The following is a 141,769-nucleotide window of genomic DNA, read 5'->3' as shown; positions in this document are numbered from 1 at the left end:
CAGCGACGGGCGTCCTCACCGCCACGGCGAGCATGGACCGCGAGTCGCCCTTCGTCAAGAATGGCACCTACACCGTGACCGTGCTCGCCATCCAGGACGGTGCGGTGCCCGGCGTTGTCTCTGTCTCTCGCTGTGTGTCTCTGTCTTTCACCGTGTGTCTCTGTCTCTCACCGTGTGTCGCTGTGTCTCTCGCTGTGTGTCTCTGTCTCTCGCCGTGTGTCTCACTGTGTCAACTCGCTGTGTCTCTGTCTCTCACTGTGTGTCTCTGTCTCTTGCTGTGTCTCTGTCTCTCATTGTGTGTCTCTGTCTCTCGCCGTGTGTCTCACTGTGTGTCTCACTGTGTCAACTCGCTGTGTCTCTGTCTCTCGCCGTGTGTCTCGCTGTGTGTCTCTGTCTCTCGCTGTGTCTCTGTCTCTCACCGTGTGTCTCGCTGTGTCTCTGTCTCTCACCGTGTGTCTCGCTGTGCGTCTCTGTGTCTCACTGTGTGTTTCTGTCTCTCGCCGTGTGTCTCTGTCTCTCACCGTGTGTCTCTGTCTCTCACCGTGTGTCTCTGTCTCTCACCGTGTCTCGCTGTGTCTCTCGCTGTGTGTCTCTGTCTCTCACCGTGTGTCTCTCGCTGTGTCTCTGTCTCTCGCTGTGTGTCTCTGTCTCTCATTGTGTCTCTCACTGTGTCAACTCGCTGCGTCTCTCGCTGTGTATCCCGCAGGGCACTCACCGCTTTGCCACCGCTACCTGCTGTATTCCTCGCACGCACGCGCACACACATCCGGATCTCAACATGTACACACATGTCGTGCCAAAGGGATGTAATGGATGGCTCGCCGCACTTGCAATCGCGATGTTGTGGGTCGACCTCGGACGAGACCCAGGGACCGGTGCAGATAACCGTCCACCGGTGTTAGCCGTTAGCCGCGCTAACGCCGCGACCACCGCCGCCCCCACCGCCTTCCCCATGCGCACCACAGGCAGCCCACCCAGTACGGGCACGTCCACCGTGAACATCTACCTGAAGGACCTGAACGACAACGTGCCGGTGGTGTCGGTGCCGGGCAGCGCCCACGCGTGCCTCCCCGAGGACGCGTCCTCGCCCACCGCGCCGGTGGTGCTCAGGGCCACCGACGCCGACGCCGTCCCCAACGGCGCTCCCTTCACCTTCGAGCTGCTCAACGACCCCGCGGGCACCGTGGACCGCTGGGACCTGCGGAAGAACGGCAAGGCGCCCCCACCCACCCCCGCGGCACCGCACGGCACGACGCGCCGCAGCAGTCTACAGCACCGCACAGCAATGCACTGCATCTAGCAGCACTTGGACAGCAACGCATAGCACCTTCCTACATTGCACAGCACCACGAAGCAACGCAATGCACGGCACGGGGCAGCAAAGTCCAGTACTGACCTGCGCAGCACGAAGCAGCAACGGAATGCAACGCACTGCACAGCACAGCAATGCATTGTGCAGTAGTGCGAAGCAACGCACTGCACCGCACAGCACAGCACTGCACCCACAGGGAACAGCAACAGCAATTGACAGCACAGCATCGAGCAGGACCGCACGGCATGGCGCGGTGATGGGAGCGTCTTGCATGGCATGGGCGGCAGAGTGACGACACAGTGACGACACAGTGACGACACCTGTGCCTCCTCGTAGCAACAAGGTACCTGAGTTCGGTTCCCAACTCAGGGCCCTTGTTCTGCGAGTGGAGTTTGCACGTGTCTCTGTCTCTCTCTCTCTCTCCCCGTGGTTGCGTGGATTTTTCTCAAGGTCCCTCCGGTTTCCCCCAGAATCGACGTCCTCATGCGTTTTGAGTGTTTGGCTGCTTTACACTTCCCCGTGATGATGATGATGATGAGCCACTTCGTTGAGCTATCGTTTGTGGGCAGGTCGTTTCTGAAAAACAGTTACGTAGCTCGGTGGGCCTTAGCTGGTCAAATACAAATTGTTAGTGATAGACTGACGGGAATCGTCATTTGTCTGCGTTACGTGGAACACGCGTACACGCACACACACAACACGTGTACACATGCAGAACACGCGTACACGCACACACAACACGTGTACACATGCAGAACACGCGTACACGCACACACACAACACGTGTACACATGCAGAACACGCGTACACGCACACACAACACGTGTACACATGCAGAACACGCGTACACGCACACACACAACACGTGTACACATGCAGAACACGCGTACACGCACACACAACACGTGTACACATGCAGAACAGGCGTACACGCACACACAACACGTGTACACATGCAGAACACGCGTACACGCACACACACAACACGTGTACACATGCAGAACACGCGTACACGCACACACACAACACGTGTACACATGCAGAACACGCGTACACGCACACACACAACACGTGTACACATGCAGAACACGCGTACACGCACACACACAACACGTGTACACATGCAGAACACGCGTACACGCACACACACAACACGTGTACACATGCAGAACACGCGTACACGCACACACACAACACGTGTACACATGCAGAACACGCGTACACGCACACACAACACGTGTACACATGCAGAACACGCGTACACGCACACACACAACACGTGTACACATGCAGAACACGCGTACACGCACACACACAACACGTGTACACATGCAGAACACACGTACACGCACACACACAACACGTGTACACATGCAGAACACGCGTACACGCACACACAACAAGTGTACACATGCAGAACACGCGTACACGCACACACACAACACGTGTACACATGCAGAACACGCGTACACGCACACACACAACACGTGTACACATGCAGAACACACGTACACGCACACACACAACACGTGTACACATGCAGAACACGCGTACACGCACACACAACACGTGTACACATGCAGAACACGCGTACACGCACACACACAACACGTGTACACATGCAGAACATGCGTACACGCACACACAACACGTGTACACATGCAGAACACGCGTACACGCACACACACAACACGTGTACACATGCAGAACACGCGTACACGCACACACACAACACGTGTACACATGCAGAACACGCGTACACGTACACACAACATGTGTACACGCCCACACACAACACGTATACACATGCAGAACACGTGTACACGCACACACACAACACGTATACACATGCAGAACACGCGTACACGCACACAACACGTGTACACGCACAACACGTGATCAATCACACACACTGAACACGTGTACACACAACACTTGTACACACAACACATGTACACGCCCACACACAACACGTATACACATGCAGAACACGCGTACACGCACACAACACGTGTACTGCACACGCACACAACACGTATACACGCACACACACTGAACACGTGTTCGCACAACACGTGTACACACAACACGTGTACACACACACAACACGTGTACACACAACACGTGTACACACAACACGTGTACACGCATACACAACACGTGTACATGCACACACAACACGTGCACACACAACACGTGTACACACAGCACGCAGACAGCGTCACCGGCTCAACGCCCCGTGGCCATGCGTCGAGCCGCTAGGCCGCACCGTAGGCCCAAGTCGACCTTCGCGCTTCCCGGACACGGCCCGAACGGCGAGCGACGCGACACGCCGGGGCGGGCGAACGATCGTCACCACCGTGACCCCACCGTGACCCCTCACCGTGACCCCCCCCACCCCGCGGCACCGACAGGAACCGACTCAGCGGTGCTCGCCCTCAAGACGGCCATGCTGTCGCCTGGCTACTACAACTTGTCGGTGCTGGTGCGCGACCAGCAAGGCCTGGGCGAGCCGCGGCGCGTGCCGATTCGCGTGTGCCGCTGCGGGGGCCTCCTGCAGGGCTCGGCCTGCTCCGGCGACTCGGTCGGCGGCATCGGCCTGGGCTGGGACGCCCTCGCCGCCATCCTCTTCTCCGTGTTCGCCATGCTGCTGTTCGGTGAGACGGACGCTTTTCCTTCTCGCTTCTCCCCTCCCGCTCGCCGGAAGCCGACTCCCGCTGCGGCGCACGGAGAGCGGTCATCGTCACAACGGCGACGACCTGCAGCTTCACCTCCTCCCGACTTTTAAACCCCCCCCCCCCCGCCGCCATCACCGCTCCTAGCCCTGCATGATCATCCTGCTACTGCTGCTACTCCCTGCCTCGGCTACGACCAGGCCAAACCCTATCACTACCACCTATCCCTATCACTACCCCTATCAATATCACTACCCCTATCACTACCCCTATCACTATCACTACCCTTATCACTATCACCTATCACTACCCCTATCAATATCACTACCCCTATACCCCTATCACTATCACTACCCCTATACCCCTATCACTACCCTTATCACTATCACTACCCCTATCACTCTCAATACCCCATTACCTGTATCACTATCACTCGCCCCTCTCACTATCACCACCCTATCACATCACTACCTCAACCCCTATCACCACCCCTGCTTTGTGTGGCGTGTGTAACGGGCGCGACCTCTACAGCGACGCCTTCGTTTCGGCAACGGACGGACACGGTCGCGTCTTGCGGTGACCCCGTCGCGTCTTGCGGTGACCCCGTCACGACGACGTGCCGCCGTGGTTGTGCGTCACGCGCCGCAGCTTGCTAATGGTTTTTATTTTATTTGTCAGACGTCCCGTAGAGTGTAGTAGTAGCGAGTCGCAATAGTCGAGCCGCGTCGAAGTGGAGCCTACGCGGCGTGAGAACCGCGTGGGATTGGGCGGCACGCTGCGCCGTGGCACGGGCGGCAGGAAGGACACGCTTTTGGCAGCCAAGGAAAGCGGGAACGCTGGAACAACGCTGGAACGTTTGGCATGCGTCCGAAGGAAACGTCCGCCGGCGGAGGTGGATCGATGAACCCGGCTCGTGTGCGGTTGCTGGGTGGAACCGTTGCTTCTTTTTCGTCTCGGTGCCATTTCTAAATTTGTTGATTCATTTTAGATTTTTCTTGGTTGTCGTGGTGGTTTTCACTTGCTAGGCATCCTATGAGCATGAATGACGCCATATAAAATGACAGTATTATTATTACCGCGCAAAATCGTTCACGCTCTTCCTCCATCTCTGCTACCCCCTCCAATTCCCACGCCTTCCACTAGGGCTGCTGTGCTGCCTCTTCTGCCGCTCCCAGAAGCCCCGGCTGCTACACCTGGATGACTTTGGCGGCATGAACGCCGGCCTCAGCTCCCTGGTCAAATACAACGAGGAGGGCGGCAAGGAGCACGACAAGGTCACTACGACGGTGGCGACGATGACGACGACGACGATGATGATGACGATGATGACGACGTTGACGATGGAGATGGCGATGACGACGGTGGCGACGATGATGACGACGATGATGATGATGTTGACGAGGACGACGGAGATGGAAATGATGACGATGATGATGTTGACGACGATGACGACGATGTTGATGACGACGACGATGACGACGATGATGTTGACGACCATGAGTTGTGTCCGATTAAAGCCGCCCTCCCACGCGCATGGCTTTGTGGGAGCCTCGGTACCATGAATTTAAATCAACGTGATAATGTCGTCGGACCGGGGAAAAATGGGTTAAGGTCGCATCGCGTTCTCAGCGTGTTTGATCGGGGTGCCCCCCGGTGTCAGCTGTCCCTGTGCGTCACAATGTGACTCGGCACCCGGTGTGCAAGCGGGCGTTGGTTTTTGAAGCTGGTAGGGAGGCGATTTACTGCCGTGCGGTCGAGCCTAGGGCGCCTCCGGTGGCAGCTATCCCTGTGCGTCACGAGGTAGCCTCGTGTTGGTTTGGAGCCTGCGGGGGGGGGGGGGGCGGCGATGATTTTCTGCCGTGCGGCGAGCACGCGCGCTGTCGTTTGGTGGACGACAGCCTGTGGAGCGTTGGAGTCGAGTCTCCGAGGTCACGAGGAGCCTCTGGGGAACGACCCTTGACCCGATAGGCGGCAGCGGCTTTCTGTGAGAAGGGTCAACGTTGCCGCGTTGCGTCAAGGCCCCGGGTCATTTCCGGGGCGATCGCCGGGTTGACCGCCTAACAGAGCAGATGGACAGTGCAGGAACTCGGACAGACGGTTTACCATCGTCCCCTCCCTCCCCTCCCTCCTTCCCCCTCCCCTCCCTCCTTCCCCCTCCCTCCCTTGCTTCGACCGTCTGTCCATCTCCTGCAGGTGGTGCCGATGTTCACGGAGGCCGACGTGGAGGCGACGACTCCCGGGGTCCACAAGGGCCGCCTGGAGTTAATGGACGACGGCTCGGTCAACGGGGACAGCGGTCACACCAACTCGGTGAGGTCGCCGCCCTGCACCTCACCACCACCCCCCCCGCCCCGCTCCCCCACCCGACCTCGATGATGAAGACGACGATAACGATAGCGATGATGATCACGATAATGACAGTGATGACGACGAAAATGATGATGATGACAATGATCATGGCGACAATGATGAAGACGATGATGAAGACGACGATGATGAGGATGATGGCGACGATGATGATGATGATGGCGACGATGATGATGTTCTGCTTTCAGGGCCGGTGGAGTAACAACGGCTGGGCTGAGACGACCGAGACGATTACCACGACGAAGGTTAAACAACATGCAAGGTGGGCACACCCCTAGCATCACAAATACTCCTAGCGTCACATCCACCCCTAGCGTCACAAACACCCCTAGCGTCACATCCACCCCTAGCGTCACAAATACTCCTAGCGTCACATCCACCCCTAGCGTCACAAACTCACCTAGCGTCACAAACACCCCTAGCATCACAAACACCCCTAGCATCACAAACACCCCTAGCATCACAAACACCCCTAGCATCACATACACCCCTAGCGTCACATCCACCCCTAGCGTCACAAACACCCCTAGCATCACAAACACCCCTAGCATCACAAACACCCCTAGCGTCACATCCACCCCTAGCATCACAAACACCCCTAGCGTCACATCCACCCCTAGCGTCACAAACACCCCTAGCATCACAAACACCCCTAGCATCACAAACACCCCTAGCATCACATACACCCCTAGCGTCACAAACACCCCTAGCGTCACATACACCCCTAGCGTCACATCCACCCCTAGCGTCACAAACACCCCTAGCGTCACAAACACCTAGCATCACAAACGCCCCTAGCATCACAAACGCCCCTAGCGTCACAAACACCCCTAGCGTCACATCCACCCCTAGCGTCACAAACACCCCTAGCGTCACAAACACCCCTAGCATCACAAACACCCCTAGCATCACAAACACCCCTAGCATCACAAACACCCCTAGCGTCACATACACTCCTAGCGTCACAAACACCCCTAGCGTCACAAACACCCCTAGCGTCACATACACCCCTAGCGTCACATCCACCCCTAGCGTCACAAACACCCCTAGCGTCACAAACACCCCTAGCATCACAAACACCCCTAGCATCACTTACACCCCTAGCGTCACAAACACCCCTAGCGTCACATCCACCCCTAGCGTCACAAACACCCCTAGCGTCACAAACACCCCTAGCATCACAAACACCCCTAGCATCACAAACACCCCTAGCATCACAAACACCCCTAGCATCACAAACACCCCTAGCATCACAAACACCCCTAGCGTCACAAACACCCCTAGCGCCACATCCACCCCTAGCGTCACAAACACCCCTAGCGTCACAAACACCCCTAGCGTCACAAACTCACCTAGCGTCACAAACACCCCTAGCGTCACAAACTCACCTAGCGTCACAAACGCCCCTAGCGTCACAAACGCCCCTAGCGTCACAAACTCACCTAGCATCACAAACTCACCTAGCGTCACAAACGCCCCTAGCATCACAAATGCCACGGGCAGTGGCGCACCGCGCCCCCGAGTGTTGCAGCAGGATCCGTACCTCGCATCTCCGAATATTCCCGAATTTCGCACCACCGTACGTAGCCCACCGTGCTAATCAGAGGTGCGGGCGGGGTGGGAATACCAAAAGCAGTTCTAAAGAATCTTCTTGGTTCTTTCGGCAAAGTCACGTAGAATGGAAATAATAAAATAATAAAAATAAAACATAATAAAATAATTCTCACAACGTTTCGGCCACAAGGCAAGCAGCCGTCCTCAGGTGAAGAACAGGTCTGTCAGAAAGACAGTTCTAAAGAAATTACTTTTCAATCTCGATTTAAAAGTGTCGTAGCTCCCAGTGGCTTCTTAATGTCGGAAGGAAGAGCGTTCCAGACGGCCGCGCAAGCGCGCCTGAAATCGCCGCCGTTGCCGTTCGACGGTCAGCCAAAAAAGCCACCGCGTGAAAACATTCGCTCCGTTGGTCCATTTCTCAACAGGATGTAAATAACTGAAAACGAATGGAGGAAGGAGCGAGCGAGGAGAGAGGAGAGCGGGGGGTGGCGGGTGGGCTGGGGGTGGCGGGTGGGCGGGGGGTGGTGGGGGTCTGGTGACTACGAAGCCAAGGATCAAGAACGTCGACCGAAGATTCCGTTCGTTGTTTTGAAGCTCGTGGGTTTCGGGATTTTTAAACGGGTCTCTCTGGGGGAGAACAGCGAGTCGTTCTCACGCGACGCGTGTTTCTCTTGTTACTCTCGTATGGCAGCGCGGGAACGTTCTTCCCTCTATTGTGTGTCGAGTATCAATTGAAGAAGAATAAGAAAGTTGATCTCGGAGGTAGCTCTGTGATATCCACTTCTACTCCAAGCCAGGGATTGACCGCCAATTAACTACGAGCAGAACGCGTTGTTTTCAAACGACTGCGGTGTAAGGGTCGACTGGTGCGCGTCTGTTACCGCTTCGCTCGTGCCGCTCGTTTAATCGCCGAGCCTCGCCGAGTCTCGAGACTTTTGTTTTCAGGAGGGTCCTGATAATTTTTCGCGGTTGGTGGGGGAGGTGGAAAGGGAGGGGGGGGGGGGGCAATGTTGAGTAAAAAGGTAAAATGTTTCTTTAGAAATGTCATTGTCAACTTGTAGATGTCCTGTGTCTCGTCTCACCCCACGTGTTCCTGCTGCCCGAGCGCTTGTTCCCTTCTTCCCAGACATTAGTACTTGTTGTTCCTCCCCACCACTAGTGCTTGTTCCATTTCTCCCCGGAACTGACTGTTGTTCTGTTCCTGCCCGTCACTAGCACTTGTTCCCTTTTTCCCAGACACTTTCGCTTGTTCCATTTCTCGCCGGCACTGACTGTTGTTCCGTTCTTGCACATCACTAGCACTTGTTCCCTTCTTCCCAGACACTGGCGCTTGTTCCATTTCTCCCTGGCACTGACAGTTATTCCGTTCCTGTCCGTCACTGCCACTTGTTCCGTTTGTCCCGGGTACTGGCGAATATTCCGTTCCTCCTTGGCGCATCTTGCTTGGGGTGCAGATTGTAAACGACAAACCTTCCGCCGTGTGTTTTTGTCGCGGTGTTCGTCGCGATCTCTCGGCGTTCGCGTACCGGCGTTCGCGTACCGTGCGTTCCGCTCGCGTACTGTGCATTCCGTTCGATGGTGGAACGAGTCGGCGGAGCGCCGGGCTGTTCTTGTACCGTACGCGGTCGCCGCTGTTTCGGGAGAAGTTGAGATTCAGCGGCAAGCGGGATCGGTCCGTTGTACGGTTTTGAAACGGTGATCGCGAGTACATTTTTCCGAATGATCCAAATTACTGGAGCTAAAGTTGTCATACCCCCCCCCACTCTAATTTTTACCTGGATTGTATAAAAAAAATCGTAGACTTTCTCGCGCGACGTCTCCTCTGTGGTCCACATTGGTGGAGGGGTCTGCGAAGGTGGCGTCTGGGAAGGTGGCTGCAACACCGGCGAAAATTTGACGTTTCAGCGCTCTGCCTGTGATGATGTAGTAGACACGGGAGCGTGCGAGGGTGTGTGTGTGTGTGCAAGTTGGCACAGCAGGGGTCACAGCTGGTTCATCTGCCAGTCATCTCAATCGGTCAACCCATGGCACCTGGGTCTTGTCCCGTGACCCTCCTGCCAGCGGACGTTCGACACTTCACACGGCCTTAAAGTGCACGTAGCCTGGCACCAGCGCCGTGACGACGTCACCGCCACTTAGTAGCGAATGGCGGTTGTTTTGTGGATGGTGATGGCTTAAGTGGGTGAGCGCGACGAACCAGGCGACCCGAGTTGGATTCCCGCTCATGGCCAACACCACCCACAAAACAACCGCCATCTGAAACGATACTGTGCCTCCCCTAGGTCGACTCGGCCTCAAAAGAGTACCTGGTGTGGTGTGTAGTAAACATTGAGATATTTTCTGCTGTTGCTGTATTCCACTCAGTGCCGGATGAAGCTAGTGCAGGGCCTGTAGCATGATGGTATAAAGGGGTCCTAAATTGCAAAGTAAAGTAATTGTATTTTTTTCATTTGCCATACAGCCAGATAATACGCCAAATCGCTAACCTTAAACACCCGGTCGTTCATAAAAGTCGAAGGCGGTATAGTACTGTAGTAATAGAACAAGTGCAGAATCACGGGACTGGAATCGATAGCTTGAAAGCATTTAGCGCGGGGCCCTTGAAAGTGTGGGGCCCGTAGTTACATTTGTAGCGACTTTTGCTGCTAGGATAATGGATCCGGCACTGATTCTGCTGTGGCTGTATTCCACTATTATTGATCGTCGGCTTCAAACAATAAATTAACTCGATGCGTTCCTCGATAAAAACGTTGGGGCCTTACGAACAAAATGGGCCATCTCGTACGGCTGCGATGGAAGAGGGCCGTTGTCCGAATCGTCGCCGGGAGTAATTTTTTTTTACATTTTTTTTAATTTTAAAATAGTTTTTTTTTTTTTTTTTAAAGTTCAAATATTCAGTGAGTCAGAATAGGTGTTAAGATGTTAAAACACCAAACTGAAACCTTTTACAGGGAATCGTGTCTGCATTAACCACAATGCTTGTGGTCAGAATACAAACAAAACACCTCTGGTCTAACACCGTTTTGAGACGAGGCTCAAAAGAAAGCTGTCTCTGGTGTGGACCAATCGGTTTCAAAGACAATGCAAATATTAATTATCAGAGCATGTCCATAAATGACGTCACGCACCTTGGGGGGGGATGTCAGACATTTGTGACGATGTGTAACGAGGGGGGGGGGGGTGTTGAGAAATGTGACGTCACATCAAAATGCGCAACTTTAAATAAATATACACAACACGTTCTACTTAATTAAATAGACTTTTTAAGAAATGTTTTCTCCTACAACATCAGAGTGCAGCGCCACATTAAATACGCACTACAATGACAATAGTTTAAAGCGATTTGAAGCATGTTTTATAATTTTTTTTGGGGGGGGGGGGGGCAGAGCTTTGTGACGTCATATTTGAGGGGGGGGGTCTGACATTTTGTGACGTCGGGGGGGGGGGGGGGAGTAAAACATCGACCAAAATCGCGTGACGTCATTTATGGACGGCCCCTTAGCACCTGTTTTGTTGCCAGAAAAAAGGGGAAAAATCCTATTTTCATTCAGCCCGTCAATGTAATCGCCACTGTGCACGTGACCCACAATGCCCACAATGCACGAGGCCGCTTGCCTACCCAGTAGCACACACAAACACACGCAATGTTGGATCTGTGTGTGTGTGTAATTTTACCTGTGTGTGTGTGTAACTTTACCTGTGTGTGTGACAGTTACCTGCCCAGTAGCGCGCGCACACTGTTTTACATAAACTCAATTTCTTTACAACTGCGTTGTCGTGCGTTTCGTTTGTTGTCCTCGGCCCGCACCTCCGATTTAGCACGGTTGGCGACGTACGGTGCGAAAGAAGTTCAACATAGATACAGTCGGTACAAAGACAAAGATCCCCCGTGTAGCCTGTAACAGACTGTTAGGGGCAAGTGCTGTTAGCGAGCACATGAAGGCCGGCACGGCACACGAGGGGGTGGATGGCCAGCACCACGCCCGGCCGCCTTTCTACACACCGCTCCAGGTACCAATTTGAGGCTGAGTCGACCTAGGGGAGGCCCAGGACCGGTTTAGATAATCGTCACCGGTGTCAGCCCTGAGCAGGAATCGAACCCGGGTCGCCGGGTTTGTAGCGCAGCGTAGCGCTAACCGCGACACCACCGCTCCACACACACACAGTACGCACACACACAGTACACACAGTACACACACAGTACACAATACACAGTACACACACAGTACACACTGACAGTACACACAGTACGCACACAGTACGTACACACAGTACACACACACAGTACACACACAGTACACAAACAGTACACACAAACAGTACACACAGTACACAATACACACAGTACACACACAGTCAACAGTACACACACTACACACACTAGACGCACAGTACACAATGCACACAGTACACACACAGTACACAGTACACACACAGTACACACACACACTACACACACAGTACACAATGTTGTTGGATAAATCGTCACCGAGGCAGTATGCATCCAGCAGTGGATCGACCACGGTTATCGATGACAGTGATTGTTCGCGACGTGGATTTTCCGTGCGTGATTATTTTTATTTTTTTTGCTATTTTAATATTATTTTCTGAAATGTTTGTTTTTTGCTTTTCGGTCAAATCTCGAAAAACCGGACACGCCTCTTGCCTCGGGGTGACACCGCGGATCTGACGGCACGGGGGGGAGGGGGGGTGGGGGATGGGGGAGGGGGATGGTGGTGGGGGAAGGGAGGTAGTGGGAGAGGGGGAATGGGGAGATAGGGGAGGGGGATGAGGGGAGGGATGGGGGGGATTTTGCCAGCCCCCCCGGGGCTGTCGATCTGACCCGAAACTGGAGCCGGTGGAAGGGAGGCGGTGACGGATCTGGTGGTGGCGGTTACAGCACCACCACCACCTACAACAACCGCCATTCGCCACTAAGTGGCGGTGACGTCACCACGACGCTTGTGCCAGGCCATGTGCACCTTGAGGCCACGTGAAGTGTCGAACGCCCGCTGGCAGGAGGTCACGGGGCAGACCCAGGTGCCACGGGTCGACTGACTGAGATGACCGAGATGACTGGCTGATGCACCACCTGTGCCCCCTACTGTGCCAACTTGCTGTGCTTTAGCCACCCGGCGCTCACGCTCGTTGTTGTGAGCGTCGCTCCTCCGCCCTCCGTTGTTGTTGGAGGGCGACTGCCTCCAACTGCCAAGGAGCGTCCTTCACGAGCCTCCTCCTCCACGACCACCACGACAGGAGAGGGCCTCCGAACCCACCCGTGAAGTTCGCAAGGCGCGAGGCTTGACACGGTGGCTAGGAAATGTTAACTACCTCGCCTGGTGTGCAGGAGGTCGTGGGTTCGATCGCGACCCTGAAGATGCCTGCTGCTGTATATTTGGAGTTTGCGTGTCTCTCTCATCATCACGGTGGATAGGAGATGTTAACTCCCTCGCCTGGTGTACAGGAGGTCGTGGGTTCGATCCCCACCCTGAAGATGCCTGCTGCTGTATATTTGGAGTTTGCGTGTCTCTCTCTCATCATCAATCATCATTACGGTGGATAAGAGATGTTAACTCCCTCGCCTGGTGTACAGGAGGTCGTGGGTTCGATCCCGACCCTGAAGACGCCTGCTGCTGCATATTTGTAGTTTGCGTGTCTCTTTCTCCCCATGGTCGCGTAGATTCTTCTCCGGGTCCTCCAGTTGTCAAACTCCGGCAAGACGCACGCGCGCGTGGCCTCGTCTGTATTCGAACCAGAGGTCGCAACCGGGTACTCGATACCCGGCTAACCGATCGTCCGGGTACGGGTACCCGTTTGCGACCCTGGTGCGGCCGGGTACGGGTAGGCCGTGAGTCACTGGTGAGTCACCGTTTGTCACTCATTTCCCAACGTCTTGTCTCTTCTCACAATTCAAGTTCCTAGAATCAACCCACCCGCGCCTGCAACATGGCTTCATCCCAGAGGTCGCAATCGGGTACTCCCGTACCCGGCCGGTGCGGCCGGGTACGGGTAAAGAATCAAAACCCGTTTGCGACCTCTGATTCGAAGTGTCGCCTGATGCGTCGTGGTTTTTGCGACGCCAGGTGGCGGCCAACTTCGCGAGCGAGCAAATACCGGGAACGAAGTTGCGGGGCGCTTCCTGCCAGCCGAGCGAGGAGACGACCTATTCAGTTTAACACGTAGGCTTTCGCGACCAATATTATTCAATTTTAAAAATGTTGTGGTTTCACGCTTCAACACACCGGTGGGCTAAAGCAGTGAACTATTTGTCTTTTGTCAACGTGACACTTTTTTACTGATTGGCCGTGTCGGGTGGTGGAGGGTTACGACACATTTATAAATAACGCGATCTAAACCCAAAAACGTTGATTATGAAGAGGACCTATTGTTCACTTCCCGGGACTGACCCTGCTCAAGCCCTCGTGGGTGGCCAGTGGCCCTGATGAGTGAGTGGATTGACGTCTGCGGCGAACGCGTGGCAGCTCACGCGTGGGTACGGATTCACGATCCGTTCACGTGACGATGTACCGCCGCGTATCCGACCACGACCGATTAACCGGCGCAAAGTCATCCGCGCTTAACGCGTAAGGAGGGCTTCCGCGAAGAAATATCATCCATAATACACGTGGTTGTTGTGTGTTGTTGTTGTTGTGTGTGGGGAGCGGTAGTTCGATTCCCGCTCACGGCCAACATCAGTGACGATTATCTGAACTGGTCCTGGGCCGACTCGGCCTCAAATGAGTACCTGGTGCGGTGTGTAAACATCGCTACTAGAGAGACAAAGACGGCCGGGCGTGGTGCTGGCCATCCACCCCCTCGTGTGCCGTTCCGGCCTTCATAGGTGCTCGCTAACAGCACCTGCCCCTACAGTCTGTTAAGGCTATACGGGGGATATTTCACTCTGTAGAACATCCATTCACTCTGTAGAATAGGGGGAGAGAACACACAAACTCCACTCACTCACTCTAGAACAGAGAGAGAACACACAAACTCCACTCACTCACTCTGTAGAACAGGGGGAGAGAGGACACACACACTCCACTCACTCTCACTCTAGAACAGAGAGAGGACACACAAACTCCTCTCACTCTCTCACGCTGTAGAACACGGGGAGAAAACACACAAACTCCACTCACTCTGTAGAACAGGGGGGGAGAGGACACACAAACTGCACACAGAGCAAGGGTGCCCAAGTCGGGAATCGAACCCATGCCCTTGGTTGCTGTGCGGCACGAGTGTGTCCCTGTCAACCCCTTATCAATCTCAACGTTCATCCTACAAAGTTCCATCACAAGGGAGAAACACAAATTGTTATGAACATTTTTTTGCCCGTATTGAAACGGCTGTATGCCGTATGGACCTCCGAACTCAATTTCCCTGTCCAAGAATACGGGGGGGGGGGGGTGGGGGAAACCCGTGTGGCTTGACAGCTCTATGATGGTTGTGCCACTGGGTGAACTCACAGTAGCCCAGTGCCCTGCATTCCAAGCATTCCCTCGTCCACGTGTTAGTTGCGTCATCCGACAGAGCATGGCGCGGGCTGGTGAAGGTGATGGAGAGAGCTGCTTGTGGCACAGACGAATGTGGAGCTGAGTGGACTTGCCGATGTCGAGACCGGCCTCTGTGGGGCGTTTGGCGGCAGTCGCTCTCCTCTAGCAACAGCGGAGAGCGATCTCTCACAACACCATCATCATCATCCAACACACTGACTTCTGCAGACGTTTCGCACTGCAGGACGCACACACACACACACGCGCACGCCTACCCAAACGCACACACGCACGCACGCCTACCCACACACACGCACACACGCACACCTACCCACACACACACGCGCACGCCTACCCACACACACGCACGCCTACCCACACACACACGCGCACGCCTACCCACACACACGCACACACGCACGCCTACACACACATGGCGAGTGGTGTTCGCACTGCAGGCTGACTCCCCTGTCATTACCTCCCGTGGCCACTAGTCCCTTCACACTCACAACTGACTCCCCTGTCATTACCTCCCGTGACCACTAGTCCATTCTCACTCACAGCTGACTCCCCTGTCATTACCTCCCGTGGCCACTAGTCCCTTCACACTCACAACTGACTCCCCTGTCATTACCTCCCGTGACCACTAGTCCATTCTCACTCACAGCTGACTCCCCTGTCATTACCTCCCGTGGCCACTAGTCCATTCGCACTGCAGGCTGACTCCCCTGTCATTACCTCCCGTGGCCACTAGTCCATTCTCACTCACAGCTGACTCCCCTGTCATTACCTCCCGTGGCCACTAGTCCATTCGCACTGCAGGCTGACTCCCCTGTCATTACCTCCCGTGGCCACTAGTCCATTCTCACTCACAGCTGACTCCCCTGTCATTACCTCCCGTGGCCACTAGTCCATTCGCACTGCAGGCTGACTCCCCTGTCATTACCTCCCGTGGCCACTAGTCCATTCTCACTCACAGCTGACTCCCCTGTCATTACCTCCCGTGGCCACTAGTCCCCTCACACCGCAGGTAGACTCTACTGTCATTACTCGTGCATACTCTTGATGGGTTTTCCCTTTGGATGTGCGCCTGTTGCATAAGTGGGGAGCGGCGGTACAGCGGTTAGCGCGCTGCGCTACGAACCCGGCGACCCGCTCACGGACCAACACCCGTGACGTTGATCTGAACCGGTCCTAGGTCGACTGAGCATCAAATACGTACCTGGTGGGATTTGTAAACACCGCCACTCGGGAGACAAAGGCGGCCGGGCGTGGTGCTGGCCACCCACTCCCCAGGTGCAGCTCGTTAACAGCACTCGCCCCTAATCTTAATTTTGACTGCAGAAGGAATCCGATGAGCAGTGAAGCTCTTTTTCCACACGTGTCCAGAAGGACACCTGTCTGTGAAGGCTATAAGGGTGACCTTTGTCTTTCGTGCGTGCGTTGAGTGAACGTGTTACTGCGTGGATGGAGCGGTGGTGCAGTGATTAGCGCTGCACTGCGCTCCAGACATCGGATCTGGAGCAGAAAATACCAGAACCGGTCGCCCTGGGCTTCCCCCCCCCCCCCCAAAGCGACTCAGCCTTGAATGAGTACCTGGTGCGATGTATGTCAGACATCAGCATCGGGGAGACAAAGGCGGTCGGGCGTGACGTTTGCCACCCGCCCCCTCGTGTGCCGGTGTTGGCTAACAGCATTTGCCCCGACAGTCTGTTAGGGCTATACGGGGAGCGGTGGCGCAACGGTTAGCACACTGCACAGCTGTACTCCCGAGTTATATTCTCGGCCACGGCTAAGGGGCGCTGCGGTGGCTAGGAGATGTTGACTACCTCGCCTGGTCTACAGGAGGTCTTCGGTTCGATCCCGATCCTGATGCCTGCTGTATATTTGGAGTTTGTGGTGTCTCTCTCTCATCGTCATCATCACATTGGCTAGGAGATGTTAACTACCTCGCCTGGTATACAGGAGGTCGTGGGTTCGATCCCGATCCTGACGCCTGCTGTATATTTGGAGTTTGCGTCTCTCTCTCATCATCATCACGGTGGCTAGGAGATGTTAACTACCTCGCCTGGTCTACAGGAGGTCGTGGGTTCGATCTCGATCCTGTCGTCTGCTGTATATTTGGACGTTGTGTGTCTCTCTCCCCGTGGTCGCGTGGATTTTTCTCCGGGTCCTCCGGTTTCCCCCCTCCACATTTGCTACGTGTACATTTCCCCGCATGGTAAGCAATTCACATGGTAAGCCATGCACATGGTAATCCATGCGGGGAAATGTACGTGGCCCAGGTCATTTGCGGCCAGTCGGTTTCTACGAAAGAGTTACAGAACTCACAATAGAGGGATTTTTTTGGGTTAGATCGCGTAAATATATAAATGTGTCGTTAAACCCGCCACAGCCAACTAGTGAGGTTTGTTACGTAAACAGAAGGTGGTCAATTCGTCACCAGTACAGCACCACACCGGTTGTGTTTTGGAGAGCCAAGCCACAACATTTATAATCCGAGTTCCGACGTTTCGCCAGTAATTACAACCAGCTTCATCAGGCGACAGCCAGATTTGTGGGCTTTACCTGGGTGAAAGGAAAGCAGCTCTGTTAGCGAGCGCCTATTAATGCCGGCACGGTACACGAGAGGGATGGGTGGGCAACCAACACCACACGCCCGGCCGCCTTTGTCTCCCCAGTGCTGCTGTTTAGACGCACCGCACCGGGTACTCGTTTCAAGTTGAGTCAACCGGTTCGGATGATTCCCCGTCACTCAAATGTAGTTGGTCGCGAGCAGGGAGTCGAACTCGGGTGGCCGGGTTCGTAGCGCAGTGCGCTGAAGCGATGCGCCACCGCTCCCCACAACACAAAGACAAAGATCCCCCGTAGAGCCCGAACGGACTGTTGGGGCAAGTGCTGTGAGCGAGTAGCAGCACCTATGAAGGCCGGCACTGTGGCGCACGAGGGGAGAAGCGGGTTCGTTGGTGCAAGCGCAGCGCAACGCTAACCGCTGCGCCACCGCTCCCCATAAGAAGTAGTAGCAGCGTGCGTGTGTGTCTGGGCGTGCGTGTGTTTGTGTGTGTAGGCGTGTGTGCGTGCGTGTGTGTGTGTAGGCGTGTGTGCGTGTGTGTATAGGCGTGTGTGCGCGTGTGGCTGGGTAGGCGTGCGCGTGTGTGTGTAGGCGTGTGTGTGTGCATGTGTGTGTATAGGCGTGTGTGTGTGTGTCTGGGTAGGCGTGTGTGTGTGTGCGTCCTGCGTGCAGGTATTTATTGCTGGGAGGGAGAGAGGCAACTGGGTAGAAGACGCAGAGAACTTCACGGAGGATGCGGGTGATTCGAGTGCTGACGATATCTCTCATCACTCAGGTAAGACTCAAACAAGTCAAAGGCTCACCATAATACATGGGGGGATTTTTTTGGGGAGGGGGGCGGTTAGAACGCGTAAATATGTCAATGTTGCGTCGTTAAACTCACCACCACCCGACACAGCCAACTAGTGAGGGTTGTCACGTAAACAGAACGTGGCCAATTCGTCACTGGTACAGCGCCACCGGTTGTGTGTTGAAGAGCCAAGCCACAATATTTACAATCCGAATGCGACGAAGTCAAAGCTGCCCCGTATAGCCTCGGAACGGGTGCTCGGGGCAAGTGCTGTTTGCGAGCACCTATTGATTTGAGGTCGGCATGGCGCGCGAGGAGGAGGAGGCTGGTTGGTGTGTAGCCGTAGCACGTGTCAGTGGTTGACAGCCGTGCAAGACCTGGGTTCGATCCCAGACTCGGGCGTCTAACGTTCTGTGTGCGTGGAGTGGAGTTTGTATGTTCACTCTATCCCATATAAATGGTTGGATCGCGTAAATAGAAATGTTGTGCCGTTAAACCAGCCACCACCCGACACAGTGAATCAGCAAGGTTTGTCACGTAACAAAAAAACACCGTGCCGATGATTGACTCGTTCAGCACACCGCTGTGATGGAGAGTAAACCCACTACAACATTCACAATTCTAGTACCGTGACGTTTTCGCCGGTGGTGGGTGGTGGCGTGTTTAAAGACACATTTATATCTTGATTTGAAGCTTTCGTGACTGCAGGAATCCATACTCTTTGGTTCTTTCGGTAAAGTCACGTGGGTAGAAAACAATAATAGATCACGAACGTTTCGATCGCAACGCAAGCGATCGTCATCCACCTGCTTGCGTTGCGATCGAAACGTCGTGATCAAATATTTTTTCTTCCTACGTGACTTTACCGAAAGAACCAAAGAGTTCTGGTCAACACACTTTTTCTGGCATAAGGTATTCAAACGGTTTTAAGGTGATTTTGGGGTGCTGATTCCAAATCCGGCATCAGTTTTTGTCTATCACATCAGGTTTTTGAGATATCAAATATTGCATTTTCAATAAAAACTGCAGCAGAAAAATATTAAATAAATGTGGATATCTACATAAAATGATATTATAAACAGACTATCCTAAAAATACAGCACCATATTTTAACACTAAAGCAGTCACTGACTCGCAACAACTTGCAATCATAAGTGACAGAGTTAATTTCGGGTAAAATCAATAAAAATGTGGTATGTCGATAGCATAAAAATGAGATGTGATAGAGCAAATCTGAGATCTGGAATCGGCACCCCGACATTAGTCTAGAATAGCTGCAAAAGTCCAGGCCAGAAAAAAACGTGTTTTTGTTGTTGTTGTTGACCAGTGTAGTTTAGAGGAGCGAACATTACGTTCGTTCTGTTCGCTCCTCCAGCAGCTAAAGCAACACTCACGGCGTGCAAAGTCATTTCGGCGTTGGCGAAACATCCTCCTGAAAATTTAAATCAGATTTTTTTCTCAAATTAAATAAAAAAGATTTTAACTCCCGCGTGCCGATGTTCAACAACGCTGCAACCGGCGCATTGCATTTGTGTTTTTTTTTTTTAAAGGCCGAGTTGATCTAGATGGAGGCACGGAATCTGTTTCAGATCTTTGAACTCACCATTCATATTAAGCCGTGCTCGGGAATCGAACTCGGGGAAATCGTCGGTTAATGGTGCAGGGAGTTGAATCGCCGCTCCTCCGCTCTCCATACGCTCTGTGTGTATGCAACGAAGCCAAAGATCCCTCGTGTATCATGGGATATCCCTTGTCACTATCAAAATACAAGGCCGTAATTCTAATATACATTTGGGGGAGGGGACACATCCCCCCAAGTTTTCAAATATGCTTAGAATATCCCCCCTAATATATTGCTATAAAATAGATGTCTGTTTATATGATTGTGGTTATGGTTGTACTTTATTAATCCCTAATCTCTGCCATTACATACAATGAAACAAGAAAAGGTAAAAAAGAAAAAAACAAGGCAATGTAATACAATACACTGGTAGACATTATTGAAACAAATTAATAAAAAGTCAATCCTACGTGTTAGTGAATTCTTTTATATTTTAGGCAGAAAATTCGTTTTCAAATTTAGATTTTTTTTCTGGGGGGGGGACCCCTAGACCCCCTGGAAGATTTGGTCCCCCACAAAGTTGACTCCATGGCTAGTAATTGATTTGACAGCCGCAATGAAGACCGTGACTCTAATTAAATTTGGTTAAGGCAGTAAAAAAAAATATGTGTCGCCGAAATGACATTTTCATCTCTTTCCACTTGGCAGGTGAGGACGTTCATTTAGCCACACCGACCCAGCCCCCTCGGGGAGGAGGGAGGTGGGTGCTGGGTGGAGAGAGGGGGACGTGGCTTTCACCAATTCTGGGCACATTGAGTGCTTTGTTTAAGTGATGGGAGGAGCCCTCGTCAATACTGTGTAACAATTAGTTGTTTTTTCTTTCTGGGTAGTAAGTGTTATTTAGTAATTGTGCATGCCTCAAAAGTACAGAAAATAGCTATTATTACACACAAACTTTGCTTTTGTGACCAGGACAGTGAAATTTCGAAATGTACCTATATTCAATGAAAAAACGGGCGAATTTGTGTCATTCCTTCACATTAAGTCCTGGTCACAAAAGCAAAGTTTGTCGGGAATAATAGCCTATTTCTGTACTTTTGAGTGATAAGCCATTTAAAAAAATAACACTTAGTACCCAGGAACAAAAATTGTGTGACATAGTGAATTATCGAACCCAGGGTTTCTTGCGTAATTGTGCTTCTGAGAATGCATGATATAGAGAAAAAAAAAACATCATCATCATCATCTTTTGATTTAAAGCTTTCGTGACTGCAGGGATTCATATTCTTGGTTCGTTCGGTAAAGTCACGTAGAAGGGAAACAATAAAATTAAAAAAAAATATGAAACGATAAAATTCTCACGACGTTTCGACTGCAATACAAGCAATCATATTGTTTCCCTTCTACGTGACTTTACCGAAAGACCCAATAATATGATCATCATCATCACGATCCATGTTAGGTGTCCACTGGACATTTCGACATTTTGTTGTTTCCACTTTCCTCTCCGTCTTTCTCGCGCCAATCTCTTCTCATGTCGTCGTCAAAACCGTCCGTTTAACATTTGACCAGAGTCTGTTTAACGTTAATTATAATACATGTAAACAAAAAAGATGAAAATTCCAGACAAACAATAATGAATGCGTATAACTTCAATTTGTGTAACACCGCTATACATCGGAGACTGAACAGGTGGTGATGCACGGCGTATGTCTTTGGCTGCTATAAATATCCACATGATAAGCCACTTCTTCGTTCAGCTTATCATTTGTGGCCAGGCTGGTAAAAAATAAATAAAAAGTGTAACGTGCATTTGTTGAACTTCTTTCGCACCGTACGCACCAAACCATGCTATAAACCCCCCATAATCATCATCCTCGTTACTAACTAACTAACTATTAACAAATTACTTTTAGTTTACCAGGTAAAGCTCACTGAGCCATTCGGTCTATTTCACAAGCGACATGGCCACAAATGAAAGCACAGCGAAATGGCTTATCATCGTGTGGAAATGTGTAGCAGCCAAAACAATTTAGACCAATGGTTTTTAACTTTTTCTCAAACGTAAAAAAATGTAAGAATGTTAATAAAAACTGCTCTAGAGGAGTTGTACACCCCTAGCTGCCACTGCTATTCAGTGGCCTGAAATCAAATGTTTCGCTCCGGATGACCGCTGCAAAGTAGGATCTTGAGTTTTGATTATAGTGTGCTGATCTTAAAGGTGCTTTGAAAAAAATTGATACTCCTACTGATACTCCTGCTGTTATGGAGTGACTCATGTAGCCAGCTATGGCTGCAAAGTTTGGTAGTACATGTTACGTATATCGTTTATTGTAAAATTCCATCACAGTTCCTATGATCACTGTTACATTGCTTTTATAGCTTTATTTTGGTGATTTCGAAAACGTTTTGGTTTAGCCATATTTGTTTGTTGTAGTACATAGTTAGACTGATAACTTTAATCTAAATTGTCTTATGGTTGTTATTGTTTGACTTGCATCCCACTGGGATTTTTGCACACAGCGTTAATATACGGTGCTTTTTTCTGGAAGATTTTGCTGTTTTTTCCTGGACTTTTCTGTTTGCACGCAGTCACTTTAAGATGTTTCTTGTTCATGTTTTCGTTTGTTGCGGTTGCACCCGATTCAAGAGCCGAATGGCTCACAGGGCGATACCAAATAAATGAAACTGAAAACTGAAATAGAGTTTGATGAAACAAAGTAGTTGTACTTAACGTGCCCGTTCAAAATTTGTGTTTCCGATTATTTACCTGCTAAAAAAAATCTGGCTATGTCTCGCATCGTGCACACCAGGTTAAGAACCACTGCGGCTACACTATACACTACACTATACACTACACCACGACACTACACTATACACTACACTACTAAGTTTCAATTTTAATTTATTAGGTATAGCCCTGTGAGCCATGCGGCTCTTAAGTCGGGTGCAACCGCAACAAACAAAATATGAATAAAGAACATCTTAAAGCGACGACGTGCAAATCTTCCAAAAAAACCCACCGTATTTCAACGCTGTGTGCAAAAATCCCAGTGTGGTGCAAGTCAAACAATAACAACCATAAGACAATTTAGATTAACCATATGTTTTCGAAATCACCAAAATAAAGCTATAAAAACAATGTAACAACAGTAATCATGGGAACTGTGATTCAAATTTATCAATAAATGATATACATAACATGTACGACCAAACTTCTTGGTTCTTTCGGTAAAGTGACGTAGAAGGGAAATAATAAAATAAAATAAAAACATAATAAAATAATTCTCACGACGTTTCGGCCACAACGCAAACAGCCGTCCTTGCGTTGTGGCCGAAACGTCATTAAATTTATTTTATTATGTTTTATTTTTATTATTTCCCTTCTACGTGACTTTACCGAAAGAACCAAGAAGATGAATCCCTGCAGTCACGAAAGCTTTAAATCGAAATGTACGACCAAACTTGCAGCCATAGCTGGCAGCATGACACTCCCAGTGTATCATGTGTGAGTGAGTCAGTGGTAGTGTGAGTGAGTGTATGCTGTGTGAGTCAGCGTATGATGAGTGAGTCAGTGTATGATGTGTGAGTGAGTCAGTGGTAGTGTGAGTGAGTGTATGATGTGTGAGTGAGCGTATGATGAGTGAGTCAGTGTATGATGTGTGAGTGAGTCAGTGGTAGTGTGTGTGAGTGAGTGTATGATGTGTGAGTGAGTCAGCGTATGATGAGTGAGTGTATGATGAGTGAATTAGTATATGATGAGTGAATGGGTCAGTGGTTGTGTGAGTTAATTTTTTGATGTGTGAGTGAGTCAGTGTATGATGTGTGAGTGAGTCAGTGTATGATGTGTGAGTGAGTCAGTGTAAGATGAGTGAGTGTAACCACTACACTATACACTACATTTTAAACTACACTACTAGACACTACACTATGCTATACACTATTACACTGTACATTACACTACGTTATACACTACTATACTATACACTACTACGCTATACACTACTACACTATACACTACTACGTTATACACTTCTACGCTATACACTACTACGCTATACACTACTACGCTATACACTACTACGCTATACACTACTACGCTATACCAGTGGTGTTTAACCTTTACAGCAGCCGTGCACCCCTATGGTTCTCAATTGTAATTATATATCTACTTTTACACTGCTAATAAACACACAGGGTTTGATGAAGGTGCCCGTGCTTAATTTGTCATGTTGATGATTTACCTTCTAAAAACAACATAAATCATCTGGCCCTGTCTCGCACAACCCCCAGAATGGGCATCTCGCACCCACAGGGGAATGCGTTCACCCCAGGTTAAGAAGAACCACTGGTTTATATGAGAACCACCGGTTTATATAAGAACCACCGGTTTGTATAAGAACCACCGGTTTATATAGGAACCACTGGTTTATATAAGAACCACCGGTTTATATAAGAACCACCAGTTTATATAAGAACCACCGGTTTTCTAAGAACTACCGGTTTATATAGGAACCACCGGTTTGTATAAGAACCACCGGTTTGTATAAGAACCACCGGTTTATATAAGAACCACCGGTTTATATAAGAACCATCGGTTTATATAACAACCACCAGTTTGTATAAGAACCACCGGTTTATATAAGAACCACCAGTTTATATAAGAACCACCGGTCTATATAAGAACCACCGGTTTATATAAGAACCACCGGTTTATATAAGAACCACCGGTTTGTATAAGAACCACCAGTTTATATAGGAACCACTGGTTTATATAAGAACCACTGGTTTATATAAGAACCACCGGTTTATATAAGAACCACCGGTTTATATAAGAACCACCGGTTTATATAAGAACCACCGGTTTATATAAGAACCACTGGTTTATATGAGAACCACCGGTTTATATAGGAACCACTGGTTTATATAAGAACCACTGGTTTATATAAGAACCACTGGTTTATATGAGAACCACCGGTTTATATAAGAACCACCGGTTTATATAAGAACCACCGGTTTATATAAGAACCACCGGTTTGTATAAGAACCATCGGTTTATATGAGAACCACCGGTTTATATAAGAACCACCGGTTTATATAAGAACCACCGGTTTATATAAGAACCACCGGTTTATATGATAACCACCGGTTTATATGAGAACCACCGGTTTATATAAGAACCACCGGTTTATATAAAAGCCACTGCTTTAGACTGGTCTAAACGCACGTTGGAGGGAAAATTTGGAGGAACCCTAGAAAAAAATCCACGAGACCACGGGGGAGGGGAGGGGAGAAGAGAGAGAGAGAGAGAAACTCTAAATATACAGCAGCAGGCATCAGTCAGTCGGGATAAAACCCACTACCTCCTGTATTCCAGGCGAGGTAGTTAACATCTCCTAGCCACCGTGATGATGATGATGAGAGAGAGAGACACGCAAACTCCAAATATACAGCAGCAGGCGTCAGGGTCGGGACCGAACCCACGACATCCTGTACACCAGGCGAGGTAGTTAACATCTCCTAGCCACCGTGATGATGATGATGATGAGAGAGAGAGACACGCAAACTCCAAATATACAGCAGCAGGCGTCAGGGTCGGGACCGAACCCACGACATCCTGTACACCAGGCGAGGTAGTTAACATCTCCTAGCCACCGTGATGATGATGATGAGAGAGAGAGACACGCAAACTCCAAATATACAGCAGCAGGCGTCAGGGTCGGGATCGAACCCACGACCTCCTGCACACCGGGCGAGGTAGTTAACATCTCCTAGCCACCGTGATGATGAGAGAGAGACACGCAAACTCCAAATATACAGCAGCAGGCGTCAGGGTCGGGATCGAACCCACGACCTCCTGCACACCAGGCGAGGTAGTTAACATCTCCTAGCCACCGTGATGATGATGATGATGAGAGAGAGACACGCAAACTCCAAATATACAGCAGCAGGCGTCAGGGTCGGGATCGGGATCGAACCCACGACCTCATGTACACCAGGCGAGGTAGTTAACATCTCCTAGCCACCGAGATGATGAGAGAGACACGCAAACTCCAAATATACAGCAGCAGGTGTCAGGGTCGGGATCGAACCCACGACCTCCTGCACACCAGGCGAGGTAGTTAACATCTCTTAGCCACCGCGACAGCTTTGTTGGTCACTCGTGAAGAATGACCTTGGGGGGTTGGAGGGGGGGTTACCAGGTGGGAGAAATGTCGGGGAGCGGGGGGAGGGGTGTGCCAAGTGGGGGGAGGTTGGTGGACAGGAGATTATGACGGGAGGCCTTGGGGCTGAACAAACGGTGGGGTGTGGAGCGAGCCTTCGTCTTGTGACAGAGCGTTTTTGCCCGCGGCGCTGCTGTCGAGCGCCAGGGAATGTGCGTCCGTAATTGTAGAGACCGCCGCCACCACCACCGCCACCCATCCTACCTCGTCCACCCACCCCCACCTCGTCCTCCTCTCGGGAAAAGGTCTTGGCGATTCACTGTGCGGTCAGAACACCGGCAGATGTAGCCCCAATTAGTTCAAGTTCAAGTTAATTTATTAGGTATAGCCCTGTGAGCCATTCGGCTCTTGAATCGGGTGCAACCGCAACAAACAACAAACAAAAACATGAACAAAAAAACATCCTAAAGTGAATATGTGACTGAGTGCAAACAGAAAATACAAGAAAAGACAGCAAAAATATTGCAGAAAAAAAAAACCGTACACCAACGCTGTGTGCAAATATCCCAGTGGGATGCAAGTCAAACAACCAACAACAACCACAAGACAACTTAGATTAAGACCATCAGTCTACTATGTACCAGAGGTGGGACAAAGTCATTGTTATGCAAGTCCAAGTCGAGTCGCAAGTCATCAAATTCATGACTCGAGTCTGACTCGAGTCCAAGTCACATGACTCGAGTCCACATCTCATAGGTGGGACAAAGTCATTGTTATGCAAGTCCAAGTCGAGTCGCAAGTCATCAAATTCATGACTCGAGTCTGACTCGAGTCCAAGTCACATGACTCGAGTCCACACCTCTGCTATGTACTACAACAAACAAACATGGCTAAACCAATACACTTTTCGAAATCACCAAAATAAAGCCATGAAAGCAATGAAACAGTGATCATAGGAACTGTGACGGAATTTTCACAGTATCAGCAGCAGCACCTGCGTCGAAGCCGTCACCAATCGGCACATTTTCATTTTCGTGACAGACATTACTAGCCGGCTGTGTCGGGTGGTGGCGGGTCCAACGACACATTCGTCATTGCGCTTTATTACGGATGAAATCGGTCGCGAAAGCCTCATCCTCCCCTGCTACTACTGCTACTACTGTGACAACGACGACGCGCGGACAGATTTTCTTAAAACAAGATCACCTTTTGGCGTCCTCTGGTCTTTAACACCGTTTGAGACGAGGCTCAAAAGAAAGCTGTCTCTGGTGTGGACCAATCAGCTTCAAAGACAATGCATATCTTATCAGAGTATGTTTTTTTGTTTTCATTTTGACCAAAAGCATTGTGGTTAATGCAGACATGATTCCTTGTAAAAGCTTTCAGTTTTGGTGTTTTAACAACCAAACACCTGTTTTGTTGCCAGATGAAAGGGGAAAAACCCATTCTCAAGATCAATGGGCTCGCATAATGTGCGTTGATTCATTAACCCTCCACCCACTTCGCACAGAACGAGCGCACAAATGTTGTCATCACATCTACGACGCCTCTATTTAACGAACGTAACAGGTGGACTTCTACACAAATCTGGCTGCCGCCTGATGAAGCTGGTTGTAATTACAGGCGAAACGTCGAACTCGGATTGTAAATGTTGTGGCTTGGCTCTCCAACACACAACCGGTGTAGTGTTGGACTAAATTTCGATTTAAAGCTTTCGTGACTGCAGGGATTCATCTTCTTGGTTCTTTCGGTAAAAGTCACGTAGAAGGGAAATAATAAAAAAATAAATATACAACATCATAAAATACAATTCTCACGACGTTTCGGCCACAACGCAAGCAGCCGTCCTCAGGTGAAGAACAGGGCTGTTGGAAAGACAGCGTCTGAAGTCTTTCCGACAGCCCTGTTCTTCACCTGAGGACGGCTGCTTGCGTTGTGGCCGAAACGTCGTGAGAATTATATTTTATTATGTTTTAGTATTATTATTATTATTTTATTATTTCCCTTCTACGTGACTTTACTGAAAGAACCAAGAAGATAGTGCTGGACTAGTGACGAATTGGACACGTTCTGTTTACGTGACAACCCTCACTAGTTGGCTGTGTCGGGTGGTGGCGGGTTTAACGACACGTTTATATATTTACGCGATCTAACCCAAAAAAACACCTCTATTATGGATTCCTTTAAACTGTTCACCGCGACTCCACCCGGCCAAAACAATGGCCAAACCCGCAACGGTCTGAGCGGTGGTATTAACCAGGGCGGCCCCCGGTATTAACCGGGGCGGCCCCGCCCCCATGGTGGATGCGAACCGCGACCCTCACGAAATCGGTGGCGAACAGCCCCCTGTCATTGGGCGCCCACGTGCTCGGCGATTTGGGTCTCAGGGACTCGCCCCCCCCCCACTCTGTGTCCAGGCGGGCTGAGGCTTGCCCACCCCCTCGTTGTGTAATTGTGTGGGGGTCTCATACCGGGTTTATTGGGGGGCGTGGGCTGGTAGCCGCCCACCCCCTACAGCCACACGGATTTAATGAGCTACGCTCGCGTTTAATGCAGTGACGTGGTGGTGGTGTGTTGGGTGTGTGTGTGTGTTGTGTGTGTTGGGTGTGTGTGTGGTTTTTATGGTGTGTGTGTTGGGTGTGTGTGTGTGTTGGGTGTGTGTGTGTGGTGTTTTATGGTGTGTGTGTGTTGGGTGTTTGTTGGGTGTGTGTGTGATGCATCTGCCAGTCATCTCAGTCAGTCAACTCACGGCACCTGGGTCTGTCCCGTGGCCTCCTGTTAGCACGGCTAGTGCGAAAGAAGTTCAACTACACACACACTTCACCTGGCCTCGCACAAAGCGAATCGCGGCTGTTGTTGTTGTTGTTGCTGCTGTTGGTGATGTACGGCGTGGGCGTGAAGTGGTGGTATGGCCAGGTGGTGGTGGTGGTGGTATCATCGCCACGAGGTGGACTGAGCGCAACGAAGCTGCCATACCCAATTGTGGTCGTGCATCCACGCGTGACATTTGTCATAGGGATTAGGGTTGAGAGGCCCTTTAGGTCACGGTGGGGATGCAAAATTCTTAGGGGCTCTCAACCGGCCCTCGGACTCATCGGGAACTCTAAGAGTTCTCAGCTGGTTCGACAAAAGCCAACTCGGAACTAAACTTGAATTTCTATAAACCCACGTGTGCGCGTGCGTGCGCGTGTGCACGTCTTGGGAAACGGCGTCACGTCTCGAGTTTTGTGGGCGCAATGACTGCAAGCAGCAGCGCTAATCACTGCGTGCCTGTGCGGGGAGTGGTGGTGCAGCGGTTGGCGCACTGCGCGACAAACTCGGCACGACCTTGGTTCGATTCCCGCTCGCGGGCAACATTGGTGACGGATATTTGAACCTCTTCCTGGTTGACTGAGCCTTAGCTGCGTATCCGATGCGGCGTGTAAACATCAGCACGGGGGAGACAAAGGCGGCAGGGCGTGGTGATGGTCACCCAGTCCCTCGTGCGCCGTGCCAGCCTTCATAGGTGCTACTCGCCAACAGCACTTGCCCCAACAGCCCATTGAAGGCTACCCGGTGAACCTTTGTATTATTGGCGCATCTTCAGAGGCTACTACGTGCGGGGGGGACCTTTGTCTGTGTGAGTGCAGCTGGTGGCGTCAGGTGAGAGGCATCGCAGAGGCTGGAAGGCGCCGTCTCCGTTCGTTGTTGAAAACGAACCTGGCCCCTTCCCCGCGTACGTCACAACGGTAGGTGTCGTTGTGTGTGTGTGTGCGTGTGTGGGTGTGTGCGTGTGTGTGAGATGACTGGCAGTCAGTGTGCGTGTGGGTGTAGGTGGGTCGACTCAGCCTCAAATGAGTACCTGGTGCGGTGTGTAAACATTGCCACTAGGGAGACAAAGGCAGTCGGGCGTGGTGCTGGCCACCCACCCCCTCGTGTAACCGTTCCGGCCTTTATAGGAGCTCGCTAACAGCACTTGCCCCTACAGTCTGTTAAGGCTATATAGGTGGCGGTGGTGTGTCACCCCCCCCCCCCCCCCCCCCGTAATGAACATCTACGGCGGTTAGAAACATTTAGGCTGGCCTGCCTGCGATCTATCCTGGGTTTAACCTGCAGGCTGGATTGTGTGAGGAGCTCACAAATCCTTGAAGGTTCTGGACAAAGCCCCATCGGCGAGTTCCTCCGGCAGGCAAGGCTGCGATGGCTGGGTCATGTAGCCCGCATGCCCAGCCACCGCATGCCTAAACAACTTTTGTTCAGCCGGATCGAGGGGGCTAAACGGGCGCGGCACGGGCTGGAGAAGAGATGGAGTGATGTGGTACAGGAGGATGTGGAGCTGAGTGGACTTGCCGATGACTGGTACCAGCGGTGTCAAGATCGGCCTCTGTGGAGGAGGCTCGTGAAGGACGCTACTGGGCAGTTGGAGGCAGTCGCCCTCCAGCAACAACGGAGGGCGGAGGAGCGACGCTCACAACAACGAGCGGAGCACGGGGCGGTTAATACACAGCAAGTTGGCACACTCAGGGGCACAGCTGATACATCTGCCAGTCATCTCAGTCAGTCAACCCATGGCACCTGCTGGGTCTGTCCCGTGACCTCCTGGTAGCGGGCGTTCGACACTTCACGTGGCCTTAATGTACACCTAGCCTGGCACAGGCGCCGTGGTGACGTCGCCGCCACTTAGTGGCGAATGGCAGTTGTGGTTGTTGTTGGCGGTGTTGTGGGGAGCGGTGGTGCAGCGGTTAGCGCTACGAACCTGGCGACGCGAGTTCCATTCCCGCTCACGGCCAACGTCAGTGACGATCATCTGAAACCGGTCTTGGGCCTCCCCTAGGTCGACTCAGCCTCAAATGAGTACCTGTTGCGGTGTGTAGTAAACACACCCTCGTGTGCCGTGCCGGCCTTCGTAGGTGGTGCTACTCCCAAACAGCACTTGCCCCAAAAGTCTGTCGGAGCTAAACGGGGGATCTTTGTCTGCCTGTTATGCGTGCGTTTACCTGTGTACATGCACATTCCAATGTGTATGTGTTGACCTGTGTACGCGTGTGCGCGCGTGTGTTTGTCTGTTCGTGCCGAACCCAACCGATCAAGTTTGAGTCAGACCGGGTTAAAGGTCGGACGGTGAGCTACAAGTTGACAGGCCCAGGGGCAGACGAACCTCCCGTGGGACGTTTTTCCATCAATGACAAGGGCGTCATTCAAGTGTGTCAGGCTCTGGACAGAGAGGAGATCGCCATATACAAGGTGTGAGTGTGTGTGTCAACTACCTCGCCTGGTGTACAGGAAGTCGTGGGCTCGACCCCGACCCTGACGCCTACTGCTGTATATTTGGAGTTTGCGTGTCTCTCTCTCTCTCTCGCCGTGGTGAGATTGTTAACTCTAGATTTGAAGCTTTCGTGACTGCAAGAATTCATACTCTTAGGTTTTTTCGGTAAAGTCACGTAGGTAAAAAATAAAAATAATATAAAAAATAATAGAAATAAAATAATAAATCACGACGTTTCGGAGGCAACACAAGCTTATGTCTTCAGGTGGAACCGTCACAGCACATTTTACTGTATCAAGTGAGGAAAAATCCAACTACCTCGCCTGATATACAGGAAGTCGTGGGCTCGATCCCGACCCTGACGCCTGCTGCTGTACATTTGGAGTTTGCGTGTCTCTCTCTCTCTCTCTCATCATCATCACCGTGGCTAGGAGATGTTAACTACCTCGCCTGGTGTACAGGAAGTCGTGGGCTCGATCCCGACCCTGACGCCTGCTGCTGTATATTTGGAGTTTGCGTGTCTCTCTCTCATCATCATCACCGTGGCTAGGAGATGTTAACTACCTCGCCTGGTATATAGGAAGTCGTGGGCTCGATCCCGACCCTGACGCCTGCTGCTGTACATTTGGAGTTTGCGTGTCTCTCTCTCTCTCTCCCCCGTGGTCGCGTGGTTTTTTCTCCGGGTCCACCGGTTTTCCGCTCCACACTTAATAATCAACATTCGGCTGCTTTAAATGTCCACGTGATGAGCCACTTTCGTCGAACTATCACTTTTGATCTTCTTGGTTCTTTCGGTAAAGTCACATAGAATGGAAATAATAAAAATAAAAATAATAAAATAATTCTCACGACGTTTCGGCCACAACGCAAGCAGCCGTCCTGATAATTATTGTATTTGTTTTCTTTTTATTATTTTATTATTTCCCTTCTACGTGACTTTACCGAAAGAACCAAGAAGATGAATCCCTGCAGTCACGAAAGCTTTAAATCTACAAATAAAAAGTTCAGTTAGAATATCCACGTGTGTGTGTCAATGTGTGGGGAGCGGTAGCGCAGTGGTTAGCGCGTTACGCTACGAATCTGACACTGCCCCCCTCCCCCACTTCCTCCAAACCTCGCCCCTTCCCCCCACGCCTCCCCCCACCCCCCTCCCACGGGTCAGATGTTCGTGCACGCGCTCATCAACGGGGTCGAGGTGGAGAACGCGGCGGAGATGGCCGTGAGGGTTCACGACGACAACGACAACGCCCCCGACTTCGGCCCCGGGACCATGCGGGGATCGGTCACGGAGGGCAGTGCCCCTGGTCAGTGCAGGTTAATAATAGGGGCTCCCTAACCGGTTAATAGGGGCTCCCTAACCGGTTAATAGGGGCTCCCTAACCGGTTAATAGGGGCTCCCTAACCGCCGCTGCCGTTATCGCCATCATCGTCGTCGCACCTCCGAATACCGCGGACGGCGACGTACCGGTGCGAAAGAAGTTCAACGTAGGTGCACATCTAAATTGGAAACTCATTTCTTTAGGACTGGCTTCTTGTTGTCGTGTTTAGTCGTCTGGTGTCCTTCCCACGCACCTCCGATTAGCGCGGTCGGCTACGTAACCGGTGCCAAATAAGCTCAACGTGCGGACGTCACATCGGGGATCCGCGGATGAAACGCGCCATTTTTTTTAACAAAATGTCAATAGGGGCCGTCCATAAATGACGTCACGCACCGAGGGGGGGGGGAGGTCAGACATTTGTTTGAGAAGTGTGACGTCACGTAAAAATGCGAAACTTTAAATAAATATAAACAACACGTTCTACTTAATTAAATAGACTTTTTAGTAAATGTTTTCTCCTACAACATCAGGGTGCAGCGCCACATTAAATACGCACTACAATGACAATAGTTTAAAGCGATTTGAAGCGTGTTTTATTTTCAAAATGTAAATATGGTTTTGGGAGGGGGGGGTCAGAGCTGGGGGAGGAGGGGTAGAGCTTTGTGACGTCATATTTGAGGGCGGGTCTGACTTTCTGTGACGCCGTGTGACGAGGGAGGGGGGGTCAAAAATCGTAAAAAATCGCGTGACGCCATTTACAGACGCCCCCATAGCAAAATATCCTCATTTTTGTTTGCTCATGTGGCCGCGTGGCCCGCGTTGGCCCGCGTAGGCTCCCTGGTGGCGAGGCTCTCGGCCTCGGACCGGGACGACCCCAGCACGGAGCACACGGCCCTCATCTACCGACTAGAGAGGCAGGAGCCGCCCCAGCCACCCGACGCATTCTCCGTGGACCGGCTCACCGGGGAGGTCACAGCCAACGTGCGGCTCGACCGAGAGGTGCCGGCAACCACCACCACCACCCCCCACCCCGACCCCCCCCCCCGCCCACCATCGCAGAAATCAACGGCGATTTCCGATTCGTTCTGAGCCTCTAGAGAGGCTCCGGCTCCAGTGAGTCGGATCGGAGCTTGACTTGCGCTGGGCCATGAGTCGCTTGCAGAACGTGGAGGTAGAAGGGGGTGGGTGGGGGTCGGGGTACATGGGGGTGGGTGGGGGTAGAAAGGGGTGGGGGTCAGGGTAGAAGGGGGTAGGTCGGTGGGTGGGGGTCAGGGTCTGGGTAGAAGGGGCTGGGTGGGGGTGGGGGTAGAAAGGGGTGGGAGTCGGGGTAGCAGAGGGTGGTTGAGGATCAGTGTAGAAGGGGTGGGTGGGGGTCGGGGTAGAAGGGGGTGAGGACAACAACAACAACCACAACACCTAGAACCACAGCAGCAGCAACAACCCTGACATCCAACAACAACCACGACTTCCCATCACCAAATATCATCATCATCATCGCCATGCCATAGCGTCCCCACTACCCCCGCACCCCCACCTTTAAAGCGGTTTTGCAGGGACCGACCCCATGGGTTGAGAACCGCCGCTTCACCACTAGGGAGACAAAGGCGGCTGAGAGCGTGGCGCTGGCCACCCAAGCCCTCTGGCATGTGGCCATGCCGCCCCAACATCCCATCGAGGCCGTACGGGGTGGTGGTGGTGGCTGGCCACCGTTGTGTTTGCGCGCGCGTGGTGCCACGCAGGCCGTGAGCGAGTTCCGGCTGACGGTGGTGGCCACGGACTGCAACGGGGCCCCCAGCGGCCTGAGCGGCACGGGGACCCTGGCGGTGCGAGTCGCGGACGTGAACGACAACGCGCCGACGTTCATCACCACCACGGTGAGGACCGGCAAACCCAGTGCGCCTGCCCGCCCGCCCTTGGGTCCAGGTTGGGCTCTGGCTCAAGGCGACGCGCTCACGTCGGGCCGGCTCCGAGCGCGGGGTTCCGCCGGCCTCGCTCGGTATATCCGCGAGGCCCCAAACCTGAGCCGAGCCACGGCCGAGCCGCTCCACTCACTCGTGCATTTTATTTTTTTAATCTGGTGAGTGGCTCAAGCCTGAGCCGAGCCTGAAGCTTAGAGGCACACAGCCTGAGCCGAGCCACAGCCGAGCCACAGCCGAGCCGCTCGCTCATTCGCTCACCCGAGCGTCTTTGGAAGTTGCTGAGTGGCTCAAGCCTGAGCCAAGCCTGCGCGTTCGAGGCTGAGCCAGAGCCAGAACTGAGCCGTTGGCGCAATGGCAGAGGGCAGTCAAGTTGGTTTCGTTTAACCAGGTGGGCAACTCAAGAGCCCAGGCATATAGAGCCATGGCGCGCAGAGCCGATGTTGCTTGAAGGGCTTCTCAGAGGTCACTCGAAGGGCTTCTTGGAGGTCACTCGAATTGTTTCTCGGAGGTAGCTCCATGGTGTCCGCTTCCACGTGTCGCCGCCACCGCCGTCTCTCTCACAGAGGTCGCTTGAAGGGCTTCTTGAAGGTCGCTCGAAGGGCTTCTTGAAGGTCACTCGAATGGTTTCTCGGAGGTAGCTCCGTGGTGTCCGCTTCCACGTACCACCACCGCCGTCTCTCTCACGCGCGCGACCGCCGGCCGCGCAGGTGTCGGCGAGCGTCACCGAGAACGAGCTGGTGGACCCGCTCGTCTTCCTCTTCATCTCGGACCGTGACGAGGTGGGCACCGACGGCTGGCGCGCCGTCTACTCCATCGTGGGCGGAGACGACGGGGCGAGCTTCGGCGTCCGCACAGACCACAACAGCAACGCCGCCGTGGTCTCCGTCGTCAAGGTGGAGCGATCGTCGCGCGCGGTCGCTGGGACGGAGTCATCGAGAAGGCCTGGAGCGATGGCTCCGCGCTCTGATTGGTTAAGGGGTCGTCCATAAATGACGTCACGCACCTGAGGGCGGGAGTGGGTCAGACATTTGTGACGATGTGTAATGGGGGTCGGGGTTTGAGAAATGTGACGTCGCATCAAAATGCGCTACTTTAAAGAAATATAGACAACACGTTCTACTTAATTAAATAGACTTGTTAATAAATGTTTTCTCCTACAACATCAGAGTGCAGCGCCACATTAAATACGCGCTACAATGACAATAGTTTAAAGCGATTTGAAGCGTGTTTTATATTTGGGGGGGGGGGGGCAGAGCTTTGTGACGTCATATTTGAGGGGGGGGGGGGTCTGACTTTTTGTGACGCCGTGTGACAAGGGGGGGGGGGTGGGGTCAAAAATCGTCCAAAATTGCATGACATCATTTATGGACGGCTCCCCACTACCCCCCCCCCCCGTTCCTCCGTTAGCCGCTGGACTACGAGCGACAGAACTCGCTGGAGCTGCTCGTCGCCGTGGCAAACCGGGCTCCTCTGGTGACGTCGGCGGGGCAGCCCCCCGCGGCCTCCACGGCCACGGTGCTGGTGGGCGTGCGTGACGTGCCCGAGGGGGCCGCGTTCGAGCCGCCCCTCCTGGTGCTGAGCGCGCCAGAGGAGGCGGCCCCTGGCAGCGCCCTGGGGGAGTTCCGAGCGCGGGACCCCGACTCGCAGCATCACGGCGGAAAGATCCGGTGAGGAAGGAGGAGGGGTGGGGGGAGAAGGTGAGGGAGGAGAGGGAGGAGCAGGAGGAGCAGGAGGAGCAGGAGGGGTAGGAGGTGGAGGAGGGGGAGGATAAGGAGGGGGAAGAGGAGGGGGGAGGAAAAGGGGGAGAGGATAGGGGGAAGAGGAGGTGGAGGAGGAGGGGAGCAGGAGGAGGAGGGGGAGATGAGGAGGTGGGGGGGAGAGGTGGGGGGAGGAAGAGAGGTGGGGGGAAGGAGGTGGGGGGGGGGAGGTGGAGGTGGGGGGGGGGAGGAGGTGGAGGAGGAGGTGGGGGGGGAGAGAAGGAGGTGGGGGGAGAGGTGGGGGGGAGGAGGTTAGGGGGGAGGTGGGGGGGAGGAGTAGTAGGAGGTGGGAGGGAGGAGGAGGTGGGGAGGAAGTGGGGGGGGGTGGAGGGGGAGAGGAGGAGGTGGGAGGGAGGAGGAGGGGGAGAGGAGTTGGGGGGGGAGGGAGGAGCTGGGGGGAGGAGGAGGTGTTCCATAACTTTCTGAACTGGACGTCTGTTAAAGAAGCTGAAGAAATTCTGTAGCTCATGGGATGTCTCCTCTGATCCAGTTGGAATGGCGTGTGGCCAAGTGCTTCTGTCGTTGTTGACCTTATAGCATTCTTTGCGTGTGGGATTAAAATAATTACAGGGTGTTATAAGATTATTCAATGGGACGAAAAGCGTTATGTGTTACCTCCCGTGGCCACTAGTCCGTTCGCACTCACAGTTGACTCCCCTGTCATTACCTCCCGTGGCCAGCAGTCCCATCCCACTCACAGCTGACTCCCCTGTCATTACCTCCTGTGGCTACCAGTCTCTTCGCACTCACAGCTGACTCCCCTGTCATTACCTCCCGTGGCCACTAGTCCCTTCGCACTCACAGCTGACTTCCCTGTCATTACCTCCCGTGGCCACTAGTGCATTCGCACTGCAGGCTGACTCCCCTGTCATTACCTCCCGTGGCCAGTAATCCAGTCACAGCTCATTTCGGCTCTACTGTCATTGCAAACGTAGAGGATATTTTTTATGGGATTAAAAGTGTTATAACGTGTTATAGGGTTTTTATGGGCTTAAACGCGTTATAGTGTGCTATAGGATTTTTTTAAATGGGATTCACAGCAAAGACCAGTGGGACCACACATTTTAAAAGCGCTTGCCACCATATTCCAGTCGGAATGGCGTGGGGTTTCCTGCTTTCGTTGGTTGGGAACGTCAAACGAGTATCAAGCGTCTCCAACCGACTTTCCTTCGCTAGACTGCCGTGGGATTATATTATTTTTATTGGAAGCGCCCGGAAAGTAAGACCCATCCCCGCCACTGCTCACTGTGAGACTGCGGTGGGTGCCTCTGAGACCTCCGTGTCTCTGTCTCTCCCCCGCCTCTGTCCCGTCCCTCTCTCCGCGCCTACCGCCGTGGTGCAGCTACGCTCTGGGGGACGATCCCGCGGCCTGGATCCGGGTGGACCCCCGCACGGCCGTCATCTCCACGGTCGGCGCCATCGACCGGGAGTCGCCGTTCGTCCACAACGGCCTCTACACCTTCACCGTGCTCGCCCTGCAGGACGGTGGGTCCCACTCCGCGGACGTGGCGGTGGTGACGGTGGTGGTGGTGACGGTGGTGGCGGGGAGTGGAGGTGGTGGTGAAGGTGGTGGTGGAAAATGGAGGTGGTGGAGATGGTAGAGGTGGTGGTGAGAGGGAGCGGTGGTTACGGTGGAGGTGGTGACGGTGGTGGTGGTGGTGACGGTGGTGGTGGTGGTGACGGTGGTGGTGGTGGTGACGGTGGTGGTGGTGGTGGTGACGGTGGTGGCGGGGAGTGGAGGTGGTGGTGAAGGTGGTGGTGGAAAATGGAGGTGGTGATGATGGTGGTGGTGGAGGTGGTGAGAGGGAGCGGTGGTTACAGTGGAGGTGGTGATGGTGGTGGAGGTGGTGAGAGGGAGCGGTGGTGACAGTGGAGGTGGTGACGGTGGTGACGATGGTGGTAAGAGGGAGTGGTGGTGATGGTGCGGTGTGTAAACATCAGCATTGGGGAGACAAAGGTAGTCGGGTATTGTCCAACACATCCCGCCCCCCCCACTCCACCCCCACTTGACCCCCACTCCACCCCCCCCCCATCCCCACCAGGACCCCCTCCCCGCACGGCCACGGGCACCGTCGAGCTGCACATCCTGGACGTGAACGACCACGCCCCGGTGCTCACGGGGGCCCTGCGGCGCGCGGGGCCCTCCCCGCCGCGCCTCTGCCTGGGCCGCCCCTCCGAGGGCCTCCCCCTCACGGCCTCCGACGCAGACTCGCCCGCCCACGGGCCCCCCTTCACCTTCTCTCTGGTCGACGAGCCCCCCGGCACCGCCGCGCTCTGGGAGGTCGTGACCCTCAACGGTGAGCAAGTGGGGGGGAGGCGGGGGGGGGGGCGGTTGCCACTTCAACCCTCGCGACCGCTACCACCACTGCGGCCCTCCAAATGACCGAAACTCCCCCCCCCCCACCTCTCAGAAACGAGCGCGCGACTGCAGGCCCACGTGAACGCCTACGGCGGCGGGGGCCCTCCGCTCGGGGTTCACCGCCTCTCCGTGATGCTCGCGGACCGGGGCGGCCACGGGGAGGCGAGGAGCGTGGCTGTGCGCGTGTGCCGCTGTTGGGGGGGGACGCCCCCTGGATACCACGGCGACGAGGAGGAGGAGGAGACGTGCTTCCCTGCTAAGGTCCGGCGGCCGGGGCTGGGGGCCGGCGCCACCGCAGCCATCATCATCTCCCTGCTCGTCGTGGCGCTCGTAGGTGCGGTCACGTCAGGGTGGTGGTGTCAAGGTGGTGGGGTCAGGGTGGAGGGGTCAGGGTGGTGGGGTCAGGGTGGAGGGGTCAGGGTGGCAGGGTCAGGGTGGTGGGGTCAGGGTGGTTGGGTCAGGACGGCTGTGCCGGTGCAGCGGTTGACGACGCTCACCTTGGCCTCACAGCAACAGGGTTCCTGGGCGCCTTGCTACGTGTGGAGTTTGTTGTGTATGTTGCGTAAGTGGAACTTCTTTCGCACCGTACGTAGCCAATCGGAGGTGCGGGGGAAGGCCAACAAACTGAACACAAAAAGCAGTTCTAAAGAAATGCGTTTTCAATCGAGATGGTGATTTAAAAGTCCATAGCTGCAGTGGCTTCCTAATATCGGAAGAGTGTTCCAGACGGCCGCAAGAAGTGCATCTGAAAGCGCCGCGCGATGCGGTGACCGTTTTCGTTCGACGGTTAGCCAAAGCCTCTGCTGCGAGGATGACCGGAGTTTGCCTGATGATGGTTTATGCTCCTTGACGAGATCAGCGAGGCATTGCGGTTCATTTGTGGCGAGCACTTTGTGTGTGACGAGTGCGACCTTACAATGCAACCATCAGTAAGACCCCGGTTTAATCACTGGCGGTGGCTAAAAACCCGGATCGGAATCCCAGGATCCCGGCAGCGCCGGCTCGGTGACTCTGACCTCAAAGTCGCGGGATCCACCTCTGGCTTTGACTTGAACCTTCCTCTCCGCCCGCGGCCCTGACCCCATCCGCCCCCATCGCTCCCTCCCCCAGGCCTCGTCGCCTTCCTGCTCCCTCGCCCCAAGAGGCCGCTGCGGGTTTTTCACGACGGCGTCCCGCGCGGATCTCTCGTCCGGTACAACGACGAGGGCGGCAAGGAGGAGGACAAGGTTCGTAGGCGACGCTGCTGTCGGGGCGTGCGGTGAATGTGCCGCCCGTCGCGGAGGCTAGCGGTTCCGAATCCGGCAGGCCGCCCCCCCTCCCCCCCACCGGTTAACGCCGTGGTGACCAGCTCGCCGTAAAAAGCCCAAAAAAATTCTAATAAATTTTTTGTTTTATATCAAAGTAATAATAAAAACATTTTGAAAAATATAATTTAAAAAAACCTAACGCGCCTTCCGCTTCACTCACCGGCGGACGTCAAGGCGGTCCCGCGACGTCGTTCCGAGCGAACGCTCGAGGCCGCTGCGCGCCATCGGCGTCGAGAGCTCCACGTCCCGCAAAGTTTCACGACGCAAATCACTCGGCCCGGAATCGCGGCAGCGATCGTCGCCCACTCCTTCGGTGACCGTGCCCACCGAGCTGCTTGCAGGCGCCACGCCCGTATCAGGGGCAGTCGTTGGCGAAGTGCGCCCCGATGTTTTTGCGCCTCGATGCGTTACTCGCAGGTTTCCCGATTGTTCCGTTTGCAGAGTGGAAGACCAGTGCCGTCCTGGCGTGGCTTGGGCTTTTTGCGGCCTTTTGCTGCACAGGGAGCGCTGGGGAGTAAGCGTAAAAAAATATCCACCACACCTTGGTCTTGTGGGGTTGGGAACGCGGTTGAGAGCGATCCAAACTCTCGAGAGATGCCAAGGAGATATCAACATTCACATGAAAGGGTCAATTGTCATCGTTAACATCGACTTTGCTGCCGCCCCCCCAGATTCCAATGCCACCGTCCCCGATGAGCATCACGATGGAACTGCTGTCCTCGGATCCTATCGTCAACAGCCCCACGCTGTCCAGCCCGAGCTGGTCCATCACAAACGCCTCGGCGCCCCTCATGCGATAGTAGGGCGAGGTGCAAGACCACGCACGCAAACACGCACGCAGACACGCACGCAGACACGCACGCAGACACGCACGCAGACACGCACGCAAAAGGACAAAGACTCCCCCCCCACCCCGTACAGCCTCAACGAGCTGTTGGGGCAAGTGCTGCTATTAGTGCCTATGAAGGCCGGCACAACACACGAGGGGGTTGGGTGGCCAACACCACGCCCGGACGCCTTTGTCTCCCCAGTGGCAATGTTTACACACCGCACCAGGTACTCATTTGAGGCCGTGTCAACCTAGGGGAGGCCCAAGACCGGTTCAGATAATCGTCACTGGTGCTGGCCGTGAGTGAGAATCGAACCCGGGTCGCCAGGTTCATAGCGCAGCGCGCTAACCGCTACACTACACGTGCACGCAGATATTCAACAAGAGCCGCCATTCATATGTGTGCGTGTTGCACCGTACGTAGCCAACCGTGCCAATCGGAGGTGCCACTCAGCGGCGGTGATGTCACCACGGCACTTGTGCCAGCCTAGGTGTACCTTGAGGCCACGTGAAGTGTGGAAGGATCGCATGCTGGCACAAGGTGAAGGAGCTGTTTCGGGTCGACCGAGATACGCAATTACACTGAACGTAGCGTTGCTTTTCACTGCGAAGGTGGATTTCCTGAAAGCGCCCTTCCATCCTGCTCTAATGTTTTGTTTTAGTCAATTAGATCACGGACCACCTTCAATAACGGTCCCCCCCCACCCCCCGTGTTGTTTTTATTATGGCGATGACGATGACGCTTGCTTGGGGAAAGCCTCGGTGGCAAGTGAGTCTCAACGCTTCGTAGAGGAGGGGTCGTGCCCAGTGTTTTGCTGGAGGGGGGAAGATGTTTTTACCTCTGGTTGGCTGCTTAGGCATTTCCACGCGATAAGCCACTTCGTTGAGCTATCTTATGTGGCCAGCTCGCTTCTGAAAAAAGAGCCATTTAGCTCAGTGGGCCTTTCCTAGTAAAATAAAAAGAGTTTATAGTTTTGATTTAAAGCTTTCGTGACTGCAGGGATTCATCTTCTTGGTTATTTCGGTAGTCACGTAGAAGGGAAATAATAAAATAATAAAAATAAAACATAATAAAATAATTCTCACGACGTTTCGGCCACAACGCAAGCAGCCGTCCACAGGTGAAGAACAGGTCTGTCGGGAAGACAGCGTCTGAATGAGAAATCTGAACGCCTTCCAATTGCTTCCCTCAACTTTGTTTCCACGACCGATTCCACCTTTTCACCGTTTGTTTGGAGACCCAAGGACCATCAAAGTACCCAACGAGGGGAGGGGGGGGTGCATTGCACATCACCGCGTGACTCCACCCCCACGCGTAATGCTCTGTGCGATCACTATCCGGTCGCACGGTGCAGCCGATTGCTTGTGCATGGAACATCCAAGCCTTGTCCCCCACCCCCCCTCCCCCCAAACATATTCCCGTTGATTTCTCAAAGACGCAGGACTCGTTTCGCTCATTAGATTTACCGTTTTATTGTTTAAATAAAGTTTACAAAACGTGCTTTGATAATCGTGACGACGGTGCCCTTCGCCCAGGTAAAAAGAGCCCCCCCGCAGAATGTCAAAAGAATGCTTTCCCGGGAGGTCCCTGCTACACCGCTGCAACTGGGATGCTCGTCCAAAGTCTGATTTTAAGATGAGGAGCGCGAATCGCCGGCGAAAAACCGAACTCTTCGTACGCGCGCACGCGTGCGTTCACGAACCCGCACGCTGTACTGCTCTATCTTTGGAAAACCAACTCCCGAGCGCACAAGCCTCATGGGAGTTTCATTTTGTTTTTTTCAAACAACCGCATGTGCCTGGGTCACAGGCAAAATCAAGGGCAGTGTGAAGTTATTACATCGCCGGAGCACTCTCGCTCACATCACACATTCACACGCTCTCGCACATACACAACAATCTCCCCCCAGATTTGAAGCTTTCGTGACTGCAAGGATTCATATTCTTAGGTTTTTTTCGGTAAAGTCACGTAGGTAAAAAATTAAAATTAATAAAAGTTAAATAAAATAAAAATCACCACGTTTCGGAGGCAACACAAGCTTCCGTCTTCAGGTGGAACAGTCACAGTACGCTTGCTGTATCCAGCAAGCGTACTTTTATTAATTTAAATTTTTTACCTACGTGACTTTACCGAAAAAACCTAAGAATATAATCTCCCCCCATATCCTTTAACAGACTGCCAGGGGCAAGTGTTTTTAGCGAGCACCTATTAAGGCCAAAACGGCACACGAGGGGGGGGGTGGGTGGCCAGCACCACGCCCGGCCGCCTTTTCTCTTCCCAGTGCTGATGGTGATCAAGCATCGCACCAGGTACTACTCATTTAAGGCTGAGTTGACCTCGGGGAGGCCCAGGACCAGTTCAGATAATCATCACTAGTGCTGGCGGCCGTGAGCAGGAATCGAACTCGGGCCGTCGTGTTTGCAGCGAAGTGCGCTAACCCTTTACACTGCCCAACCCAATCTTTGTCCTTTTAAATTTGTATGAGTCTGCATGCGTGGGTAGTGTTGTCTAATGCTGTTCAAACCTCTTTAAGAAGTAATGACGCCGCTGCCATTGTTTGTATCTCAACGCAAGTTTTGATTGTGTTTTAATTTTCTCTTTGATATAACCCGGATGACGTTGGAGAGTGTAGCCCATTGGCCTGCTGTCTCAATCCAATCACCCCCAAGACCCTCGACAGCATCCAGTCTCGCAAATACAATTTTTAGCGGCCAAAAAGGGGACTCGGCCTATCACCACCACCACCACCACCATCATCATCATCCTTCCGGGGTCGATACAATTAGTACCACTATATGTGGGGGAAGATAACAAAGGAGAAACCTGGTCTCCCGCCATAGGCACGTGGAGTTTCCACCACTGCGGGGCTGATGAGCATCGACGCTCACGATTGAGGAGGAAAATCGCTTGCGACTTGTTGACTAGGAGAGACAAATGGGAGGTCCAAGCTCATCAATACACCGTATCGCGCTCACCTCCAAAGTGCCCCGGGACAGTGACTCTCTTGGTCACGGCCCGGCTCTTCAGGCTGGGCCACAGGTAGGGCTCAGGTATGGATCAGGCCCGATTCCAGTGAGCCAGCTCAAACCCACGTGCTCAACTTGAGCCGGCTCTGAGCGTGGGTCCCAGCCGTGCTCGGTATATCCGTGAGCTGAGCACGAGCCTAGCCACAGCTGAGCACGCTCGCCCGCTCGCTCACCTATCTTTGGAAGCAACTGAGCGGCTCAAGCCTACGCTGAGCCTAAGCTTAGCCTGCGCCTGAGCTGAGCCGAGCCTGAGATAAGCCTAATCATTACAGGCCCAGTCAGGGCCAAGCCGCGACTCTGAACACGGCCCTCATAGGCTGTACCGGGAGCCTTCCACCTCCCGGCTTTCCCCACACCCCCTCCCTCTATCCCCTCCCTCGACCCCCGACCCCCCCCCCCCACGCTCTCAGATGACGACGGAATTGCAGGCCTGTGTGGGCGAGCCACTGGCCGCCTGAAGAGGGTTGGTGGGCAGCACGGTGATGGGCAGGTCCCAGCTGAGCGTGTCGGCCTGCACGCGCTCGGCCCCCCGCCACAGGCTGCCCTCGGACGCCTCCATGGCGAGCGTGGGGGTGGCCTCCGGCTCGCACGCCACCAGGAACTGGAAATGCAGTCGCCACTTGAGGGTCACTGCAACGGGGGGGGGGGTGCGGTGGGTGGGGTGGTGAGGAGGGGCGAGGAAAACGGGGCAGCTGTTAGCGGGGCGGCGGTGGTGGCGGTGACGGCAGTGCTGACGCGGTGACGGCAGTGCTGAGGCTGAGTTTGTGTGTTCTCTCGCTCTCCACCTGTTCTGAAAGGGTTTTCTCCTCTTCTTGGTTCTTTTGGTAAAGTCACGTATAATGAAAAAAAAAAAAGGGTTTTTAATTATTTTATTATTTCCATTCTACGTGACTTTACCGAAAGAACCAAGAACATGAATCCCTGCAGTCACGAAAGCTTTAAATCGGGTTTTCCCCTGTTTCCTCACATGGCTAAAAACTCCCACAATGCAACCGAATAGCTGACGGCCGAGTGGGGGAGGGCTGGGGGTGGGTGGATGGGAGTGGGTGGGCGTGGGGGGGTGAGTGGGGGAGGGCGGGGGAGGGCGGGCGGGCGTGGGGGGGGTGAGCAGCAGGGGGGGCGGACGTCCTCACCCACGTGGGTGCTGAAGCTGGGCGTGGCATGCAGCGGCACAGGCAGCGCGGCGTGCGTGCGTGCCGTGTGGAGGCACAGCTCGTGGTGGCGCGCGTGCGTCGCCACGGCGGGCGCCTGGGAGGGGCGCCGCCGCAGCGCCGGTGCCACGCTCTCCTCGGCCTGCAGGAGTACGGTGACGCGCAGGCAGCGCACGTCGCCCGCCGAGAAGTCGAAGCTGCAGACGGCGTCCTCGCCCAGGCGGAAGGCGGAGCGCGCCACGCTCAGGCGCCCCACCTTGCCCCACGGGCTCGTGATGTTGAACACGCCTGCGACGGCAACGCGACGATGGTTCACCCCGCTGTGGAGCCTGGGGCGAGTGCCGTTGGCGAGCGGCGCGGGAGGGCGGGCGGGCGGCACCGTGCCCACGCCGCCTTTGCCTCCTTATTGGCGACGTTTACACGGGTACTCATTTGACGCACGAGTCGACCTAGGGGCGGCCCCGGTACCGGTTCAAATACTCAACATTGTTATCGGCCGTGAGTCGGGTCGCCGGGTGCGTCGCGCAGCGCGCTAACAACTCCACTGCCGCCGCTCCCCTACTCTGACGATGCACACACCCACACGTGCTACATCGGTGACAGCATGTGCAGCTCACACCTGTGCTTGTTTTTTATTTACGCTTGTTAACCCAGGAAAGCCCCACGAAGTCTCTACGACTCTTCTTCATGAGGTTCCATCATCAGCATCACGTGCTTGTGTCAACACACATGCACGCACACTGAAAGTGCACCTGGCCTTGCACAGGCGCCGTGGTGACGTCACCGTCACTTAGTGGCGAATGGCGGGTGTTGGTGTGCCAGCGCCTGTGTGTCGGTGTGGATCGGTGTGTGCCTGCGTATGTAGGTGTGTGTCCCTGCGTGTAAACATGTACGTCTGTGTCAGCGTGTGTGTCTGCATCGGTGCCTGCGCGTGTGTCCTCGTGAACGTCCGCGTGCGTGTGCGTGTGCGCACGTCCACATGCGCGTGTCTCACTCTGGTTGCGTTGCGCCGTGGCGACCGTGATCATGTCTGCGGCGAGGTCCAGCAGCCGCCCCTCGCCCCTCTCGCCCGACTCCTGGCCCCCACCTTCCCCGTCCGCCTCGTTGCCGTCGTCGCTGTCCGTGTCGTCGTTGTCGTCGTCCAGGAAGGGGTTTGCTGGGGCCACGGTGTCGTCATCCGGCGACAGGTGGTACTCGGAGAGACCTACGGGCAGGATGTCTGGAGGGTTACGCGCGTCGCTCAAAACGCGTCTTGTTAATATTATTATTTCCCGGTTTATTCCGAGCATGATATCGGCCATCGCACCGTCAAGACAACGCGAGAATCCATTCGAAAGTCTCGCGGAGCGGTGCGACCCTTCGTGTTGGAGAACCGCCACGGAAGTGGCTATGGCAGAGCTACCTCTGAGATCCGCTCAAGTGGGGCGGCACTTCCCACCCGTTCAGTATTGGTTAAAATATCCCCAAAGCTGGACAAAAAATCACCCACAAATGACGCGACTGCGATTATACACAGCAGCAGCAAAAACATCAATATGAACACCTCTAACCCACCCACTACCACGAAAAAATTTCCAGGACTCTCCAGAAAAAAGGGTCTTGCGACTCGGTGAGACTTTCCTGGGATACTGGCGATCGCTCAGTCAGCAGTCTCCCTTCGTGACCCCCGACACGGCAGCTCCCATGCTTAGGGGTTCAATCCTGACCCTGACGCCTGCTGTGTGTTTGGTGTGTGTGTGTGTGTCTCTCTCTCCCCGTGGTCGCGTGGATTTTTCTCCGGGCTCGTCCGGGTTTTCCCGCCACGTTTAGAATGGACATCACGCGTTTTGAGTATTTGCCTGCTGTACATTAAGCACGTGATGATGAGCAACTTTGTTGAGCTATCATTTGCGATAGCCAAGTCGCTTCTGAAAAAGAGCTGTATAGCTCAGTGGGCCTTACCTAGTAAAATAAGTTTAGTTTCAACAGTTTATTTTAGTATCCATCACATGGCGTCATCTGCTCCAACACCATGTGAGACTAGGCTCTAAGGAAAGCTGTCTCGGGTGTGGACCAATCAACTTCAAGGACAGTGCGTACATTATCAGAGTTATGTTTTTTGTTTGCATTACGACTGCAGGTATTGTGGTCTATGCAGACATGACTCCTTGTAAAAAAAGGTGTTAATTTTGTCGCCAGATAAAAGGGTAAAAAAAACAATTATCAAGCTGGCGAGCGTCGAGTCGGCCGGGCGGGCGGGGCAGGTCTCGTACCTTGCAGCACGAGCACGCGGAAGGGCACACGCAGCAGCTTGATGGGCGAGTTGACGCGCTGGCAGCCGACCGTCAGCTTGTAGGCGTACTTCACGGCCTGCCCGCGAAACGACGGCGGAGCGTCCAGCGGGATCGTCTCGCTGTACGTGTCTGCGGACGGGACGGGGAGGAGGGGTGGGCCACGGCGGCGAGATGTTAACCGCTTCGCCTGCTTCTTCGTTCTTTCGGTAAAGTCACGTAGAAGGGAAATAATAAAATAATACAAATAAAACATGATAAAATAATTCTCACGACGTTTCGGCCACAGCGCAAGCAGCCGTCCTCGGGTGAAGAACAGGTCTGTCGGAAAGACAGCGTCTGAATGGGCACCTCCAGGCTTGGCAGCGTATATTTAAGCTGTACATGAGGTCACGGGGTCGATTCCGACCCTCGCCCGTGTATGTTCGGAGTTTGCGTGTTCTCCACGTCGTCGAGTGGATTGTTTTTCGCGGTTTTTCCCCTCCACGTTTAGAAACGTGCGTTTCGAATATTTGGCTGCTATAAATATCAACATGATAAGCCACTTCATTGGGCTATCATTTGTGGCCAGGTCGCTTTTAAAAAAGAGCTGTACAGTCGATCATCGATTATCCGGCAGCTTCGGGGAGAAGGGGGTGCCAGATTTTCATAAATGCCGATATAATCACGAATCATTGTTCCTAAAATAGCCTACTTTTGCGCATTCTTCCATGACACTATGTTTTTCGGTGTTATGTTTTTTTGGTGTATTTTAAGTGTTTATTATGTGAAATTGGCATACATAACCATACAAATACACAAAAATAAATACTATACTTTAAAAAAGTTACTGTATTTACTGTGCCATACTTACCACTCCAATCTCGAAGACTCTGCGTGGGGTGATGTATATACGTGCGGTAGTTTCTTTAAGTTGTTGTATGTAGTGTATAATGCACTGTATATAATATTTAACACTAAAATCAAGCACGTGGTACCAATACCCGGACTGGTTGCAGCCTTTGGAGCGGTTTCGCCGGATCGGCCCGTGACCGCCGGATAATGTTGGAATCCGAATAATCGCGCCCGATAATCAATAATCGATTAGCAACTGTATAGCGCAGTGGGGCCTTACTTGGTGAAATAAAAAACTAACTATATTTCAACGCGGGGTTCAGTAAGGGGACCGCGATCGACGTCAACGACGGCTCGGCTCCTCCCGGGACGTGCAGTGGGCAGGAAAAAAATAATCCAGAACAGTCTCCGAGTGCCACAATGAGGCAGTGCCCGACGTTTGAAATGTCTCCTGCGCATTACTCCGCGCGAGCAGCCTGCGCCCCGCCGGCGAAGGAGCGCTGGCGGTGCAGCCACCCCAATCGTTCTATCGCTTCGGCGTCGAGTACTCACAGGCCTTGCTGTCACCGGGGGCGAGCTGCAGGTCGCAGAAGAGGATCTTGGGAGTTGTGGAGAGGACGCACTGGCCTCTCTCGCCTGCAACAAACGGCACCAGTAGCAGCAGCAGCAGCACCGTCGACTCGCAAAGCTCACTAGACTCTCCACCGCGTGTTTAATGTTTTCCATGTGACTGTGCTCCCCAGGAAAGTCTCATCGTGTTGAATGGGAATTGCTGTTTGTGCCTGCATATGGGGTTTATTGCGTGCGCGTGTGTGTGTGTGTGGCAGAGGTAGTGTCGCGGTTGGTGCGCTGCGCTACGAACTTGGCAACCCGAGTTCTATTCCTGCTAAAGGTACCAACACAAGTGACGATTATCTAAACCGGTCCTGGGCCTCCCCTAGGTCGACTCAGTCTCATGTGAGTACTTGGTGCGGTATGTATATATATCAGCACTGGGGAGACAAAGGCGGTCGGGTGTGGTGCTGGCATTCCACCCCCTGGTGTGCCGTGTTGGCCTTCATAGGTGCTCGCTAATAGCACTTGCCCCAACAGTCTGTTAATAACTATACGGGGGATCTTTGTCTTTGTACACGTGCGTTCATATATATTGGTGAGCAGGAGTGTAGCGGTTAGCGGCGCTGTGATACGAACCCGGCGACCCGAGTTCGATTCTCGCTCATGACTTACTGAACTGGTGCTGGGTCTCTATTAGGTCGACTCAACCTTAACTTAGCCCCTTGTGTGGTGTGTAAACGTCACCACTTTGCGAGTGTGTGTGCGCACACGTGGCTGACCTCGGTTGGGCACGAAGACCGTGTCACTCTCGGCCTGCACGTCTGGCCCCGCTGTCGGCGTCGGTGGCAGCGCCACGCGGCTCTCGCTGGCGTGGAACTGGCAGTGGATCTGAGCGCTGGCCCACGCCAGCGTCTCACTGGGCAAAGGCGGCAGCAGCAGCACAGGCAAACGCAACCATCACCAGGGGGAAGCCTCGGCCACGGGAGGGAAACAACGCGCTGTGACCTCCTTGAGGATCCAGGTTCGTCGAACCTGTGTTCGGCCACCTGTGTTCAGATTATACGCCGGCTGGGACTCTCACCCACCAGCTGGGGCTCTTACTCACCATCTGAACCTATCGCCAGCTAAATCTTTCATTCACCAGGTGAATCTCGAACCCAACAGCTGGGGCTCTTACTCACCATCTGAACCTCTCACCAGCTAAATCTTTCATTCACCAGCTGGGTGGTCTCTCACTCCAGCTGAATCTCACACTCACCAGGTGAATCTCGAACTCACCAGCTGATCCACTCACCAGCTGGGGCTCTTACTCACCATCCGAACCTCTCACCAGCTAAATCTTTCATTCACCAGCTGGGTGGTCTCTCACTCACAAGCTGAGTCTCACACTCACCAAGTGAATCTCGAATTCTCCAGCTGGGGCTCTTACTCACCATCTGAATCTCTCACCAGCTAAATCTTTCATTCACCAGCTGGGTGGTCTCTCACTCACAAGCTGAATCTCACACTCACCAGGTGAATCTCGAACCCACCAGCTGGGCTATTACTCACCATCTGAACCTCTCCCCAGCTAAATCTTTCATTCACCAGCTGGGTGGTCTCTCACTCACAAGCTGAATCTCACACTCACCAGGTGAATCTCGAACCCAACAGCTGGGGCTCTTACCATCTGAATATCTCACCAGCTAAATCTTTCATTCACCAGCTGGGTGGTCTCTCACTCACAAGCTGAATCTCACACTCACCAGGTGAATCCCGAACAAACCAGCTGGGGCTCTTACTCACCATCTGAATCTCTCACCAGCTAAATCTTTCATTCACCAGCTGGGTGGTCTCTCACTCACAAGCTGAATCTCACACTCACCAGGTGAATCTCGAACCCAGCAGCTGATCCACTCACCAGCTGGCAGAGGTGGCGTGAGGCCCCATGGGGTTGGTGAAGGTGACAAGGCACTCCAGGGTCTCCCCGGCCAGGAACACGGGCCCGCGTGTAATCTTCGCCACCACCTCGATCATCGTCTCAGCCTTGACACACAGTGAACACACAATTACTCGCCCCGTGTCCAATCGGCGTTGTTTCTTGCTGTCGTGGTCTCACCTGATGACGATTGCTTGTGTTGTGATCGAAACGTCGTGATCTGTTAGTTTTTCTACTCTACGTGACTTTACCGACAGAACCAAAGAGTATGGGTTCCTGCAGTCACGAAAGCTTCAAATCACGATCGTCTTTAAACTCTACGGGGAAGTTCGACCTCTTTATGCCCCGGGCCCCTTGCTACTGATCTAAGTTGTCTTGTGATTGTTGTTGTTGTTTGACTTGAATCCCACTGGGATTTTTGCACACAGCGTTGGTGTACGGTTTTTTTTCTGCAATATTTTGCTGTCTTTTCTTGGATTTTCTGTTTGCACTTAATCACATATTCACTTTAAGATGTTTTTTTGTTCATGTTTTTGTTTTTTGTTTGTTGCGGTTGCACCCGATTCAAGAGCCGAATGGCTCACAGAGCTATACCTAATACATGAAACTTGAACTTGACGCACCCCCCACCCCTTCCGCCTTTCATCTCTCGCGCCTTTCCTTTTTAAGCCCCGCCCCCTTCTTCCGTAGGCCCCTCCCCTTCGTCTTGAGCCCCCACCCCCCCCCCCGGCTTCCGGTTTCACGCGAGAATATCAGTTTGAAATCCCATTCTTTGGTTCTTTCGGTAAAGTCGCGTAGTTAGAAATAAAATAAATTACGTTTCGATCGCAACACAAGCGGCCGTCATCATTGCCTGATGATGACCATCATCTACGTGAGTCAGTGTGTCTATGTCAGTGTGTCTGTGTGAGTTAGTGTGTCTGTGTGAGTCAGTGTGTCTGTGTGAGTTAGTGTGTCTGTGTGAGTCAGTGTGTCTGTGTGAGTTAGTGTGTCTGTGTGAGTCAGTGTGTCTATGTCAGTGTGTCTATGTGAGTCAGTGTGTCTATGTCAGTGTGTCTATGTCAGTGTGTCTGTGTGAGTTAGTGTGTCTGTGTGAGTCAGTGAGTCAGTGAGTCTACATCAGTGTGTCGATGTGAGTCAGTGTGTCGATGTGAGTCAGTGTGTCTATGTGAGTCAGTGTGTCTATGTCAGTGTGTCTGTGTGAGTCAGTGTGTCTATGTGAGTCAGTGTGTCTGTGTGAGTCAGTGTGTCTATGTGAGTCAGTGTGTCTATGTGAGTCAGTGTGTCTGTGTGAGTCAGTGTGTCTGTGTGAGTCAGTGTGTTTGTCAGTGTGTCTATGTGAGTGTGTCTGGGTGAGTCAGTGTGTCTGGGTGAGTCAGTGTGTCTGGGTGAGTCAGTGTGTCTGTGTGAGTCAGTGTGTCTATGCGAGTCAGTGTGACTGTGTGAGTCAGTGAATCGATTCGTGTACAGTACAAGTCAGTGTCTTCTATGCGAGCTAAGCGAGTACTGTATAAGTTCGTGCCGAGCCCTGCTCACCCAAAAGTGGCCCCCGCAATGCGGACAGAAGCAGCGGCTGACAGAATCCGGCGTAAACCAAAACAACAAACAACAACAATAAACAACAACAAACAACAACAGCAGCGTGAGTACAGCCGAAGGCCGCCGCCGCCGTCTCCTTCTGACGCGGTAGCAAATTGCCCGCGCGGGTGGTCCCCGGTTACCAAGGCGACTTCCTGCGACGTCATCAAAATCCTAGCCTCTGATTGGCTGAACCCTTCCAGATTGCCCAGCTGGAGAGGAGGGGGGGGGGACGTGGAGACTCAGGAGACCGCGGACATTTGCCCGTTGTTGAAACGACGGCGGTCGCCGCGATACGATATCGCGATATCGCGTCATAGCGATATCGCGATACAGCGATACGGCGATACCGCGCCCTGTCACGATACAAGGCTACGATAATCGTTTCACTAAAATATCCCGGGTTGTTCTATTTGATGAGCGCTGTTCACTTTTACGATGTTTTTTTTGTGGTTGTTGCGTTTCAACGCATTTGCAAGCTGCCAATAAGGGGCCGTCCATAAATGACGTCACGCGATTTTGGAAGATTTTTGACCCCCCCCCCTTAGTCATACGACGTCACAAAAACTCAGACCCCCCCCCCCCTCAAATATGACGTCACAAAGCTCTGCCACCCCCCCCCCAAAAAACATGCTTCAAATCGCTTTAAACTATTGTCATTGTAGTGCGTATTTAATGTGGCGCTGCACTCTGATGTTGTAGAAGACATTTATTAAAAAGTATATTTAGTTAAGTAGAACGTGTTGTCTATATTTATTTAAAGTTTCGCATTTTGATGTGACGTCACATTTCTCACCCCCCCCCCCTCCCTGTCATCACACATCGTCACAAATGTCTGAATCCCCCCCCGCCCCCACAGGTGCGTGACGTCATTTATGGACGGCCCCTAAGCTTAATTGGGGGATTGTGTGCCACTCCACACGATGTTCGTTTTGGCGATGCGAAGAATGGTGTACATTTAAAATATTCACGATTTAAAAAATATGGTCATCTGTCGAGCCGGTTTAAATGAATTGGCTAAACGTCAAAATCACGTTAACATCACACACTCGAAGGAGACGTTATCTTCAGAATACGTTTTTTTTTAATTCGATTTATCCAAAACGCCCACAAACCCACAATCATTTGCCAACTCAACGAAATTTCAAGTTGATTCTCAAGGTTTCATTCACCCTTACGCTTGCGACACACCCCCCGGGTTTATGAAAATTCCACACCACAAAACTACGCTGCGACTTATAGTTAAGGTTTCGTCAGAGACGAGCGACGTAAAAAATCGTTGCTTGGCTCGAAATTACAAAGCTAGCCGATTCAAATGCCGGCCCAAGGAACCACTCATTGTCGATTTGTAGCCTCCAACACAGAAATGTGCTATGTTGATGACTGGCCGAGCACCAATTGGGTCGATAGAAAGCCGTCCCTTGGTGTGGACCAATCAGTTTCAAGGACAATGCATGTATTATCATAGTGTGTTTTGTTTGCATTTCGACTGCAAGTATTTTGGTTAATGCAGACATGAATCCTCGTAAAAAAGGTTTCAGTTTTGTTGCCAGAAAAAAAGGGGAAAAACCCTATTATTATATTTTGGAACTGGCAAAGGAGGTCTAATGATGGTTCAGGACTCCTTTAACTTGAATGGATGTTTAGAAAATGCACAAAAAACTGCTTGGGAGATGACGTTTCGTCTGAAAATGTCTGGATATTTATTAGTAGTATTATGACTGCCCCGAATTTTGGGCCTTAAGATGCTTGACGCAGTTTCAAGCGAAACGTCGACCCCGAATCTAACCTCGCCGCTGCCAGATGGGGACATGACGATTGTCCACAGTGGCGGGTGCGGAAACGATCGCAACAATCGGCGCGTCGTTCAGGTCGCACTCGTCACACACACGCACGGCGCTTGCCACGAATCAAACGCAACACCTTGGGGGCTCATCTCGCACAAGAAGCGTAAACCGTCATCACGCGAACTCCAGTCATTCCTCGTTGGCGGCGGCTTTTGGCCAAACGTCGAACAGAGACGGTGGTCAGCGCATCGCGCGGCGCTTTCAGGCGTGCATCTGCGGCCGTCTGGACCGCTCTTCCTTCCGATGTTAGGAGGCTACTGCAGCTGTGCACTTTAAAATCGGAATTGAAAACTCACTTCTTTAGAACTGCTTTTTTGGCGACGGAAGCTGCAAAAGAAGTTCAACAAACATACATTGAACAATTTAAAGCTTTCGTGACTGCAGGGATTCATATTCTTTTTTCTTTCGGTAAAGTCACGAAGGGAAACAATAAAATAATTAAAATTAAACAATTCTCACGACGTTTCGATTGCAATACAAGATGTGAAAACCACAGCAAGAAATTTTTTGAAAAAAGTGGCGTTTTTTTTTTTGCTGTGGTTTTCACACCTGATGATGATTTCTTGTGTTGCAATCGAAACGTCGTGAGAATTTTATCGTTTGATTTTTATTATTTTATTATTTCCCTTCTACCTTACTTTACCGAAAGAACCAATAATATATATTGAACACTTGTGCACCACGTGACAATGTAATGCTTGGCCGTGTCGGGTGGTGGAGGGTCTCAACAACAACAAAAACTCGGTCACATCATCACGTAGCCTAACCCGAAAATGAATCATGAATTGTAATTATGGCTGCGAAAACCTGACACGTCTTAGACCCGTTACAGGTGGAGCTCTTAATAAATATTACAGCTATAAGCAACAGGGCCAGAATGCCGTTGGATTATGGCAGGCAGAGATCCTTTAATCTTGACGAGTCTCTCCCTTGCCTGGTTCAGGGTGCTCTCTTTCACAAATTTGTCATCGAAAAGATTGAGGCAGCACTCTCCGTGGGTAATGCTGCTGGGCACGTTAGCTTTCTCCGCCAGGCTCGATGGATTCCCGATAAAGAAGTGGTTGAGTTCCCTTCTCTGCATGCACTCAATGAGGAAGTCCATCAGCTGGTGCAGGCGCTCGTGCAGGTCCTCCGGCGTGTTCGGCCTCTGCGCGAGCAGGTGGAGGGAGGCCGTCTTCAGGTGGTACGAGCAGATTCCACTCGCGAACTGCGACGTCTCCTCCAGCCGAGGGTCGTGCTCCCGCAGGTACTTGAGGATCTTCAGGGCCTTCAGGTGGCAGGAGCTTTGATGCTGCCTGAGGATATTTTTCTCGAAGACCGAGAACGACAGCCTCCAGAGATGCGGGTCTGGGGATGTCTTCAAGGGTTTGGCCACCGCGTAGAGATCTCCCTCGATTTTGATCGCTGGGACCAGGTCCACGCAGATATCAACACCGGGGCTAATATTTAAAATGAGCGTACGGGCTGGATAGTTGCCTACAAACTTTATAAAAAAAATTAACTTGTTTTCTTTGACTGCTCTGTCTGCTAATGACTGGAACCACTGATATATTTTTGATGGCATCAGGTATCCATCGCTGGTAAAGTCATTTTCAAATGAGTGAGAGGGACTTGATACTCTCCAATTTGTTGCTTGCAGTTGAGTTAGTGGTTGTCGCTGCTCAGCTTTTATTTTACGATAGCCACTGTAATGTGAGGTCATGGGGATAAACTTGAATTCCGGGTGAGAGAGAACGATCAAAAAATCCAGCTCCATATCCCCCTTCACTTTGAGTCCTTCGTACGAGCTGCCGGTCCGAACAATGTCATGTTGAATCGAGGGATCTATGTCTGGCCGCAGAATGCTTCTCATCCCCGCCAGGAGTGTTCGAACCTCGCGTTCTGCAGTGTCGATGTGGGAAGCGAGCAGCCGAGGTGGAAACTCAACCTCTTTGCTGTAGAACCGATCGAGTTCAATGCTGGACGCCATCATTGGAGTTCACTGCAAACACAAGGAACGTTATGATCACAGCGGACTTTTACCTTTGGTGACGTTTACTGCCAAGAAGCATTTCATATCATCGAGCTTGTCTACCCAGGGAAAAAGCCTCGCGACATTATTTCAGGAGGGTCCTGCCATCTTTTTTTACAGTAGGGTGTGTAGTTGCCGCTGTGTGTAATCTTAATTGAATAATCTGCAGGTAATTTTGTTTTGGCATTGAGATGCTGAAACAATACGTAGAACAACAAATAAAAAAAAATTGTTACAAAAAATATATCTTTGCCTTTACCGAAAGACCCAATGAATATGAATTCCTGCAGTCACGAAAGCTTTAAGTCAATACCAGGTACATTGCATGCGGCCTTTTTTGTTTGTTTTCACCATGGGAGGAAACCGGAAAACTTGGAGCAAACCCACCAGCTCGACACACCGAGTGCAAGGCATCATCAAGTCCGCATTGACCACACGTGCTCGTGGCAAAAACATGCAAACAAATATGGTCTAATAATAACCAACGCATTGTCTTTGAAACTGAATGGCCTACACCAGAGGCAGCCTTCTTCATGGCCTTTGTCTCACCACCAGCGTGAGACCAGAGAACAACGTCAAAGGGCGAAAACTCCAAGGCCAATGCAAATATCAAAGCACAAAAAAGCTGGGGTTGAGCACTGATAAGCAGTTACACAAACCCCACGACTGTATAACCGATGAGCGTCATATATGAGGCATTGCATCTCATCCTCGCACGTTTTAGTTGCACATTTTAGGCAGCATCTGTTGTTGGAAAGACGGGAAGGACCCCATTGCAGGAATGTGGAATGTCCACTGGCACTTGTTCAACGACCCCATGCACCCACTGCAGAGCATGGGAGGTCTGCCCCCTGGTCAATGGATGAACGTGTCCTTAGGGGCCATCCATAAATGACGTTACGCGATTTTTGACGATTTTTGACCCCCCCCCCCTCGTCACACGGCGTCACAAAAAGTCAGACCCCCCCCCCCTCAAATATGACGTCACAAAGCTCTGCCCCCCCCCCTCCCGAAAATAAAACATGCTTAAAATCTTGATTTAAAGCTTTCGTGACTGCAGGGATTCGTATTCTTGGTTCTTTCGGTAAAGTCACGTAGAAGGGAAATAATAAAATTGTATTAAAAAAAATTCCCTTCGATTTTAAGCATATTCTTGGTTCTTTCGGTAAAGTCACGTATAAGGGAAATAATAAAATAAAATAAAAACTTATTTTCTATTTCCCTTCTATGTGCCTTTACCGAGAGAACCAAGAATATGCTTAAAATCTTTTAAACCATTTTTATTGTAGTGCGTATTTAATGTGCCGCTGCACTCTGTTGTAGGATAAAACATTTATTAAAGTAATATTTAAAAATACTTGTTTTAAAAACACGCTTTAACGAAATGTACCGTACGAGTAATGGCAGAACTCCACGACTCTAGGAAGTGGCCCCGAGGCTTGGCATAACGTAAGGTTGCCATGGTGATTTACAGCCAACGTCAGTTGAGCGTGGATAATTAGACCCAAGCCGAAACATAACATATAAAAAACGAATGTTTAAAAAAAAAGTTTTTGATAGAATATAGTATTGTCATCAGTAAGACATAAGTATACGAAGTTTTCAGTCGATACCACATTGGGAAGTGGGTTAAAATTGAGTTGCAAGATTTGAGGATACGACAACAACAGATGGAGTTAATAGAAAGCGTGTAAAAATATCGATTCAAATATTATTTGTTATGATAGAATATAGTATTGTCATCAGTATGACATAAGTATACCAAGTTTGCACGATTACCACGTTGAGAAATGGGTTAAAATTGAGTTACAAGATTTGAGGATACGACATCAACGGATTGTGTAAATAGAAAGCGTGTAAAAATATTGTTTATAATATTTTTTTCATGATAGAATATAGTATTGTCATCAGTAAGATATAAGTACACCAAGTTTGCAGTCGATACCACATTGGGAAGTGGGTTAAAATAGAGATTTGAGGATACAACGACGACAACAACAGACAGAGTGAGTTAATAGAAAGCATGTAAAAATATCGTTTAAAATATCATTTTTTTTATGATACATAGTATTTTCATCAGTATAACATAAGTATGCGAAGTTTGCAGTCGATACCACATTGGGAAGTGGGTAAAAAAAATTAGATTTGAGGGTACGACAACAACAGCAACAGAGTGAGTTAAATAAAAGCGTGTAATAAAAATATTAATAAAAGAAGTACAAACCTCGGTCGTCCAGTCTGTCCAGTCGGGGCACACGGGAGAATGTTTTACTCGGCGTTTGATGTCGGTGGTGGCAGCACAGGCGTCTTAAATACACACAAAGACAAAGGTCCCCCGTGTAGCCTTAACAGACTGTAGGGCCAAGTGCTGTTCGCGAGCACCTATGAAGGCCGGCACGACAACACGAAAAAGTGGGTGGCCAACACCACGCCCGGCCGCCTTTGTCTCCCCAGTGGCGATGTTTACTACACACCGCACCAGGTACTCATTTGAGGCCGAGTGACACGTACACATACACAAAGACAAAAATCACCCATGTAGCCTTAACAGACTGTAGTGCTGTTGGCGAGCACCTAAGAAGGCCGGCACGGCAACACGAGGGGGTGGGTGGCCAACACCACGCCCGGCCGCCTTTGTCTCCCCAGCGACGATGTTTACGCACCGCACCAGGTACACATTTGAGGCTGAGTCGACACGTACACGCACAGCGAGAGACATCCACTGCTGGATATTCTGTCGGTGACTGGGAAGCAACTCACCTCGTGTCGCCGCACCTGAAACCACGTGGAGGCTGTGACGCGACCCCCAGGACGTCGCTGCTTTATAACCCGGCCGCGTCGTGCTGCGTCACGTGACGGGGTCACTTCCAGGCAACGTCAGCAACTGTTGCTCGGAAATCGGTCACTTGACGTGCAGAACGCGACGCGCCCATTGGGTGAAAGCCACGGGTTTGCGTGTGAACGGCGATGGGGGTGACTGACGTTCACGTTCAGTGAACGCGTGGTGAAGTCATAGGGGCCGTCCGTGAATGACGTTACGCACTTCCGGGGGGGGAGGGGTCAGACATTTGTGACTATGTGTGACGAGGGGGGAGGGGTTGAGAAGTGTGACGTCACTTCAAAATGCGCGACTTTAAATAAATAAATATAGACAACACGTACTACTTAAATAGACTTTTTAATAAAAAAATTATCCTACATCAGAGTGCAGCGGCACATTAAATACGCGCTACAATGACAATAGTATAAAGCGATTTGCAGCTTGTTTTTATATCTTTTTGGGGGGGGGGCAGAGCTTTGTGATGTAATATTTGAGGGGGTAAAAAATCGTCCAAAATCGCGTGACGTCGTTTATGGAAGGCCCCATAGGCGCAGCTGTGCCGAATAACCCCGTTGCAAGGCACGGTCTAATGCAGATCACTCCGTGTGTCTCTGTGTCTGTGTGTTCCAACTCCGTGTGTGTCTTTGTCTTTGTGTTGGAACTCTGTGTGTCTCTGTGTCTGTGTGTTGCAACTCCGTGTGGCTCCGTGTCTGTGTGTCTGTTGCAACTCCATGTGTGTCTGTGTGTTGCAAATCCATGTGTCTCTGTCTGTGTGTAGAGGGTAGCGCTACTGAACCCGGCAACCCGAGTTCGATTCCCACTCACGGCCACCAACACCGGGTGGGGTCGCGCCGTTGGTATGTCCACACTTCCCGGTTGAAGCCCTTCTTTGCCCCTCGCGTCGGTTCGTCATCCCCTAAAGTTGCCTTATCGGTGTCTGATGTGTCCGGCGTGCCGTTCCCCTTGCCTGTTCAACCTCCGAAGGCGCCTGTTGTGCCTCCCACAGGCTCGGCGACCTTGAGCCAACCTGACGCAAGGGATCCTGCACCGGACGGGCCTCCACCAGCGGCGAGGGATGTCGATCCCACGGCTCTTCCAACCCTGCCGGGATTGCAGTCGGAGAGGGCCCCTATTCTCGCGAAGGATGGGTCGTCGTCCCGTACCAGATCCAAGTCCCTTCCCTTCCGTTGATTGCTACCGTTTTTATTGTTGTGTATTGTTCTTTATTCCGATTGTCCGTTACGGTGTTACTGTTGCTCGCATTGTTGTCTCGTCTTGATTTAGCCGGGACGTCTTTTACACCGGGGTGGGGGGGGGGGTGTGATGAGAGCGTATGTGGGGTTTCGCTGCCCCAGCCCCTAAGCCAATCAGGTGACACGAAACATGGGGGGCAGGTTCTAAGGGCGGAGCCGGGGGGCATTAAGGGAGGAGTATTATCTGGAAGGTTCTTAAGGGGTGTGGCGAAGGGCGGAGTCAGGGTGACGTGGCGGGGGATATAAGGGGGAGCCGGAAGGGGCTCGGGGTCAGTTGGTGAGAGCTGGAAGCTGGGCCACGTCGGGAGTCTCCGCGAGCCATCGGCCACGTGGCGACGCGGAGACGGCTCCCAGCGCGCCATCTGCCAGCGGTGCGCGGGAGCGGTACGTCAGATCTGCGACGTGCCACGGAGTGATCGAAGAAATAAAGAGACGGAGACACATTCCTTTCCCTTCGACCCGTTTTTATTACACAAGTATATAACAATGTCGACTCACTACCAAGTTTATAACAATGTTGACTCACAACCAAGGGGCCGTCCATAAATGACGTCACGCGATTTTGGACGATTTTAGAACCCCGCCACCTCCCTTCGTCACATGGCGTCACAAAAAGTCAGACCCCCCCCTCAAATATGATGTCACAAAACATGCTTCAAATCGCTTTAAACTATTGTCATTGTAGTGCGTATTTAATGTGGCACGGCACTCTGTTGTAGGAGAAAACATTTATCAAAAGTATATTTAATTAAGTAGAAGGTGTTGTCTATATTTATTTAAAGTTGCGCATTTTGATGTGACGTCACATTTCTCAACCCCCCCCCCCCCCCTCAGTTGCGTGACGTCATTTATGGACGGCCCCCAAGTATATAAGAATGTTGACTCACTACCAAGTTTATAAAACTCGGGTTTGTCCGGGGGCGCCTGCGGGACTCGTCACAACCATTTACAGCCTTCGGCCAGGAAACTCACCAAAATGTTTTCACATGAACGACGCATTCACGCAAGCACCCGATGCTCCGTTTTTAAGTTTTAAAATGAAACATCTTTGAAATGTATTACGCTTTGAATTAGATACTTTTTTATTTGTTCATTAAACACTTATATAATTTTATATCTGGAAGATTTCATTGAAAAGGACATTTTGTGTGAATTTTATCTCGTCGTTAATAGATGGCCTTGCTGGGGGTTCGGTTCGATGCGGACTTTCACCTGTTTGGGATTGCGGGATCGAGATAAGGCGACATAGCGCTGCTGGCCATGCGAGAAGACCGCCCGCCGTCTGCAGATCGATTCCAACGTAATCGAATGTCTGTCCCTGCGCCTCCGTCGTTCATGCAGGGGGCGCGTAGGTTTGCAGCGCCCCCTGCATGAAAACGACGGGAAGTGCAGCGTTCATCATATTCATCACAGATAAAGTTGGGCATTTATATTATTAAAATAAAATACCTGGGTTCAGTTACTGACTCTGGGTACCTATTAAAATTCAGGGGTGGGGAACCTTTTTTTCTGCCAAGGGCCATTAGATATTTATAACATCCTTCGCGGGCCATACAAAATCAAATTTACGTTGCTATGCAAAAAGCTCCTAGATTTATTGAATTTCGAGTCGTGTGGTTGCCTTTGCAGGGCCAGACCAAATTATTTTGTGGGACCTATACAGCCCTCGGGCCGGACGTTCCCCACCCCTGATGGGAGATGCAGATGTTCTCTTTATTCCCAAGTCGAGGCTTCCATCTATGGGTGACCCAGATTTGTCCCCGTGTAGCCCACCCCCCCCCCCAGGCTATTGTGGAACTCTCTTCCACGAGACATCAGGGAACTCTCTAGAGTCTGTGGACGTTTTAAAAAATGCATCTTAAAACCTATTTATACGCTTAAGCTTACTAAACGTATAGCTTATTTAGTAAATTAGATTTCAAAATGTATGTATAATATTCCTTTTTATGCTGAGTGTCTGCTGCTGCTGTATCCTGTACAGCCCTTTGAAATCCTTGATGAAAAAAGTGAAATATATGCGATTCTATCAGTGAGTGTGTCTACGTGTTAGTCAGTCTATAAGTCAGTGTGTCTGTGTGAGTCAGTTTGTCTATGAGTCAATGTGTCTATGTGAGTGTGTGTGTCTATGAGTCAGTGTGTCTATGTGAGTGAGTGTGTCTACGTGAGTCAGTGTGTCTGTCAGTGTGTCTATGTGAGTGAGTGTGTCTATGTGAGTCAGTGTACAGTACAAGTCAGTGTCTTCTATGCGAGCTAAGCGAGTACTGTAGAAGTTTGTGCCGAGCCATGCTCACCAAAAAGTGTCCCCCGCAGTGTGGACAGAAGGAGCGGTTGACAGCATCCAGAGTAAACCAAAACAAAAACAACCAAACAAACAACAACAAACAACCAAACAACAACAGCCGCCGCCATCTTCTTCTGACGCGGTAGAAAATTGCCCGCGGACATTTGCCGGGTTTAGAAACGACGGCGGTCGCCGCAATACGATATCGCCGTGATGCGATATCTCGTTACAGTGATATACTGGTGCCACAATTATGGCACCAGGGCCAGCATGCTGTTGGATTACGGCAGGCAGAGAGCGTTTAATCCTGACGAGTCTCTCCCTCGCCTGGCTCAGGGTGCTCTGATTCATAAAAGTGCCATCGAAGAGATTGAGGCAGCGCTCTCCATGGGTAATGCTGCTGGGCACTTGCGCGTTCCTTGCCAGGCTCGATGGATTCCCTATAAAGAAGTGGTTGAGTTCCCTTCTCTGCATGCACTCAAGGAGGAAGTCCATCAGCTGGTGGAGGCACTCGTGCAGGCCCTCCAGCGTGTTTGGCCTCTGCTCGAGCAGGTGGAGGGAGGCCGTCTTCAGGTGGTACGAGCAGATTCCACTCGCGAACTGAGACGTCTCCTCCAGCCGAGAGTCGTGCTCCCGCAGGTACTTGAGGATCTTCAGGGCATTCAGGTGGAAGGAGCTTTGATGCCGGCTGAGGATGTTTCTCTCGAAGATGGAGAACGACAGCCTCCAGAGATGTGGGTCTGAGGATATCTTCAAGGGTTTGGCCACCACGTAGAGGTCTCCGTCAATTTTGATCGCTGGGACCAGGTCCACGCAGATTTCAACACCGGGGCTAATATTTAAAATGAGCGTACGGGCTGGATAGTTACCTACAAACTTTTTAACAAATTTAGACCTGTTTTCATTGACTGCTCTGTCTGCTAATGACTGGAACCACTGATATATTTTTGATGGTATCAGGTATCCATTGCTGGTGAAGTCATTTTCAAATGAGTGAAAAGGACTTTCTGATCTCCAAAAACTTGTTGCTTGCAGTTGAGATAGTGGTTGTCGCTCAGCTTTTATTTTACGATAGCCACTGTAATGTGAGGTCATGGGGATAAACTTGAATTCCGGGTGAGAGAGAACGATCATAAAATCCAGCTCCATATCCCCCTTCACTTTGAGTCCTTCATACGAGCTGCCGGTCCGAACAATGTCATATTGAATCGAGGGATCTATGTTTTCCCGCTGAATGCTTCTCATCCCCGCCAGGAGTGTTCGAACCTCGCGTTCTGCAGTGTCGATGTGGGAAGCGAGCAGCCGAGGTGGAAACTCAACCTCTTTGCTGTAGAACCGATCGAGTTCAATGCTGGACGCCATCATTGGAGTTCACTGCAAACACAAGGAACGTTATGATCACAGCGGACTTTTACCTTTGGTGACGTTTACTGCCAAGAAGCATTTCATATCATCGTGCTTGTCTACCCAGGGAAAAAGCCTCGCGACATTATTTCAGGAGGGTCCTGCCATCTTTTTTTACAGTAGGGTGTGTAGTTGCCGCTGTGTGTAATCTTAATTGAATAATCTGCAGGTAATTTTGTTTTGGCATTGAGATGCTGAAACAATACGTAGAACAACAAATAAAAAAAAATTGTTACAAAAAATATATCTTTGACTTTACCGAAAGACCCAATGAATATGAATTCCTGCAGTCACGAAAGCTTTAAGTCAATACCAGGTACATTGCATGCGGCCTTTTTGTTTGTTTTCGCCGTAGGAGGAAACCGGAAAACTTGGAGCAAACCCACCAGCTCGACACACCGATTGCAAGGCATCATCAAGTCCGCATTGACCGCGCGTGCTCGTGGCAAAAACATGCAAACTAACATGCTCTGATAATAACCCACGCATTGTCTTTGAAACTGAATGGCCTACACCAGAGGCAGCCTTCTTCATGGCCTTTGTCTCACCCCCAGCGTGAGACCAGAGAACAACGTCAAAGGGCGAAAACTCCAAGGCCAATGCAAATATTAAAGCACGAATAGCTGGGGTTGAGCACTGATAAGCAGTTACACAAACCCCAGACTATATAACCGATGAGCGTCATATATGAGGCATTGAATCTCATCCTCGCACGTTTTAGTTGCACATTTTAGGCAGCATCTGTTGTTGGAAATACGGGATGGACCCCATCGCAGGAATGTGGAATGTCCACTGGCACTTGTTCAACAACGAATACCGCCCTAAACCCCACGCACCCACTGCAGAGCATGGCAGGTCTGCCCCCTGGTCAATGGATGAACGTGTTCTTAGGGTCCGTCCATAAATGACGTTACGCGATTTTTGACCCCCCCCCCCCTCGTCACACGGCGTCACAAAAAGTCAGACCCCCCCCTCAAATATGACGTCACAAAGCTCTGCCCCCCCCCCCCCCCAATAAAACCTGCTTAAAATCTTGATTTAAAGCTTTCGTGACTGCTGGGATTCATATTCTTGGTTCTTTCGGTAAAGTCACGTAGAAGCGAAATAATAAAATACTATTTTTAAAAATATTTTTTTTTATTTCCCTTCGATTTTAAGCATATTCTTGGTTCTTTCGGTAAAGTCATGTATAAGGAAAATAAAAAAATAATAAAAAAATATCTTTGTTTAATTTCCCTTCTATGTGCCTTTACCGAGAGAACCAAGAATATGCTTAAAATCTTTTAAACTATTTTAATTGTAGTGCTATTTAATGTGCCGCTGCATTCTGTTGTAGGAGAAAACATTTATTAAAGTAATATTTAAAAATACTTGTTTTAAAAACACGCTTTAATGAAATGCACCGTACGAGTAATGGCAGAACTCCACGACTCAAGGAAGTGGCCCCGAGGCTTGGCATAACGTAAGGTTTCCGTGGTGATTTACAGCCAACGACAGTTGAGCATGGACAATTAGACCCAAGCCGAAACATAACAAACAAAAAATAATGTTTAGAATTTTTTGTTTCATGATAGAATATGGTATTGTCATCAGTATGACTTAAGTATACCAAGTTTGCACGATTACCACATTGAGAAGTGGGTTAAACTTGAGTTACAAGATTTGAGGATACGACAACAACAGAGTGAGTTAATAGAAAGCGTGAAGAAATATCGTTTAAAAAGATTATTTTTTTATTTTTTATGATATAATATAGTATTGTCATCAGTATAACATAAGTATACCAAGTTTGCAGTCGATTCCACATTGGGAAGTGGGTAAAAAATTGATTTGTGGGTACGACAACAACAACGACAACAGACAGAGTGAGTTAAATAAAAGCGTGTAATAAAAATAATAATTAAATAAGTACAAACCTCGGTCGTCCAGTCCGTCCAGTCGGGGCACACGGGAGGATGTTTTACTCGGTGATTGATGTCGGTGGTGGCAGGGCAGGAGTCTGAAACACACACAAAGACAAAAATCCCCCGTGTAGCCTTAACAGACTGTAGGGGCAAGTGCTGTTAGCGAGCACCTATGAAGGCCGGCACAGCAACACGGAGGGGGTGGGTGGCCAACACCACGCCCGGCCGCATTTGTCTCCCCAGCGACGATGTTTATGCACCGCACCAGGTACTCATTTGAGGCCGAGTGACACGTACACACACACAAAGACAAAGGTCCCCCGTGTAGCATTAACGGACTGTAGGGGCAAGTGCTGTTAGCGAGCACCTATGAAGGCCGGCACGGCAACACGACAAAGTGGGTGGGCAACACCCCCCCTTCCGCCTTTGTCTCCCTAGTGACGATGTTTACGCACCGCACCAGGTACACATTTGAGGCTGAGTCGACACGTACACGCACAGTGAGAGACATCCACTGCTGGATATTCTGTCGGTGACTGGGAAGCAACTCACCTCGTGTCACCGCACCTGAAACCACGTGGAGGCTGTGACGCGACCTCCAGGACGTCGCTGCTTTATAACCCGGCCGCGTCGTGCTGCGTCACCTGACGGGGTCACTTCCAGGCAACGTCAGCAACTGTTGCTCGGAAATCGGTCACTTGACGTGCAGAACGCGACGCGCCCATTTGGAGAAAGCCACGGGTGTGTGTGTGAACGGCGATGGGGGGTGACGTTCACGTTCAGTGAACGCGTGGTGAAGTCATAGGGGCCGTCCGTGAATGACGTCACGCACCTCCGGGGGGGGGGGGGGGTCAGACATTTGTGACGATGTGTGACGAGGGGGGAGGGGTTTGAGAAATGAGACGTCACATCAAAATGGGCGACTTTAACTAAATAAATATAGACAACACGTACTACTTAAATAGACTTTTTAATAAAAAAATTCTCCTACATCAGAGTGCAGCGCCACATTAAATACGCGCTACCATAACAATAGTATAAAGCGATTTGAAGCTTGTTTCATATTTTTTTAGGGGGGGGGGCAGAGCTTTGTGACGTAATATTTGAGGGGGTCAAAAATCGTCCAAAATCGCGTTACGTCGTTTATGGAAGGCCCCATAGGCGCAGCTGTGTCGAATAACCCCGTTGCAAGGCACGGTCTAATGCAGATCACTCCGTGTGTCTCTGTGTCTGTGTGTTCCAACTCCGTGTGTGTCTTTGTCTTTGTGTTGGAACTCCGTGTGTCTCTGTGTCTGTGTGTTGCAACTCCACGTGGCTCTGTGTCTGTGTGTCTGTTGCAACTCCATGTGTGTCTGTGTGTTGCAAATCCATGTGTCTCTGTCTGTGTGTAGCGGGTAGCGCTACTGAACCCGGCAACCCGAGTTCGATTCCCACTCACGGCCACCAACACTGGGTGGGGTCGCGCCGTTGGTATGTCCACACTTCCCGGTTGAAGCCCTTCTTTGCCCCTCGCGTCGGTTCGTCATCCCCTAAAGTTGCCTTATCGGTGTCTGATGTGTCCGGCGTGCCGTTCCCCTTGCCTGTTCAACCTCCAAAGGCGCCTGTTGTGCCTCCCACAGGCTCGGCGACCTTGAGCCAACCTGACGCAAGGGATCCTGCACCGGACGGGCCTCCACCAGCGGCGAGGGATGTCGATCCCACGGCTCTTCCAACCCTGCCGGGATTGCAGTCGGAGAGGGCCCCTATTCTCGCGAAGGATGGGTCGTCGTCCCGTACCAGATCCAAGTCCCTTCCCTTCCGTTGATTGCTACCGTTTGTATTGTTGTGTATTGTTCTTTATTCCGATTGTCCGTTACGGTGTTACTGTTGCTCGCATTGTTGTCTCGTCTTGATTTAGCCGGGACGGCTAGTCTTTTACACCGGGGTGGGGGGGGGGTGTGATGAGAGCGTATGTGGGGTTTCGCTGCCCCAGCCCCTAAGCCAATCAGGTGACACGAAGCATGGGGGGCAGGTTCTAAGGGCGGAGCCGGGGGGCATTAAGGGAGGAGTATTATCTGGAAGGTTCTTAAGGGGTGTGGCGAAGGGCGGAGTCAGGGTGACGTGGAAGGGGGATATAAGGGGGAGCCGGAAGGGGCTCGGGGTCAGTTGGTGAGAGCTGGAAGCTGGGCCACGTCGGGAGTCTCCGCGAGCCATCGGCCACGTGGCGACGCGGAGACGGCTCCCAGCGCGCCATCTGCTAGCGGTGCGCGGGAGCGGTGCGTCAGATCTGTGACGTGCCACGGAGTGATCGAAGAAATAAAGAGACGGAGACACATTCCTTTGTCTTCGACCCGTTTTTATTACACAAGTATATAACAATGTTGACTCACAACCAAGGGGCCGTCCATAAATGACGTCACGCGATTTTGGACGATTTTAGAACCCCCCCACCCTCCCTTCGTCACACGGTGTCACAAAAAGTCAGACCCCCCCCCCTCAAATATGATGTCACAAAACATGCTTCAAATCGCTTTAAACTATTGTCATTGTAGTGCGTATTTAATGTGGCGCGGCACTCTGATGTTGTAGGAGAAAACATTTATCAAAAAGTATATTTAATTAAGTAGAAGGTGTTGTCTATATTTATTTAAAGTTGCGCATTTTGATGTGACGTCACATTTCTCAAACCCCCCCCCCCCCCTCAGGTGCGTGATGTCATTTATGGACGGCCCCCAAGTATATAAGAATGTTGACTCACTACCAAGTTTATAAAACTCAGGTTTGTCCGTGGGCGCCTGCGGGACTCCTCACAACCATTTACGGCCTTCGGCCAGGAAAGTCACAAAAATGTTTTCACATGAACGACGCATTCACGCAAGCACCCGATGCTCCGTTTTGAAGTTTTAAAATGAAACATCTTTGAATTGTATTACGCTTTGAATTAGATACTTTTTTATTTGTTCATTAAAAGCTTATATCATTTTATATCTGGAAGATTTCATTGAAAAGGACATTTTGTGTGAATTTTATCTCGTCGTTAAGTAGATGGTCTTGCTGGGGGTTCGGTTTGATGCGGACTTTCACCTGTTTGGGATTGCGGGATCGAGATAAGGCGACATAGAGCTGCTGGCCGTGCAAGAAGACCGCCCGCCGTCTGCAGATCGATTCCAATGTAATCGAACATCTGTCCCTGCACCTCCGTCGTTCATACAGGGGGCGCGTAGGTTTGCAGCGCCCTCTGCATGAAAACGACGGGAAGTGCAGCGTTCATCATATTCATCACAGATAAAGTTGGGCATTTATATTATTAAAATAAAATACCCGGGTTCAGTTACTGACTCTGGGTACCTATCTGCGTGGAGTCTGCGTGTTCTCACCCCTCCCTTAAAAATTCAGGGGTGGGGAACCTTTTTTCTACCAAGGGCCATTTGGATATTTATAACATCATTCGCGGGCCATACAAAATAAAATTTACGTTGCTATGCAAAAAACTCCTAGATTTATTGAATTTCGAGTTGTGCCGTTGCCTTGGCAGGGCCAGACCAAATTATTTTGTGGGCCTTATACGGCCCGCGGGCCGGACGTTCCCCACCCCTGATGGGGGATGCAGATCTTCTTTTTATTCCCAAGTCGAGGCTTCTGTCTATGGGTGACCCCCCCCCCCCCCCCTCCAGGCTATTGTGGAACGCTCTTCCACGAGACATCAGGGAACTCTCTAGAGTCTGTGGACGTTTTAAAAAAATGCATCTTAAAACCTATTTATCCGTTTAAGCTTACTAAACGTTTAGTTTATTTAGTAAATTATATTTCAAAATGTATGTATAATATTATTTTTATGCTGAGTGTCTGCTGCTGCTGTATCCTGTACAGCCCTTTGGAATCCTTGATGAAAAAAGTGAAATATATGCGATTCTATCAGTGAGTGTGCCTACGTGTTAGTCAGTCTATGAGTCAGTGTGTCTGTGAGTCTATAAGTCAGTGTGTCTGTGTGAGTCAGTGTGTCTATGAGTGAGTGTGTCTATGTGAGTGTGTGTGTCTATGAGTCAGTGTGTCTATGTGAGTGTGTGTGTCTATGAGTCAGTGTGTCTATGTGAGTGAGTGTGTCTACGTGAGTCAGTGTGTGTGAGTCAGTGTGTTTATGTGAGTCAGTGTGACTGTGTGAGTCAGTGAGTCGATTCGTGTACAGTACAAGTCAGTGTCTTCTATGCGAGCTAAGCGAGTACTGTATAAGTTCGTGTCGAGCCCTGCTCACCAAAAAGTGGTCCCCGCAGTACTGACAGAAGTAGCGGTTGACAGAATCCAGAGAAAACCAAAACAACAAACAACAACAATAAACAACAACAAACAACAACAGCAGCGTGAGTACAGCCGAAGGCCGCCGCCGCCTCCTTCTGACGTGGCAGCAAATTTCACGCGCGGGGGGTCCCCGGTTACCATGGCGGCTTTCTGTGATGTCATCAAACTCCTAGCCTCTGATTGGCTGAACCCTCCCAGATTGCCCACCTGGAGGGGTTGAGGAGGGGGTACGTGGTTTTGAAACGACGGCGGTCGCCGCAATACGATATCGCCATGATGCAATAGTGCGACATCGTTATATCGTGATATCGCGACATCGTTATATCGTGATATCGCTATATCGTTATATCGCGGCGACCGCCCTGGTGCCAGGCCAGAATGCTGTTGGATTATAGCAGACAAAGATCGTTTAATCCTGATGAGTCTCTCCCTCGCCTGGTTCAGGGTGCTCCAATTCATAAATGTGCCACCGAAGAGATTGAGGCGGCGCTCTCCGTGGGTAATGCTGTTGGGCACTTTCGCGTTCCTTGCCAGGCTCGATGGATTCCCCATAAAGAAGTGGTTGAGTACCCCTCTCCGCATACACTCAAGGAGGAAGTCCATCAGCTGGTACAGGCACACGTCCAGGCCCTCTGGCGTGTCCGGCCTCTGCGCGAGCAGGTGGAGGGAGGCCGTCTTCAGGTGGTACGAGCAGATTCCACTCGCGAACTGAGACGTCTCCTCCAGCCGAGGGTCGTGCTCCCGCAGGTACTTGAGGATCTTCAGGGCCTTCAGGTGGCAGGAGGAGCTTGGAAGCTGGCTGATGATCTTTTTCTCGAAGACCGAGAACGACAGCCTCCAGAGATGTGAGTCTGGGGATGTCTTCAAGGGTTTGGCCACCACGAAGAGATCTCCCTCGATTTTGATCGCTGGGACGAGGTCCACGCAGATATCAACACCGGGGCTAATATTTAAAATGAGCGTACGGGCTGGATAGTTGCCTACAAACTTTGTAAAAAATTTAGACTTGTTTTCTTTGACTGCTCTGTCTGCTAATGACTGAAACCACTGATATATTTTTGATGGTATCAGGTATCCATCGCTGGTAAAGTCAATTTCAAATGAGTGAAAGGGACTTGATGATTTCCAACCTGTATATACAGCTTGCAGTGGAAATCGTGGTTGTCGCTCAGCTTTTATGTTACGATAGCCACTGTAATGTGAGGTCATGGGGATAAACTTGAATTCCGGGTGAGAGAGAACGATCAAAAAATCCAGCTCCATATCCCCATTCACTTTGAGTCCTTCGTACGAGCTGCCGGTCCGAACAATGTCCTGTTGAATCGAGGGATCTATGTCTGGCCGCAGAATCCTTCTCATCCCCGCCAGGAGTGTATGAACCTCGCGTTCGGCAGTTTTGATGTGCGAAGCGAGCAGCGGAGGTGGAAATTCAACCTCTTTGCTGTAGAACCGTTCGAGTTCAATGCTGGACGCCATCATTGGAGTTCACTGCAAACACAAGGAATGTTATAATCACAGCGGACTAACTTTCGTGACGTTTACTGTCACGAAGCATTTCATATCATCGTGCTTGTTTACCCAGGGGAAAAGGCCCCACGACATGGATTTCAGGAGGGTCCTGCTATGTTCTTTTACACTAAGGTGTGTAATCTTAATTGAGTAATCTGCAGGCAATTTTGTTTTGGCATTGGGATGCTGAAACAATACATAGAACAAATAAAAATATATTTATAAAAAAATATATATTTTTTTGTTCTACGTGACTTTACCGAAAGACCCATTGAATATGAATTCCTGCAGTCACGAAAGCTTGAAGTCAATACCAGGTACATTGCATGTGGCCTTTTTTGTTTGTTTTCGCCGTGGGAGGAAACCGGAAAACTCGGAGCAAACCCACCAGCTCGACACACCGATTGCAAGGCATCATCAAGTCCGCATTGACCGCACGTGCTCGTGGCAAAAACATGCAAACAAACATGCTCTGATAATAACCAACGCACTGACTTTGAAACTGAATGGCTTACACCAGAGGCAGCCTTCTTCGTGGCCTTTGTCTCACCACCAGCGTGAGGCCAGAGAACAACGTCAAAGGCGAAAACTCCCAAGGCCAATGCAAATATCAAAGCACGATTAGCTGGGGTTGAGCAGTGATAAGCAGTTACACAAACTCCACGACTGTATAACCAATGAGCGTCATATATGAGGCATTGCATCTCATCCTCGCACGTTTTAGTTGCACATTTTAGGCAGCATCTGTTGTTGGAAAGACGGAATGGACCGCATTGTAGGAATGTGGAATGTCCACTGGCGCTTGTTCAAAAACAGACACCGCCCTAAACCACACGCACCCACTGCAGAGTATGGCAGGTCTGCCCCTGGTCAATGGATGAACTTGTCCTTACCGATTCACATCACAAGCGGCCACCACAGCAAGAAACAATTGCTGTGGTTATCCCAACTGATGACGGACGCTTGTGTTGCGCCCGAAACCTCGTGATTTAATTTATTTTATATTTTTTACCTACGTGACTTTACCGAAAGAACCAAAGAGTATGGATCCCTGCAGTCACGAAAACTTCAAATCGAGATTTAACCTTACCTAACCTTACCTGTACACCAGTCACGTGGTCAATGGCGACTCGGTTGAAAATTGCTGTGTGACATAAGTGCTGTTGCATTTTACAGATTACCATAAATAAATGTGTTTGACCTCGATTTGGAGCACCTGCCCACGTCCTTCATTTCGAGTGTGCAACACATAGCAAGAGACATCCACTGCTGGATATTCTGTCGGTGACTGGGAAGCAACTCACCTTGGGTTGCCGAACCTCAAATCACGATGAAGCTGTGACCCCCCAGGACATCGCTGCTTTATACCCCGACCAAATCGTCCTGCGTCACCTGACTGGGTCACTTCCAGGCAACGGCCGTCAGCAACTTTTGCTCGGAAATTGGTCACTGACGTGAAGAACGCGACGCGCCCAATGGGAGAAAGCCACGGGTTGTGTGCACAGCGATGGGGGTGACGATTAACCCCGTTGCAAGGTACGGTCTAATGCAGGTCACTCCGTGTGTCTCTGTGTCTGTGTGTTGCAACTCCGTGTGTCTCTGTGTCTGTGTGTTGCAACCCTGTGTGTCTCTGTGTCTGTGTGTTGCAACTCCGTGTGTCTCTGTGTCTGTGTGTTTCAAATCCGTGAATCTCTGTGTCTGTGTGTTGCAACCCCTTGTGTCTCTGTATTGCAAATTCTTGCGTCTCTGTGTCTGTGTGTTGCAACTCCGTGTGTCTCTATGTCTGTGTGTAGCGGTTAGCGCTACACTGCGCTATTGAACCCGGCAACCCGAGTTCGATTCCCGCTCACGGCCACGAACACCATTGACAATTATCTGAACCGGTCCTGGGGCTTCCCCTAGGTCGACTCGGCCTCAAATTAGTAACATGGTGCGGTGCGTAAACATCGCTACTGGGGAGACAAAGGCGGGCGGGCGTGGTGCTCGCCACCCATCCGTTCCGGCCTTCATAGCTACTCTCTAACAGCACTTGCCCCGACAGTCTGTTACACGCTACATGGGGGATCTTTGTCTTTGTGTTGCAAATCCACTTCTTTCACCTCAATACTCCTCCCCATGATGCTGTGCCCGTACACTCCCGTGGTGGCCTTCGGCCGCGAAAGTCACGAATTCTTTTTTTTCACACGAACGACGCATTCACGCAAGCACCCGATGCTCCGTTTTGAAGTTTTAAAATGAAACATCTTTGAATTGTATTATGTTTTGAATTAATTTTTTTTTTATTTCTTCATTAAAAGCTTATATCATTTTACATCTGGAAGACTTCATTGAAAACGACATTTCGTGTGAATTTACTCTCGTCGTTAAGTAGATGGCCTTGCAGCGGGTTCGGTTCGACACGGACTTTCACCTGTTTGGGATTGCCGGATCGAGATAAGGGGCCGTCCATAAATTACGTCACGCGATTTTTGACGATTTTTGACCCCCCCCCCCTCGTCACACGGCGTCACAAAAAGTCAAACCCCCCCCCCCCCTCAAATATGACGTCACAAAGCTCTACCCCCCCCCCCGCCAAGAATATAAAACAGGGATCCTCAAACTACGGCCCGCGGGCCACATGCGGCTCGCCGAGGACATTTATCCGGCCCGCCAGGTGTTTTTGCCGCCGCTGCCTGTCTGTTACTTTTTTTCTTTATGAGAAGGACGTTCATTGGTGGAAGAGGGAGAGGGGGCGGCCGCCGCCGATTGGCTGGCCGGCTGAAGCGCTGGATCATGGGAATTGTAGTCCGGCCGCAATCAAGCTTCAGGCGGTGGGAGGAACCGAACAGCGCAGCCGGACTACTACTCCACCTCCCAGGACTCAGAGGAAGCCAGGGGCATGTGGGAGTGGCCGGCTGCGCTGTGAACAAAACTGCAGGTGTAATTAATTTTTAATGGCACCCGCACCAGTGTGAGCCTGGGGTAAAAGCGGAGTTCCCCCAATCAGACTGCATTGATGGGCAGTGCAGTCTGTATGTCACTGTGTGGGCAAAGTTATTGCTGGTATATTGTTTTTGTAGCGCTGTATATATATTGGTATTTTACTAATAGCAATTATGACTCGCTAGGAAACAATGATGTCAAGAAAGAGAAAAATTGACTCGGAGTGTAGGATATTCAAAGAACAGTGGACTTATGATTACTTTTTCATGCAATACAAGGAAAGAGCTGTGTGTCTGATATGCCAGAATATAGTGTCTGTTCAAAGAATACAATTTACGTCGACACTATGAAACTCAACATAAAGATAAATATGATTGTTTGGTCGGAGAAGTGAGAAAAGATAAAATATTAAAACTGAAAAATACATTAACAACTCAGCAAAATACTTTTGTGAAGCAGAAGCAGCTAAATATGTCATCACTGCGAGCAAGTTTTCAAGTTGCCAAGCTAATAGCGTACACTGGCAGACCATTCGTGGAGGGAGAATTTGTTAAAGAATGCCTTCTTTCTGTTGCCAAAGAGATGTGTCCAGAGAAGGCCGATTTATTTAGTACAGTGAGTCTTTCAGGACCTACAATTACACGGAGAATTGAAGAAATGGGAGACAATTTGCATCAGCATTTGCAAAACTCCACAAAAATGTTTTCCTATTTTTCCTTGGCACTCGACGAAATCAATGATGTTCGGGATTCTGCACAACTTCTAATTTTTATTCGTGGGACGAATGACTATTTCAAAGTCACAGAAGAGCTTGCTGCACTGCAAAGCATCAAAGGAACAACTACAGGAGAGGATATCTATGAAAAGATTTGCCAAACTGTGAATGGTTTGGAGCTGAACTGGGCTAAACTTGCCAGTGTGACAACTGATGGTGCTCCTAGCATGGTGGGGTCTAAGAAAGGAGTAATTGCTCGCATTAACAAAGAGATGGACAAACAGAACCATTCTCATCCAATAGCCATACACTGCCTCATCCACCAACAAGCGCTGTGTAGTAAATCACTGAAGTAGGACTCTGTTATGAAAATTGTGGTATCTTGTGTTAACTTCATTAGAGCTACGTAAAAGGGAAGTAATCCTGCATAATGCACGGGCATATGTGGTACTAATCACATTCCTGCATTTCCCATAAATATGCTAAATTCCTCTTGATATGCAAATTATTTTGTCAAGGCGCCCTTCGCCCCCCCTTCCAACCCAGCTTATATATATGCTCCAAGCTCGTGTGCTGTTTCATTCAGACGCTGTCGTCTCGACAGACCTGGTTTTCACCTGAGGACCGCTGCTTGTGTTGTGGCCAAAACGTCGTGAGAATTATTTTATTATGTTTTATTTTTATTATTTTATTACTTCCCTTCTACGTGACTTTACCGAAAGAACCAAGAAGATGAAACCCTGCAGTCATGAAAGCTTTAAATCGACATTCATTAGAGCTCATGGACTAAACCACAGACAATTTCAGGAATTTCTGTCTGAGCTAAATGTTGACGATGAAGATGTTCTGTACCACACAGAAGTCCGTTGGCTGAGTCGAGGGAGAGTTTTGAAACGTTTCTATGACTTACTTCCACAGATTACAGCTTTTCTGCTTTCAAAAAACAAAGAAGTACCAGAGCTCAATGATGCAGAATGGAAATGGCACCTTGCCTTTCTGACAGATGTAACAGAGCTACTCAACAGTTTCAATGTGCATCTTCAAGGAAAGGGGAAGCTCATCTGTGATATGCAATGACATGTCAAAGCATTTGAAGTAAAATTAGGCCTCCTCATCAAACAAGTGAAGGAGGAAAACTTCTGCCATCTCCCCACAACTCAAAATCTGTTAGCGGAAAAACTATTGGTTGCATTCCCAAACAAAACATGTGTGGATTCACTGTAAAAATTGCGAAAGGAGTTCCAATTTAGATTTAAAGAGCTTCATCTCCATGAACAGGACATACAGCTTTTCTGTAACCCATTTTCTATTGACATTGAAAATGTGGATACAATTTACCATATGGAACTGGCTGAACTGCAGAATTGTGACTCTCTGAAAGACGCATTCAAGTCAAGCAGCCTTCATAATTTCTATGCATCTCTCCCCACTGAGACATATCCTCATCTCAGGAACCATGCACTCAAAATGGCAACCATCTTTGGCAGCATTTATGTCTGTGAACAGACTTTTTCCAGAATGAAACATTTGAAATCTCCAACCAGATCTAGACTAACGGATGCACACTTGCATCACTTTTTACGACTAGCAGTGACAAATATGGAACCGGACATTGACCATCTCATTAGCCAAAAGCAGGCTCATAGTTCCCATTGAAATACTGGAAAGTTTGTTGATTTAACTTTACTTGTTCTTCATTTTAAATATTGTATTTGTTCCCGTTTTGTTTCTTCACTTCAAAATAAGATATATGCAGTGTGCATAGGAATTTGTTCATAGTTCTTTTTAACTATAGTCCGGCCCTCCAACGGTCTGAGGGACAGTGAACTGGCCCCCTGTTTAAAAAGTTTGAGGACCCCTGATATAAAACATGCTTCAAATCGCTTTAAACAATTGTCATTGTAGTGCGTATTTAATGTGGCGCTGCACTCTGATGTTGTAGAAGATAACATTTATTAAAACATCTATTTAATAAAGTAGAACGTGTTGTTTATATTTATTTAAAGTTGCGCATTTTGATGTGACGTCACATTTCTCCTCCCCCCCCTCGTCACACATCGTCACAAATGTCTGACCCCCTCCCCCTAGGTTCGTGACGTCATTTATGGAGGGCCCCTAAGGCGACATCGAGCTGGCCGTGCAGGAAAATCGCCGACTGCAGATCGATTCCAACGTAATCGAACGTCTGTCCCTGCGCCTCCGTCGTTCATACCGACATTTTCAATCAATCTACAATCATTGTAACTGTTGTGGTGTTGCTCTGCTACACACCGGTGTGCTGTACTAGCAACGAATTGGCACGATGATGACTTTCCAACAGTTGGTGCTGCTGCTGCTGCCCTGCGTCACTACCGCCACCACTGTCACTCGCTAAAGCTGATAAATAAAACTGTCTCCGATCAACCATGGGACAATAACGCCGCCTTGTCTTCCCTTGCCCTCGATATACGGAACACATACGTTCCTTTTCGATTTAAAGCTTTCGTGACTGCAGGGATTCATCTTCTTGGTTCTTTCGGTAAAGTCACGTAGAAGGGAAGTAATAAAATAATAAAAATAAAACATAATAAAACAATTCTCACGACGTTTCGGCCACAACGCAAGCAGCCGTCCTCAGGCGAAGAATGAGAACATTATCAAGCTAGGAGCTTATATAGGTGTAGCGAGGAGGAGCGCCTTAACAAAAGAATGTGCATATGAAGAGGAATTTAGCATACCAATGGACAATGCGTAGGGGGTGGGCGGAGGGGTTTCAAAGTCCCATTATGCCCATGCATTATGCAGGATCAACAGCACCACGGGGGGGCGCAAGGAACAGCGTTAATAAAGGACAGGAATGTTAGTGATATGTAGCTGCATTTACCAAACAACCACGTAGAAAACCGAAGTGAAAACTACATAAAAAAAAAACAAAAAAAAAACTAAAATATAAACTGATACTTACTATACTCTACAATAAGCTGAGTTACTAACAACAAATAATAAAATTACAATTCTACGTCGTAAGAAGTATATAATATACTTCCATCTAAACTTTATTCTCTTAGCATATACAGTACTATATACTGCCATAGATAAACCCAACATTAAATTATATACTGTATTGCTGTAAACCACCCTATACTTTATACATTTTAATATAACACTATGTATTATTCAACTCACCCTAATGTGTATCGAAATGGTTTATTACGTCCTTCCAATGATTGCTAAGCCTGAATCCATCTTCTCGGTTAAAATTGTCTCTGTGTTTGTATATGTGGATCGCCTCATGAACGAATCTCTCATGATAGCCAGATGGCTTGCAGAGAACCTCCGTCTTGGAGAAGTCAATGTCATGTGAGCCCACTGAGTTGTAACAGTGGTCTGCCACGGCTGAGGTGTTTGTCCTACCGTGTTTTAGATCAGCTTTTATGTTCACGAATGCGGTCTGAGACGTGTCGTTTGGTTTCCCCAATGTAACTGCTACCACAGAGGCAACTTAGTTTGTAGACGCCAGGGTACTGTATGTCTGGAATCACCCTAATGGGCTCCCCCCTATCTCCGGTTGTAGCCAACATCTTCATGGAAAAATTTGAGACGGACGCCATCCAGACTGCCACTCTACGCCCGACCTTATGGAAGAGGTACGTAGACGACACTTTTGTCATCTGGCCACATGGCCGGCCTGCTCTAGACCAATTTCTCGACCACATCAATTCCATACACCCAGCCATCAGATTCACCATGGAAGTCGAAAATGATGGCTAGCTACCCTTTTTGGATGTCCTAATCAAAAGGAGACCTGATGGTTCAATGAGCCACTCTGTCTACAGGAAAGCCACCCACACGGATGCTTATCTAAAACCGGATTCCCACCACCATCCATCCCAGAAGAATTCCCTCATCAAGACTCTATATCATAGAGCCCAATGCATCTCCGACCATGAACACATTTCCAGTGAACTCAAACACGTACGCCAAGCTCTTAAGGCTAATGGTTACTCCGACTACACAATCCGCAAAGCCATCACTCCAACCATCAAGAAAGATCCTGTTGAGGAGCCTTTCAAGACCATCACCTTACCCTACATTGCTGGGTCACAAAAAAGATCTCCAAAATCCTGATTAAACACAAGATCCAGGTCCGATTCAACACAGTACATAAAATCCGTGATCTGGTACCATCTGTAAAAGATGTGATTCCAGACATACAGTACCCTGGCGTCTACAAACTAAGTTGCCTCTGTGGTAGCAGTTACATTGGGGAAACCAAACGACACGTCTCAGACCGCATTCGTGAACATAAAGCTGATCTAAAACACGGTAGGACAAACACCTCAGCCGTGGCAGACCACTGTTACAACTCAGTGGGCTCACATGACATTGACTTCTCCAAGACGGAGGTTCTCTGCAAGCCATCTGGCTATCATGAGAGATTCGTTCATGAGGCGATCCACATATACAAACACAGAGACAATTTTAACCGAGAAGATGGATTCAGGCTTAGCAATCATTGGAAGGACGTAATAAACCATTTCGATACACATTAGGGTGAGTTGAATAATACATAGTGTTATATTAAAATGTATAAAGTATAGGGTGGTTTACAGCAATACAGTATATAATTTAATGTTGGGTTTATCTATGGCAGTATATAGTACTGTATATGCTAAGAGAATAAAGTTTAGATGGAAGTATATTATATACTTCTTACGACGTAGAATTGTAATTTTATTATTTGTTGTTAGTAACTCAGCTTATTGTAGAGTATAGTAAGTATCAGTTTATATTTTAGTTTTTTTTTATGTAGTTTTCACTTCGGTTTTCTACGTGGTTGTTTGGTAAATGCAGCTACATATCACTAACATTCCTGTCCTTTATTAACGCTGTTCCTTGCGCCCCCCCGTGGTGCTGTTGATCCTGCATAATGCATGGGCATAATGGGACTTTGAAACCCCTCCGCCCACCCCCTACGCATTGTCCATTGGTATGCTAAATTCCTCTTCATATGCACATTCTTTTGTTAAGGCGCTCCTCCTCGCTACACCTATATAAGCTCCTAGCTTGATAATGTTCTCATTCTTCGCCTGAGGACGGCTGCTTGCGTTGTGGCCGAAACGTCGTGAGAATTGTTTTATTATGTTTTATTTTTATTATTTTATTACTTCCCTTCTACGTGACTTCACCGAAAGAACCAAGAAGACATACGTTCCTGAAAAAGCTGTCCGCAAGGCGACATTCCGTGTACAGAGCCCTGTTTTCCCATTGACTTCGATGATCGAATTGGAGATGCGATCCAACGGAGAAAATGTCAGGCCCCAAGATGTAATAAAATGACTGTACACATAAGCTTGCTGCAAACCTTTTTTAAAGCATATGCATATATATATATCACTTAACAATGAAAGTTTTTTATTTGATAAAATAAAAATTCTTAAAATAAGTTGCGAAAAAAAGACTCTACTCAAGAGAAACTACGGTGATTGCCGAGTAAATTTAACACAACGTACCGATAGAATTAGTGCACTCGTTTATAAGTCGTGTTACAAGCGAATTTATATACACTGGGATGCATGTTAGTGCAACCAAGTAGACGTGACGCTTCATTTAAGAATGACTGCATTTTTACAAAAAAATGTCTAACCTCCTGTATGGATAACGTCCTGGAGACCCCTTGGCATGGTATCAATCTAAAGGTCTCCTCGTATCTAATCGCTCACACATTAGTTTGTGATGATCGGCCGCAGCGAGGATAATAATAATAATACTAATCGGTGCGTAGTTTAAACGCTCGTACCCAAACGTGACAATTCAATTTGGCTTCATCGGGTGGTTGAGGCTTTTCGACGACGCAACATTCAGGCGAAATGATCACGTGGCCTTCACCCTACAATTGTGAATTTAAACATTGGCCGTGAAAAAGCCTCAAACGTGTTCAATTGTAAGCGGTGTAGGAGCTCTCAAAAAATATTGCAGCTATTAGCACCGGCGTCATAATGCTGTTGGATTACGGCAGGCAGGGAGCGTTTAATCCTGACGAGTCTCTCCCTCGCCTGGCTCAGGGTACTCTCATTCACGAATTCACCACCGAAGAGATTGAGGCGGCGCTCTCTGTGGGTAATGCTGCTGGGCACTTGCACGTCCCTCGCCAGGCTCGATGGATTTCCCATAAAGAAGTGGTTAAGTTCCCTTCTCTGCATGCCATCAAGGAGGAAGTCCATCAGCTGGTGGAGGCGCTCGTGCAGGCCCTCCGGCGTGTCCGGCCTCTGCGCGAGCAGATGGAGGGAGGCCGTCTTCAGGTGGTACGAGCAGATTCCACTCGCGAACTGAGACGTCTCCTCCAGCCGAGTGTCGTGCTCCCGCAGGTACTTGAGGATCTTCAGGGCCTTCAGGTGGCAGGAGTTTGGAAGCTGTCTGAGGATGTTTCTCTCGAAGACGGAGAACGACAGCCTCCAGAGATATGGGTCTGAGGATGTCTTCAAGGGTTTGGCCACCACGAAGAGATCTCTGCCAATGCAGATTGCTGGGACCAGGTCCACGCAGATTTCAACACCGGGGCTAATATTTAAAATGAGCGTACGGGCTGGAAAGTTGCCAACGAACTTTTTAACAAATTTAGACCTGTTTTCATTGACTGCTCTGTCTGCTAATGACTGAAACCACTGATATATTTGTGATGGTATCAGGTATCCATTGTTGGTAAAGTCATATTCAAATGAGTGAGAGGGACTTGATGATCCCCACCTTTTTGCAGCATGGAATTGAAATTGTGGTTGTTGCTGCTCAGCTTTTATTTTAAGATAGCCACTGTAATCTGAGGTCATGGGGATAAACTTGAATTCCGAGTGAAAGAGAACGATCATAAAATCTAGCTCCATCTCTCCCTTCACTTTGAGTCCTTCGTACGAGCTGCCGGTTCGAACGATGTCATATTGAATCGAGGGATCTATGTTTTCCCGCTGAATGCTTCTCATCCCCGCCAGGAGTGTTCGAACCTCGCGTTCGGCAGTGTCGATGTGGGAAGCGAGCAGCCAAGGTGGAAACTCAACCTCTTCGTTGTAGAACCGATCGAGTTCAATGCTGGACGCCATCGTTGGAGTTCACTGCAAATGTGGCACAATAGGAATGGACCACTCTTTTAATTATTTCCTCGTGCAGCAATGGAGTAAAGTGTGCTGTGCAGTACATCAAAGCAAGTGTGTCCACCAGCATGCGATACTGCGTCGGGCCTGTAGGTGACTGGCAGGGTTATTGAGTAACTTGATCTTACACAAGTCACGTGGTTAATAGTGACTCGGTTGGAAACTGCTGTGTGTGATACACGTGCTGTTGCATTTTACAGATTACCACAATAAATGTTTGCCCTCGATTTGGAGCACCTGCCCACGTCCTTAATTTCGAGTGTGCAACATATTTTGGCGAGCCAGGCAGGAGAGTTTTCCAGAGTTCACTCATGGGGATCAACTCTTACAACGAGACAGACCAAGCAATTATATTGGCACCATATTTAAAGACCGTCGTGTAAGGATCTGAACAGTCTTCACATCCTGTCACTGCAACAGCTGCAGGACAAGGCCAGTGCTGTTTGGAATCAGCTGTAGAGAGCCCATCTCATGTAAATATGCATATATTTTAAGTGTATCCATGATGATGAGACTGGTGAAGATAAAAGCAGACAGGCTGTAATTCGTATGACAGAAAGAGTAATCGATCAAGTTGAAGACCAAGAGGAAGATGATGAGGCCTGTGCATATGTTCGAAACCTACTGTCTTTCATTGAGACAATACAGCAGAAAGACAGACAGCAAGGAAACAGGTCAAACACTGGCACCATCAAAACTATCTGAATATATGGATGAGCAAATATACCAGTCACGTGGTTAATGGCAACTCGGTTGGAAACTGCTGTGTGTGATACACGTGCTGTTGCATTTTATAGATTACCACAATAAATGTGTTTGCCCTCGATTTGGAGCGCCTGTGCACGTCCTTAATATTGAGTGTGCAACAAAAACACACGGTAAAATCACAGCGGACTTTTACCTGTCGTGATTTTTACTGCCACGAAGCATTTCATAGCATCGTGCTTGTCTACCCAGGGAAAAGCCTCACAACATTATTTCAGAAGGGTCATGATATTTTTTTCCAGTAGAGTGTGAAGTTGCTGCGGTGTGTCATCTTAATTGAGTAATCTGCAGGTAATTGTTTGGCATTGGGATGCTTAAACAATACCAGGTAAATTGCACGAGGCCTTTTTTGTTTTCGCCGTGGGAGGAAACCGCAAAACTTGGAGCAAACCCACCAGCTAGACACACCGATTGCAAGGCATCATCAAGTCCGCATTAACCCCACGTGCTCGTGGCAAAAACATGCAAACTAACATGCTCGGATAACAACCGATGCATTGTCTTTGAAACTGAATGGCCTACGCCTTCTTTATGGCCCTGTCTCACCACCAGCATTAGACCAGAGAACAACGCCAACGGGCGTAAACTCCACGGCCAATGCAAATATCAAAGCACGAATAGCTGGGGTTGAGCAGTGATAAGCGGTTACACAAACCCCACGACTGTATAACCAATGAGCGTCATATCTGAGGCATTGCATCTCATCCTCGCACGTTGTAGTTGCTCATTAAAGGCAGAATCTGTTATTGGAAAGATGGAATGGACCCCATCCCAGAAATGTGGAATGTCCATTGGCGCTTGTTCAACAACGAACACCGCCCTAAACCACATGCACCCATTGTAGAGCATGGCAGGTCTACCTCTGGTCAATGGATGAACTTGTCCTTACCGATTCACATCACAAGCGACCACCGTTGTTGTGACCACAACAACGGTGCAGCAATGGAGTAAAGTGTGGTTTTGTGAAGGTCCTTATGTGCTGTGCAGTACATCAATGCACGTGTGCACACCAGCATGCGACACTGAGTCGGGCCTGCAGGTGGCTGGCAGGGTTATCAAGTAACCTGACCTGTACACCAGTCACATGGTTAACGGCGACTCGGTTGAAAATTGCTGTGTGTGACATACGTGCCGTTGCATTATACAGGTAAAGGACCCGAATGATGTTAATGATAGTTATATAAATGTTATACTCTTTAAACTTGGCTTTGATCTGGTAGTGTGTGATATGTTCAATCGGAGGGAGTTTAGCACTGTACATTGTAAAGAGTGACGTACTGTAATTAATACTGGCAATTCTCTAACCCTAATACTGATTATTCTATAACTATGCCCATGCACTCAGTGTATGACTACTTGCAATGCTATTAAGAATAGAATATATACAGTAGTAAGTTGTACAATGGTGACAAGTGCAGTACACATATAGTACAGATAATGTGTGCTAGATACCAAGACAGTGGATGGTATAAATAGACATACAGCTTAGGATTAAAGTAATATTCGAATAGTAAAGTGTAAAGGTTATGATTAAAGACAAAGATGGTTGATCAGTAGTGGAATTGGGTTTAAATGAAACTTATTGAGTAACCTTACCTACTCTTTGGTTCTTTCGGTAAAGTCACGTAGGTATACAATATAAGATAAATTAAATCACGACGTCTCGGGCGCAACACAAGCGTCCGTCATCAGGAGGGACAACCACAGCAAGAAACAACTGCTGTGGTTGTCCCAACTGATGACGGACGCTTGTGTTGCGCCCAAAAGCTCGTGATTTAATTTATTATATTTTTTTTACCTACGTGACTTTACCAAAAGAACAAAAGAGTATGGATCCCTGCAGTCACTAAAACTTCAAATCTAGATTTAACCTTGCCTAACCTTACCTGTACACCAGTCACGTAGTTAAATGGCGACTCGGTTGAAAAATGCTGTGTGTGACATAAGTGCTGTTGCATTTTACAGATTACCATAAATAAATGTGTCTGACCTCGATTTGGAGCACCTGCCCACGTCTTTCATTTCGAGTGTGCAACACATAGCAAGAGACATCCACTGCTGGATATTCTGTCGGTGACGGGGAAGCAACTCACCTTGGGTCGCCGAACCTCAAATCACGATGAAGCTGTGACCCCCCAGGACATCGTTGCTTTATACCCCGACCAAATCGTCCTGCGTCACCTGATGGGGTCACTTCCAGGCAACGGCCGTCAGTAACTTTTGCTCGTGAATTGGTCTCTGACGTGAAGAACGCGACGCGCCCAATGGGAGAAAGCCACGAGTTGTGTGCACAGCGATGGGGGTGACGATTAACCCCGTTGCAAGGCACGGTCTTATGCAGGTCACTCCGTGTGTCTCTGTGTCTGTGTGTTGCAACTCCGTGTGTCTCTGTGTCTGTGTGTTGTTGCAACTCCGTGTGTCTCTGTGTTGCAAATCCTTGTGTTTCTGTGTGTTACAACTCCGTGTGTTTCTGTTTGTGTGTAGCGGTTAGCGCTACACTGCGCTACTGAACCCGGCAACCCGAGTTCGATTCCCGCTCACGGCCACCAACACCAGTGACGATTATTTGAACCGGTCCTGGGGCTTCCCCTAGGTCGACTCAGCCTTAAATGAGTAACCTGGTGCGGTGTGTAATAATCGCCACTGGGGAGGCAAAGGCGGTCGGGCGTAGTGCTAGCCACCCATCCGTTCCGGCCTTCATAGCTGCTCGCTAACAGCACTTGCCCCGACAGTCTGTTACAGTCTGTTACAGTCTACACGGGGTGTTCTGCCTCACGGCAGGCGTTGTGCTCCGTGGGAGGAGTGTAGGTGTGTGAACACAGGAATTTCCTGTTTTGAGGTTGAGTTTGTTCACGTGACCAGGAAGTTCCGATTTGACAGACTTTCAGCCACGAGGCTGGAGGCAGCCATTACACAGAATTCAAGATGGCGGCACAAATCACGTCCCAGTGAAGACAGCTGTAATCGTCCATTGTGAGACTTTAAGAAGCATTGTCTGTAAGTTTGTTTATGTTCTTATAATACTGGGAAAGCTGTTATAATATTAGAATGACCGTTATAATGCTGTAAATGCCTTTAAAATGCGTTTAAATTGTTATGATAAATACGAGGCCTAGTTAACAACGAAGCCTGCAACTTTCCTTATTGTGAATGTTACGTGTAATCGAATAAGTCGAGTCAAACTTGTACCCAAGTAACTATATTGCGATCTTGAGAGCAAGGATGACAAAATGTCTCATCCACAGTTAAGTGTTATATGTAGTGCGGTACATTTGGGGTGCAGTGTGATGAATAAACGACATGCCTTTATGTAACACAGCAGTTTATGCTCTTGTATAGCTATTCAGTGGTAATGTAGGTGCCTGGTCTATCCAGGATCTATTGTTGAGAAACATGTTATCTAAGACAATGGTATGATGATGTGGTGTTCATTCATTGTGTTGGTGTTTCCTGGTATTAACAGATGCTGTATCTGTGCTGTTTTCTTACCAGTTTTACCTCGTTCAATTCAATAAATGACGTTTGGAGTGGGATGTTCACCCTGGATCTGAGGGTTTATTGGATGCGTGGTTAACTACTCAGCTAGCGGTGCAACGCAGCGCACAGCGAGGCCGAGACACGGGGGATCTTTGTCTCTGTGTTGCAAATCCACTTCTTTCACCTCAATACTCCTCTCCATGATGCTGTGCCCGTACACTCCCGTGGTGGCCTTCGGCAAGGAAAGTCACGATTTTTTTTTCACATGAACGACGCATTCACGCAAGTACCCGATGCTCCGTTTTGAAGTTTTAAAATGAAACATCTTTGAATTTAATTATGTTTTGAATTAGATACTTATTTATTTATTCAGTAAAAGCTTATATCATTTTACATCTGGAAGAGTTAATTGAAAAGGACATTTTGTGTGGATTTGATCTCGTTGTTAAGTAGATGGCCTTGCAAGGGGTTCGGTTCGATGCGGACTTTCACCTGGTTGGGATTGCAGGATTGAGAGAAGACCGCCGTCTGCAGATCGATTCTAACATAATCGAACGTCTGTCCCTGCGCCTCCGTCGTTCATGCAGGGGGAGCGCGTAGGTTTGCAGCGCCCCCTGCATGAAAACGACAGGAAGTGCAGCGTTCATCATATTCATCACAGATAAAGTTGGCGTTTATATTATTAAAATAAAATACCAGGGTTCAGTTACTGACTCTGGGTACCTCTCTGCGTGGAGTCTGCGTGTTCTCACCCCTCCCTTTTTAATTCAGGGGTGGGGAACCTTTTTTCTGCCAAGGGCCATTGGATATTTATAACATCATTCGCGGGCCATGCAAAATAAATTTACCTTGCTATGAAAAGAGCTCCTAGATTTATTGAATTTCGAGTCGTACGGTTGCCTTGGCAGGGCCAGACCAAATGATTTTGCGGGCCTTTTACGGCCCGTGGGCCGGACGTTCCCCCCTCCAGGTTATGCAGCTTTCAGGTATAGGTTAAAACTCACACAACGTAACCTGGTGTTGATTGTCCAATTCCCTGCAAATGACTCAGTTGGGAATCACACGCAGCAGGAACATTGCCTACCTTCTGCAAAAAAAACCGTGGCCCAATAGCTTTCCTGGGAAAACAAGATACACCAATAATAATAATTCTGTAATAGTGACATGCTGAGTGGGGGTTACATAACTTAGTGAATGAGGAAATGGGTGAGTGGATGACTGAGTGAGTTAGTGAATGAGGAACTGGGTGAGTGGATGACTGGGTGAGTTGGTGAGTGGGTGAGTTAGCGAATGAGTAAATGGGTGAGTGGATGACTGGGTGAGTTGGTGAGTGGGTGAGTTAGCGAATGAGAAAATGGGCGAGTGGATGACTGGGTGAGTTGGTGAGTTAGTGAATGAGTAAATGGGCGAGTGGATGACTGGGTGAGTTCACGAGGGAAGAGTTATTGGATGGCTGCTGGCTGGGTTTGGTGTCTCCCAGCCGTCCCGACGAGTTGAAGCCATCACCGCTCACCGGTCCGCTTGGCCGCACCTCGGTCAACCATGGCGTGTGTCTGTGTGGTGTGACAACGAGAATTTGTAACGATTGCTGGGGCGTTAAACAAAATAGCGAGACACATCTTTATTCCATTATCGTCACAAGCCGGGGTTCAACACAGCACTGTACGCAGACGGACGCAACACCATCGTATCAAGGGTACACTGCATCTTCTGTTATCAACGCTATTCCATTATCGCCACAAGCCGGGGTTGTGATAATCGCGCGTTGTTGCTGTCGTTGCTGTTGTTGCTGCATGCAGGCAACGTCGTCATTGTATCATGGTCGGCAGCTTCTCCGTAGATCAAGCCCGTGATTGACGCTGTGCAGTTGACGGCGATGAATTCCATGAGAGCGGTCCCGGATCTCAGCCACCAACCAAAGACGCCGATTCTGGAAAGGGTGGTGACCTTGGATTGGGGTGGGGTGGGTGATGGTCACTGCAGATCGTGGGGGGCCTTGATGAGCATCTCCACGCCGTGGAGGGGGGGGGTCACTCCAGCTCGTGGGGGGCCCTGGTGAGCGTCTCCACGCCGCTGCTGGTGATGGCGACCGTGTGCTCCGCCTGCGCCGACCTGCGGGGTTCACGGTAGGAGGGGGGGCAGCGTGAGTCACGGGGAGGGGGGGGGGTTGCCTAGTCAGCTGCCAAAGTAATAATAATGTCAACTCGTAACGCCGCGCCAACGCCCCCACCGCACGGTGTTGGCTCCTTGCTCTCGCAGAGATTTAGCGAGATGGGGGGGGGGGGGAAGAGGAGCCGCAGACGAGCGAGAAGGCGACAGCAGCAGCCAATCAACGGGCCGCCCGAGCTCTGTGGACCTCCGTGCACGAAGATGGTTTTCGGCAACCGATGGAGTGTTCAGGCACGTGCGGGGAAACAACCGGAGCGCACGGAGAAATCCCGCTCGCGAGTGCGAGGGATAAACGCTATCCTCGTGTGGACGCAACGGGTGCGGGGTCCGCGTCTTTTTTTTTCCGGATTACTTCGCCCAGGCAAACCGGGGGGGGGGGGGGGGGGGTACGGCTCCTTCTCGACGCAAACCAACCCACGGTGGAAGGGAGTTTCACAACATCTGTTGCGGTGATCCACCAACCCTCGCTGCTGCCTCCACAGCGCTGGATAAGAGGCCACTCGCGTAGGGCCCATCGCCGCCGGCCGGCTCGGTCTGTGGCGTGGCACTGCCGCATCAGCTGCCCTTCTTCCGTAGTCAGTGAAGAGCGACGGTTATTATTGGAATCCAGTTATTACACTGGTCAACAAAAAAATAACATTTTTTCTGGCCTGGACTTTTGCAGCTGTTCTAGACTAATTTCAGGGTGCGGATTCCTAATCTGATCTCAGATTTGCTCTATCACATCTCATTTTTATGCTATCGGCATACCCCATTTTTATTGATTTTACCCGAAATTAACTCTGTCACTTATGATTGCAAGTTGTTGCGAGTCAGTGACTGCTTTAGTGTTAAAATATGGTGCTGTATTTTTAGGATAGTGTGTTTATAATATCATTTTATGTAGATATCCACATTTATTTAATATTTTTCTTCTGCAGTTTTTATTGAAAATGCAATATTTGATATCTCAAAAACCTGATGTGATAGACAAAAACTGATGCCAGATTTGGAATCGGCACCCCAAAATTACCTTACAACCGTTGGAATACCTTATGCCAGAAAAAGTGTGTTGATCAGTGTTATTCTTTTATTTTTAAGTCAAGATTTATTCTTTTATTATTATGGTTCTGCGTGGTCAACCAGGCAAGGCTCCCTCCCCAGTCTCAAAACGTTTTTTTTAAGGAGTCCTGGAAATTTTCTCGCAGTAGGGGCTGCTGCTGCTGCTGCGTGTGATCTCAAATGATGGGGAGCGGTAGTGTAGCGGCTTTCCGCGCTGCGCTACGAACCCGGCGACCCGAGTTCGATTCCCGCTGGTACCTGAATGCGATGTGTAAATTTGGCCACTGGGGAGACAAAGGCGGTGAGTCATAGTGCTGGCCATCCACTGCCTCGTGTGCCATGCTGGCCTTAATAGGTGCTCGCCGACAGCACGTTCCCCAACAGTCTGTTAAGGTTATACGGGGGATCTTTGTCTTTGTGCGAGGGTGAGTAGGGGTAGTGGTAGCGTCGACATTCGTTCACATTGTGGGTAACCAACCGCAATAATCGGAGGTGCAGTACGGTAGCGCGAGCCGTTACCCTACCCCTCCGCACGGACACAAAGGCAAACAGCTGCATGCACTTAGACAAGGACAAAGATGCACACGGTGCATTGTACCTGCTGTGATCCAGCGTGACCACGGTCCATCCGTCTGCGAGCGTTCTGACCTCCGGCGAGCCCTCCATCAGGATTGGTTCTGGAGGGAGAAAGTCAGCTCGTGTTTTTGTTGTTGTTTGCAAGGCCGTATTCAAATATGCTCAAAATGCCCCCCCCCCCAATATATTGCTATAAAATAGATTTGGTCCCCCCCAATGTTGACTCCATGGCTACGGCCTTGGTTGTTTGTATGCCACTTGTTAACCACGGGAAGCCAAATCTTAAGGCTTTTTTTTTAAGAGGGTCCTGCCAGGTTTTGCAATACCTCGCCAATCTCGTCAAGGAGCATAAACCTTCACGTAAATTCCGGTCATCCTCGCATCAGCGGATTTTGGCTAGCGTCCGAATTCAGACGCTGTCTTTCCGACAGACAACAACAGGTCTGTTCAGACGCTGTCTTTTCCGACAGACCTGTTCTTCACCTGAGGACGGCTGCTTGCGTTGTGGCCGAAACGTCGTGATAATTGTATTTTATTATGTTTAATTTTTATTATTTTATTATTTCCCTTCTACGTGACTTTACCGAAAGAACCAAGAAGATGAATCCCTGCAGTCACGAAAGCTTTAAATCGAAATATTTACGCATCACAGATTCGCCCCGATTACTTCCTCTCGCCTATTGCTATTCACCCCCATCTTCACCGTGACACAACTTACGTACCCCCCATTTCTTGTTGTCCTTCCCCCGCACCTCCGATTAGCACGGTTGGCTACGTACGGCGCAAAATAAATTCGACTAACTCTGGTGAAGTGCATCGGTCGAGGCGATTTATAAATCACGTTAAGATAAGAAGCACAGGAAGATGAGATTGAGAGCACTACAAGTCGCCCCCCCCACCCACACCGCATCTCCGCGGTCCACCCACCGATGGTGAAGACCATCCCCTCCTCCATCAGCAGGTCGACGTCATTCTCTACAGAGAGGCCAGAGGCGACAGCGAGGCGTCACAACGCGTCGTGTGGCCGCCCTGGGCTGAGCGGCCGGTGCACGAGCGCCACACACACACGCGATCGAAGCGCAACGCAGTCGCCGGCAACGCTGCACTGTTTGTCTTTGTCTTTTGCTTGTTTTTTTGTGTGTGTGTGTGCGAATGAACAATACAATAAGTACAAAGATGACGAGGAGAGAGACGGTGGGGTCACGTAGATAATGATGTTAATGATGATGTTAATGATGATGATGTTTATGATGATGATGATGATCCATAATACAGGTTTTTTTGGGGTTAGATTGCGTAAATAGATAAATGTTGCGTCGTTAAACTCGACACCACCCGACACAGCCAACTAGTGAGGTTTGTCACATAAACAGAACGTGCCAATTCGTCACTAGTACAGCACACCGGTGTGTTGGAGAGCCAAGCCACAACATTTACAATCTGACTACGGCGTTTTGCCAGTAATTACAACCAGTTTCATCAGGCGACAGCCAGATTTTAGTAAGGAATTGGCATGTTCTGTTTACGTGACAAACCTTACTAATTGGCTGTCGGGTGTGGTGTCGGGTTTAATGACACATTTAGGTATTTCCGCGATCTAACCCGCGCAAAAAACCTGTATTACAGATGATATTGGTCACGAAAGCCTCCGTGTTAAGATGATGATGTTAATGACGACGACGACGACCAAGTTGATGGAGGTGCCGCCGCGGCACTCACCGTGGTGCCAGACCTCGGGGTGGCCGTGGAAGTAAGAGCCGATGCCGTGTCCCACGAAGTAGGGACACACGGAGAAGCCACCGTCACGGGCAAGCCGGCTGCAGCGCAGGTGAACAAAGGATGAACACAGGCTGTAGGACAAGGCTCACAGCCGTACTCTTAGTTCTTTCGGTAAAGTCACGTAGGTAAAAAATGAAATTAAAATTGATAAAAATAAAACAATAAAATCACGACGTTTCGGAGGCAACACAAGTCTACGTCATCAGGTGGGACCGTCACAGCCAGATTTGCTGCATCAAGTGAGGGAGGGATTCAAGATGCAAGCTCTTAAGTACCAGTTAAGGAGGGAGGAGAGGGGGGGAGGGGCTTATCAGAATGTGGTAGCCAATGAATGGAACGTATCGGGAGGGGGGGGCGGGGCTAAAAGAGGGACGGGGTGGTCGTGGTCGTGGACGTGTTTGTGCGCAAGTCACTGTGGATGTACATAATAGAAAAGGAACGAAAATGCCATGTTTATACCAGTGTTGGCTGACAATAAAGAGAGTACTGTTAAACGCTAGGGATGTTAACACTCGGTAAAGTAAAATAGTGCCTGTCAGATAAGATGGTCCAAAAATGTGTAATTAAATCTTTTTTGCATGGTTGATAACATTCTGAAGTCATGGCTTGCCTCTGGCTTGGCTCTAGACGACCGCTGCCTCGTTTGCCGAGCTGAGGGCGTGCCTAAAGATCACCCGCAACTGAGCTGCTGTTTGCGTTTAGTTTACTGTCAGCTGTAGCAGAGGGGCGAGGGATTTATGACCACGGTGCTTGTGCCAGGTTCGGTGGCCTTTGGGGCCGTCAATTTGAAGTGCGGAAGGCCCTTGCTGGCAGGAGGTCACGGGACAGGCTAAATTGAGCGTGCAGGCTTTAGCGACCGATGTTATGACTCGTAATTTATTTCTTTTTTGGGTCGGATCGCCACGTAACCGCAATACCTCGCCGATCTCGTCAAGGAGCATAAACCTTCACGTAAATTCCGGTCATCCTCGCATCAGCGGATTTTAGCTAAGCCATCGAGCAAAGATTGTCACTTTATCGCCCGCATTCTGTGGCCGTCTGGAACGCTCTTCCGATGTTAGAAAGCAACTGGAGGTGTGCACTTTTAAATCTAGATTGAAAACTAATTTCTTTAGAAATGCTTTTTCTGTTCAGTTTACTGTCCTTTCCCCGCACCTCCGATTAGCACGGTTGGCTACATACGGTGCGAAAGAAGTTCAACACACACACACATTACGCAGTCACCCGAGCTGAACATCAATGACGAATCGTGGCTTCGTCTCACTGCCGCTCTCACACCTGATGGTGTTGCCGATGATGCACAGAGGCTGGCCCGGGCCGCAGGCGGCGATGGCGGCGTCACGGCAACGCCGCGCCGCCTCCACGAGACGCCGGCCGGCCGCGTCCACGTCGCCCACCAGCACGGTCTCCGACGTGTCGCCGTGGAAACCCTCGTGGTACACCTGCTCGCTCGCACGCACGACCCTGGCTCGGTGAGACGCCGAACGCCGTTAACTCGGCTGCTGGGATTTTCCACGCGGCGATAAGCCGCTTCGTCGAGCTGTTATCATTTGCGGTCAGGTCGTTTCTGGTACAAAAGAGCTACACGGCTCAGTTGTGCATAGTTTAGTTTTAATAGCAAACGAACACGGAGAACTTGCTGACTCGCCCATACTGGACATCTGTGAAAAAGAGCTTCATAGCTCATCGGATTCCCCCTCCAGTGGACTTCACCAGGTGAAGCTCAGCGGGCCTTACCGGGTCAAAAATAAAAATAGTAACCGGGCCAGTTTGCTTGCGTTGAACCCAATGCTGCTGAGATTATGAGCTCGCAGAAGTCCATGCGGCTGATGGGAAGTGTTAAAAAAAATTTGTGGAGGGACTGATATTTGAAGGAAGTTATTTGATCTAGATTTGAAGTTATTTGGTTATATCACTTTGTCCACCAGAGGGCGCCATGCAGTAGTAATTGCGTGTGCCCACCAGAGGGCATCGCATAGCCAAGTGCAGAATTTAAAAAACTGCAGCTGTTTTTTGTTCCACGGCTGGGGGTGAGTTCTGACGGAACAGATGGGCGCTAATCCCACTGTTTGTTGGGACCATGGGGACACGATCATGTCACCGTCATTCCGATTTCGCTCGTTTACCCAGGAAAGTCTCACCGAGTCTCAGGGTTTCGTTTTACAGGAGGGTCCTCCTGCCGAGGGGCACGGCGGTGGTGAGATGTTAACTACCTCGCCTGGTCTACAGGAGGTCGTGGGTTCGATCCCGACCCTTATGCCTGCTGTATATTTGGAGTTTGCGTGTCTCTCTCCCCGTGGTCGTGTAGATTTTTCTCAGGGTCCTCCGGTTTATCGCTCCACATTTACAATCATGCGTTTATAGCAGTGGTTCTCAACCTTTTACTGCAGCCTTGCACCCCTTGGGTCCTCAATCGTGAACAATTGTATAATGTTAATAAATACATAGGTTTGATTTCGATTTAAAGCTTTCGTGACTGCAGGGAGTTATCTTCTTGGTTCTTTCGGTAAAGTCACGTAGAAGGGAAATAATAAAATAATAAAAATAAAGCATAATTAAATAATTCTCACGACGTTTCGGCCACAACGCAAGCAGCCGTCCTCAGGTGAAGAACAGGTCTGCCCATTCAGACGCTGTCTTTCCGACAGAGTTGTTCTTCACCTGACGGCTGCTTGCGTTGTGGCCGAAACGTGAGAATTGTATTTTATGTTTTATTTTTATTATTTTATTATTTCCCTTCTACGTGACTTTACCGAAAGAACCAAGAAGATACATAGGTTTGATGAAATAAAGTAGTTGCACTTATTTGCCCGTGCTTAATTTGTGTTTCCGATTATTTACCTTCTCAGAAATATCTGGCCATGTCTCGCACTCCCAGGGGGTGCGTTCCCCCCAGGTTAAGAACCACTGGTTTAGAGTATTTGGCTGCTATGATTTTCCACGTGATGACGATAAGCCACTTCGTTAAGCTATGATTTGCGATGGGTAGGTCGCTTCTGAAAACGAGCTATGTAGCTCAGTGGATGGGCCTTACCTGGTAAAATAAGTAATATTTAAACAAACTTTTTTTAAAAACACGCTTTTATGAAATGTACTAGTAATGGCAAAAACTCCACGACTCCAGGAAGTGGCCCCGAAGCTTGCCATAACGTAAGGGACCGTGGTGATTTACAGCCAACATCAGTTGGCCGTGGACAATTAGACCCAAGCCGAAACATAACATATAAAAAAGAATGTTTAAAAATTAAGATTTTTTTATGATAGAATATAGTATTGTCATCAGTATGACATATGTATACCAAGTTTTGCAGTCGATACCACATTGGGAAGTGGGTTAAAATTGAGTTACAAGATTTGAGGATACAACGACGACAACAACAAGGACAACAACAGACTGAGTGAGTTAAAAGAAAGCGTGTAATAAAAACAATTGGAGCAGTAGTGGGGGAGCAATGTTGCTGCTGCTGCTGCTGTGATCCCGATTGAGTAGTTTGCAGGTGATCTTGCAGCAGTTGGGATCTGTGGCCGGTACCGGTTACATTGTACGTGGGGTTGTTTTTTTTTTATTGTCCAGCAAATTTCAGATAGACGCTGAAGAGACACGTTATCGGAGATTTCCTTTTCATGTATATGTGCCATTGATTGCTCTGCTTTTTTGCAGGCTTTAAGTTGGCACGCAAACACACACGTGTTTTTATTTGACTATCGCACCAAGCCTCGGCGCCGTTTTACCCTCAACTTTTTTTGTACGTTATACATTCTACTCACCAACGACGCTGATTGGTGGCACATAACCGGTCGTTAGGTGGTTTGGTCGTAAAGCGAGTATAGGAAATAGACGTTAGAGGCTTAATTCGTTCTGATGGCATTGAAAGTTACCCTCTTTCACCCAAAAAACGTACTTTATAATATTTTAATAATGGGTATTAATACTTAAAGATACTAACACCATTAGAAACACATAATATTAAAATAAACATGGTTAATCAATGCATTAATTAATATTTACTTTACCTACAACAGCCCGTCGTTAACAGGGGAATGGTCGGTAAGCGGACACATTGGGCTCTACGGAGGCACTACACTGCACTATACACTACACTACTATACACTACACTACTTTACACTACACTATACACTGCACTATACACTACACTACTATATACTACACTATACACGACACTATACACTACACTGCTATACACTACACTATACACTACACTACTATACACTACACTGTACACTACTATACACGACACTAATATACACTACACTACTATACACTACACTATACACTACACTACTATCCACTACAATATAAACTACACTACTATACACTACACTATCCACTGCACTACTATACACTACACTATACACTACACTACTATCCACTACAACACTACACTACTACACACTATACTACAATACACTATACACTACACTATACACTACACTATACACTACACATTGGGCTTTATGGAGGCCTGTCGTTAAGCGATTAGTCATTAAAAGGAGCTGGTCGTTAAGAGGGGTTCCACTGTATATGTTTTTCATGCTTGTGGTACTAGATTAACGTACGACCTTGCCATTCTGAATTCCTTACCTCGCGCTATTAATTTTAAAGTTGTTTTATTACGTTATTTTGCTGTAACCATGTTCCTGTTGCGTGACCAAGTCCTCATCGACGATGTGAATTCCTTCGCCAAAGCGTGCTTTACGGGTGCCAAAAATAAACGAGCGCATTAATAGTAACAGAAAAGGCGTCCTACCGTGACGTCAACGTTGACGATGTCTCCGTTCTGCAGAGGTCGGCTGCAAAGGGGAGAAACGCGCGCCGGTTTAAACGCCGATTTGCGGCACTGCAGGCTGCACGTGTGGGGAACACGCAAACTCCACAGACGGAGTCACGGGTTCGATAGCTGGCGATAAGTTCACTTGACGCGTTGAAAATTATTTTTGCTTTGCGGATTTTGCTAACTGCTTTCCCTCCTCCCCCCCCACCGTTTCCCCGTCTTTTCCCCATTAATAATGATAATTTCATTTCACCTAGCATCATTCATGCAATTGCATCCCACAACGCTGCACATCAATCAGCCAGTCACTTACGCAGATTGTACTAAAAATAAAACCCCTCCACTTAGCGCATCAAAAACAAAAATGAATGCAAAAATAACGAGAGAAAAAAAATGCACGTAACGAGAAAATGATCATCACAGAGAAAATAAAATGAAATTAATAAACCCGGTCAGTCTCCGGCGCCCCAGACCACAATCCCAACACTTCCCCGGATTTAGGAGACCCTTCACACGAAGGGGTGGTGGAGTGCCCAAAAAGTGATGAGCCAGTTAGACTATAATATTTCCCTTCTCTCCCCGTGCCGCCCCCCCTCTCTCACCTTTCCCTCCCTTCCCCACCCCCATTTTTATACCCTTATTTTTGTCATCCTTCCCCTATCCTTCCCGCCACAAATAAATGTTCGTGCCCACGCTCACCGTCCCCCCACCTGACCGGGGGCAGTGAGCACCAACTTCTCTCCCACTATACTCTCCTGATGACGGACATTTGAATATTGTGTCATCACCTGATGACGGACGCTTGCGTTGCGCCCGAAACGTCGTGATTTTATTTCATTTTATACCCACGTGACTTTACCGAAAGAACCAAAGAGTATGGATTCCTGCAGCCACGAAAGCTTCAAATCAAGATTCTCTCCCACCGCTTCCTTAAACGCCAGAGGAACAATGAACTTGGGCTTTTGTCCGCGGAGTTTCTGTGCGCACCCCACCCTCCATCCTTCTCCTCCTCCTCCGCCCCCCCGCGGTGACACCTGCGTCGGCCCTCACCTGTCGGGGATGCCGTGGCAAGCCACGTTGTTGACGGAGGTGCACACCGACTTGGGGAAGCCGCGGTAGCCGAGCGGCGACGGGTAGGCGCCGTGCGCCACCGTCTCGCGGTGCGCCACGCCGTCGATCTCCTCCGTCGTCGTGCCCACCTGCACCGCCCGCCGGCACCACGGTGGCGAGGATGTTAACTACCTCGCCTGGTATACAGGAGGTCGAGGGTTTTGATCCCGACACTGACGCCTGCTGTATAGTTGGAGTTTGCGTTTCTCATCATCATCACAGTGGCGAGGATGTAAATTACCTCGCCTGGTATACAAGAGGTCGTGGGGTCGATCCCGACCCTGACGCCTGTGGTATATTTGGAGTTTGCGTGTCTCTCTCTCTCATCATCATCACGGTTATTTTACTTTCATTAATTTTAATTTTTCACCTACGTGACTTTACCGAAAAAACCTAAGAATATGAATCCTTGCAGTCACGAAAGCTTCAAATCTAGAATAAATGTTAACTACTTCGACTGGTGTACAGGAGGTCGTGGGTTTTGACCCCGACCCTGATGCCTGTGGTATATTTGGAGTTTGAGGTGTCTCTCTCTCTCCCCGTGGTCGCGTGGATTTTTCTCCGGGTCCTCCGGTTTTTCCCTCCACATTTAGAATGGACATCACCACGCGTTTAGAGTATTTGGCTGCTATACATTTCCAAGTGATGATAATCCACTTGGTTGAGCTATAATTTGCGGACAGGTTCGCTTATAAAAAATAGCTACATAGCTCAGTAGGCCTTAACTAGTAAAACTAATTTCTTTCGAACTGCTTTTTGTGTTCAGTTTGTTGTCCTTCCCCCGCACCTCCTTTTTTTTAGTGGACGTGGTGGTGGTGGTGGTAGTTGTTGTTTTGTTTGTTTCACAACTGAAGATGTTACTGTAGTTATTGAGTTTGTAGTATCTGTGGTTGTTGTTACTATTGTTGTGTATGCAGTGATAGTCGTTACTGTTGTTTGTAGTCGTGGTTGTTGTTTGTAGTAATAGCTGAGGTCGTTATTATTGCGGTTGTTCTGTTTCTGGGAGTAGTTGTGGTTATTGCTGTATTTGTAGGACTAGTTGTGCCTATTATATGTATGTTGAACTTCTATCGCACCGCACGTTCAAGTTCATTTATTAGGTATAGCCCTGTGAGCCATTCGGCTCTTGAATCGGGTGCAACCGCAAGAAACAAAAACATGAACAAAAAAACATCTTAAAGTGACTATGTGACTAAGTGCAAACAGAAAATTCAAGAAAAGACAGCAAAATATTGCAACCGTGCTAATCGTGGGCGTTCGCTGCAGTCATAGCTGCTGCTGCTGCTGTGGATGGAGGCCGTCACCTGAATGCGCGAGGCCGTGTGCAGGAGGATGTGGCGCGCCAGCTGGCACGCGGCCCGCACTCCCGCCAGCTCCTCCGGGCCCTTGAGCTCGATGTAGTCGCCCCACTCCGGCACGGCCCCCGACAGCACGTAGTCCGGCCGCTCTATGTGCTGCGCGCACACCAGAGGTCGCAAACGGGTTTTGATTCCTTACCCCCTGTACCCGTACCCGGCCGCACCAGGGTCGCAAATGGGTACCCGTACCCGGCCGGGTACTGGTAGCCGTTCCCTTACCTGTACCCGTACCCTACCCGAAATGAGTGACAAACGGCTACTCACCAGTGACTCGCGGCCTACCCGTACCCGTACCCATACCCGGCCGCACCAGGGTCGCAAACGGCTACCCGTACCCGTACCCGGCCGGGTACGGGTAGCCGGGTATCGGGTAGGGTACGGGTATCGGGTACTCGGTTGCAACCTCTGGCGCACACGCATCACGCGGCCGAGGCCGAGGGTCTGCAGTTCGCTGTCAAATCGCTTTAAACTATTGTCATAGTATTCTTGGTTCTTTCGGTAAAGTCACGTAGAAGGGAAATAATAAAATAATATAAATATAAAACAAAAAAAATTCTCAGGACGTTTCGACTGCAACACAAGCAATCATCATCACACCTGCAACACAAGCAATCATCATCAGGTGTGATGATTGCTTGTGTTGCAGTCGAAACGTCGTGAGAATTTGTATTGTTTTATATTAATATTATTTTATTATTTCCCTTCTACCTGACTTTACCGAAAGAACCAAGAATATGAATCCCTGCAGTCACGAAAGCTTTAAATCAAAACTATTGTCATTGTAGTGCGTATTTAATGTGGCGCTGCACTCTGATGTTGTAGGAGAAAACATTTATTAAAAATTATATTTAATTAAGTAGAACGTGTTGTCTATATTTATTTAAAGTTGCGCATTTTGATGTGACGTCACATTTCTCAAACCCCCCCCCCCCTTCGTCAAAAATGTCTGACCCCCCCCCCCCCAGGTGCGTGACGTCATTTATGGACGGCCCCTTATCCATGCCTCCGATTAGCAGAGTTGGCTATGTAGGATGTGGAAGAAGTTTAACGTGCATACATCGCCATCATTATTCCGATTGTTACGTCAGGTGGACCCACAGACGAGCAGGAAGGCAGCAGCAGCAACCACAGAGCCAACAATTGCCACCCTCACCCCAAGCTCTACGGTCCTATACATATTAAGGTGTTCAAACTTGATTTGGAGCTTTCGTGCCTGCAGGAATTACTCTTTGGTTCTTTCGGTAAAGTCACGTAGAAAGAAAAACTAAATTAAATATTTGTACCTGATGATGACTGCTTGTGTTGCAATCGAAACGTCGCATGCTATTATTTAATGTATTTTTTCTTTCTACGTGGCTTTACCGAAAGAACCAAAGAGTTTTTTAAGCTGTTATCGGTCAGGTGAATGTTCATACGATGTGGGAGGGGCAGTGGTCGCAACCGGGTACCCGATACCCATACCCTACCCGATACCCGGCTACCCGTACCCGGCCGGGTACGGGTACCCGTTTGCGACCCTGGTGTGGCCGTGTACGGGTAGGCCGTGAGTCACTGGTGAGTAACCGTTTGTCACTCATTTCCCAACGTCTTGTCTCTTCTCACAACTCAAGTTCCTAGAATCAACCCACCCGTGCCTGCAACATGGCTTCATCCCAGAGGTCGCAATCGGGTACCCGTACTCTTACCCTACCCGATACCCGGCCGGGTACGGGTAGCCGGGTATCGGGTAGGGTACGGGTACCCGTTTGCGACCCTGGTGTGGCCGGGTACGGGTACGGGTAAGGAATCCAAGCCCGTTTGCGACCTCTGAGCTACGGGCGCTCTACCTTGGGCACGTCGTGGGCTGGCCCCACCAGGGCCGGCTCCACCACCGCGTAGGCCCTCCTCCTCCACAGCCCCCCGCCAAACACCAACCGGAGCTGCGTGCGCGGAAGCAGACGAAGGGGGGGCCGGTGCCCCCCACGGAGTGCTGACACGGCCGCTCGGGACGCGTTGAGTGCCATCATCACAGCTGCCCCGACACGCCGAAGGGAGAAAGAGGGGAGAAAGAGGGGAGAAAGAGGGGAGAGATAAGACAACTGTTGTTAGCACGTTGTTGTTAGCACTGCGCTCGCTCACCCAAGGAATGTTTTTCAGGAGGGTCTTGCCAGGGTGTTTTGTCGGGAATCGAACCCCAAGCGCTCCTTGCTGTGAAGCGTCACGTGGGTACCACTGGGTCAACCACCACCCTGCTACCCTAGCATCGCTCACAAACACCACTCACCAACATCACTTACAAACTCCACTCACCAATATCACTCACAAACACTTATCAGCAAACAATGCAACACGCTACAAATCACACCACGCAGCACACCGCGCCGTCCAGCACACCATGCAACACGCTACACAACACACCACGCAGCACAACACACCAAAGCAGACTGCACCACGCAGCAGGTGATTTATCACGCAGCCCAACACGCACACGTTCTTCAGGACTTTCGGTAAAGTGACGTCGATAGGTAAAAATAAAAATAACAAAACATGCACACCCCCAAGTGGCGGTGACTTTTCCTACAGAACTTGCGCCAGGCTAGGTGCACGTCGAGGCCACGATGTGAAGCGTGCTGGCAGGTCACGGGAAGGAGCCGGGTGTTTACGGGCGACTGGCTTGAGATGACAAACAGTGGCGTCTCGTGACATCGCCACGAGGTGGGGTTGCTGTTGCGAGTGACCCTCTGAAAAGTTGGTGTTCTAATGAAGAAAAACCTCGTCATGTTATTATTGGCCTTCCCGTGAAAGTGGCACAATGGGTAGGCATTTTCAAACAATACAACAAAATAACAAAGCGCTCAAATGCTGTCCCCATGACCCTCAAGAAGTCCACGTCACTAATTCCCCCCTTCTAAATATTCAAAAAGAAACAAATAAACACATTCCTGCGGGAACGTTGGGTTGCTCGGTCAATGGTCAGGGTCAACGGCGGCGTGGTGTATTCCGCAAATATGCCCGACTGTGAGGGCGGGCACAAGCCGGCGTGAGTAGGTTAAACGTTGAGTTTTATAAAGGCACCACGGGGTGACCAGCCCCTCCCCACCCAGCCCCACCCAGCTCCACCCTCCCCACCCAGCCCCTCCCCACCCTCCCCACAAGCCGGCGTGAGTAGGTTAAACGTTGAGTTTTATAAGGGCACCACGGGGTGACCAGCCCCTCCCCACCCAGCCCCACCCAGCTCCACCCTCCCCACCCAGCCCCTCCCCTCCCCACCCCACCCAGCCCCACCCTCCCCTCCCCACCCAGCCCCTCCCTGCACGACAGACGGACGGACACAATAATCCCCCCATATTCATCCGAATATTTAGGAGTGGCTCCACAGTGTTCCATGCTAATTCTTCGTTTGCTGCACGTGCTGTACGTGCAGCCATCGTCCTTGCTGCTGTGTCCTCCTGTAGACCGTGAGCTGCTGCGTTTCGACGGTGCGACCCAGCGCTGCGACTTCGTCTCACGACGGCCACGGGCCCCTTTTTTCACCGCCCTGAATGGGTCTCATAGCGGCGTGGCCGCTACAATGCCGAGGAGCTCATCGCGACGGACGGAGGGGACATCTCTCACTGGGAGGACGCCTTCTTCACGACCACCGTTTCTAATACGAACGACTTAAAATGTTATCTTCGTTAGGCAATTCACGTCGAAAGAATCCTCATTATACTTGCTTTTTTTTTTTAAACACAACAAAACTATTGATAGAAAAGTCTTTTTTTTTACGATAAAATAAACACATTCCTGCGGAGGGAGCTGGTAGGAACGTTGGGTTGCTCAGTCAATGGCCAGGGTCAACGGCGGCGTGGTGTATTCCGCAAATATGCCCAACTGTGAGGGCGAGGTTTTGGTGGCCGCGAGCGGGAGTCGAACTCGGGTGGCCGGGTTCGCGGCGCAGAGCGCTGACCACTACACTCGAACAACCCAGATACACACACCCTACTACACACACAACCTACTACACACACAACCTACTACACACACAACCTACTACACACACACCCTGCCACACACACACCCTACCACACACACCCTGCCACACACAACAACAACCGCCATTCGCCACCAAGTGGCGGTTACGTCACCACGACGCTTGTGCCAGGCCATGTGCACCTTGAGGCCACGTGAAGTGTCGAACGCCCGCTGGCAGGTCACGGGGCAGACCCAGGTGCCACGGGTCGACTGACTGAGATGACCGAGATGACTGGCTGATGCACCACCTGTGCCCCTACTGTACCAACTTGCTGTGCTTTAGCCACCCGGCACTCCGCTCGTTGTTGTGAGCATCGCTCCTCCACCCTCCGTTGTTGTTGGAGGGCGACTGCCTCCAACTGCCCAGTAGTGTCCTTCACGAGCCTCCTCCACAGAGGCCGATCTTGACACCGCTGGTACCAGTCATCGGCAAGTCCACTCAGCTCCACGTCCTCATGTACCACATCACTCCATCTCTTCTCTAGCCCGTGCCGCGCCCATTTAGCCCCCTCGATCCGGCCGAACAAAAGCTGTTTAGGCATGCGGTGGCTGGGCATGCGGGCTACATGACCCAGCCACCGCAGCCTTGCCTACCGGAGGAGCTCACCGATGGGACTTTGCCCAGATCTTTCAAGGATTTGTGAGCTCCTCACACAATCAAGCCTGGTTAAACCCAGGATGGATCGTAGGCAGGCCAGCCTAAATGTTTCCAACCGGCGAATATGCTCCATTAGGGGGGTCCACGTTTCGCAAGCGTAGAGAAGGGAGGGAATGACTGTGGCTGAGAAGACCTGAAGTTTCGTGCGGAGCGACAGACCAGGTAGCTTCCACACAGCGTTACGCAACCGATGAAGAGATATTGCCGCTCGACTGATTCGGAGTGAGACCTCTGCTGTTAAACTGGAGCCGGTCATAAGCACACTGCCCAGGTATGGGAAACTCTCCACTCTCTCCACTACTGCCCCATCACCGATTGGGAGTTGTGGGGGTGGAGTGTCCGATGGTACAAAATACCCAGGCAGGTGCTTAGTTTTGGTGGGGCTGATGGTAAGGCCCCACCTCTTAGTGGCACGCTCCAGTCTCAGCAGCAGCGTCTCCAACTCCTCCTCTGAATAAGCAGCTATTACCAAATCATCGGCATACATAACGTGGTTGACCAATAGGGAGCCATCCCTTGATCGCACCCGGGCATCGATCAGCCTCCCATTATATCTGTACCAAATGGAAATTCCCCCGGTACAGCTATTGAAGGCTTCACGAACTACGTGGTCAAAATAGATGTTAAATAATGTGGGAGCCAGAGGACATCCCTGTCGCACCCCAAGGCCACGTAGTTTTACCCGGGCCCCATCACCATCATGAAGGTCCATAATGATCGTGAGCAGAGGGTCAGGGACTCCGAAAGCACGAAGAAAAACCCAGAGCCCAGGCCTACTGATGGTATCATAGGCCTTGACCAGGTCAATAAAGCAGAGATGTAGGTCTTGTTGGAATTCCCTACACCTCTGCTGTAGCAGACGGACAGAAAATATGGCATCCGTGCATGACCGCCCTTTCCTGAAACCGCATTGGGGCTCCGCAAGCCTCTCCTCAGCGTGCCTACACACACACCCACCCTGCCACACACACACACACCCAGCCACACACACACCTTACTACACACACACCCAGCCACACACACACCCTGCCACACACACACCCTGCCACACACACACCCTGCTACACACACCCTACTACCCACACACCCTGCCACACACACACACTCTACCACACACACTAGCACACGCACCCTGCCACACACACACACCCTACTACACACAACCTACTACACACACACCCTGCCACGCACACTACCACACGCACCCTGCCACACACACACACCCTACCACACACACACACTACCTATTGCATACACACACCCTATCGCATACACACACACCACGTGAGGTCACGGGGCAGACCCGGTGTTCGGGGTCGACTGGCTGAGATGACTGACAGATGCATCGCCCACTGTGTCAACTCGCGCCCCAAACTCACACCCTCACGCACACCCTGACAACACACACACACACCCTGACAACACACACACCCTGCGACAACACATCCTGCAACAACACACCGTATGGGCAGATGATGATAGCCGCGGTCCCTCGACGTCGCCGCCGGTGACGCGTGGGGGGGGGGGCGGTCCTAGGGACCGCGGTGAAGCGCAGCGCGACCTCGCTATTGGCTACAGCTCCACTCCCCCCCAGGGAGCCTCCCCCCGCATGCCCCTCCCCGTTCCCATAGCGACGACGCGGGGCTACAGGGGGTGGTGGAGTGGTGGTGGTGGAGTGGTGGGAAGGTGGAGTAGTGGGAAGGTGGTGGAGTGGTGGTGGTGGTTGCGTCCTGGATGACTCGTGGCGATCATCGGCGGCGGTGAGAGCCCCAAATCCCCGTGCTGCTGGGACCGACCTCCCCTTAGGTCGACTCAGCCTTGAACGCGTGTGCCCTGGTCGCGTTGTCATGCCCGTGTCAACCCCACTCCGTACAGGGTCCATACGGCGTGATGGGACTTTGTATGCGAGTCTATGAGTCAGTGTCTCTATGTGTGAGTCAGTGTGTCTATGTGTGTCTATGTGTGAGTCAGTCTATGAGTCAGTGTGTCTATGTGTGAGTCAGTCTGTGAGTCAGTGTGTCTATGTGTGAGTCAGTTAGTCTATGTGTGAGTCAGTGTGTCTATGTGTGAGTCAGTTAGTCTATGAGTCAGTGTGTCTATGCGTGTCTATGTGTGAGTCAATTAGTCTATGAGTCAGTGTGTCTATGTGTGAGTCAGTCTATGTATCAGTGTGTCTATGTGTGTCTATGTGTGTCTATGTGTGAGTCAGTCTATGAGTCAGTGTGTCTATGTGTGAGTCAGTTAGTCTATGAGTCGGTGTGTCTATGTGTGAGTCAGTCTATGTATCAGTGTGTCTATGTGTGTCTATGTGTGAGTCAGTCTATGAGTCAGTGTGTCTATGTGTGAGTCAGTCAATGCGTCAGTGTGTCTATGTGTGTCTATGTGTGAGTCAGTTAGTCTATGAGTCAGTGTGTCTATGTGTGAGTCAAGTTAGTCTAGCGTAGTATATAGTTTAGTGTATAGTAGTGTATAGTGTAGTGTATTGTAGTTTATAGTGTAGTGTATAGTAGTGTACCGTGTAGTGTATAGTAGTGTATAGCAGAGGTGGGACAAAGTCATTGTTATGCAAGTCCAAGTCGAGTCGCAAGTCATCAAATTCATGACTCGAGTCTGACTCGAGTCCAAGTCACATGACTCGAGTCCACATCTCATAGGTGGGACAAAGTCATTGTTATGCAAGTCCAAGTCGAGTCGCAAGTCATCAAATTCATGACTCGAGTCTGACTCGAGTCCAAGTCACATGACTCGAGTCCACACCTCTGGTGTATAGTGTCGTGTATAGTAGCATACCTGTCAACCCCGTGCAGGGAAATTGAGTTTCCAGGTCCACATGGCGTACAGCCGTTTAAGAACCGGCAACAAAATATTTTTTGTCTATTTGTGTTTCTCCCTTGTGTGGGCGCGTGGATTTTTCTCAAGTTCCTCCCGTTTTTCCCTCCACATTTATAATCGACACGCGTTTACAGTATTTGGCTGCTATACATTTACATATGATGATAAGCCACTTGATTGAGCTATAATTCGTGGACAGGTTCGCTTATAAAAAAATAACTACATAGTTCAGTGGGCCTTACCTGGTAAATATTTTTGCGTTTAGTTTGTTGTCCTCCCCCCGCATCTCCTTTTTTTAGTGGACGTGGTAGTTCTTCTTGGTTCTTTCGGTAAAGTCACGTAGAAGGGAAATAATAAAATAATAAAAATAAAACATAATAAAATAATTCTGACAACGTTTCGGCTACAACGCAAGCAGCCGTCCTCACCTGAGGACGGCTGCTTGCGTGATAATTATTTTATTATGTTTTATTTTTATTATTTTATGATTTCCCTTCTACGTGACTTTACCGAAAGAACCAAAAAGATGAATCCCTGCAGTCACGAAAGCTTTAAATCGAAAATTTTTACGTGGTAGTTGTTGTTTTGTTTGTTGCAGTTGTTGTAAACTGTAGTTACCGTAGTTATTCAGTTTGTAGTACCTGTGGTTGTTGTTACTGTTGTTATTGTTGTGTATACAGTGGTAGTTGTTACTTCGTTGAGCTATCATTTGTGGCCAGGTCGCTTCTGAAAAAGATCCATATAGCTCAGTGGGCCTTACCGGGTAACATATAAAGTTTCTATTCGTATTCTTTGGGTCTTTTGGTAAAGTCACGTAGATAGGTTCAAAGCCAATAACAAAAAACTACGACGTTCCAATCACAACACAAGCGATCCGTCATCAGGAGTAAAAAAAGAGCGAGAAAGCTGCTGAGGCAGACTGTTTAAGTCAAGATAAAAAGTTTCGTTTAGTATTTAGTCCACACGAGGTGACCTTTGCGTACGGACTTCATTGAAGTTCTTTGCACGACACATTATGCACACTCGTAGGAAGCCTTCTCATCACGTGCTAGGGCAGGGGTCGGCAACCAATATAACAAGAAGAGCCATTGATAATTGTTTTTTTACCCTTTTATCTGGTAACAAAACTGACACCTTTTTTACGAGGAGTCATTTTTGCATAGACCACAATACCTGCAGTGATAATGCAAACAAAAAAACATAACTCTGATAATGTATGCACTGTCCTTGAAGTTGATTGGTCTACACCCGAGACAGCTTTCCTTAGAGCCTAGTCTCACATGGTGTTGGACCAGATGACGCCAAAAGGTGTCAGTTTTGTTGCCAGATAAAAGAGTAAAAAAACAATTACCATATTTTTTACTGGCAAATGAGGTTCCAATGGTGTAAGAAGAGCCATTCTTTCGAATTCGGTACAAAAACTCAATATTTAAAGAGCCGCAATGCATGTGAATACACATGTACACGCATACATTACGCCACGAAGCAGTCCGTAAAGAGCCACATTCATCTCCGGAGCCGCAGGTTGTTGACCCCTGTGCTAAGGTATACATCACACACCCCTTTACATACTCTCTGCCCCCCACTTCTCTCCCCCCCCCCCACGATGTCCTCACGTCGCCCTAATGTGTCCCAACAAGACCCTTTCATCAGGGATCTCAAAGCGCTGTGCAAGACACAGCAGCAGCAACAGACACTTTGATGGCAACTCCTGAAACTAAACACGGCAACACAATAAAATAAACACCAAACACCAATTGCTGAATTAACTAGAAGTTGAATACACCTAGGTGTATAGATACGTTTTAAGACGTGAATTTGAAAATATGATGAATGCCGAGTGTGTGTGTGCTGAGAATGTAATAGCAATCCTCAGAATCACTTCTGTGCCCAGGACCCCGATGATCGCCGCGCTCCGTCTCCGCAGCGGAACGACCTCGGCGCATTCCCTCTCCTTCACCCTCGCCGTCACCGCCGCTCCCTTCCGCCGCGCTCGCGCGTCCGCGCCACCGTCGATCCATGGCATCGCCGGCAGTGCCGCTGACGTTGCCGGACTGCCGCCGCCGCTCTCGGCGCCGCCTCTGCCGCGCGGCCGGGGAGGCCAACGGGTCCGTGAGCGAGCCGCTCGGTGCCGGCGCCGTGGTGGCTGTCGCGGGCGCCCTGGCGGACACCGTGGGACGCTGCCTGGGCCCTGCGTGCGGGAGCCTCCTGTTCGCCCGCGACACCGGCGACGTGCTCCTGATGGCAGACGGGAGTCGCGCGCTCGCAGCGCTCCGGCTGGAGCACCCCGTGGCCCGGTAACGTGACCCTCGCTGCTCGGCCAACCAATTGGGCGGCAGAACAGCGGCGCGGTGGTAACATTCGGGTCCCGTAGCAAGATGGGACCTGGGTTTGAATCCTGACATGAGCGGCTTTCTGAGAGCAGTTGGGCATCTCCCTCTCTTCTGGGTTTCCTCCGGATTCCCCCAATATCCTCCCGTGGTTAAATAACCCACGGACAATGTATATGGTATTTGCTAAACATCCAAATGCTAAAAAATGTCCTGTAATTTACTCGATCGGGATCACACACAGCAGCAACATCGCCCCCGACTGTGAAGCTATTGCAGACTGTGATGATTGCCTTGTGCTATAAGAATGACACGAATACCAAATTTACTCATTATTATTATTATTATTATCCTGTGGTGCATTCACAACCCAGACACCGTGCGTTTTTTGTGCCCCGGTGGTTCGACGCAGCATGGTGGTGGATTGCGTGTTGGCACACTGCGCCGTCACGGGCGACGGTGCCAAGTCCTTCGTTCTGCTGCTGGCGTCGCTGCTGCGCAGCGCCGGCCTCGGCCAGGGAGCGGCGGTGAGGGCGCGCTGCGGCAGCCACCTCCCCACTGGTCCCGCCGCTCACGAGCGCAGGGAAACCTCCTCTTGCCGGGCCTTCGCCGGCCAGGTGCCCGCGCTGCAAACCGACGTGCTGGATGGGATCGTGGGAGAAAGAATGAGGCGGCACATGACCCTAGCGAACCTGGAGTCGGAGCGAGACCTCAGGGATTCCACGGAGGGCATCGTGAGGACCTCCTTGTCCTGCAACCTGGGCGCTGCTGCGGCGGAGGCCCTCGTGCCGGCGGTGCTCGGCCTCGTCTTCCCGCACGGCATCGACGTCCCGCGCGGCACCGACGTCCCGCGCTTCGGGGAGCGCGTGAGCTTCATCCTCGGCAACTTTCCGGAGATGTGCACAGAGGTGAGCGGCGCGCCCGTTAGCCGCAGCCGCTGCCTGGACGGCGTGCTGCTGCGCCGGGATTTCACGGTGCGCCCCTCCGGCGAGGACGTCGACGTCCGCTTCGTCGCCGTGACGGGGCGGGTGCGGCCGCTGTCTTCGGAGAGCCTGGGCGTCACCTGGCAATACGGGACGGGCTCTGAATTTCAGCAAGCACAGCTGTGGGCCGACAGGTACGTGGAGAGGTTCGTGGAGACGCTGGCGAGGGATGGCGTCGGAGTTTTGTTCTCCGCCGTCAAGCAGAGCGACTGCCTCCTGCACTACGCGCGGCGCGGCGGCCTGGCGGTGGTGGAGTGCGTTCCCGCGGAGGAGCTGACTTTCCTGTGCGACGTCGCGGTTTGCGAGGCCCCGTCGACTGCGTGCGGCGACACTGTCGCCCGGCTCGCGGGCTCTCTGACGTTTTGCCGCAGGCTGGAGTTGGGGGGCGGCCGTGCCTGCGTGCACGCGGGAGTGCGGCGAGCGCTGAGCTCCCTCGTGGTTTGCGCACCGGTCCAGGGCGTCGCGACCCAGTACGCGGCGGCCATGAGCGGTGCTCTGAAGACGCTACGGATGTGGGCTACGCATGTGGGCCGTTCCGCCGACTGCTCCGACGGTTCGGTCGTGGTGCCGGCCGGGGCCGTCCTCCCGGCCGGAGGGGCTTTCGAGTTCCTCCTCCACCATTTCCTGTGCGAGGTGGCCGACGGGAAACGTGAACCGGTTCCGGCGCCGCCCCTGCGGCAGGCGTGCGCCGTGCTGGCCGAGGCGCTGCTCGAGATCCCGCGGCGGCTTCACCGCAATCTCCGCCCCGACCGCCGGTTCCTGACGCTGCTGAGCGTGGTGAGCGCGGGCCTGAGGACACGGGGAGAGCTGGACGGGCGTCTGCTCAGCATCGGGGGCGGCGTGGAGCCGGTGGCGGCCAAGTTGCAGCTCGTGGGCGCCGTGCTCCAGTGTCTGCAGAGGCTGCTCCGCGTTGACGCGGTGGTGAGGGTCACCGGGCGGCTGCCGGATGGCGCGCGCCGGCACCACGGTGACTCGGAGGATGACTCGTGAATGCGCAGCGGCGCGCGGACGCAGCAGGGTGACGGAAATACCGCTCGCGATAGTTCTTTTGTGCAGTCGCTGGTGACCGCTCGCATGATTTGAGAGTCTGTATTCATCATGGGTGGCTACCTGGATCTGGACTCGGGATCTCGGCACTGCTGGCGCAGTGGGTGACACACGTGGTTCAAAGAAAGAAGTTTACCTGGGCTCGGTTCCCGAGTTTGTTTTTCACCTGTTCTGCACATGTTCTGCACCTGTTCTGCACCTGTTCTGCACCTGTTCTGCATGGGTTCTGCAGCTGTTCTGCATTGGTTCTGCACAGCACAAGTGAGGGCAGCCCTGCACATGGGTAATTGCACAAGAAAGTGTATATTTGCAACGTGGAGCATGTGGGTTGATATAATCCAGGGACGTTGGGCTGAATCACAACTTGCCGATAAGTAAAATTCCCCACGATCCAACACCTGAGGTGTGGTTGCTTGACATTTTTTTATTTTTTTTATTATTTTGATAACTCAACCCACTCCACCACTCATTCATCAATTCACTCATCCACTCGTACAACTCCCAACCACTCTTCTTGAGGTGGGTCTTGCCAAGTTTTCTCAGGAGGGTGGAGGCAATATTTCTGCTATGTATAATTCCAGCTGAATACATTTTCAGCATTGGGGATCTTTGGGGCCGTCCATAAATGACGTCACGCACCTAGGGGGGGGGGGGTCAGACATTTGTGACGATGTGTGAGAAGGGGGGGGGTGTTTGAGAAATGTGACGTCACATCAAAATTCACAACTTTAAATAAATATAGACAACACGTTCTACTTAATTAAATATAATTTTAATAAATGTTTTCTCCTACAACATCAGAGTGCAGAGCCACATTAAATACACACTACAATGACAATAGTTTAAATCGATTTGAAGCATGTTTTATTTTTGGGGGGGCAGAGCTTTGTGACGTCATATTTGAAGGGGGGGGTCTGACTTTTTGTGACGCCGTGTGACGAAGGGAGGGGGGGGTAAAAAATCGTCCAAAATCGCGTGACGTCATTTATGGACGGCCCCTTTGGCTAATACCAGTTTCAATGCATGTGGATTTTTCTTTATTGAACAAGAGCCCGGTACAGAGCGTGAGAGGTGAGGAGGTGAAGGGGGGTTTCAAACCCCACAGAGTTGATTCGATTGAGGGGCTAAGGTTAGTGTCACAGTTGCTGTTAAAATAATTTGCGATGTCCAGGTATTATTTTTAGAGATATCTGGGCATGACCAAAAGGCGTTTAGGTTAGTCTGAACCATGCCTGGCGGGCATCCTCAGACAGTCCGAGGAAGCGTCAGTGAATTTGGGGGAGGGGGGGAGAGATCAGAGAGCAATCGGCCAAGATACAGATGAAATTGGAGGATAGCAGTACAGAACCGAATAGCCCCGTGTCTCCAAGCCTTGCAAAGCATACGTGTTGTCAACGCGCCAAAGTCGTGGTCTCAGCATGTACATTGTACAAGAACTTCTTCAGGAGGATCCTGCCAAGTTTGCAGTAGGGGGCGATGTTGCTGCTGCTGCGTGTGTCATGCCAATAGAGTCATTTGCAGATTCTTTTTCAGCATTGGGGATGTTTATGGCCCATACCAGTTACATTGCACGCGTTTTTTTTTATTTATCTACGGGAGGAAACCGAAGAACCCGGAGGAAACCAACGGTCAACAGCGGGAGAACATACAAAATTCCAACACACTTACACGCTGCAGAACAGGGTAATAACACACAAAGTCTACACAGAAATGCGCCCAGGGCCGGGAAACGAACACACACTTCTTGATGTGAGGAACGAGTATTACCACTGCTCCGCCACGCTTTCACCCAAGCCCTGTGAAGTCGCGATAGCAAGACAAAGTTAAGGGAAAATTGGCCCCAACTGTTTTCATTATTGACTTAGAGCTTTCGTGACTGCAGAAATTCATACTCTTTGGGTCCTTCGGTAAAGTCACGTAGATAGGTTCAAAGAAAATAACTTTAAAATAGCAAATAATTAAATAATTGTTTTGTTATTTTTGGTTATTTTCTTTGAACTTATCTACGTGACTTTACCGAAAGACCTAAAAGGATATGTTATCATTGTTGCTCCCAGAGCTCTGGATATGACATCTTTTGACACATTTTCAGAGGCATGTTTCTTTTGAAACGCAACTGATTGTGTGCCTCTGTGTCACGTGTTCGTCTCAGATAAGACTGGCATTCCGCCGTCCGCGAATGAAGATGAGATCGAAACCACAGACTAGCAATGGGATTGGTAAACAACTCCATTTTTTCAGGTTTCATGTATCACGTACGCCAAGCCTGTTTTTTTGTCGACAAGCAGATTCCTTCCTGCCAAGACAAACTGATGACCGACCGAGTTGCCCCGGGGCAGGATTGGAACATGGCCAGCAGAGCGGGAGCACAGTGGTGATGCTTCATCCTCAAGATCAGCAAGGGCCTGGGTTCGAATCCTGACTCCGGGCACCGTTAGTGTATTAAGTGCATATGTTCTCCCTCCATTCTGTATGGGTTTCCTCTGGGTTCTCTGGTGACCTCTGGCTAAATAAACCCGCCCTGTGTAATTGTTATTGGCCAAATATCCCAGTACTGTTAAACTACCTGCAAATTACTCAATTAGGATCACACTCCAGAGTACAACTTTGTGGGACATCAGCAATTGGCCATTCTTTTGGATAGCCTGCTGCGTGCCATAGGAATGTGGAGTGTCCATTACTTGGTGTGGAAATGCAGACGTCCCCAGTGCCCCTTATGAAAAGAGGAGAGTGGATCTATTGGCCTGCAGTTGGTGGCTTGAGCCCCTTTTTGAACAGAGAAGCGACTACCCAAGGCTACCCAAGATTCCAGGAGGGTCTTACACTTGAGAAGCCAGTTTTAATTTTTCGGAAGACGTGCTCCCCACTGTGCCAACGTTCCGTATAAAAACTCGTATGGACTAGATTTTTATTTAAAGCTTTCGTGACTGCAAGGATTCATATTCTTGGTTCTTTCGGTAAAGTCACGTAGAAGGGAAATAATAAAATAATAAAAATATAAAACAATACAAATTCTCACAACGTTTCGACTGCAACAAAAGCAATCATCATCAGATAATGATCGTATGGACTAGTTGTGAGTCTATAGATTAGTGAGTGTGCAGGTGGGTGAGTGTCCAAGTGAGTGTACAGGTAAGTGAAAGTACAGGTGAATGTATAGGTGAGTATGCTAGTGAGTGTACAGTTCAGTGTACAACTGAGTGTACAGGTGAGTGTATAAGAGAGTGTACAGGTGAGTGTACAAGCCAGTGTAAAAGCGAGTGTACATGTGAGTAAAAGTACAGGTGAGTGTACAGGTGATTATACTGGTTAGTGAGTGTACAAGTGTGTACAGGTTAGTGTAAAAGCGAGTATACAGATGAGTGAATATGGAAACGAACTTCACAAAACAGGGCATGGATTTAATCTCATTTTGGATCAACAGTGCACATCTTTGACAAACACATCAGAGTGAAATGTCTCAGAATACACCGCCACTGTTCACATCACCCACTTCTTCCTCTTCACACGCCAACCCTAAAAATGTTTGTGAAAGTCACCGTCCATACTTCTCGTTTAGTCCCTTATCCGAACTAGATGCATTTCATGTCATGTCTCCGATCGTGTCAGCGAGCACAAGTCAGATCTGAAACACGGCAAAATTGAGTCTTCCGCCGTTGCCGATCATTGCTACAACGCTGTGGGCTCTCATGATATTGTCTTTTCCGAGACCAAGGTAGGTTCTCTGCAAACCTTCTGGCTACCATCAGGTTTGTGCACGAAGCCATCCAGATATACAAACACAGACATAACTTCAACCGTGATGATGGGTACAAACTGAGTAATCATTGGAAAGATGTTATTAGCCATGTAAAAAATATTTAACTACACATTTGTACCATCTTATTTGACAGGTACTATTCTACTTTACCGAGTGTTGACATCCCCAGCGTTTACCAATATTGCTTACTTTTATGCTTATTATCAGCTAACACCGGCCACAACCATGAGCCGATGTGCACCATTGTTTTCTTTTAGCCCCGCTCCCGAGGACCACCAAGGCCATCGTCGTGATTTATTATTTTATTTCTATTATTATTTCTATTATTTATTTTATTTGTTACCTACGTGACTTTACCGAAAAAACCTAAGAGTATGAATCCTTGCAGTCACGAAAGCTTCAAATCTAGAACTGAATGCATTCCTTAAGCTACCATCAATTGAGACAATAATCATCCAACGGGAGAAGACGAGTTGCATGTCGCTGTGCCAGATCTCATTCATAAACCTCTCGCGCACATTTTCAACCTCACCGAAGGTGCATTTTCACTCGAGTGAAAGTCCATACTTATTCGTCCAGAAAAATACTAGATCACGACATTTCGATCGCAACGCAAGCGACCGTCATCAGTCTCGTGCTGTATCTGTTCCACCTGATGACGGTTGCTTGTGTTGCGATCGAAACGTCGTGATCTATTATTTTTCTACCCACGTGACTTTACCGAAAGAACCAAAGAGTATATAACCATTAAAGTTACGTAAAAATTTACCAGAGTATTATTGTATCCTGTGTCAATTTAATGGCAGTGATTCTTGCACAAAACTACGTCATAAAAACCTCACTTCATGTCACTGTAGCACTGTATTTAACTCACCTTCAATTAGTTCAAAATCACTGCTCTGATACTTTATTTTCTTCTGCTTTCGCTCGCTGGGGTTGTAATCAATTTGAATTCGATACAATATCTGGAAAATCACGGAGAAATGTAGATATTTGATCATGATTTAGAAGCAAAAATTAGACCTACCTTTTGTTTCAAGTGCTGAAGAAATAAATAAAGACACCAAAAACACTAGGCTCTAACGACTCTGCATATACGGTGCGTGAATGGGCAAATGGGTGACTGTGATTTGTACAAGTTTTTTTTAAACAAAATGTTAAGCGGCCACATCTGAGATGTCAACAGGGTTTTTTTTTATTGCACAAGAGCTTGTGGTGCAGTCTGTTACCCTAGATTATAATGACTCACACACTCCTTTAGCCAGCCCACCCTGTCCCGCTTCTCCCGTGAATTATAACCAAGGGACAGGTCGGCTACATAGACAACAATAAAACATAATAAAGGTCGGAGACGATGAGTGGATACTCAGCGTTGTGTTCTGTCCACCGGGGAAGTGGGTGACACCACAACTTTGGAGCACCAGAGGTTTTTGAAACGGCAAAGCGTTATTTCAAAGTGTTTTTCCGAGGGGCATTTTAGTATCTGCAACAATGACACACCCTTATCACCCTCCACATCACACAACATCTCAGCTCAGTCCCTTATCACGGAATCCACCCCAAATGTAAATGATAACAGCAGCTTATATCGAATAACATTGAACATACATATTATTTAACAAGAAACATGCTTATATTTTACATAAAACATGTAATGCCTCCTAAATTTCCTAGTTCCTGATAGTACTTCTAAAACGAAACAATGCGTACAATGATACGCGCGATTCATCAAAGGTAAGCTCACACTGGCTACACTCCACAGTCCAAACGCTTGCCCACACATAATAGCTCAAGGGCAAGGCTGACATCACGTGAATTGTGAAAACGTGGGAGGATATGAGGAAGTGTATTGCTAACCATGGCGAGAAAAGTCAAACCCTCCTCCCCACCACATCCGTGTGGATTCCTGGTGGATTGGACGAATATAAACGTGTGATCACAAAGTTTTCGGACTTACTTTGCGGATCGCCACCATCGGCCCTGTCTTCGTCCACACAGAGGAAGCACTCTAGACGCCCTTGACCGGTGGAGGTGAGTAGATGTGTTTGCTCAGGGTCAGTGGTGAGTACTCGGGGTGGTGGTAGTGAGGGTGATGAAGGTTGTGGTGAGTACTCACTGCAACGTACTGAATTTCGATTTAAAGCTTTCGTGACTGCAGGGATTCATCTTCTTGGTTCTTTCGGTAGTCACGTAGAAGGGAAATAATAAAAATAATAAAGATAAAACATAATAAAATACAATTCTCACGACGTTTCGTTTTATTCTATTATTTCCATTCTACGTGACTTTACCGAAAGAACCAAGAAGATAAAAACACATTGTTCTTTATAATGTATTATTTATTGTAGTGATTATTTTAAAACGTTTACCAAAATAAAGCATGATAATCGACACAGTGTTTAACGCCCGTACACCGCGTGACGATTTCATTTGTTTTTCCGCATCGGGTGGTGAAGGGGTCTTAACGGTCAGATCACTGTGTACGTGGCCTCACGCTATACAAAATCTTATAAATTGGTGACATTCCGTAGGTGACACGCCATGGACAACATCCCCAAAACGACAATCTCGTTGGAGTATGAGCTCTTCTCTGCTCAAGATCTGGGAGCCTCCGTGCTGAAGCTGGAGGCCGTGACCCTGCACAAGGTTGGGGCAGAGTCGCCCACTTTCCATGGGGTGATGAAGGCGTCGGAAGAACCCGAGCGGTGGGCGAGGTGAGGACGGCTCGGTCCGTGCACGTTCCACGTCGCTCGCTTCACGCAAAGGAGATGCTCTCAGGCCCACGCTTCCACGTGGGGCGGCAGGGCAATGGTGGTGGCTGTGCAGTGGTGACGCTGGTGCATCACAGCAAGTAGGGGCCTGGGTTCGGTTCCCAACTCGGACCACCTTTCTACATGTTTGAGTTTGTATGTTATCCCCCATATTCTGCATGGGTCTATCTGGTTGCCTCCCATAGCTAAAGAAAAGCCCACAGTGTAAACGGTACTGGCCAAAACCACATCCCAATGCTATAAGATTACCCGCAATTTACCAATTTTAGACCTCACACACAGCAGCAACATTGTGCCCCTCCTGAGAAAACCTGGCAGAACTCTCCTGAGAAAGTCTTGAGACTTGGTGAGGCTTTCCTGGGTAGTAACAATAATAAGTGAGATGAGGGTTCTGTATTGGGTGAGATGAGGGTTCAAGAGCAGATGAAACAGGTGATCGAGTCATCAGCTTCACAAGCAAGACATCTAGAGGGTACGGGCCCTTCAGTAGGAGGAATGGCCAGTGGGGAATTATAACGGTACGAGAAGACGGATAAGGGAGTGATAGGGGGGGAGATGCGAGTAAGGAAATAGATCAGGATCACAGAAGAGTGGCAGGGTTTGTGCAGAACACACCGGATAAAATATCACCGGCAAGTTTGCGTTTTAATGCCAGAACGTGGATTGTCGATGGATATCTTTGAAGTTGTTTTCCATGTGGGCCCCCTCCCACCTCCCCTCGGCCACTACTCGGCGTCGCAGAGTGTTCACGGAGCGTGACGAGGGGGCGGCGCGCGGACTGGCGGAACGGCTGGACGCGTCCCTTCGCCCGTTCACGAGTTGCCCGCGGGACGACGGCGACGACGACCAGCAGAGACGACGCAAGCTCCTGGCCGTCGCCCGGTGCCTCCAGGAGCGGCCGAAGTGGACGCTGGCTCACGTGGCCGCCTACTGCGGCCTTCACCAGGCCCTGTCTCACGCTGAGGTCTGCAGGTGGGTGCGGCGGGGAGGCTGAAGCGAGGCCACATCCCATCACATACGAGTTTAATCCATGACAAAAAGATGAATGTTGCATTTGGCTGGGTCACGTAGCCCACATGCCCAGCCACCACATGCCCAAGCAGCTCCTGTTTGACCCATAAAGGGGGCTTAATGGGCATGGCACAGGCTGGAGAAATAATAGAATGATACGGTACAGGAGGATGTGGAGCAGAGTGGACTTGCCGATGACGATTACCAGCGATGTCAAGATCGGCCTCTGTGGAGGAGGCTGGTCAAGGACACTGCTGGGGAGTTGGAGGCAGTTGCACGCGTTCAATTGCCACTCCTAGCCAAAAAAAGTACCAGGTCCTGGGGAGGCAAAAGTGACCAGGCATTGTCATAGCCACTTCACCAGTTGCTCGCTAACAGCACTTGCTGCAAGTCTGTTAAAAGCTTTATGAGGGAACTTTGTTTTGAGTCTAGCGTGAGTTGGCACAGTCATCTCAGCCATAACACCCGGGTCTGTCCCGTGACCTCACCCACAAAGTGTGTGACATGTTTATGCCTGTGTAGCGGTCAGCACGCTACACTACGAACCCAGCGACTCAAGTTCCGTTCCTGCTCACGGCCGTCAACACCAGTGGCTAATATCAGAACCGGTCCTGGGACTCTCCTAGGCCGACTCAAGCCTCAAATGAGTACCTGGTGCGGTGTGTAAACATCACCACTGGCGAGTCCTGGCCACCCACCCCCTCGTGTGCCTCGCGGGCCTTCAAAAGTGCTACTCCTGAACAGCATTTGCCTCAAGAAGTCTGTTAAGGCTATACAGGGGATTTTTCGATGTAAAGCTTTCGTGACTGCAGGGATTCATCTTCTTGGTTCTTTCGGTAAAGTCACGTAGAAGGGAAGTAATAAAATAATAAAAATAAAACATAATAAAATAATTCTCACGACGTGTCGGCCACACCTGAGGACGGCTGCTTGCGTTGTGGCCGAAACGTCGTGATAATTATTTTATTATGTTTTATTTTTATTATTACTTCCCTTCTACGTGACTTTACCGAAAGAACCATCGACGAGCCGGAGAGCGACAACGGCCGCACCCCGCTGATGATGGCTGTGGAGGCGAAGCAGGTGGCGTGCGCGCGTGGGCTGCTGGGTCTGGGCGCGCGCCCGGAAGTGGCGGACAAGCAGGGGAACATGGCGGCGCACTACATGGCCTCGCAGGTCGACGACGACGTCGCCATGGTAACGCAGCATCTCCTTCACGACGCCTGACAACCAGGGTGTTGTTACTGCGCTTGTTTGCTTGGGCTGGAAAGCGAGTCTCAAGACTCTTTTCAGGAGGGTGCTGCCATGTGTTTTTGCGGTGGGGGGGGGGGTGATGTTGCTGTGCAATTGTTGAACCTATCGTTCTACCCACTTTTTAACTATTCTGACGCTGCTTAGAGATCATCCCCAATGATGAAAAATCACCGACAAATTACTCGATTGGGATTACAAAGACAAACATCCCCTGTAAAGCCTTCAAAGACTTTTGGGGCAAGTGCTGTTAGCATGTAGGACCTATGAAAGCAAGGTCAGCCCAAAACAACACCAGGGCCTTCACCACCGTGCACAGATTCTGAAAGCGCAAAGCAACACACCCCACACACCAAAGACTGTTGGGGCAAGTGCTGTTAGCGAGTACCTATGAAGGCCGGCACGGCACAAGAAGGGGTGGGTGTCCAGCACCACGCCCGGCCGCCTTTGTTTCCCCAGTAGTGATGTTCACAAACACACTGCACCAGGTACTCATTTGAGGCTGAGTCGACCTAGGAGGGGGGGGTCAGACATTTGTGACGATGTGTGACGAGGGGGGGGGGGGGATTTGAGAAATGTAACCTCACATCAAAATTCTTTAAATAAATCTAGACAACACGTTCTACTTAATTAAATCGACGTTTTAATAAATGTTTTCTCTTACAACATCAGAGTGCAGCGCCACATTAATTACGCACTACGATGACAATAGTTTAAAGCGATTTGAAGCATGTTTTATTTATTTGGGGGGGGGGGGGCAGAGCTTTGTGACGTCATATTTGAGGGGGGGGTCGGACTTTTTGTGACGCCGTGTGACGACGGGGAGGGGGGTCAAAAATCGTCCAAAATCGCGTGACGTCATTAATGGACGGCCCCTTTGTGCCTCGTCCCCTTCGGCGGCGTCAGCTGATCTACGACCTGGCGGAGGGCGGCGTTGAATGGCTGGGTGCACGCAATGGCGCGGGCAGCACGCCGCTGCACGTGGCCGCGCGTGCCGGGGCGCTCTCCGCCATGATCGCGCTGCTGGCCAATGGCGCCAACTTCGACGCGAGAGACGGAGCCCACGGAGACACGCCCCTGCACGTGGCCATCAAGGTGAGACACCCGCCTCCTCCTAGGCCCCTCCCCCCCGCCAGTTGCGTCACGAGCGGGGGGAGGGGGCGCACCTTGCCCCGCCCCCCGGCGAGTACTACCAAAACTGTGGCTTCTGTGTGTTTAATTCTAGATTTGAAGCTTTCGTGACTGCAAGGATTCATATTCTTAGGTTTTTTCGGTAAAGTCACGTAGGTAAAATTTGTAAATTAATAAAAGTAAAATAAAAATGAAATAAAAATCACGACGTTTCGGAGGCAACACAAGCTTCCGTCTTCAGGTGGAACCGTCACAGCACGATAGCTGTATCAAGTGAGAGAGATTCCAAGAAAACAGTCCTTGTATCTGTGTGTTTGTGTGTGAGCGCGGTGGTCTGTGTGTGTGCAGTGGGTGTCCATCTAGGACCCCGTTCAAACCCAAAGGCCGCTCTGTCTCTCTCCTCCCGTCATGAATTCTAACGAAGAGGACAGGTCGGCTAAATAGTCTATATATATATAAAAGGGAAATTTGTGAATGTGTGTCTGTTCGAAATGTTTAGCATACTTCCCAACATGCAACAAACTTGAAATTTTGCATGTGGGTAGTTTCCAGACTGTACACAATGCAAAAGTATAAAAATATTTTTTTTTTTGGGGGGGGGGGGGGGCGCAATAATGGATATATTTTGCACGGCAAGTGAGCGGTGACGTCACATCTGTGATGTCACCCGCATGCGGCAGCGTCATGCAGTGCGCCTGCTGACGTCACGCATCCCATCCCTACAACCCTCCACGTAGGCCGTGTATTAATCCAAGACAAGAATCCAAGTCTCTGGCAAAGCCGGGTAGTAAAGCTAGTCAACAATGAAAATAATAAAGTTCAGAGACGATGAGTAGGTGCTACTCGTTGTGTTTTGTCCTCTGGATAAGTGGGCGACTCCACAACAGCTGTGCACCAGAGGTTTGTGGAATGGCTAAATTTTATTTCAAATTGTTCTTCCGAAGGGCATTTGTGTATCTGCAATAGCGACCAAACACACCCTCCACATCACAACACCACGGCTCAATTCCTCAGTACGGGATCCACCAAAATCTCAATTGGAGGAGTACCCCGTACTCTACAGTGTACGTGGGGCTCGGGGTCGTTTCCCTGGTCACAATTGCATTCCCTTGTGTAAAAAAATAAAACGAACCTGGCTACTCGTAGCTGTTAACAGTGCACAATAATACGTGTGATTAATAACAGGCGAGCTGACACCACTTAAAATTGCAGCTGGGGTTGGCATCGTCCCCCCGCCTCCTGATGCCGAGGGGAAATGGGTGAGGTTCAGGACTGTGGCTCATGCAGTTGCAACGGCTGCATTGGGTATGCATTGCAGACTTCCCTAAAGACCCTGGCTGAAGGATGAGGTGTTCCGGTTGGTTGAGAGAAAACGACAGTCAACCCATGGCATTCATCACTTCATGTGGCCTTAAAGTGCACATCGCCCGACACAAGCGCCGTAGTGACGTCATCGCCACTTATTGGTGAATGGCAGTTATTGTTGTTGTGTGTAATAATTTGCGTGTAACAGTCTGTTTAAAGCTATAGAGATATTTTGTGCGATGATGCTCCATGTCTTTGCAGAGGATCGTGCAAAGCATGCGTGACAGCTGCAGCTCAAGCGGCGTCGGTGAGGGTGAGCATGTACAGGTGAGATCCACGTCTGCGTGTCTCTGTCATACGGCTCCAGCGGACGCCTCTCATGCAAGAGCCGCCAGGTGAGTGCAGGCGAAGTCCGCGTGCTCTCGTCTGTGAGACGGCACTAGTGGATGCCTCTCGCGCGTGAAAAGCCAGGTGCGTGCAGGTGAGTACCTGGGCGGTGTGTGAACATTGCCACCCGGGAGACAAATGCAGCCGGGCGTAGTGTTGGCCACCCACCCCTTCGTGTGCCGTGCCGGCCTTCATAGGCACTCGCTAACAGCGCTTGCCCTGACAGTTGTTGCTGTGCGGGGTGTGTTGCTCTGCGCTTTCAGAATCTGTGCACCGTGGTGAAGGCCCTGGTGTTGTTTCGGGCTGACCTGACGGTGGAGAATAAAGATGGACATTCGGTGTGGGACCTTGCCGCAGACGTGCACGCCGGGGGTGAGAGACCGGGACACGGCTCGCTTCACCGCACGCGCACCGCATAAACAACTACAACAGCCGCCATACACCACTAATTCGCAGTGATGTCACCATGGTGCTTGTGCCAAGCTAGGTGCACTTTGAGGCCGTGTGAAGTGTCGAAGGTTCGCTAGCACAGGTGGTCACGGGATAGACCCCGGTGCCATCGGTTGACTGACAGATGACTGGCAGATTCACCAGCTGTGCCACTTGCTGTGCCAACTTGCTGAATTTTATCCGCCCGGCGCTCTGCTCGTTTTTGTGAGCGTCGCTCCTCTGCCGTTCGCTGTTGTTGGAGACGAAATAGCCTCAACACGAGTTAAATTGTATGTTTTGTATGAACTAATGGAGAGAAAGTAAAAACTCCACCCAGAGAAAAGGCGCCCGATTTGGGAATCGAACCCATGCACATTAATGCTGTGAGGCGAACAAATACTTTATTAGGTCGCACTTATGACACACAAAGTGCTTGCCACAAATGAACCACAATCTTGCAGACCTTGTCAAGGAGCATAAACCATCACGCGAATTCTGGTAATCCCTCGCAGCAGCGGTTTTGTCTAGTCATCAAAAGAAAGATGGCCACTGCATCACGCGCTTTAAGATATATTAGGAAGCCACTGGATCTATGCACTTTTAAATCTAGATAGAAAACGTATTTCTTTAGAACTGATTTTTGTGTTTAGTTTGTTGCCCTTTGTCGGCACCTCTGATTATCGCGGTTGCCTACGTACAGTGCGAAATAAGTTCAACATCCATAATTGAATTACATGATGACGTCACCCTGCTGCTGCTCTATTTAAGACCGGAAGCAAGTGGAGGGCCTCACCATTCTGGCAAATTGCCCGATGAAGCTGGATGTAATTACCAGCGAAACGTCGTACGCAATTTTAAATGATGTTGATTCACTCTTCAACACACCGGTGGGCTAAAGTAGTGAAATATTTGTCCTTTGTAAACGTGACACATTTTTTACTGTTTGGCCGTGTCGGGTGGTGGAGGGTTACGACACATTTATAAATAATGCGATCTAACCCAAAAACCTTTATTATGAGGCACGAGTGTTGTCACCACTGGACGGCCGCCTTGTGACGATGTTTGTTGTCGTTGTGCAGGCGTGAAGGACCAGGTGTTGTCTCTGCTGCGACACGGGGAGGCCTACGCACGAGCATCAGCTCCAACTCCAGTCTCAGGTGTGAGTCGCCACCTGATTATTTCATGAAGGTGATATGAATTTCAACATGTGTAAGATGTTGTGTCATGCACCCTCTGCTCCACCCGGCACGGCCAGAGCCATGATCTTCGGAACTAACAACTGCATAATGTATCCTGATTTGAAGCGCTCGTGACTGCAGGAATCCATACTCTTAGGTTCTTCCGGTAAAGTCACGTAGTTAGAAATAAAATCAAACAAATCACGACGTTTCGATCGCATTATTTCTAACTGCGTGACTTTACCGAAAGAACCAAAGAGTATGCGTAATGTATATATGTTGAACTTCTTTCGCGCCGTACAAAGCCGACCGTGTTAATTGGAGGTACTGGGGGGGGGGAACGACAAACTAAACACCAAAAGCAGTTCTAAAGAAATTCGTTTTCAAGCTAGAAGATTTAAAAGTGCATAGCTCTAGTAGCTTCCTAATGTCGGAAGAGCGTTCCAGACAGCGACATAACTTAAGCCACTTCTTTACAAGGAGTCATGTTTGCACAGACCACAATACCTGCAGTCGTAATGCAAACAAAAAACATAACTCTGATAATGTATGCACTGTCCTTGAATTTGATTGGTCCACACCCGAGACAGCTTTCCTTAGAGCCTAGTCTCACATGGTGTTGGACCAGATGACGCCAAAAGGCGCACAACTCAAAGACAATGCACCATCAGAGTATGAGAGCTCGGGGCAAGCATTTACACCATTGGAACCTCATTTGCCAGAAGAAAAAATATGATAATTGTTTATTTTACCCTTTTATCTGGCAACAAAACTGACACATTTTTTTTTACAAGGAGTCATGTTTGCATAGACCACAATAACTGCAGTCGTAATGCAAACAAAAAACATAACTCTGATAATGTATGCACTGTCCTTGAATTTGATTGGTCCACACCCGAGACAGCTTTCCTTAGAGCCTAGTCTCACGTGGTGTTGGACCAGATGACGCCAAAAGGCGCACAACTCAAAGACAATGCACCATCAGGTATGAGAGCTCGGGGCAAGCATTTACACCATTGGAACCTCATTTGCCAGAAGAAAAAAATATGATAATTGTTTATTTTACCCTTTTATCTGGCAACAAAACTGACACATTTTTTAAAAGGAGTCATGTTTGCATAGACCACAATAACTGCAGTCGTAATGCAAACAAAAAACATAACTCTGATAATGTATGCACTGTCCTTGAATTTGATTGGTCCACACCCGAGACAGCTTTCCTTAGAGCCTAGTCTCACATGGTGTTGGACCAGATGACGCCATGTGAGACTAGGCTCTAAGGAAAGCTGTCTCGGGTGTGGACCAATCAATTCGTGCATATCTTCATTGCCACCAAAAACGAATCAACAGTAATTAACATTACGGAGTTTCTGTCAGGCGATTGACATTCAAGTAAGTTATACATTATTACATACCTATCAACCCCTTATCAGTGCCTATCTTATTGCAGACCAATTCAGACCTTATTGGTCACCCCGTGCCCTTATAAATGTCAACGTTCATCCTACAAAGTCCCATCACAAGGGAGAAACACAAACAAATATATTTTTGTTGCCCATATTGTAACGGCTGTATGCCGTATGGACCTGAAAACTCGATTTCACTGTACAAGAACACGGGGTAAACAGTATTGGTTTGACATGTACAGTGAGGGAAAAAAGTATTTGATCCCTTGCTGATTTTGTACGTTTGCCCACTGACAAAGAAATTAACAGTCTATAATTTTAATGGTAGGTTTATTTGAACAGTGAGAGACAGAATAACAACAACAAAATCCACAAAAACGCATGTCAAAAATGTTATAAATTGATTTGCATTTTAATGAGGGAAATAAGTATTTGACCCCTCTGCAAAACATGAGAAGTGAGTTCCATGCACATTTCCACCATCGATGCTGAGTGAATCCAGACCGTGTTTGACGATCGAACTACGGACGGTGGCATCAGACAGATCGCATTGATGATGATGCTACTACTGCACACAGCAGACAGAGAGAACCCACAGCACAGACCACATTACTGTTTATTTCTGTTACTCTGGACCAGGACTCAATGACCCCAGTGCTGCTGCAGATGAAGACGGCAAAAAAAGGTATTTTGTTGGGATCTTGTCCTTTTAAAATCTGCTCTGTTTACTGAAATAATTTGTGACACTGCTTTTATTGATTGCAATCGCCTCCTCTGAGCCCAGCCGATCAAGGGCCAAGAATAGATTGGCACATCCTCACGCAATCGCAAGTCTCCCCCTCCTGTCCTCGTTACAAAATTCCTACCGGCTTTGGACACGGCTTGGGATGACAGCCCTCATCATCCAGCAGTGGATTTAGATAAAGGGCCGCGCTCAATCGTGATGTCGTATCATTGTGAAGCAGTAGCCTCACACGGAGCTGTGGCGACCACTGTGGTTGTATCGACTCGGGTTGTTAAATGACAAACGGTTATGTATGTGTTGAACCTCTTGCACTGTACGTAGCCAACCACGTTAATCAGAGGTGTGGGGGAAAGACAAACTAAATACAAAAAGCAGTTCTAAAATAAATTTGTGTTCTATCGAGATTTAAAAGTGCAAAGCTCGAGTTGCTTCCTAATATCGTAATGAAGAGCGTTCCAGATGGCCGCAGAAGCGCATGCGAAAGTGCATGATGCGGTGATTTATCTTTGTTCAATGGCTAGCCAAAAGCCGCTCCTGCAAGGATAACCGGAAAACTGGGAACCATTCAGCCAACTGCACGTCACCTCGTTTGTGCATTGAGTTTTTGAGCCAGGCCAGAATTGGGCAAAGACGGGACAACCACTAGTCATGATGATGTATATATAGTTTAACACTTATGCTTTTGCGACCAATATCATCCATTCCACCTGAAGACGGAAGCTTGTGTTGCCTCCGAAACGTCGTGATTTTTATTTTACTTTTATAAATTTTAATGTTTTACCTACGTGACTTTACCGAAAAAACCTAAGAATATGAATCCTTGCAATCACGAAAGCTTCAAATCTAGAATCACCCATAACAGGTTATGGGTTAGATCGCGTAAATATATAAATGTGTCATTAAACCCGCCACCACACGATACAGCCATATTTGTGATCTGGCTGTCGCCTGATGAAGCTAGTTGTAATTACTGGTGAAACGTCACTCAGATTGTAAATGTTGTGGCTTGGATCTCCAACACACCGGTGTGCTGTATTAGTTTATTGATGTTAAATGGATCACTACAGCGTGTAGCGCCAAGTGCCGTTGAAACAGGCGCAGAGGCTAACACACCATGCAGTACCATTCAGTGGGCCACTAGGGGCATGGTACTGGGTGCTAGCAGGAGAAAGCCTGATGAGTCCTACCGACAGAGTAGGGGATTGCAGCCTCCACCAGCGCCGCAGGGAATCAACACAGTGGGCCACCGGGAGAGTGGTGGGGGGCGGCTGGTGGTAGTGGCCATGTGTGGACGAGTCACTCCGACACGTGATGGGCCTGGGTGAGTAATGTGGGCCAAAGGTGAACGAGGGGGCACGCGGGGAGTAGCTGAGAACGACTAGAGAGTTCCCGAAAGAGGCGTGGTTAAGGGCGGAGCCAGAGAGGGAACAGGTGTGGTGTAGCCTGGAACCGTCGGGAATATTCTGGACGAACGGCGCGGCCGAAGGTGGAGCCAGGCCGAGCCGAGAGAGATAAAAGAGAAGCCCCGATCACAGATCCGGGCTGTCTGCAAGTGAAGTGGAACCTAAGTGCTATGTCTTCGACATCGTGGGTCAGGCAGCACGTTGGCTGCTCTGGCCCGATTATAGTTATCCTGTATGCAAGAGAAATAGGTGTATTGTGGTCCTATGCGTAACAAGAGTGAGAATAGGTATGTAGTGTGATGGACGGAGGCATACACTGGAGTTGGAGGCAACACGTTTATTTAACAACTCCCCAACAAGGTAACTCACTAAACGTACACTGGTTCTACTGCCAAGTGATGCCAGAAGGCTCTTGGCTCTCCGTCACGTGTCCCTTGAGCCCCCTTCGCCCCCCTTGCTACACTGTCTCGGTCACGTGCCTTCTGGAGTTCACACGGAGTAGCACATCCTAACTTGCTCTCCTCCAACCCCCACCAGAACCATGCTCCCTATGGCCAGCTTCCATGTCAACCTCTGGTCTGGTGGCAGAGAGGACTCTCGAAGTGCGTTTCCACTCTGCGACAGTAGCAGGCGCCATAGTGACACCCATGACGTCACGACAGGTGTATTTAGTGCCACGTCTAACGGTGTTGCGTAAAGTGTAGAATAAACGTTGTTGCCTCCTAAATAGTGTCTCTGAATGACTCGCTACACTAGTAACAAATTGGCATGTTTTGTTTACGTGACAAACCTTGCGAATTGGATGTGTTGGGTGTTGGCGGGTTTAACGACATATGTTTATGCGATCTAACCCCACAAAATACCTGTATTATGGATATATAAACAATAAACTATAATTAATTATACATCAATGCAGGGGATGCGCTGCAGACAATTGAAAATTAAATACAAGCCACAGTAGTTCGATTGTGACCATGCAAGCCAAATTATGGAGTGCCAGTGGCGAGATGTTAACTACCTCGCCTGGTATGAAGGAGGTCGTGGGTTCGATGCCGACCCTGATGCCTGCATATTTGGAGGTTGCATGTTCACCATGTTCCAAATTTAGAAACATGCATTGAGATTATTTGGCTGCTGTAAATTCCCACGTGATAAGCAACTTTGTTGGGCTATCATTTGTGGCCAGGTCGCTTCTGAAAAACAGCTATATAGCTCAGTGGGTTTTACCTGGTAAAATAAAAGTTACCCCGACCCTCGTGGTGACTCGGTGATTATCTCTGTGCACTCGTTGCAGCGTCACAGGTGGCAGTGGTGAAGGTGGTGGCGCGGCACCTGTGCTCGGTGGGGGAGGCCGCGTGCTCTGCATGGACGGCGGTGGCATTCGGGGCCTGGTGCTCGCTCGCATCCTTGATTTCCTCTGGCGAAAGAACAATCAGCGGAACTTGGCTGAGCTCTTTGACTGGGTAGCCGGCACCAGCACGGGCGGCATCCTGGCAATCGGCATAGGCCTTGGTAAGTCCTCGTCTTCCCTTATCATCATCATCATCACCACCATCATCAAACTCTAGCAGAGCAGTGTGTTACACCGTGTTATTAGAGAACGGCCCACGGAACCTAATATCAGAGCTACCTCTGAGATCCCCTTCTTAAAAGGATCCTCTGGTTTACAAGGAAAACTTGCCCTTGGAAAGTGCTTTTTGTTTTTTTATAACGTTGCTTGGTTTGTTTCAGGATTTCAACCACCGAAAATAATAGAGACGTACTTCCAATTGAAGGACAAAGTGTTCCGAGGAGCCAAGCCACATTCCACCATAAAGCTGAAAGAGGCCATGAAATTTATATTTAAGAACGTTAATCTTGGATCCATCACACACCCAAGGTATCAGCATCTCAACTAACCTCACGCATTACGCGTCATCATAAACACCTAATTCGAGATCCCTACGTGACTTTACCGAAAAAACCTAAGAGTATGAATCCTTGCAGTCACGAAAGCTTCAAATCTAGACCTAATTCGAGACTCAAATATCGCACCACCTCCTGGCTTTTACATTGCCCCTCGAAGACACTGGTGGTGTAACCATCAACCGCATCAAAACATTAACAGACCAATGCGCACCATATCTCCTTCAAAAATTGAAAATTTAAGGACACAAACCACAGTAGTGCGATTGTGGCCATTCAGCCCAAACTATCGACCATGGTAATAGAGCCACTGTAGTCTGTGCTCCCTCAACGCAAGAATAGCAAAACTATATGAATTCTCTCTCTTTCCTGCAGGTTTCTCGTCAATCACAAAACAATCAACCAGCTCGCATCACCCCGAAAGTTATCCAACCACGCAATAAAGTATTGACTCTGGTAGTCTTCCAGCCTCATGCCAGAGCAGCTTACAGCCTCAAGACTCCTGGGCTTTGATGCAGTGAGCAACTTGCAGCCCGCTGAGCCAGACTCAGGAGCAGCATGCAGCCTCAGACACTCAGCCTCCGTACTCTGCGGTACTGCAGACGACGAACGCCCATAGCTCACAAGTTGCAGAAATGTGTAGGCATGGGAGGTTCATCAACAGCAAACGCTCCCTCCTTGAAAGCGGATGGCAAATGCAGGACACGATCACCAACCCAGACACCATGATGGCTGAGATTGGCCGAAATACTCTACTTCCTGAAACACCAGAACCTATTTATGAACATTTACTATTTCAAACGCACTGCTTGAAACACTGAATCTGTCGATACAATTCCTGTATCACCCTGCCTGAAACACTGAACCTGTTAATACAATTCATATATCAAACAATCTACTTCAAATATCAGCTCCAGGACTCTCTCTCTGCCTGAATGATTCTGAAAACACCTGCGAATAATATTTATCCCGGGCTATCTCCCTGACTGAAAACTGAAAAACTAATATATGATCACGACCATGTACCCAACCTGTACTTTTAAAATGAACATCCTCAGGAATCACTTTACCAAGGCACACCTGTTGAAAGGGATGGGGGGGGGGGGCTCGCAAAGGCCGCTACACAGCACTAAAGCATTGGTTACCCCAGCGTGTAGTGTTCTTCTGGGACACTTGCACGAATGCCCAAATACACACACACAGTACTTCCAACACTCGTACACCGCGTTACTATTACATTTATTTAGGGCTGCGTAGGGTGGTGGATGGCTCTTAACGACACAACTTTGGTCAGATCGTGTGACCTAACTTACTCCGTGTCGAGTTGCTGCATTCAATCCATCCCATACACTGCTGAGTGAACCTGGGCGGGCGCTGCAGTGGTGAGATGTTAACTACCTCGTCTGGTATACAAAATGTCGTGGTTCGATCCCGAGACCGATGCCTGTATATTTGGAGTTTGCATGTTCTCCCTGTGGTCATGTGGATTTTTCTCCGAGTCCTCCGGGTTTTCCTTCAGATAAAAAAACATACGTTTCGAGTATTTGGCTGCAATACATTTCCACTTAATAAGCCACTTCGTTGAGCTGTCATTTGTAGTGAGGTCGCTTCTGAAAAAGAGCTACACAGCTCAGTGGGCCTTGCCTGGTCACATAAAATAGTTAAATAGAGTTTCGTGTAGTTTAGAAACCTGCACAGCCAAAAGCTATGAGGTGTCTAAGCGAGAGATGGCCATGCTTAGCATTTCTATAGATGATAGCTCAAGTCCCATGAGTGTCTCACAGTCGCACATGGCTCTCCGCGTGACAGGGTGATGGTGACGTCCACCAAGGTGGATATTTTGCCGGTGGACCTGATGTTGTTCACGAACTACAAACATCCTGACGCAGAGACGTGCGGAGACTCCCCCGGTCTTCCAGGTGACGGAATACCACGCAGCTCTGCATTCAGATTCACAATTCTTAACATCTGTATATTAACCAGTTACATAACATGTAATCATCGCTAAGAATCCTGTATTATTAATATTTGGTCGGCTTATGCCTGGCTCTGGCTCAAGTAAGCCAGCTCAAACCCACCGCTCTCAATTCAGGTCGACTCCAGCCGTGCTCAGGATTTCCATGAGCAGAGCCTGAGCCGAGCCACAGGTGAAGCCGCCCACTCGCTTGCTGGCTCGTCTTTGGAAGTGTGGCGCTGTAAATGGGCTGCACTTACCTGCAGTAGCAGACAGGGCCCACCAGGGGCAGTGCCGCGTACCGGCATGGGGGTCGCTACGTTCCCCAGCCCAAAAGCAGGAGGGGGCTGCGGGGTGTTCTGGGTTATACCTATGATTCCAGACTTATGGGCTACCCTGTATTAGAAGCAGTGGTTTAACACGACCACACTCCGAACTGGTTTCAACATTTTAGTGTCTCATCAGCACTATCGGGCCAGTAGAGCGAGCGGTGTGAGGAGTTGCTGGAACCCTCGCCGGAGGGGCTCCCTAGAACTCGCGCTGTTGTGATGGTCTTTCTCGTTGTACATGCAGATCCCATCTACCGTCGCATGTCGGACCTTCTCGCGTGGCAGGCGGCCACGTGGACCTGCTCGGCACCATTCTTATTCTCGCCAATCTATGACCTGGTGGACGGGGGCCTCCTGGCCAACAACCCCACCATGACCATGCTGGCGGAGGTCTACCACCACAGCAGAGGCTTGAAGTCCAAGGCAAGGCCTAAAACTAAACTGTTTCATTTTACTAGGTTAAAGCCCACTCAGCTGTAAGCTCTTTTTCAGAAGCAACTTGGCCACATATTATAGCTCAAAGAAGTGGCTTATCGCGTGGAAATGTATCGCAGCCAAATACTCTAAAAACACGTTGATTTAAAATGTGGAGTGAAAAACCGGAGCACCCTGATACATATCCACGTGATCACGGAGAGAACGCATAAACTCCAAATGTACAGGTATCAGAGTAGGGACCGAACGCACGTCCTCGCCACCGTGGTGCCACTTCTGCCAGAGCTATTGACATGCCAGACTACTCGTTAACGTACCAAAGCATTAGGCTGCCCAAGGGAGGGATACAGGATCGGAGCCTAGTGGTGACACTCACGTCACGCAACCAGAAGGGGCATGGGTTGCTTGATTTCTGACTCAGGAGCCTTCCTGTGTATGGAGTTTGTATTTTCTCCCCCCCTGTTCACCGTTTCCCTCCCATAGCGATACAATAATGGACGAATTGTAACTGGTATTGGCTAAAACTATATTCAAATGCTGAAAAGTTATCTGTACATTACTGAAATGGGAATTACACACAGTAGCAACATCGCCCCCTACTGGCAATCCCACCCACTTATGATATTACATTTATCACACTTGTTCACCCAGAAAAGCCTCACTGTCTCAAGGCCTTTTTAAGGAAGGTCCTGCCACGTTTTTCCAGTAGGGGGCGATGTTCCTCGACACCGACATGTTTGAGGGTCTCGCAAACTAAACTAAAACTATATATTTTTTTATTTTACCAGGGTAAGGCCCACTAAGCTTTATAGCGCTTTTTCAGAAGCAACTTAGCTATCACAAATAATAGCTGAACGAAGTGGCTAATCACGTGGAAATTTATAGCAGCCAAAATGTGGACGACCCGGAGAAAAATCTATGCGACCACGGGGAAAACATGCAAACTCCAAATATACAGGTGTCAGGGTCGGGATTGAACCCACGACCTCCTGTATCCCAGGCAAGGTAATTAACATTTCGGCATTGTGGTGCCCACGACGCTGTGTTCACGACCGCTGGTTTTCCCTGTGACGTTCCAGGAACCAGGTCTGGACAAACCCTCGCTGAAGGTGGTGCTGTCGCTCGGCACTGGGAAAAAGCCCACGGTGGAGGTCGGGCCCCCATTCCCGACCTGCTTGGGGGAATTGTTCTTTCCAAGTATGCTTGTCAAAGTGTTCAACTGCGTCATGTCTGTCGTAAGTATAACCCCCGAGCAGCTCACACAATATACTCCGCTGCCGACGGGCGCATTGCAATGTGTGGCAAGGTGCACTTTAATCCTTTCCCGTTCTGAGACGTCTGCAATTTGCAGGGCGGGTGTCCCGTTCACCGCTGAATCTCGGAAAGTGCAAGCGGTTCAGCGTTTATTTGATTTAGAGAGGCGTAGCGCCGCTGTTTTCACAATACATTGTACTCACCGCAGAGAACTGTTTCGACACGACTGCACTCCATGATAGCTGGAATTTTACTTCTGATTCCGTTCAGAATCGATTTGATTCTGTTCAGAAATGATTCCTTTCCGATGACGTAAATGTACATAATTGTAATTGAATCGTAAGAAAGAAGTTTTTTTTCCCCGTTTCGATGACTAACGTCATATAACGTCAATGGAACGGGATATACGTATGTTGAACTTCTTTCGCACCATACGTAGCCAATTGTGCTAATCGGAGGTGCGGAGGAGGGACAACAAAAATAATACTAACAACGGTATTGCTACTGGCTGCCATCACTCCTCAAGGGCAGGGCGATCATCGCCAAGGAAGGCACCGCTGTGTTGAGCAGACACAGTCTGCAGTAGTTTCATGGTAGGGGTGGTGCTGCTGTTTGTTGTGATCGCAGTTGATTAATTGCAGTGCAATTCTTGAGTTAGGAAAATTGAATAATTATGCCAGCACACAATGGCATACTCGTTCTGCATTCAGAATGACAGCAAGGATTTACAAGATTCACTGTGAAGGCAGGCGGAAAGTATATTACGTGCTAATACACATACCGCAGTAGAAACCAGGGCTGCCTGTCTGATTCAAACCACTACCCTCTGCAACGAGCAGCCAATGCGCCACATTGCGTGAAGCCACGGATATCCAGAAAAGGCCTGCACATGCAGATATGCCGAGACATAGCCTGATCATAACCAGCCTGAAAACATATTTGAAAAACGTCTTTGACAGTCTATATTAGTATCTACCGCCTATAGTAGTATCTCCTGACCCTATAGTAGTCACTATTATAATAGTATCTACTGACTTTATAGTAGTCACTATTATAATAGTATCTACTGACTAGAGTAGTAACTACAGACTATATAGTAGTATCTAGCACTACAGAAGTACCTACTGACTCTATATTAGTATCCACTGACTCTACAGTAGTATTTACTGACTCTATAGTAGCATTTACAAACATAGGAATCAAGTTAAGTAAAACCGTTGAAAAGTGTGAGTTTCTTAGTTTACATTGGACCAAGGGCAAAAACAAATAGCGATTTCTCGTCCGGGAGCTTAGTGTGTTGTATCTGTGTACTTGTTGAAACACACACCCAACAGTTTGTCAGTAAAAGTGTTACAAGGATAGGCGTGCACAGACAGACAAAAAATGACATTGATAGGTAAGACTATTTATTGTAATATAACTTTTACCATTTACCCCCTGATGTTCACTCGTACCAGGAACATAACCCCATTTTTCCTTTTGGAACAAGGTTTCTGCATTCGCGAATTCTGAATTTGCGAGCGTTTTCAAGAACGTTACACTCGCGGATAAAGAGCGTTCACTGCACATGGATAATTATTGTAGTGGTATTTTGTGAGGCTTTCCTGGGTACACATGCGAAATAATAATATTTATAATAATTACCCACTGTGGCTCTCAAGAGCAAAGCAATGATGTGTTTGTTGAGGCTATACGGGGCGTCTTTGTCTTTGGGTATAGATGACCATCACTGAGGCACATCAGCTGAAGGCCGCTAAGGGATGGTGCCACAGCATCAACGTGCCTTTCTTCAGGTGAGATTCTTGTTGATCTAATGGGGACAATAACACGGAATACAAACCACGCACACGCATGGCAGCGGAGTAGTTGTGACAACGCTCGCGCCTCGCATTGAGAAGGGGCCTGGGTTCGATTTCAGACTTTGGGTGCCTTTCTGTGTGGATTTTGTGTTTTTTCTCCATTTGTTCTGCACGAGTATCCTCGGTGTTTTCCACTTTCCTCCCCACAGCTAAAAAAACCCAACACAAATACATGTAAATAATTCAATTGGGGTTATACACAGCAGCAATGTAGCCCCCTTGAATGTGACAACTTGTCTGGACCTTCCTGAAAAGTCATGAGACTTGGGCATTGCCGAGTCAACAAGCGCACTGAACACATTCCTGCAGAGGGAGCTGGTAGGAACGTTGGGTTGCTCGGTCAATGGCCAGGGTCAACGGCAGCGTGGTGTATTCTGCAAATATGCCCGACTGTGAGGGCGGGCACAAGCCGGCGTGAGTAGGTTAAACGTTGAGTTTTTTAAGGGCACCACGGGGTGACCAGCCCCTCCCCACCCAGCCCCCACCCAGCCCCTCCCCACCCAGCCCCTTCCCACCCAGCCCCACCCTCTCCACCCAGCCCCTCCCCACCTTCCCCTCCCAACCCAGCCCCTCCCTCCCTCCCCACCCAGCCCCTCCCTGCACGACGGACGCAATAATCCCCTGTGGGCTGGTGTAATCAGGAGGTATAATACATGTTTGCATTCAGAATAACAACCGTCGCCACTGCAGTTTCAGATTAGAGTGCGTCTGGCGTTTTCTGTAACTGCTGCCTCTTGTGAAATGTATTCAAGGCGGTGGTTCTCAAAGTGTGGTCCGTGGAACCAGCAGTGGTCCGCGACGGTCCTCTAGGTGGTCCGCGCGGCTGTGATGCAAACGCAGGTCGATCCGGAAATATTGACAATGTTTACACCATTTGTTTCGGACATTAATATTTAGTAATATTTAATAAAATAATTAAGTTCGGTAAACTACCCCTATTAAAGCATTCTAATCCTAAGATCGGAATGCCCCTCCCCCTAAAAAAAACCCTTATAGCTGCGTTTACTTTGTTTTTGTATGTTCCGGTAATATGAATCATTTTGTATTACTGGTATTTAGATAGAGAAGTGAAATGCGGTTTGTCACCAGCGTTGGGTGGCTCGGTGGTGGTCCACGGAAACGTTTGCATCGGCCGAGTGGCCCTCAGGCCAAGACAAGTTTGAGAATCACCGCTTGAAGGTGAACAGCGCCGCTAAACTTGTTTGTGTTCCGTTGCAGGAAGAACCCCGAGTTCGAAGACCTTGTCAAGATTGATGAGACGGACAACACAAAGTTGCTCCAACTCATAAAGGAAGTGGATGACTATATACTCAGTGATTTGGATAACATGTCACACATCGCGAAGCTATTGTCACCCTCCGACGTGACGACTGGCTTTGCTGCATAATCAAGCGGCAGCTACCAGTAAGGCTAAGCACGTTCACTAACCTTGCGCCATCCGCCACTGTTAAACGTCATGGCGGGAATCCTGATTACGTTTGATAGTCGCCTCCCAGCGCTAATAATAAACTACGTTCAGCCATGAATACACGATAGCTCAATTATGTTTTAAGTCACAAGATCAATTTCATGATTTATATTGGGAGGCAGGTTTGGTGTCGGCAGCGCAGTGGTGATGCTCGTGCCTCACAGGAAGAAGGGCCTGGGTTCGATTCCCAATTCAGGCATCTTTCTGCGTGGATTTTGTGTGTTCCCTCTCTCTGTTCTGCATGGGTTTTCCCCACTGGGTTCTTTCGTTTCCTCCCATGGTTAAAAACCCCCACAATGTAACTGTAACTGGTATTGACCATAAACATTCCGGGGGTGGGAGGGGTGGGGCTGGGTGGGGAGGGGCTGGTCACCCCGTGGTGCCCTTATAAAACTCAACGTTTAACCTACTCACGCCGGCTTGTGCCCGCCCTCACAGTCAGCCAATATTTGCGGAATACACCACGCCGCCGTTGACCCTGGCCATTGACCGAGCAACCCAACGTTCCTACCAGCTCCCTCCGTAGGAATGTGTTTATATAGTTATAATCTTAACAAATAGCATTATCGTTTGCTTTGCCATGGCCGTTCCGACGCACGGAGGCCAATGTGGTTATGCTGAAGTTTAGCCAGCAGCCGTGATCATGGATTTAGAATTAAATGCCGAAATGTTTTCCTTATTTTGATTGCCATATTCCAATTGTGATTATCAATATAAATGCTTTAAATTAAAGTGCTGAATCTGTGCACATTGAATACTGTCTCGCGATATGCACTGTTGTCCATATGCGTGCATTATAGCATTTCATACTCTTAGGTTTTTTCGGTAAATTCACGTAGGGGAAAATAAATAAAAAATAAATATTATAAATAATAATAGGAAAAATGTATAATTATATAAATAATAATAGAAATACAATTATAATTTTATTTCTATTAGTATTTCTATTGTTGTTATTCTCATTATTTATTTATTCAATTTTCCTACGTGACTTTACCGAAAAAACCAGAGTGAATCCTTGCAGTCACGAAAGCTTCAAATCTAGAATATAGCATTTCAGTCTACGTGTCTTACCGTCTTTCATGCAGCACAGTGCTTGATGATCGCAAATACCACAATTAAACGCCTTATACGTATCGTGTTGTTCTAAATGTAATTTCACGACTTTGCAATCGCCACGATGGTTCTTCTAATTTTCATAGCTGTGATGCGTGCTATTAACCTTTCGTTCTGTAGACTGTCGTTGTGTAGCAATGCGCATGCTTTCATTTATCATATGGACAAGGGTTGACATAGGCACGCCATCATTATCATCTCTACAGGATCATAAAAAATAGGTAAAAAACAAGATTTTCAATGCACACACTTGTATTTGCACACTAAAGTGCAACATATATTCTTTTGACCCCAGAATGAATCACATTTTACGTGCTTAATAAAAGTGGGTGGCTTGCATAAAGAAAATTAAACATCGAACGGATGCCAATCCATTTTTAATCAGCACAACAAATGTGATAAATTCTAGGGTCAAAATAATGTATTTTGTACTTTTAGAGTGCAAATAAAAGTGTGTGCATTGAAAGTTTGTTCTTTACCTATGTTTTATAGTATCGTGATTCTAGCCAAGTGGTAGAATGTTCCTGTAGATACACCTCGTCGATTGGACTATATGCTGTGCTGCTGCAATTTATTAAATCGTTAATTTTCATGTACAGCGTCTTTACATAACCAACTGGATGCCTCTCGTCATGGTGAAATGCGCTTCTGTCTGATTATATGGTGGTGTTAATAAAATACAAATCAAGTTCAAGTTGATTTTGTTTGACCAGGCGAGAATTCAAGCGACTCATTTGCAAGAGTGGGTGAGTGAGTGGGTGACCGACTGGATGAGTTGGTTGGTTTGTGATATGGTGGGTGAGGAAATTATTGAGTGAGGTGATGAGTGTCAGTTTCAAGTTGGTTTTGTTTAACCAGGTGAGATTTTAAGAGAGCAGGTTGAGTCTTATTTATTGACAAAGCGAATTACAGCACTGCAGTAAATAGCAATAAAAATAAAAACACACTCTTGAGACATGAGGAATCGAAATACAGTATTGCACAAATATGAATCTATTTTGAACGGAAGCTCAAAATTAAATTTCCTGGAGTGAAAATCGGTTTGGGTGAGATCAGCTCCAGATTGATCACTACATAAATAATACAGAAACGTTAAATAGATACATGTTGAGCTTCGTGTTAAAAGGTAAACAATATGAACGCATTCGTCCAAAACACCACCTTAAAAAAAATTGATCGTGCAATGTTATTGATGAATGCGTTAACACACAATCTGAGTAATATGTTAACAAACATATACAATCCATAATGGAGGTTTTTGGGTTAGATCGGGTTCCCATAAATGTCTCGTTAAACCCGCCACCACCCGACACAGCCAATTGATAAGGTTTGTTACATAAACAAAACATGCCAATTCGTTGCTAGTACACATCACTAACCGGTGTGTTGGGAGTAAACCCACTACAACATTTAAAATTCAAATACAGCACTGAACTTGTAAATATATTTACTCGATCTGACCCAAAAAAAACCTCTTGGATAATATTGGTCGCGAAATCCCTACTACTACTATGTGTTAAACTAACAAACGATGTCACTGAGGTTGTCAAGCAATCAACAGCGCAGCCCTGAAGTTGTGATTCAGATGGGAGAGTAACCCAGGGCATTGCTAAAGTGATTCATTTCCTGGTGTTGTTCGTGTATTGGTGGCTCGCGTGGAGGTATGCCCCAACTGAGCCCAAACGCTGGCTTAGGGGCTGTCCATAAATGACATCACACGATTTGGAAGATTTTTGACCCCGCCCCCTCGTCACAAAAAGTCAGACCCATCCTCAAATATGACGTCACAAAGCTCTGCCCCCCACCCCCAAAACCATATTTCTATTTTGAAAATAAAACATGCTTCAAATTGCGTTAAACTATTGTCATTGTAGCGCTTATTCAATGTGGCGCTGCACTGATGTTGTAGTAGTGTTGTTATAACAATCCTATATTGATTTAAAGTTGCGCATTTTGATGTGACGTCACATTTTTCACCCCCCCCCCCCTCTTCACACATCGTCACAAATGTCTGACCCCCCCCCCCCCCAGGTGCGTGATGTCATTTATGGACGGCCCCTTATTAGCCTGCGAATTCGGTAACAAGATGAACATAAAATAAAGGGAGGACAGTTGAGGCTGGAGTCTGGCATTGATAAGAATGTGGAGTACCCACAGCTAAGCGATGCCAGGCACCTGCTCCACAATCTCAACATCACTATCTCCACACCCCCGGAACGATGGGAAATATGATTGCAAGAAACTCGGGCATTGTGTGTTATTGTATACTGTACTATGGAGTCATATTGATCCAGTTTTTACTTTAGCATTTCACCAAAGATAACTTTTGACTATCCCCTGACCACAGAACAAAGCCAAAATATATCCCGCCCTACATTAGAAATGTCAACCCATACGGTTTACCCGTATTCTTGTAAAGGGAATTTACGTTTTCAAGTCCATACAGCGTACAGCTGTTTCAATATGGGGGAATAAATGTCAATTCGTGTTTCTCCCTAGTGATGGGACTTTGTAGGATGAACATTGAGCTTTAAAAGGACACAGGGTGACCAATAAGGTCCGAATTGGTCTGTAATAAGATAGACACTGATAAGGGGTTGAAAGGTATGCTACATGTGAATGTAACAAGTGCGGTGCTATTATTGCCCAGTATTGGGTTACACGCGTGAGATACCGTGCCATAGTTTCTTCGTTTTCGTCACAATCGGCAATGCCACTGCCTCGGCCTCGCTGTGCGCTGCTTTGCGCCGCTATCTGAGTAGTTAACCTCGCATACAATAAACCCTCAGAGCCAGGGTGAACATCCGACTCCAAACGTCATTTATTGAATTGAACGAGGTAAAACTGATGGAAAAACACAGCACAGATACACCATATGTTAATAACTGGAAACATCAACACAATGCATGAACACTACAGCATCACAACATTGTCCTAGATAGCATGTTTCTCAACAATATATCCTGGATCGACCAGGCACCTACATTAGTACTGAATAGCTATACACGAAAATAAGCTATTGGGTTAAATAAACGCACATCGTGTAATCATCACACTGCACCCCAGATGTACAGTACTACACAACACTACACTATGAATGAGACATTTCCTCATCCTTGCTCTCCAGATTGCAATAAAGTTA

The 141,769-nt window shown here is 49.6% G+C and overlaps 10 protein-coding genes across 13 annotated transcripts in view; 4 read left to right on the top strand and 6 right to left on the bottom strand.

Annotated features, from left to right (window-relative positions):
- The window catches only part of LOC144736795 (cadherin-2-like), a 32,730-nt gene extending 24,336 nt beyond the window's left edge, over positions 1-8,394 (top strand). The window contains exons 10-16 of the mRNA XM_078619434.1: positions 1-99; positions 966-1,211; positions 3,727-3,969; positions 5,131-5,261; positions 6,181-6,297; positions 6,543-6,616; positions 8,334-8,394. The exon at positions 1-99 is cut by the window's left edge and continues 44 nt beyond it. Coding sequence (XP_078475560.1) covers positions 1-99; positions 966-1,211; positions 3,727-3,969; positions 5,131-5,261; positions 6,181-6,297; positions 6,543-6,616; positions 8,334-8,340 — 917 coding nt within the window. The 3' untranslated portion in view covers positions 8,341-8,394. The remainder of the gene's footprint in view (positions 100-965; positions 1,212-3,726; positions 3,970-5,130; positions 5,262-6,180; positions 6,298-6,542; positions 6,617-8,333) is intronic.
- A 10,293-nt stretch (positions 8,395-18,687) lies between these two features.
- LOC144736769 (cadherin-2-like) lies at positions 18,688-42,721 on the top strand. Its single transcript, XM_078619385.1, has 13 exons — positions 18,688-18,745; positions 30,115-30,213; positions 31,556-31,708; positions 32,893-33,034; positions 33,882-34,048; positions 34,789-34,923; positions 35,676-35,861; positions 36,376-36,635; positions 38,068-38,210; positions 38,768-39,022; positions 39,137-39,418; positions 40,195-40,310; positions 41,063-42,721. The coding sequence occupies exons 1-13, from the start codon at positions 18,704-18,706 to the stop codon at positions 41,189-41,191; spliced, it is 2,109 nt and encodes a 702-aa protein (XP_078475511.1). The 5' UTR covers positions 18,688-18,703; the 3' UTR covers positions 41,192-42,721.
- Positions 42,722-44,645: 1,924 nt separating this feature from the next.
- On the bottom strand, positions 44,646-52,689 carry LOC144736770 (RAB6A-GEF complex partner protein 2-like). The gene is made up of 8 exons (XM_078619386.1): positions 52,512-52,689; positions 50,958-51,082; positions 49,837-49,973; positions 49,055-49,138; positions 47,651-47,800; positions 46,393-46,602; positions 45,381-45,686; positions 44,646-44,877 (listed from the first exon to the last, which is right to left on the bottom strand). The coding sequence occupies exons 2-8, from the start codon at positions 51,071-51,073 to the stop codon at positions 44,654-44,656; spliced, it is 1,227 nt and encodes a 408-aa protein (XP_078475512.1). The 5' UTR covers positions 51,074-51,082; positions 52,512-52,689; the 3' UTR covers positions 44,646-44,653.
- A 930-nt stretch (positions 52,690-53,619) lies between these two features.
- Positions 53,620-59,461, bottom strand: LOC144736781 (inositol 1,4,5-trisphosphate receptor-interacting protein-like). The gene is made up of 3 exons (XM_078619397.1): positions 59,172-59,461; positions 58,636-58,718; positions 53,620-56,381 (listed from the first exon to the last, which is right to left on the bottom strand). Exon 3 carries the CDS (start codon positions 56,370-56,372, stop codon positions 55,242-55,244), a length of 1,131 nt encoding a protein of 376 aa, XP_078475523.1. The 5' UTR covers positions 56,373-56,381; positions 58,636-58,718; positions 59,172-59,461; the 3' UTR covers positions 53,620-55,241.
- Positions 59,462-60,932: 1,471 nt separating this feature from the next.
- On the bottom strand, positions 60,933-66,935 carry LOC144736780 (inositol 1,4,5-trisphosphate receptor-interacting protein-like). The gene is made up of 3 exons (XM_078619396.1): positions 66,627-66,935; positions 66,087-66,169; positions 60,933-64,140 (listed from the first exon to the last, which is right to left on the bottom strand). The coding sequence occupies exon 3, from the start codon at positions 64,129-64,131 to the stop codon at positions 62,773-62,775; it is 1,359 nt and encodes a 452-aa protein (XP_078475522.1). The 5' UTR covers positions 64,132-64,140; positions 66,087-66,169; positions 66,627-66,935; the 3' UTR covers positions 60,933-62,772.
- Positions 66,936-69,750: 2,815 nt separating this feature from the next.
- Positions 69,751-73,227, bottom strand: LOC144736840 (cyclic GMP-AMP synthase-like receptor). Its single transcript, XM_078619488.1, has one exon. It carries the CDS (start codon positions 71,826-71,828, stop codon positions 70,302-70,304), a length of 1,527 nt encoding a protein of 508 aa, XP_078475614.1. The 5' UTR covers positions 71,829-73,227; the 3' UTR covers positions 69,751-70,301.
- Positions 73,228-80,055: 6,828 nt separating this feature from the next.
- Positions 80,056-85,575, bottom strand: LOC144736799 (inositol 1,4,5-trisphosphate receptor-interacting protein-like). 2 transcript variants are annotated; one of them, XM_078619442.1, is made up of 2 exons: positions 85,478-85,575; positions 80,056-82,580 (listed from the first exon to the last, which is right to left on the bottom strand). In XM_078619442.1, the coding sequence occupies exon 2, from the start codon at positions 82,566-82,568 to the stop codon at positions 81,438-81,440; it is 1,131 nt and encodes a 376-aa protein (XP_078475568.1). In that variant the 5' UTR covers positions 82,569-82,580; positions 85,478-85,575; the 3' UTR covers positions 80,056-81,437. The 2 variants fall into 2 exon arrangements, with proteins under 2 accessions (XP_078475568.1, XP_078475569.1); XM_078619443.1 differs by having other exon boundaries at positions 85,375-85,483.
- Positions 85,576-88,467: 2,892 nt separating this feature from the next.
- METAP1D (methionyl aminopeptidase type 1D, mitochondrial) lies at positions 88,468-105,867 on the bottom strand. 3 transcript variants are annotated; one of them, XM_078619430.1, is made up of 10 exons: positions 105,800-105,867; positions 101,514-101,698; positions 99,634-99,783; positions 98,270-98,418; positions 97,196-97,238; positions 93,705-93,868; positions 92,367-92,464; positions 91,575-91,622; positions 90,670-90,748; positions 88,468-88,973 (listed from the first exon to the last, which is right to left on the bottom strand). In XM_078619430.1, exons 2-10 carry the CDS (start codon positions 101,691-101,693, stop codon positions 88,892-88,894), a joined length of 993 nt encoding a protein of 330 aa, XP_078475556.1. In that variant the 5' UTR covers positions 101,694-101,698; positions 105,800-105,867; the 3' UTR covers positions 88,468-88,891. The 3 variants fall into 3 exon arrangements, with proteins under 3 accessions (XP_078475556.1, XP_078475557.1, XP_078475559.1); XM_078619431.1 differs by lacking the exon at positions 105,800-105,867 and adding an exon at positions 105,620-105,706; XM_078619433.1 differs by lacking the exon at positions 91,575-91,622.
- Positions 105,868-106,007: 140 nt separating this feature from the next.
- BBS10 (Bardet-Biedl syndrome 10) lies at positions 106,008-111,927 on the top strand. Its single transcript, XM_078619472.1, has 3 exons — positions 106,008-106,098; positions 109,065-109,467; positions 109,913-111,927. Exons 2-3 carry the CDS (start codon positions 109,190-109,192, stop codon positions 111,471-111,473), a joined length of 1,839 nt encoding a protein of 612 aa, XP_078475598.1. The 5' UTR covers positions 106,008-106,098; positions 109,065-109,189; the 3' UTR covers positions 111,474-111,927.
- A 1,593-nt stretch (positions 111,928-113,520) lies between these two features.
- Positions 113,521-137,838, top strand: LOC144736861 (intracellular phospholipase A2-like). Its single transcript, XM_078619513.1, has 16 exons — positions 113,521-117,321; positions 117,822-118,004; positions 118,803-119,033; positions 120,089-120,269; positions 121,230-121,418; positions 123,021-123,086; positions 123,410-123,518; positions 124,655-124,732; positions 126,799-126,844; positions 129,602-129,819; positions 130,039-130,186; positions 132,022-132,131; positions 132,740-132,918; positions 134,010-134,165; positions 135,904-135,977; positions 137,262-137,838. Exons 2-16 carry the CDS (start codon positions 117,832-117,834, stop codon positions 137,428-137,430), a joined length of 2,127 nt encoding a protein of 708 aa, XP_078475639.1. The 5' UTR covers positions 113,521-117,321; positions 117,822-117,831; the 3' UTR covers positions 137,431-137,838.
- Positions 137,839-141,769: the final 3,931 nt, after the last annotated feature.

Source organism: Lampetra planeri, chromosome 63 (genome assembly GCF_965212315.1).
Source record: "Lampetra planeri chromosome 63, kcLamPlan1.2.h2, whole genome shotgun sequence".
NCBI lineage: Eukaryota > Metazoa > Chordata > Hyperoartia > Petromyzontiformes > Petromyzontidae > Lampetra > Lampetra planeri.
Note: the sequence above shows the minus strand (reverse complement) of the source record. Positions and strands in the feature narration are given on the sequence as shown.

Excerpts from the sequence above, each read along its gene's own strand:
- LOC144736769 (XM_078619385.1), top strand. The coding sequence starts at position 18,704 with ATGCGGGTGATTCGAGTGCTGACGATATCTCTCATCACTCAG. Across the intron at positions 34,049-34,788 it reads ACGTGCGGCTCGACCGAGAG|GCCGTGAGCGAGTTCCGGCT; the intron begins GTGCCGGCAACC and ends GGTGCCACGCAG. Across the intron at positions 38,211-38,767 it reads CGTGCTCGCCCTGCAGGACG|GACCCCCTCCCCGCACGGCC; the intron begins GTGGGTCCCACT and ends CATCCCCACCAG.
- LOC144736770 (XM_078619386.1), bottom strand. The coding sequence starts at position 51,073 with ATGATCGAGGTGGTGGCGAAGATTACACGCGGGCCCGTGTTCCTGGCC. Across the intron at positions 49,139-49,836 it reads GGTCTTCGTGCCCAACCGAG|GCGAGAGAGGCCAGTGCGTC; the intron begins GTCAGCCACGTG and ends CGTTTGTTGCAG. Across the intron at positions 47,801-49,054 it reads CCCCGGTGACAGCAAGGCCT|ACACGTACAGCGAGACGATC; the intron begins GTGAGTACTCGA and ends TCCCGTCCGCAG.
- LOC144736781 (XM_078619397.1), bottom strand. The coding sequence starts at position 56,372 with ATGATGGCGTCCAGCATTGAACTCGATCGGTTCTACAGCAAAGAGGTT.
- LOC144736780 (XM_078619396.1), bottom strand. The coding sequence starts at position 64,131 with ATGATGGCGTCCAGCATTGAACTCGATCGGTTCTACAGCAAAGAGGTT.
- LOC144736840 (XM_078619488.1), bottom strand. The coding sequence starts at position 71,828 with ATGATGGCGTCCAGCATTGAACTCGAACGGTTCTACAGCAAAGAGGTT.
- LOC144736799 (XM_078619442.1), bottom strand. The coding sequence starts at position 82,568 with ATGGCGTCCAGCATTGAACTCGATCGGTTCTACAACGAAGAGGTTGAG.
- METAP1D (XM_078619430.1), bottom strand. The coding sequence starts at position 101,693 with ATGATGGCACTCAACGCGTCCCGAGCGGCCGTGTCAGCACTCCGTGGG. Across the intron at positions 99,784-101,513 it reads CAGCCCACGACGTGCCCAAG|CACATAGAGCGGCCGGACTA; the intron begins GTAGAGCGCCCG and ends GTGTGCGCGCAG. Across the intron at positions 92,465-93,704 it reads ATCATCGGCAACACCATCAG|CCGGCTTGCCCGTGACGGTG; the intron begins GTGTGAGAGCGG and ends CCTGCGCTGCAG.
- BBS10 (XM_078619472.1), top strand. The coding sequence starts at position 109,190 with ATGGCATCGCCGGCAGTGCCGCTGACGTTGCCGGACTGCCGCCGCCGC. Across the intron at positions 109,468-109,912 it reads CTGGAGCACCCCGTGGCCCG|CATGGTGGTGGATTGCGTGT; the intron begins GTAACGTGACCC and ends GGTTCGACGCAG.
- LOC144736861 (XM_078619513.1), top strand. The coding sequence starts at position 117,832 with ATGGACAACATCCCCAAAACGACAATCTCGTTGGAGTATGAGCTCTTC. Across the intron at positions 120,270-121,229 it reads TCGACGACGACGTCGCCATG|CTGATCTACGACCTGGCGGA; the intron begins GTAACGCAGCAT and ends CGGCGGCGTCAG. Across the intron at positions 130,187-132,021 it reads GGATCCATCACACACCCAAG|GGTGATGGTGACGTCCACCA; the intron begins GTATCAGCATCT and ends TCCGCGTGACAG.